The following is a 144,179-nucleotide window of genomic DNA, read 5'->3' as shown; positions in this document are numbered from 1 at the left end:
GTTATATGTAAGTGAAGAATCACTAAATTCTACTCCCAAAACCAATAATATGCAATATGCTAACTAACTAGAATTTAAATAAATATTTTTTTAAAGAAAGGAATTCATCCCATTTAAAATTTCACCAAAACCAGTAATATACCTAGGACTAAACCCAAGCAAAGAGGTAAAAGATACGTACTCTGAAACTATAAAACACCAATGAAAGAAACTGAAGATAGCAGAAAGAAATGGAAAAACATTCCCTGCTCTTGGATTGGAAGAATAAATATTGTTAAAAAGTCTATAACACCCAAACAATCTACACATTTAATGCAATCCCTATCAAAATACCAATAGTATTTTTCACAGAGCTAGAAAAAAGAATCCTAAAATTTGTGTGGAACCTCAAAGAACCTGAATACTCAAAGCAACCTTGAAAAAGACAAACAATACTGGAGGAATCACAATTCCAGACTTCAAGTTATATTAAAAAGCTGTAGTGATCAAAACAACATGGTACTGGCACAAAAATAGACAGATCATTGGAACAGAATAGAAAACCCAGAAATGAACCCACAATTATATGGTCAATTAAGGAATATCCCCCCCCCCAAAAAAAAGGTCTCTTCAACAAATGGTACTGGGAAAACTGGAGAGCAAATGCAAAAGAATGAAATCACTTTCTTACACCATACACAAAAATAAATTCAAAATGGATTGAAGACCTAAATCTGAGAGAGGAAACCATTAAAATCCTAGAGGAGAATACAAGCAGTAATCTCTTTGATACCAGCCTTAGCAATTTCTTACTAGATATGTCTCCTGAGGCAAGGGAAACAAAAGCAAAAATAAATTATTGGGACTTCATCAAGATAAAACCTTCTGTACAGTGAAGGAAATGATCAACAATACTAAAACTAAAAGGCAACCTACAGAATGGGAAAAGACATTTGTAAATCACATATCTGGTAAAGGATTAGTTTCCAAAATCTACAAAGAAATGATCAAACTCAACACCCAAAAACCAAATAAACCATTTAAAAATTGGGCAGAAGACTTGAGTAGACATCTTTCCAAGGAAGACAAACAGATGGCCAAAAGACACATGAAAAGATGCTCAAAATCGCTGATCATGAGTGTAACACAAATCAAAACTACAATGAGATACCAAATCACCTTGTGAGGATGGCTAAAATCAACAACACAAGAAATAACAGGTGTTGGTGAGGCTATGGAGAAAGGGGAACCCCCTTACCCTGTTAATGGGAATGCAAACTGGTGCAGACACTCTGGAAAACAGTGTGGAGGTTTCTCAAAAAATTAAAAATAGAACTACCCTATGACCCAGAAATTGCACTACTAGTTATCTAACCAAAGAATAGAAAAATACTAATTCAAAGGGATTCATGTATCCCAATGTTTACAGCAGCATTATCTACAATAGCCAAAATATGGAAGCAGTCCAAATGTCCATTGACTGATGAATGGATAAAGAAGATGTGGTTTATATATACAATGGAATATTACTCAGCCATAAACAGAATGAAATCTTGCCTTTTGCAATGACATGGATGGAGCTAGAGAGCACTATGCTAAGTGAAATAAGTCGGTCAGAGAAAGACAAATGCCTAATATGCTTTCACTCATATGTGGAATTTAAGAAATAAAACAGATGACATGGGGGACAAAGAAGAGTGACAAAGCAGGAAACAGACACTTAACTATACAGAACAAACTGAGGGTTACTGGAAGGAGGTGGACAGGAGGATGGGTTGAATAGCTGAGTGATATTAAGAAGTGCACTTGTAATGAGCTCTGGGTTTTGGATGTAAGTGATGAATCAGTAAAATATTAGTGAAACTAATATTACATTGTATGTTAACTACCTGCAATTTAATTAAAAAATCAAAAAAGAAAAAAAAAGACAACTAAAGACAGCAATGTGATGGTTACCAAAGGGGATGGTTACCAATGGGATAGTTACAAAGTGGGTGGGGGGATGCCTTAAATAGGTGACTGGGATTAAGTAGTGCACTTTGATGAGCATGGGTTGTTTTATGTAAGTGTTGAATCACTAATTTAACTGTGGAAGGAGTTGAAAGTATAAAAGTATAAAAAATACACTTGAAAATATAAAAAAATAAATATAAAACAGGTCTTTCATCTTCATTTAATTTGGAAAAATTTATCTGCATTATCTTTTCAAATATTTTCTCATTTCTATTTATATTTTCTCTTCCTGGGACTCTATTATCTGGGTATTGCCACTTCAATTTCTCTCCTCTACATGTGTTTATTTTGCTTTTAAAAATATATTTCTGGGTTTTCTCCCAAGAAATTTCCTCAACCTGTCTTCTAATTTATTATTTCATTATGCAGGCACATCCATTTTGCTACTCATCACATTAAATGTATTCTTTAAATATTTTTTGATGCTAATATTTCTGGTTAGTTCTTTTTGCTTTTTGTGCTTCTTGTTTCACATTGCAAACTTTGTTTTTCATCTCTATTTGATATGGTTATTGGGATAATTTAATTTATTTGTCCTCTTTTAAATTTCTACTTCTGACACAATCTATAATTGAGTATGTTCTTTTTAGGTTTTAAATAATTGTTCCCCTTAAATGATTTCATCTCTTGGTGTAAATGCTTGTACCTCTGAAGTTTTAGCTAATCTGTCAGACAATGTAGGATGGTAAGACCCCAACTTGCCTCAGCCTTGATGTAGGCTGAGGTAGGCTGATGTAGACGTCCTCAGAGTGGAGAACTATGGATACTAATCACTTTCCATAGTCAGATTTTTCGCCCTTTCCCTTGCAATAAGTAAAATTGGTTTTCCTGTAATTTTTCTACAGATTTGTCTTTCTCTACACTTCTATAGTCATACACTTATTTCTGCTTCCTGACATTGCTTATTGACAGCTCTTCCATAGCATGATCTAAATAATGCTTGTCTTGTTTTTTTTTAATTTAATTTTATTATTATTATGATATGTTAGTCACCATACAGTACATCATTAGCTTTTGATGTAGTGTTCCATGATTCATTGCTTGCATATAACACCCAGTGCTCCATGCAATACATGCCCTCCTTAATATCCTTCAATGGGCTAGCCCATCCCCCCGCCCCCTCCCCTCTAAAATCCTCAATTTTCTGGAGTCCATAGTCTCTCATGGTTCATCTCCCTCTCTGAATTCCCCCCCTTCATTTTTCCCTTCCTTCTCCTAATGTCCTCCATGCTATTCTTTATGTTCCACATTATAAGTGAAATCATATGATAATTGTCCTTCTCTGCTTGACTTATTTAACTTAGCATAATCTCCTCCAGTCCCATCCATGTTGCTGCAAATGTTGGATAATCATTCTTTCTGATGGCTGAGTAATATTCCATTGTATATATGGACCACATCTTAATCCAGTCATCTGTTGAAGGGCTTCTTGGCTCCTTCCACAGTTTAACTATTGTGGACAATGCTGCTATGAACATTGGGGTGCATATGGCCCTTCTCTTCACTATGTCTGTATCTTTGGGGTAAATACCAGTAGTACAATTGCTGGCTCATAGGGTAGCTCTATTTTTAACTTTTTAAGGGACCTCCACGCTGTTTTCCAAAGTGGCCGTACCAACTTGTATTCCCACCAACAGTGTAGGAGGGTTCCACTTTCACCACATCCTCTCCAAAATTTGTTGTGTCTTGCCTTGTCAATTTTTGCCATTCTAACTGGTGTAAGCTGGTATCTCAATGTGGTTTTGATTTGAATAACCCTGAAGGCTAATGATGTTGAACATTTTTTCTTGTGTCTGTTAGCCATTCGTATGTCTTCATTGGAAAAGTGTCTGTTCATTCTTCTGCCCATTTTTTCACTTGATTATTTGTTTTTTGGGTGTTGAGTTTGAGAAGTTCTTTATAAATCATGGATACCAGCCTTTTATCTGAAGTGTCATTTGCAAATATCTTCTCCCATTCTGTGGGTTGCCTCAGTTTTGTTGAATGTTTCCTTTGCTGTGCAGAAGATTTTTATCTTGATGAAGTCCCGCAAGTTCATTTTTTCTTTTGTTTCCCTGGCCTTTGGAGAAGTGTCATGAAAGAGGTTGCTGTGGCCGATGTCAAAAAGGTTACTGCTTATGCTCTCCTCGATGATTTTGATGGATTCCTGTCTCACATCGAGGTCTTTCATCCGTTTGGAGTTTATCTTTGTGTTTGGTGTGAGAGAATGGTCAAGTTTCATTCTTCTGTATATAGCTGTCCAATTTTCCCAACATCATGTATTAAAGAGACTGTCTTTTTTCCATTGGATGTTTTTTTTTTCCTATTTTGTCGAAGATTAGTTGACCTTAGAGTTGAGGGTCCATTTCTGGAGTCTCTATTCTGTTCCATTGATCTATGCGTCTGTTTTTGTGCCAGTACCATGCTGGTTGTTTTTTTTTATATCACAGCTTTGTAGTATAGCTTGAAATTAGGCAACGTGATGCCCTCAGCTTTGTTTTCCTTTTTTTGACATTTCCTTGGTGATACTGGGTCTTTTCTGTTTCCACATGAATTTTAGGATTGTTTGTACCAGCTCTTTGAAAAGTGGCATTGGTGTTTTGACTGAGATGGCATTGAAAGTATAGATTGTTCTGTGTAGCATAGATATTTTATCTTGATGTCTCCTTTGGGTGCTTCTTACAAATACTTTCCTGAGCTCTATCTCAAACCTATTGATCCAGAGTCTCTGAATGGAGCATGAGAAGCTGAAAGTCAACAAACTATCCAGGTAAATTTTGTAGATGCTAACAATTAAAAATCATTGCTAGTTCTTACTGTTAATTTTTGCTCTCAGAAACTTTACTGAGGAAGTGAGAATTTATAATGTATGACTAAAGTATATGACCAAAATGAGATTTTAATGTGTTAATATCATTTATCTATGCTATGCTTGGGTCTCATTGGTATAAATAAGCAGAGAGTGAGTCTAGTGCACTTCTCCCAAGGGGGTCAAGGACTTTAAGAATCTTAAACCTCATAATTTCTCATAATACTCTCTAGTAGCAAAGCTGCTGAAGATGATAAAACTAAATGTTAATAAGGAAGTCTGGAGGACCTGGAATGCTGTTTCTATGGTAGAAGAATCCTTTGTTCATGATTCAGGCAGAAGCAGGTACATTCAGTTCAAGAATTTTCCCAGGAGCTTTATTCATTATATCCAAAAATGAGAGAAAAAAGCTCTGAATGTTCATCAACAGAACTGATTAAGAGTCGGTATATTAGTATTATATAAAAATGAAAATTAACTAACAGCAGAAACATACCACAAAATGGATAAATCTTACAAATATAATTTTAAGTGAAAGAAAGTAAACATAAAGAACATAAGCTATAGAATTCCATTTATATGAAGTTTAAAAAAGAAGGAACACCAAACTGTAGTGTTTGAAAATTCAGACTTGGGTGATTAAAAAAAAAGTGCAAGGAAATTAGCTCCATAAATATCTCCTGTAGGGAAAAGAGAAAAAGTTATATCAAATTTATCACTCCATACTGACACTTCAAGGCCAGTGACCTCCCCTGTTTATGCCAAAAAGGGAGTTGGAGAAACTATGTTTGGGCTATATCAATAATTCTCAGTGAATGTCTTATTGACTGAGAAGGCTATTTGAGTCCTCCTTTTCTTTTATAAAGAACAGTGCAGGTTTAAAGTGAGCAATCAAAAGTCTACCAGGGCTTACTCAACATGCTCCATCTCTAAGTCCATGTGTTTCTGAGGGATTGATTGAAAGTGATTATAGATTGAGTCAGGCATGATGGCAGTAGAGTAGGGGACCCCATTTCATCTGGTCCCTTGAATTTAGCTAGATTAGATAACTATCAAACCATTCTGAACACCCCTGAATTCAGCTTGAGATGTAACAAAAAAAAATATCTGGGACTCTACAGGACAAGTAGAAAAGTGACTGCTTTTTGCAAGGCACAAGGTGCAGAGATGTGAATCTGAGGGGAGATGTCAGAAGATAAATGAAGAAGGGAGGGAGCCTCCATAAGCTGGCTACCGGAAAGTGATATAGCCCCAGAGGGCAAAATCAGAACCCTTAGAAATCTGCTCCAGTGAGAGACATCCCAGTCTGAAAGGGGCTCAGGGGATGAAAAGGGCAGAATTCTAGGTGGGTCAGTGTGGTCTCAGGATCTCTGGATTCACAAAACTAATAGGGGCCTGAGCTGGGAGAGTGCCCAAGAAGTGGAGCCGAGAAACTTGTTACGATGAGGGAGCTGAGGACGGACTCTCAGCTCCAGTTGCCATAAACTGTGAGCCAAGTCAATCGGATGACCACTCTTTGTGTGGACACCCTGAAAAGGAATGGAATGTGTGGACCATCTGCCATCCCCCAGGGGTGGGGGCGTGGAATATGTGCACAAGTCCACGACTGCTTTCAGTCCCAGGGCACTATAAAGGGCAGTGATTTGGGACCCTTGGACTCCCCCTGGGAGGTTTGCTGTGGGCATGCACTGCAGGAGTCTGCAGAGTTTGGCACACACAAAAGTGAAGACCATTTATCCCTGAGGGTTTACTGAAGAGGAGGGCCATGATCTTTTGGCTCTGGCACTGGACATCAGGGCATGGTCATTTTTATTTTGATCCTCTAAAGAGGTGTGGAAAGACTTCAGAAACAAAAGCCACACAGAGAAGCAGCTTATACTGAGCCCAGTGCCCTGGCAAGGGGCAGGGCAACTCTGGCAAAGCAAAAACACCTGAGAAGCAGCATAACAGGCCCCTCCCCCAGAAGACCAACTGGAAGAACATGCTCACAACTAGTTTGTGGATCCTACAAGACTGTAAAACTCTAGTGCCAGGGGAAAATAGTATATAGAATTTGAGAATTTTTTTCCTCATGATTCTTTTATCTTTCAGTCTAAAGTTTTCCATTTCTTTTTTAAAAAATTTTCCCATTTCAATTAGTTCCTTATTTTATCAACTCTGTTTTTAAGTCACTTTTTACCTTTTATTTTTTTACATATATACTTCATTTTTGGGCTTTTTTCACTCTATTCAATTATATACATATGTATGTATTTAATTATGTATATATATACACACATATATGTGTACATATGTATATGTATACATATATATGTATGTATATATGAACTTATATATATGTATGTAAATATATATATATGTTTTGCTTTCTTTGCAATTTTGGGATTTAGTGTCTTCTAACACAGAGACCAAAATTCACTCAGAAACAAGTAGAGCACACTGTGAGATTATATTCTCTCTCCACTCCCTCCCCATTTTTTTGTTTGTTTTGTTTTTGTTTGCTTTTATGTATTGGTTTCTGACCATTTCAGAATTGTCTACTGTGTATTTTGCTTGGGTTGTGGTCCATTATTTGAATCTCCTCACTCACTCATCCATTATTCTCTGGGCAAAAGGCCTAGGAGAAATTCACCACAAAAGAAAGAACCAGAGGAAATGTTCTCTGTCACAGATGTAATCAGTATGGATATAATAAGATGTCAGACCTGGAATTCAGGATAACAATTATAAAATTAATAGCTGGGCACAAAAAAAGCATACAAGACACTAGAGAATCTCTTAGTATAGAAATGAGACCTATTCAGGCTGAACTTAAAAATGAGATGCAGTCTAAATTGGATGCTCTAAAAGATAGGGTGAATGAGAGAGAAGAGAGAGTAAGTGATCTAGAATATAGGCTGATGGAAGGAAGGAAGTTCAGGAAAAGAGAGAAAAACAACTAATAGCCCATGAAGAAAGGTTTCAAGAAATTAATGATGCCATGAAATGTACCAATGTCAGAATTATTGGGGTGCCTGAAGGTGAAGAAAGAGAGAGGAACAGAAGGCATATTTGACCAAATCATAGCTGAGAACTTCCTTAATCTGGAGAAGGAAATAAGCATTCATGCCCAAGAAGTAGAGGACGCCTCCCAAAATCAATAAAAATATATCAACACCCTGACATATAATAGGGAAGCTTCCAAATTTTAGAGAAAAAGAGAAAATCCTGAAAGCAGATCTAGGCAAGTGCCTCCTTACCTACAGAGGGAGGAACATCGAAATAACATCAGACCTATCCACAGAAACATGGCAGGCCAGAAAGAGCTGGCAAAATATACTAAGGGTACTAAATGATAAGAACATGAAGCCAAGAATACTTTATGCAGCAAAGCTGTCATTCAGAATGGATGGAGAGGTAAAGAGCTTCCAGGACAGACAGAAACTGAAAGAATATGTAACCACCAAGCCAGCCCTACAAAAATATTAAAGGGGATCCTGTAAGCGAAGAGAGAGCCCAAGAGTAAAATAGACCAGAAATTAACAGAGAAAATCTATAGATACAGGCAATTTACAGGTAATAAAATGGAAATAAATTCATATCTTTCAATAGTTACTCTGACTGTAAACAGGCTAAATGCTCTAATCAAAAGCACAGGGTATTACATTGGATAAAAAAGCAAAACCCATCCATATTCTGTCTACAAGTTTCACTTTAGACCTAAAGACACCTCCAGACTGAAATTGAGGGAGTAGAGAACCATTTCCATGCTAATGGACCTCAAATGAAAGCTGGAGTAGCAAACCTCATATCAGAAAAATTAGATTTTAAACCAAAAACTGTAATAAGTGGTGAGAATGTGGAGAAAAGGGAGCCCTCTTACACTGTTGGTAGGAATGCAAGCTGGTACAACCACTCTGGAAAACAGTATGGAGGTTCCCCAAAAAGTTGAAAATAGAGCTAACCTATGACCCAGGAATTGCATTACTAGGGATTTACCCTAAAGGTACAAAAGTAGTGATCTGAAGAGGCACCTGCACCCCAATGTTCTTAGCAGCAATGTTCACAATAGCCAAAGTGTGCAAGGAGCTGAGATGTCCATCAACAGATGAATGGACAATGAAGATGTGAGATATATATAATGGAATATTACTCACCCATTAGAAAAGATGAAATCTCACCATTTACAGCAAGGTGGATGGAACTGGAGTGTATTATGCTCAGCAAAATAAGTTGAACAGAGAAAGATAATTATCATATGGTTTCACTCATATGTGGAATATAGGAAGTATCCCGAGGACCATAAGGGAAGGGAGGGAAAACTGAATGGAAAAAAATCAGAGAGGGAGACAAACCATGAGAAACTCATAACTCTGGGAAAAAACTGAGCTCTGCAGAAGGAGAGGTGGGGAGAGAAGAGGTAACTGGGTGATGGGCATTAGGGAGGGCATGCAATGTGATGAGCATTGGGTGTCATAAGCAACTGATGAATCATTGAACACTACATCTGAAACTAATGATGTATTATATGTTGGCTAATTTAAATGAAAAAAGTGATTATAAGTGGTTCCTTATTCATGCATACATCATGTCACTTCTGTGTCTTAGGATTTTTCTCACTTAGAGGTCTATTCCCCATCATTAAATCACAAATTAATAAATAGTTATGTATGACAATAAATACTTTATACCAGTCATTTAATCACATTGCTCAAATATTTTATACCATTCTTAATTTTTAACTGTTGTTTTAGTTCTTTCTCAAGATATAGAAATTGTAAAAAGCAATGTTTCTGCCTTCATCTAAACTGCAATTTAGTACTTGATGGAAAGATAAAAGACAAATAATAAAAATTATACTTATAATTTAAATTTGTTTTTGGTACTAGAAAAAAATGCACCAGAAAAATAAATTTAAGTAAAAATGTGAACAGACAATATCATTTTGATATTTACAAGCCAGGGAAGGCCTCTCAGAAGAGGCAATGTTAAAGCAAAATCTTGAAAGATGTTCCATTACAGAGAAATGAAAATGTTTCACTCTTTCCTTACATGTGCTATGACATGATTTTGTTCATTTTTTTGTTTTTTTTTATGTTCATTTAGCCAACGTATAGTACATCATTAGTTTTTGATGTAGTATTCAAAGATTCCTTAATTGCATATAACACCCAGTTCTCATCACAACACATGCCCTCCATAATACCCATCAACCAATTACCCATTCCTCCTAACGCCTTCCCTTCTGTAACCTGCAATTTGTTTCCCAGAGTCAGGAGTCTCTGATAGTTTGTCTCCCACTCTGATTTTTTCCCATTCAGTTTTCACTCCTTTCCCCTATGTTCCTCCATGCTATTCCTTATATTCCACATATGAATGAAACCATACTTATTTCACTTAACATAATCCCTTCCAGTTACATCCATGTTGATGCAAATGGTAGGTATTCATCCTTTCTATTGGCTGGGAAATATTACATTGTATATATATATACCACATCTTCTTTATCAATTCATCTGTTGAAGGACATCTTGGCTCCTTCGATAGTTTGGCTATTGTGGATATTGCTGCTATGAACATTGGGATGCATGCACCCCTTCTTTTCACTACATCTGTATCTTTAGGGTAAATAACCAGTAGTGCAATTGCTGGGTTGTATTATATCTCTATTTTTAACGTCTTGAGGAGCCTCCATACTGTTTCCAGAGTGGCTGTACCAGCTTGAATTCCCACCAACAGTATAAGAATGTTTGCACATCCTCGCCAATATTTGCTGTTTCCGGTCTTGTTAATTTTTGCTATTCTAACTGATATAAGGTGGTATCTCACTGTAGTTTTGATTTGTATCTCCCTGATGCCTAGAGATGTTGAGCATTTTTTCCATTTGTCTGTTGGCCATTTGTATGACTTCTTTGGAGAAGTCTTTGTTTATGTCTTCCACCCATTTCTTGACTGGATTATTTGTTTTTTGGGTGTTGAGTTTGAGAAGTTCATTACGGATCTTGGACACTAGCACTTTATCTGTAATGTCATTTGCAAATATCTTCTCCCATTCAGTGGGTTGCCTCTTAGTTTTGTTGCTATTTCCTTTGCTGTGCAGAAGCTTTTTATCTTGATGAAGTAAAGATGAGTAGTTCATTTTTACTTTAGTTTTCCTTGACTCTAGAGATGTGTCTTGAATGGAGTCGCTGTGGCCAATGCCAAAAAGGTTACTGCCTGTGTTCTCCTTTATGATTTTTATGGATTCCTGTCTCACATTTAGGTCTTTCATCCATTTAGAATTTATCTTTGTTTATGGTGTAAGAGAATGGTCGAGTTTCATTCTTCTGCATATGGCTGTTCACTTTTCCCAGAACCATTTATTGAATAGACTGTCCTTTTTCCATTGGATATTCTTTCCTGATTTGTCAAAGATTAGTTGACCATAGAATTGAGGGTCCATTTCTGGGCTCTCTATTCTGTTCCATTGATCTATGTGTCTGTTTCTGTGCCAGTACCACACTGTCTTGATGATCACAGCTTTGTAATAAGGCTTGAAGTCAGGCATTTTGATGCCCCCAGCTTTTTTCTTTTTCAACATCTCCCCAGCTATTCAGGGTCTTTTCTGGTTCCATACAATTTGTAGGATTGTTTGTTCCAGTACTCTGAAAAATGTCAATGGTATTTTGATAGAGATAGCAATGAATGTGTAGATTGCTCTGGGCAACATAGACATTTTAACAATGTTTATTCTTCCAACCCACAAGCATGGAATATTTTTCCATCTCTTTGTGTCTTCAATTTCTTTCATAAATGTTCTTTAGTTTCTAGAATACATACCCCTTACCTCTTTGGTTAGTTATATTCCTAGGTATCTTATGATTTTTGGTGCAATTGTAAATGAGGTTGATTCCTTAATTTCTCTTTCTTCAGTCTTATTGTTAGTGTATAGAAATGCAACTGATTTCTGTGCATTGATTTTTTATCCTGCCACTTTGCTGAATTGCTGTATGAGTTCTAGTAATTTAGGGGTAGGGTCTTTTGGGTTTTCCACATAAAGTATCATGTCATCTGTGAAGAGTGAGAGTTTGACTTCTTCTTTGCCAATTTGGATGCCTTTTATTTCTTTTTATTTCTTTTTGTTATCTGATTGCTGAGGCTAGGACTTCTAACACTATGTTGAACAACAGCGGTGAGACAGGGCATCCCTTTCGTGTTCCTGACCTTAAGGGAAAAGCTCCCAGTTTTTCCCCATTTAGAATATTTGCTGTTGGCTTCATAGATGACCTTTATGATATTGAGGTATTTCCCTCTGTCCCTACACTGTGGAGAGTTTTAATCAAGAAAGGATACTGTATTTCTTCAAATGATTTTTCTGCATCAATTGAGAGGATCGCATGGTTCTTGTCTTTTCTTTATCATCTTGATAGATTTGGGAATGTTGAACCACCCTTGCATGCCAGGAATAAATCCAACTTGGTCATGGTGGATAATCCTTTTAATGTACTGTTGGATCCTATTGGCTAGGATCTTGTTGAGTATTTTGGCATGCAAGTTCATCAGGTATATTGATCTGTAATTCTCCTTTTTGATGGGGTTTTTGCCTGGTTTTGGGACGAGGGTAATGCTGGCCTCATAGAACGAGTTTGGAAGTTTTCATTCTTTTTCTATTTTCTGAAACAGTTTCAGCAGAATAAGTATTATTTCTTCTTTAAATGTTTGGTGGAATTCCCTTGGGAAGCCATCTGGCCCTGGACTCTTGTTTTTTGTGTAGTTTGTGATTAATCCTTCAATTTCCTTACTGGTTAGTGGTCTATTCAGATTGTCTATTTCTTTCTGTTTCAGTCTTGGTAGTTTGTAAGTTTCCAGGAAGGCATCCATTTCTTCCAGATTGCCTAGTTTGTTGGTGTATAGCTGCCGGAAATAATTTCTAATAATTGTCCTATTTCCTATTCATGATCTCCCCTTTCATTCATAATTTTATTGATTTGGGTCTTTTCACTCTTCTTTTGTATAAGTCTGGCCAGAGGTCTATCGATTTTATTAATTCTTTCAAAGAACCAGCTTCTAGTTTTGTTGATCTGTTCTACTGTTCTTTTAGTTTTTATTTCACTGATTTCTGCCCTAATCTTTATTATTTCTCTTCTCCTGCTTGGTTTAGCCTTTATTTGCTGTTCTTTCTCCAGTTCCTTTAGGTGTAAGTTTAGCTTGTGCATTTGAGATTTTTCTCATTTTTTTGAGAGAGGCTTGGATGGCTATGTACTTCCCTTTAAGGACTGCCTTTGCAGTATCCCAAAGGTTTTGAATTGATGTGTTTTCATTTTCATTGGTTTGCATGAATTGTTTAGGTTCTTCAATTTTGTAGTTGACCCATTCATTGGCAGGATACTCTTTAACCTACAAGTGTTTGAGTTCCTTCCAAATTTTTTCTTTTCTTCGAGTTCTAGTTTCAAAGCACTGTGGTCTGAAAATATGCAAGGAATAATATTAGTCTTTTCGTATTGGTCAAGACCTGATTTGTGACCCAGTATGTGATCTATTCTGGAGAAAGTTCCATGTGCACTCGAGAAGAATAGCATTCTTTTATTTTAGGATGCAATGTTCTGTATATATCTATGAGGTCCATCTGGTCCAATGCATCATTCCAAGCTCTTGTTTCTTTGTTGATCTTCTGCTTAGATGATCTGTCCATTGCTGAGTGGAGTGTTGAAGTCTCCTACTATTAATGTATTATTATCAATATGTTTCTTTAATTTGGTTATTAGCTGGTTTAGGTAATTGGTTGCTCCCATGTTGGGGGCATAGATATTTAGATTTTCTTGTTGGATAGACTCTTTAAATATGATATAGTGTCCCTCTACATCTCTTACTACAGTTTTTTGTTTAAAATCTAATTTGTCTGATACAACGGTTGCTACCCCAGGTTTCTTTTGAGGTCTTTTGGTGTGGAAAATGGTTCTCATCCCCTCAATTTCAATCTGGAGGTGACTTTAGGTTCAAAATGAGTCTCAAGAGCTCCGGGGGGGGGGGCTGCTTGGTGTCTCAGTCTTCTTTGCCTGGGTGGAGTTGTCCCACCCCTTGTCAGGGTGCATCCTCTTCTGCAGCTCCCAGTTCATGGCTGGGTGCAGCCTCAGTGTCCTTTCATGGGTCACACCACCCTGAGAGCTGTTACCTTGTCATGGGAGCAAGCTATTTTATATCTCCCCTAGGATGTTAAACAGCCCACACCTTCTAGTCCTTTTCAGCGTGGTCAGGCAGAGAGTGGTCTCCCTACTGGCCCAGCTTGTGATTTATGGTGACTGGAGCTGAGAGTCTCTTCCAGGCTCACTGACCATAACCACTGTCCCCTCTCCACTGCTTGGGCACTCTATCAATTCAGGCACCCCCATTCTCTCTGAGTCTCCTAGAATCCTGAGACCACAATGATCCACATAGAATTCTGCCCTATTCATCCTCTGTGCCCTTTTCAGAAAGGTATGTCTCTCACAAGAGCAGATTTCCAAGGGTCCTGATTTTTTGCTCCAGTGTTATATCACTTTTAGTTGTCAGTTTACGGAGGCTTCCTCCCCCCCTCCATTTATCTTCCAATATTTTCCCCAAATATTCAAGGTTTCACACCCCCTACCTTGCAAAAAGTAGTCATTTTTCTGTTTGTACAGATCCAGATAAATCTTCTTACATCTTAGTTGGAATTCATCTGTGTTCAGAATTGTTTGATAAATATCCAGATAAATTCAAGAAACCAATAAAATGAAGTCCCCTACTCTGCTGCCATCTTGCCCCCCTCCTATTGATTGTATTTGTATCCTGCAATCCTAGACACCAGGAAGACTTAACGTTATGTAGACTCTGCTTTATGTTATATTGTTTTGGTAGAGTTAATGTTTTTGTTTTAGCAGGTAATTAATTTGGTTAGACTCAAATTGAACGCTATTATACCTGATGTGGGCAGCATGTGCACACTGTTTTCATTTTGCTTCGCCCATGCTTACATCAGGGAGCAAGAAGAAAGTTTGGTTGACTTCAGACATGACATTTGGGGTTCATCTTCTGTCTTTCTTCTTTATGAGGTTCCCCCTCATTCTTTGGTGACCCTGTTTGTTTTGGGCTCCTTCCATTGGTTCCTCTGGCCAAAAGTTGTCAAGCTTTCTATCAGATGCTACCTGCTCCATATTGCCATCTGCCTGACTGTGGCTACCCTCAGGGCAAAGTTGCAAAGAAATGGGAACCCTTTCCCTTCAAGTAACTTATTCCCAATTTCAGCTGTCTCCCAAATCTATATACCTTTGTTCAGTCTTAAGAGCCATCAGGCATTTTGTTGTTGTTCAGAGTTCATAGCTATTGTTTGCAGGGAGATTTGTCATATCTTATATAAACTATTTCCAACTTATGACAGAAGGCTGCTGAGCATGACCAACTTTATGGTTTGGTAGATAAGCTATAAAATAATAGTTCACCATGGACATTTCATTTCATGAAGTAATCTGACATCCTCTTATCAGGCTTTAGTTTCTTCCAGAGCCGGGTAACAAGCCTAGGGGCAAACGTAGAGAAGGATAAAAATTATTTGCTGCCCACTCAAGATTCACCATGAGTTACAGTTTCTGACTGACTTACCTTTCCTAGGTAAAAAATGTTGGGGAAGACCTTTTTAAAATGAGATCTCATTTATTGACTCTAATTTACATGCAAGGGTTTCAGCTAGGAACTGGGAGAAAGAGAAGATGGAGGCAAAGAGAAGGCATTTCCATGCAAATTGTGCTTAAAAGAAATTTAACCATAATAAGTTCCACTCAATGTATTATTTGCTTACAGCTAGTTATGGAATATGACCTCTGCTGTGGGTCAACTAGACAGCCTTCTCTTGTTTTACTCCCTAGTCAGAGATGCATGAAGGACTCTGTCTCTTTAGTAATGTTCTGTGATTTGTCCTGCAAAACCAGCCAACCTGACCTACACGAAAGCAGGCAGGCTAAAGAATGTTGCTTGTGAGACTTGTGCTATGTGAGTGAACTCAGAAGCCCAATTAGTTGACATTAGCTGGCCTCCAGATCAGAATTGACCGTCTGGTCTGAACGCCAAGAGCTGTAAAATAAAAAAAAATTTTTTAATGTTATGTCAGTCACCATACAGTACATCTTTAGTTTTTGATGTAGTGTTCCATGATTCATTGTTGTGTATAACACCCAGTGCTCCATGCAATATATGCCCTCTATAATACCCATCACCAGCCTATCCCAACCCCCCATCATCCTCCCCTCTGAAGCCCTCAGTTTGTTTCCCAGATTCCATAGTCTCTCGTGGTTCATTCCCCCTTCTGTTTGCCCCCCCTTTCATTCCTCCCTTCCTACTCCTACTAATCTCCCTGCTACTTCTTATGTTCCATAAATGAGTGAAACCATATGATAATTGTCTTTCTCTACTTGACTTATTTCACATAGCATAATCTCTTCCACTCCCGTCCATGTTGCTGCAAATATTGGGTAATCAATTTTTCTTTTCTTTTTTTTTTTGAAAAATTTTTTGTTATGTTATGTTAGTCACCATACAGTACATCCCAAGTTTTTGATGTAAAGTTCCATTATTCATTACTTGCGTATAACATCCAGTGCACCATGCAATACATGACCTCCTTAATATCCAGCACCAGCCTATCCCAATCCCCCACGCCCTCCCCTTTAAAGCCCTCAGTTTGTTTCCCAGACTCCATAGTCTCTCATGGTTCATCCCCCTTTCTTTTTACCCCCCCTTCATTCTTCCCTTTTTTCTCTTACCTATCTTCCTAGTTCTTATGTTCCATAGATGAGAGAAACCATATGATAATTGTCTTTCTCTGTTTGACTTCTTTCACTTAGCATTATCTCCTCCACTCCCATCCATGTTGCAGCAAATGTTGAGAAATTGTTCTTTTTGATAGCTGACTAGTATTCCATTGTATACATGGACCACATCTTCTTAATCCAGTCATCTATGAAGGGCATCTCGGCTCCTTCCACGATTTAGCTATTGTGGACAATGCTGCTATGAACATTGGGGTGCATATGGCCCTTCTCTTCACTGCGTCTGTATCTTTGGGGTAAACACGCAGTAGTGCAATTGCTGTATCATACAATAGCTCAATTTTTAACCTTTTAAGGGACCTCCACACTGTTTTCCAGAGTGGCTGTACCAACGTGCATTCGCACTAAAAATGTAGGAGGGATCCCCTTTCTCCACATCCTCTCTAGCAATTGTTGTTTCTTGCCTTGTCAATTTTTGTCATTCTAACTGGTGTAAAGTGGTATCTTACTGTGGTTTTGATTTGAATTTCCCTGATGGCTAATGATTTTGAATATTTTTTCACGTGTATGTTAGCCATTTGTATGTCATCATTGGAAAAGTGACTGTTCATATCTTCTGCCCATTTTATGATTCGTTTATTTGTTTCTCGCATATTGAGTTTGAGAAGTTCTTTGTAGATCTTGGATACCAGTCTTTTATCTGTAGTGTCATTTGCAAATATATTCCCCCATTCCGTGGGCTGCCTGTTAGTTTTTTTGACTGTTTCCTTGGCTGTGCAGAAGCTTTTTATCTTGATGAAGTCCCACAGGTTCATTTTATCTTTTGTTTCTCTTGCCTTTGGAGATGTGTCATGAAAGAAGTTGCTGTGGCCGATGTCAAAGAGGTTGCTGCCTATGCTCTCCTCTAGGATTTTGATGAATTCTTGTCTCACATCGAGGTCTTTCATCCATTTGCAGTTTATCTTTGTGTATGGTGTGAGAGAGTGGTCAAGTTTCATTCTTTTGCATGTAGCTGTCCAATTTTCCCAGCACCATTTATGGAAGAGACTGTCTTTTTTCCACCGGATGTTTTTTCCTGTTTCATCAAAGATAATTGCCCAAAGAGCCGAGAGTCCATTTCTGGGTTTTCTATTCTGTTCCTTTGGTCTATGTGTCTGTTTTTGTGCCAGTACCATGCTATCTTTGTGATCACAGCTTTGTAGTACAGCTTGAAATCCAGCATTGTGATGCCCCCAGATTTGTTTTTCCTTTTCAACAGTTCCTTGGCGATTCAGGGCCTTTTCTGCTTCCATACAAATTTAAGGGCTATTTGTTCCAGTTCTTTGAGAAATGTCATTGGTATTTTGATTGGGATAGCATTGAAAGTGTAGATTGCTCTGGGTAGCATGGACATTTTAACTATGTTAATTCTTCCGATCCATGAGCATGGAATATTTTTCCATCTTTTTGTGTCTTCTTCAATGTCTTTAAAGAGTGATTTATAGTTTCTAGAATATAGGTCCTTTACCTCTCTGGTTAAGATAATTCCAAGATAACGTATGGTTTTTGGTGCTATTGTAAATGGGATGGATTCCCTAATTTCTCTTTCTTCAGGCTCATTGTTCATGTATAGAAATATAACTGATTTCTGAGCATTGATTTTGTATCCGCCACATTACTGAATTGCTCTATAACTTCTAATAGTTTGGGAGTGGATTCTTTTGGGTTTTCCATATAGGGTATCATGTCATCTGCAAAGAGAGGCAGTTTGACTTCTTCTTTGCCGATTTGGGTACCTTTTATCCCTTTTTGTTGTCTGATTGCTGTTGCAATGACTTCTAGTACTATGTTGAATAACAGTGGTGAGAGGGGGCATCCTTGTGTTCCTGATCTTAAGGGAGAGGCTTCTAGCTTTCCCCATTGAGAATGATATTTGCTGTAGGCTTTTCAAGATAGTTTTTATGAGATTGAGGAATGTACCCTCTATCCCTACACTGTGAAGGGTTTTAATCAGGAGAGGATGCTGTATTTTGTCAAATGATTTTTCTCCATCTATTGAGAGAATCATAAGATTTTTGAATTTTTCTTTCTGGATAAAATCTAAGACACTGATCAATTTGTGAATGTTGAACCACGGTTGCATCCCAGGGATGAATCCCACTTGGTCATGATGGATAATCCTTTTAATGTACTGTTGGATTCTATTAGCCAGGATCTTGTTGAGGATTTTGGAATCCACATTCATTAGGGAAATCGGTCGGTAATTCTCCTTTTTGATGGGGTCTTTGCCTGGTTTGGGGATCAAGGTAATAATTTCCTCATAGAATGAGTTTGGTAGCTTTCCATCTATTTCTATTTTTTGAAATAGCTTTATGAGAATAGGTATTATTTCTTCTTTGAATGTTTGGTAGAATTCCCCAGGAAAACCGTCTGGGCCTGGGGTTTTGTTTTTTTAGAAGGTTGTTTATCACTGACTCAATCTCTTCATAATTAATTGGCCTGTTTAAAAAATCAATTTCCCTCCTGTTTCAGTCTTGGTAGTTTATAGGTTTCCAGGAAGGCCTCCATCTTTTCCAGATTGCTTAATTTATTGGCATAAAGCTGTTGATAAAAGTTTCTAATAATCCTTCCAATTTCATTGGTGTTGGTTGTGACCTCTCCTTGTTCATTCATAATTTTATTAATTTGGGTCCTTTCTCTATTCTTTTCGATAAGTCTTGCCAGTGGTCTGTCAATTTTATTGATTCTCTCAAAGAACCAGCTTCTAGTTCTGTTGATCTTCTCTACTGTACTCCTGGCTTCTAATTCATTGATTTCTGCTCTAATCCTGGTCAGCTGCTTCCTCGTGCATGGATTAGGTCTGTCCCTCTGTTGCTGTTCCAGCTTCTTGAGGTGAGAATGTAAAAGCCGCATTTTAGATTTTTCTATTCTTTTGAATGAGGCTTGGATGGCTATGTATTTCCCCCTTAGGACTGCCTTTGTAGTATCCCATAGGTTTTAGACCATTGTGTTTTCAGTCTCTTTGGTCTCCATAAATTGTTTAAATTGATTTTTGATTTCCTGGTTTATCGAATCATTCTTGAGCAGGATGGTTCTTAGTCTCCAAATGTTTGATTTTTTCCAAATTTTTCCTTGTGTTTGAGTTCCAATTTCAAAGTGTTGTGGTCTGAGAATATGCAGGGAATAATTTCAGTCTTTGGTACCAGTTGAGACCTGTTTTGTGAGCCAGAACATGGTCTATTCTTGAGAATGTTCCAAGGGCATTAGAATAGAAGGAGTATTCTTTGGTTCTGGGGTGTAGTGTTCTCTATATATCTATGAGGTCCAACTCATAGAGTATAGCATTCAAAGCCCTTGTTTCTTTGTTGATTTTTTTCATGGTTCTTCTGTCTATTTCTGATAGTGGAGTGCTGAGGTCCCCTACTATTAATGTATTTTTATCTATATGTCTCTTTATTGTTGTTAAGCGTTGGCTTGTGTATCTTGCTGCTCCCCTGTTGGGGGCACAGATATTTATAATTGTCATATCCACTTGTTGGATATATCCTTTAAGAATAATATAGTGGCCTTCTGTGTCTCTAACTATAGTCTTTAGTTTCAGATCCAATCTTTCTGATGTGAAAATTGCTACCCCAGCTTTTTTTGTAGGTCCATTGGCGTGCAAGATGGTATTCCTTCCCTTTACTTTCAGTCTGAATGTATCTTTAAGTTCAAAATGAGTCTCTTGTAGACAGCAAATGGATGGGTCATGTCATTTTATCCAATCTACAACCCTGTGTTATTTTATGGAAGCATTTAGGCTATTTACATTGAGACTGATATTGGGAGATATAATTTTAATGATGCCGTTGTGCCAGTAAAGTCTTTGTTTCTATAGATTGTGACTTTCTGTTCTGTATCACTCTTGGGGCCTTTTTACTTTATAGAACCCCCTTTAATATCTCCTGTAGGGCTGGTTTCATGGTTACAAAATTGGTCAATGACTGGCGATTCTGGAAGGTCTTTATTTCTCCATCAATTCTGAATGATAGCCTTGCTGGATAAAAGATCCTTGGCTGCATGTTTTTCTCTGAAAGGGCTTTAAAAATGCCCCCCCAACCCTTTCTCTCATTCCAGGTCTGTGTAGACAGGTCTGACGTAATTCTCATACCTTTGCCTTGGTACATGAGAAATTTCTTTGCCTTGGCCGCTTTCAGTACTGTATCCTTGGATCTAATATTTGCGAAATGCACTATGACGTGACGTGGCATAGGTTTGTCGTAGTTGAGCTTGGGAGGTGTCCTCTCCACCTCTTGGACACAAATGTTTGTTTCCCTTGCTAGATTAGGGAAGTTTTCAGCTACAATTTGTTCAAATATCTCTTCTAGACCTCTGCTTTTCTCCACCCCCTCAGGGATGCCGATGATTTTGACTTTGGAAAGTTTCATTGAATCTGTAATCTCCAGTAACCTACATTCCTGAGTGTGGATTTTTTTGAGTCCAGATTCTTTTTTAGCTTACTTTCTACTAATCCATCCTCCAATTCCCTGATACATTCTTCTGCCTCAATTACCCTGGCCGTCAGAGCATCTAGTTTTGCCTGCATTTTGCTCATAGAATTTTTAATTTCTGCCAGATTCGCTCTCATTTCCACCCTTAGAGATTCTATATTCTCATTAACATTTTCATTAATACTTTTTTCAAGTCTACACATCATCTTGACCATTGTTACTCTGAATTCCATTTCTGATAATTTTGTTACATCCATATCCATTAATTCTGTGGCAGAGGCCACAGACTCATTGTCTTTTCTTTGCTGGGGGGGATTTCTCCTTCTCGTCCTTCTGATGAGGAGAGGGTGCGGGGTTGTCCAGAGCCCAAATTATTGACTGGGACCCAGGCTGTGCGCCCTTATTTTATAGGGATCTCAGGGATGTGGGCTTCTTGATTTTTCAGCCTGCCTTCTGGGGGAGGGCCCTGCCACGCTGATACTCAGGCAACCCTGTTTGGGTAGTGTCTCCCTATCCCCTGTGAAGGGGGATGGGGATGGGCACACTGTGAGCTGGTATTTCCAGGTTTTGTTCTCTGGCAGCTTTCCCTGGCAGTTTGCTGTGCCTCTTCTGAGAGTCAGAGCAGCAGTGGCCGAATCCCAGCCTCTGTCTCAGAACAAAGGGATCGCAGACCGTTCTCCACTGATGTTCTGGCCACTTTAACTCTGTTTCTGTTGGTGCTGCTCAACCCCGCAGTGTCCCTGGATGTGTGCCCCACACCTGGCGTCCTGGCCCTCACTTCCAGGGTTGGCGTGTCTCTGTCTTTTGTGTTTCTAACACTGCCAGCCACCAGCTTCCAGTCGCCCCCATGTGCTCCGAAGCTCCTGGTCTCAGTCTGGTTCCAGTGAGCACACCGGAGCTCCGTTTCAGTCTGGTCATGCGCATTCCCTGGCTCACGATCTCAGTCTGCTGTGGGTGCCGGTCCGTGAGTCCGCCCACTCCACTGTGCATGTGGCTACTGCTTCCTGGCACCCGAACACGGTGGATCCCTCCCCCTTCCGTTTATCTTCCAATATCTATGTGCGGTTTCACGGCTCTCAGCTTTGTACCTCAATACTCAGCACTGGAGATGTTCATTTGTAGAGATCCAGATGTATCTTCCTGCATCTCATGCTGATTCCATGCATGTTCAGGCTGGTCTAGTACCTATTCAACTCAACTCAAGGGAGCGGCTGAAAAAGGGGTCACCTGCTCCTCCGCCATCTTAACCAAAACATATATATTCATTTTTTAATACTTTCTTCTGTTATTTTATTCTTTTATAATAATATTTTTATTATATTATGTTAGTCACCATATGGTACATCCCTTGTTTTTGATGTAAAGTTCAATGATTCATTAGTTGTATATAACACCCAGTGCACCATGCAATACGTGCCCTCCTTAATACCCATCACCAACCTATCCCATTCCCCCAACTCCTTCCCTCTAAAGCCCTCAGTTTGTTTCTCAGAGTCCATAGTCTCTCATGCTTCATTCCCCCTTCTGATTACCCCCCCCTTACTTTACCCCTTTCTTCTCCGACCGATCTTCCTAGTTCTTATGTTCCATAGATGAGAGAAACCATATGATAACTGTCTTTCTCTGTTTAACTTATTTCACTTAACATTATCTCCTCCAGTGCCATCCATGTTGCAGCAAATGTTGAGAAATCGTTCTTTTTGATAGCTGAGTAATATCCATTGTATATATGGACCACATCTTCTTAATCTAGTCATCTGTTGAAGGACATCTCAGCTCCTTCCATGATTTAGCTATTGTGAACAATGCTGCTCAGATCATTGGGGTGCATTTGGCCCTTCTTTTCACTATGTCTGTATCTTTGGGGTAAATACCCAGTAGTGCAATTGCTGTATCATACAATAGCTCAGTTTTTAACCTTTTAAGGGACCTCCACACTGTTTTCCAGAGTGGCTGTACCAACTTGCATTCCCACCAACAGTGTAGGAGGGATCCCCTTTCTCCACATCCTCTCCAACAATTGTTGTTTATCGCCTTGTCAATTTTTGCCATTCTAACTGGCGTAACGTGGTATCTCAGTGTGGTTTTGATTTGAATTTTTCTGATGGCTAATGATGTTGAACAAAGCTGGGGACATCACAATGCCGGATTTCAGGTTGTACTACAAAGCTGTGATCACAAAGAGCATCGTACTGGCACAAGAACAGAGACATAGACCAATGGAACAGAATAGAGAACCCAGAAATGGACTCTCGGCTCTTTGGGCAACTAATCTTTGACAAAGCAGGAAAAAACAGCCAGTGGAAAAAAGACAGTCTCTTCAATAAATGGTGCTGGGAAAATTGGACAGCTACATGCAAAAGAATGAAACTTGACCACTCTCTCACACCATACACAAAGATAAACTCCAAATGGATGAAAGACCTCGATGTGAGCCAGGAATCCATCAGAATCCTAGAGGAGAACATAGGCAGCAACCTCGACGACATCGGCCACAGCAACCTTTTTCATGACACATCTCCAAAGGCAAGAGAAACAAAAGATAAAATGAACTTGTGGGACTTCATCAAGATCAAAAGCTTCTGCACAGCCAAGGAAACAGTCAAAAAACTAAGAGGCAGCTTACTGAATGGGGGAATATATTTGCAAATGACACTACAGATAAAAGACTGGTATCCAAGATCTACAAAGAACTTCTCAAACTCAATACACAAGAAATAAACATTTCATAAAATGGGTAGAAGATATGAATAGATACTTTTCCAACGAAGGCATATAAATGGCTAACAGATACAGGCAAACCAGATTTTAAACCAAAGAGCATAAGAAGAAGTGAAGAAGGCCATTATATTATAATTAAGGCGTCAATTCCTCAAGATCTAACAACTGTAAATACTTATGTCCCTAACATGGGAGCACCCAAATATAAAAATCAATTAATAACAAGCAGAAAGAAACTCATTGTTAATATTATAATAATAGTAGGGGATAACACTCCACTTACAGCAATTGACAGTCCATCAGTACAGAAAAGTCAACAAAGAAGCAATGGCTTTGAATGACACATTGAACCAGATGTACTTAACAGATGTATTCAGAACATTTCATCCTAAAGCAGCAGAATACACATCTTTTCAAATGCACATGAGACATTCTCCAGAATAGATCACATACTGGGTCACAAATTAGCCCTCAACAAGTAGAAAAAGACTGAGATCACACCATGCATATTTTCAGATCACAATACTATGAAACTTGAAGTCAATCACAAGAAGAAATTTGGAAAGACCACAAACACTTGGAAGTTAATGAGTATCTTACTAAAGAATGACTGAATTAACCAGGAAATTTAAAAGAAATTAAAAATACATGGAAGGAAATGAAAATGAAAATACAACATTCCAAAACCTATGGGATGCAGCAAAGGTGGTCATAAGTGGGAAATATATTGCAATTATAGGCCTACTCAAAGAAGCAAGAAAGTTTCAAATACATGCCCTAAAATTATAACTAAAGAAGCTAGAAAAAGAATAGCAAATAAAGCCCAAAGCAAGAAGAAGAAGGGAAATAATAAAGATTAGAAATAAATGTGATATACAAACTAAAAACAAACAACAACAGTATAACACATCAATGAAACCAGGATCTGGTTCTCTGAAAGAATTAATAAAATTGGTAAACCCCTAACCAGACTTATCAAAAAGAAAAGAGAAAGGACACAAATATATAAATTCACAAATGAGAAAGGAGAAATAACAACACCTGAGAAATACAAACAATTATAACAGAACATTATGAAAAACTATGTGCCAACAAGTTGGACCACCTGGAAGAAATGGATATATTCATAGAAGCATACAAACTACAAAAACCAAAACAGGAAGAAAAAGAAAATCTGAACAGACCCATAATCAGCAAAGAAATTGAAACAGTAATAAAAAATCTCCTAACAAACAAAAGTCCACAGCCAGATGGCTTCCCAGGGGAGTTCTACCAGACATTTAAAGAAGAGTTAATACATATTCTACTCAAATTGTTCCAAAAAATAGAAATAAAAGGAAAACTTACAAACTCATTCTATTAGGCCAGCTTAAACTTGATTCCAAAACCAGACAAACATGCCACTAAAATGGAGAATTATAGGCAAACATCCCTGATGAACATGGATGCAAAATTTCTCAACAAAATACTAGCAAATCAAATCCAAAAGTACATTGAAAAAATGATTCACCATGATTAAATGGGATTTATTCCTGGGCTACAGGGGTGGTTCAGTATCTGCAAATCAATCAATAAAAGAAAGGATAAAAATCATATGATCCTTTGAATAGATGCAGAAAGAGCATTTGACAAAATGCAACATCCATTCTTGATAATAACTGTCAACAAAGTAGGGATAGATTAGACATACCTCAACATCATAATAGCCATATATGAAAGACTCACAGCTATTATCATCCTCAATGGGGAAAACTAAGAGCTTTTCCTCTATGGTCAGGAACAAGAGAGGAATAACCACTTCCATCGTTACTATTTAACATAGTACTGGAAGTCTTGGTCTCATCAATCAAACAACAAAAAGAAATGAAAGTCTTCCAAATCAAGGAAGAAGTCAAATGTTCAGTATTTGTAGATGACATGATATTCTGTAAAAAACCCAGAAGACTTGGCCAAAAAATTGCTAGAACTAATACACAAATTCAGCAAAGTTATAAGATATTAAGTCAACATACAAAAATCTGTTGCATTTCTATACACCAATAATGAAGCAGCAGAAAAAGAATTCAAAGAACCAATCCCATTTACAACTGTATACCAAAAACAATAATATACCTGGGAATAAACCTAACCAAGAGGTAAAAGACATGTACTCTGAAAATTATAGAACATTTATGAAAGAAATTGAAATGACACAAAAAATAGAAAAATATTCTGTGCTCATGGATTGGAAGAACAAACATTGTTAAAATGTCTATGATACCCAGGGGTAATCAGAAGGGGGAATGAAGAATGAGAGACTATGGACTATGAGAAACAAACTTAGGGCTTCAGAGGGGAGGGGGGCGGGGGAATGGGATAGACTGGTGATGGGTAGTAAGGAGGGCACGTATTGCATGGTGCACTGGGTGTTATACGCAACTAATGAATCATCGAACTTTACATCAGAAACCAGGGATGTACTGTATGGTGACTAACATAATTTAATAAAAAAATTAAAATTAAAAAAACCCAATACAATCTTAAAAAAAATATCTATGCTACCCAATGCAATACACACATTCAAAGCAATCCCTATCAAAATGCCACCAGCATCTTTCACAGAGCTAGAAAAAATAATCCTATCATTTGTATGGAACCACAAAAGACCCCGAATAGCCAAAACAGTCCTGAGAAAGAAGCAAAGCTGAAGGCATCACACTTCTGGACTTCAAGCTACATTACAAAGCTGTAGTCATCAAGACAGTGTGGTACTGGCAGCAAAACAGACACATGGAAAGGTGAAACAGAATAGAAAGCCCAGAAATGGATATGGCTAACTAATCTTTGACAAAACAGGAAAGGATATCAAATGGAAAAAAGGCAGTATCTTTTACAAGTGGTGTTGGGAACACTGGACAGCCACATGCAGAAGAACGAAACTGGACCACTTTCTTACACCACACAAAAAGATAAACTCAAAATGGATGAAAAACCTAAATGTGAGACATGAAATCATCAAAATCCTACAGGTGAACACAAGCAGCAACCTCTTTGACCTTGGCCATAGCAACTTTTTATTAGGCACATCTCTGGAAATAAGGGAAGCAAAAGCAAAAATGATCTATTGGGACATCATAAAGATAAAAAGCTTCTGCACAGTGAAGGAAAAGGAAAACTAAAAGTTAGCCTACAGAATGGGCAAAGGTTCCTCAAAAAGTTAAAAATAGAACTAATCTATGACCCAACAATTGCACCAGTAGGTATTTACTCAAAGGATCAAAAATATAGATTCGAAGGGGCACATGGACCCTGATGTTTAGGGCAGCACTACCAACAGTAGCCAAAATATGGAAAGAACCCAAATGTCGATTGACTGATGAATGGATAAAGAAGATGTGTCATATATACACATTGGATTATTACTCAGCCATCAAAGAGAATGAAATCTTGCCATTCACAATGACGTAGTTGAAGCTAGAGTGTATTATGCAAAGTTAAATAAGTCAGTCAGAGAAAGACAAATACCATATGATTTCACTCATATGTGGAATTTAAGAAATAAAAGAGATGAATGTATGAAAAGGGGGAGAGGAGAGAGAGAGGGGGAAGCAAACCAGAAGAGACTTTTAATGATATAGAACAAACTGAGGGTGAATGGAGGGAGGTGGGTGGGAGATGGGCTAAATGGACGATAGGTATTCAAGAGGACATTTGTCATGATGAGCACTCAGTGTTATATGTAAGTGATGAATCACTAAATTCTACCCCTGAAACCAATACTACATTATACGTTAATTGACTAGAATTTAAATTAAAATTTGGATAAAAAAGAAAAAAAAAAGAATTGTTCTAAAATGAAAAAAAAAAAAAAGAAATTTGGGGCTCGCATCTGAAATGGCTGGGTCTAACAGAAGTAAGAATCTCAATTAAAGAATGGGACAGTAGTCCATAGCAAATAGTGATTAAATAATTATTTAAATGATCTTTTGTAGTCAACCTGACTAAAGTGAATATCAAAAGAAAGACTTTGATTAACCAAGTGGTTGTTGTTGGTCTATATCATTAAGAATGCTCCTGAAGGCCTTTTACGAAGTCCAACATAGGAGAAGTCTTATAAAGAAGAGCTAGAGTAACAATCTGAATGTTTTGGCCTAGATAGATCTTTAACAGGGGCTAATTTGTTAGAAGGTACCAAAGACTAAAATAGGTGTGCAGTCTACTATGTCTCTTTTGATCAGTGCAGCTCTAGTTCTGATTAACCAAAATTTGACACACACCATCTCAATTAAGACTAACAGTCACCCACCAGGTCCCAAGCCTGAGTCACTTGGTGACTGTGTATCAGAGGATATAGAATAACGTTGAGTGGAGATGAGTCTGGGTATATTTGAGGGTAACCCCACAAATTCATACTGTCTATTTTCCTTCTAGCTTTTCTGAAAGGATCATATTACTATTTAACAGTGTCACCATTAACTGAGGGAAAGAATAAATCCAGAGATTGTTGGGCACTGCTTCTGAGATAATGTACTTCTCAGAGAACTGAAAGACAACCTGATCCTCCAGTCAGAGTGGAGGCTTGTGAGCATCAACTACATCATTTTTTTAAAGATTTTATTTATTTATTTGACTGAGAGAGACAGCCAGCAAGAGAGGGAACACAAGCTGCATCATTTCTTAGTGGATCCAGTAGGTCCCCAAGTCATCTGATGGTTAATTCTCTAGATCTTGAAAGTGAATTGTAGTAGGTATGCTTGTAGTAGGCATGTAGCAGGATCTTCACATTGGTTTCCTGACCTATGTAGTGAGGGCCTAACATAGCATAAAGCTTTGAACCTACCCTGTTTTCAAAAAAAGAAAACAAGGACACCTGGGTGGCTTCGTTGGTCAAGTGTCTGACTCTTGATTTCAGCTCAGGTCATGATCTCAGGGTCATAAGTCTGAGCCCTGTATTGGGCTCCATGCTAGGTGTGGAGTCTGTTTAAGAGTCTCTCTCCCTCAGGAGGGAGGCAAGATGGCAGTGGAACAGGGGCCCCATTTAAACTGGTCCCCTGAATTTAACTGGATATCTACCAAACCATTTTGAACACCCAGGAAATCAGCCTGAGATGTAAGAATATATATCTGGATCTCTACAAACAAAAAAGTGACTGTTTTTTGTGAGGTAGGACGTGTGCAACAGTGAATCTGTGGGGAGATATCAGAAGAATAAACAGAAAGGGGAGGGAGCTTCCATAAGCTGACTCCTAGAAACTGATATAACACCGGAGCACGAAATCTGAATCCTTATAAATCTTCTCTAGGGTGGACATCCCTCTCTGAAAGGGGTTCTGGAAATGAAAAGGCAGAATTCTAGGTAGGGCACTGTCGGCCTCAGGATACAAGGAATCACAGAACGAAAGGGAGTCCCTGAATCAATAGAGTACATGAGAAGTGATGCCAGGAAGCAGGTTATGGTCAGTGAGCCCAGGAAGGCTCTCAGCTCAGATCAGCATAAACTGTGAGCTGGGCCAGTGGATAATCACTTTCTTTTGAGTAGCCTGAAAAACTCTGGAACCTGCCTGTGACTGGGTGAACACTCAGAGAGGTAGAAGCCCAGAAAGGGCTTTAGAGCAGTGCTCAGACCTGATCCAATAGTTTTGGGTGCATGCATCTGAATCAAAAGGGGCAGTGGCACTCCTGGGGCCTGGCACTACCTCTGAGAGAGTTGTTGTGGGCACACACCATGGGAAGCTGCAGTTTTCAGTGGTGCATGCAGAAATGGAGACCGTTTGTCCTAGAGGATTTATTAAAGGGTAGACTGAAATTTCTGCTCTGGGTCAGAGGTTTGGCTGTGGCCATTTTTGCTCTGATTCTCTGAAGAGGAGCAGAAATCCACCAAGGAACAAGAGCCACACAGAAGACAGGTTTCTGCTGAGCCCATTCCCCTGACAGGGGGCAGGACAACTCCGCACAGGCAGGGTTACCTGAGAAAAAGCACGGCAGTCCCCTCCCTCAGAAGACAGACTGGAAGAACAGGTGGATGACAATACTAGGGCTCCCATAAGACTGTAAAATCCCAATGCCAGGGAAAAATTATATATTGAGTTCCAGGTGTGGGCTTACAACTTGTTTATTTTTTAAATAAAATTCTCCTTTTCTTTTATTTTTTGTTTCTTTTTCTTATGCTTTTTCTCTGTTTATTTTTTCTTCTTATCTTCTCATGTCAAATCGATGTTTATTATATCAACTTATATTTCATAGTAGCTTTTTAACTTGTATTTTTTCACACCTTTTTTTTATAGATATATGCTTTATTGTAGCTATTTTTCACTATTGAATTTTACCCTTATATATATACAAGTTCTACTTTCCTTATAATTTTGGGACATAGTGTCCTCTAACACACAGACCAAAATACAACCAGGAACAAGTGAAAACACTGTTTTGTCCACACAGAGATTATAGTGTCCCTACCCCACCATCCAACCTTTTTAGACGATTTTTTAATTTTTAAACTTTTATTCTTGTGTTTCATTTTGGCTTTGTTTTTCAGTGGTCATCACCTTAGGTCAGGAACACGAAAGGGATGCCCTGTCTCACCGCTGTTGTTCAACATAGAGTTAGAAGTCCTAGCCTCAGCAATCAGACAACAAAAAGATATAAACGGCATTCAAATTGGCAAAGAAGAATTCAAACTCTCACTCTTCACAGATGACATGATACTTTATGTGGGAAACCCTAAAGACTCCACCCCTAAATTGCTAGAACTCATACAGCAATTCAGCAAAGTGGCAGAATACAAAATCAATGCACAGAAATCAGTTACCTTTCTGTCCACTAACAATGAGACTGAAGAAAGAGAAATTAAGGAATGGATCCCATTTACAATTGCACCAAAAACCATAAGATGCCTAGGAATAAAGCTAACCAAAGAGGTAGAGGATATGTATTCTAGAAACTACAGAACACTTATGAAAGAGATTGAAGAGGACACAAAGAGATGGGAAAGCATTCCATGCTCATGGATTGGAAGAATAAACATTGTTAAAAAATCTGTGCTGCCCTGGGGTGCCTGGGTGGCTCAGTCAGTTAGGTGTCTGCCTTTGGTGCAGGTCGTGGTCCTGGGGTCCTGGGATTGAGCCTGGCATCATGCTTTCTGCTCAGCAGGGAGCCTGCTTCTCCCTTTCCCTCTGCCCCTCTACCCCCCTCAGGCTCTCTCGCTCACTCTCTCTGTCTCAAATAAAATCTTAAAAAAAAATCTATGCTGTCTAGAGTAATCTACACATTCAGTGCAATCCCTATCCAAATACCATCGACATTTTTCACAGAACTCGAATACCCAGGGGAATGTTGAAAAAGAAAACCAAAGCTGGGGGCATTACAATGCCTGAATTCAAGCCAAATTACAAAGCTTTGATCATCAAGACAGCATGGAATTGGCACAAAAACAGACACATAGATCAATGGAACAGAATAGAAATCCCAGAAATGGACCCTCAACTCTACAGTCAACTAATCTTTAACAAGTCAGGAAAGAATATCCAATGGAAAAAGGACAGTCTCTTCAATAAATGGTGCTGGGAAAAGGGGACAGCCGCATGCAGAAGAATGAAATTGGCCCGTTCTCTTACACCAACACAAAGATAAACTCTAAATGGATGAAGGACCTAAATGTGAGACAGGAATCCATCAAAATCCTAGAGGAGAACATAGGCAGTAACCTCTTCGACATTGGCCATAGTGACTTCTTTCAAGACACATCTCCAAAGGCAAGGGACACAGAAGAAAAATGAACTTTTGGGATTTCGTCAAGATAAAAAGCTTCTGCACAGCATAGGAAACAGTCAACAAAACTAAAAGGCAACCCATGGATTTGGATAAGATATTTACAAATGACATTACAGGTAAAGTGCTAGTGTCCAAGATCTATAAAGAACTTCTCAAACTCAACACCCAAAAAACAAATAATCCAGTCAAGAATTGGCAGAAGACATAAACAAAGACTTCTCCAAAGAATTCATACAAATGGCTTGCAGACACATGAAAAAAAGCTCAACATTACTAGGCATCAGGGAAATACAAATCAAAACCACAATGAGATACCACCTTACACCAGTTAGAATGGCAAAAATTAACAAGACAGGAAACAACAAATGTTGGTGAGGATGTTGAGAAAAGCAAACCCTCTTACACTGTTGGTGGGACTGCAAGTTGGTACAGCCATTCTGGAAAACAGTATAGAGGTTCCTCAAGACATTAAAGTAGAGGTACACTACAACCCAGTAATTACACTACTGGGTGTTTACCCCAAAGATACAAATGTAGTGAAATGAAGTCCCCTTCACCCCAATGTTCCTAGCAACAATGTCCACAATAGCCAAACTGTAGAAGGAGCTGAGATTACCTTCAACAGATGAACGGATAAAGATGGATAAAATTGTGTGTGTTTCCTTAGTGTTGGTCATGATCTCTCCTTTTTCATTCATGATTTTATTTATTTGGGTCCTTTCTCTTTTCTTTCTGATAAGTCTGCATAAGGGTTTATAGATCTTATTAATTCTTTCAAAGAACAAGCTTCTAGTTTCATTGATCTGTTCTGCTGCTCTTCTGGTTTCTATTTCATTGATTTTATCTCTAATCTTTATTATTTCTCTTCCCCTGCTTAATTTAGCCTTTATTTTCTGTTCTTTCTCCAGCTCCTTTAGGTTGGCTCATGTGTTTGAGATTTTTTAAGCTTTTTGAGAGAGGCTTGAGTTGCAATGTACTTCCCTCTTAGAACCAACTTTGCAGTGTCCCAGAGGTTTTGAACGGTTGTGTTTTCATTCTCATCTGTTTTTGTGAAATTTTTTAAAAATTCTTCTTTAATTTCCTGGTTGACCCATTCATTCTTTAGGAGGATGATCTTTAACATCCAAGTGTTTTCATTCCTTCCAAATTGCCTCTTGTGATGGAGTTCAAGTTTCAAAGCTCTGTGGTCTGAAAATGTGCAAGGAATAATCCCAATCTTTTGGTATCAGTTGAGACCAGATTTGTGGCCCAGTATGTGATCAATTCTGGAAAATGTTCCATGTGCACTCAAAAAGAATGTGTATTCTTTTGCTTTAGGAAGGAATGCTCTGAATATATCTGTGAAGTCCATCTGGCCCAATGTATCATTCAAAGCCCTCCTTTTTGATCTGCTTACATGATCTGTCCATTGCTGTGAGTGGGGTGTTGAAGTCCCCTACTATTAGTGTAATATTATCTGTTTCTTTAATTTGGTTAATTGGCTGATATAATCAGCTGCTCCCTAATTAGGGGCATAGATATTTACATTTGTTAGATTTTCTTATTGGATAGACTCTTTTAGTATGATATAGTGTCCCTCTACATCTCTTACTACAATTTTTGGTTTAAAATTTAATTTGTCTGATAGGAGGATTGGACCCCAGCTTTTGTTTGAGGTCCATTAGCATGATAAATCATTCTCCACCCCCTCACTTTCAGTCTGGTGGTTTCTTTAGGTCTAACATGAGTCTCTTGTAGGCAGCATATGGATTGTTTTGCTTTTTTATCCATTCTGATACCCTGTGTCTTTTGATTGGAGAGTTTAGCACATTTACATTGAGTAACTATTGAAAGATATGAATTTAATGTCATTGTATTACCTGTAAAGTCCCTGTTTCTGTGGATTGTCTTTGTTCCTTTCTGGTCCTTGTTACACTTGGACTCTCTCTTTGCTTACAAGATCCCCTTTAATATTTCTTGTAGGACTGGTTTAGTTATCTCAAATTCTTTAATTTCTGTGTTTCTTGGAAGCTCTTTATCTCTCCTTCCATTCCAAATGATAGCCTTCCTGAACAAAGTATTCTTGGCTGCATGTTTGTCTCATTTAGTACCCTGAATATATCATCCCAACTCTTTCTGGCTTGCCAGGTCTCTGTGGATAGGTCTGATGTAAGTCATCTGAAAGATGACCTTTATCAAACCAAAATATAATCGTAAAAACATTAAAAGTAACAGTAGAAACAGTAAAAGTACTGGTTATAGGCTTTGAATGTATAACTTCTAGCTCTAACCCTTAAACAAATTGCTATAAAGAATAGTATATAAAAATTATATGTTATTGCAAAGTAGAACTTAACCATTTTTAAAAATATTTATTCATTTTTAGAGAGAAAGAGAGTGTGTGCCAGGATGGGCAGAGGGAGAAGGAGAGAATATCCAGCCGACTCACTGCTGAGCCCAATGTGAGGCTCAATCTCATGACCCTGAGATCATGACCTGAGCTGAAACCAAATGTCAGGCACTCAACCAAATGAGCTACCCAGGTGCCCTTATGCCATTTTTAAAATACGAACAGAATGGAGAGATAACAGGGAGAGTAGAATATGTTCCTTATTATTGTATAAGCAAATGACAGAATTCAGTTTATTGCAGATTTGTTAAATAGAATAGTCAAAATCTAAATGAAGTAGACTGAAGAGATTATATAAAGCACTAGTGTAAATTTTTTCTCTACTAATTTACACTTCTTAAATACCAAAAGCAACAAACTGATTACATACAAAGGAGAAAGGAACAATACTAATAATTACATATATATATGTTACATATACATATAAAATATGTATGATGTGTGTGGGGGTTATTTTGATTAAAAATAAAATTTTAGTTAAAAAGTGTCAGGAAAGTGATGCTTGGGTGGCTAAGTAGGTTCAGCGGCTGCCTTAAGCTCATGTCATGATCCCAGGGTACTGGGATCGAGTCCCGCAACAAGCTCCTTGTTCAGCTGGGAGTCTGCTTCTCCCTCTGCCTGTTGTTCCCCCTGCTTGTGCTCTCTCTTTCTCTGACAAATAAATAAATAAAATATTTTTTAAAAATGTTGGGAAAAATAATCTAAAAAGCTGAAAATGGTTTCTTATAGGGATTGAGTTGGAATGAGGTTGAAAGGATGGGATTTATTTACTTATTTATTTATTTATTTTTAAAGATTTTATTTATTTATTTATTTATTTATTTATTGAGAGAGGGAGAGCATGAGTGGTGGGAGAGGGACAGAAGGAGAGGGAGCAGCAGACTACCCACTGAGCAGGGAGCCTAATGCAGGGTTTGATTACAGGACCCCAAAATTACAGCATGAGCTGAAGGCAGATGCTTAACCGACTGAGTCACATATTCAGCCCTGAAAGGATGGGAATTTTAGTGAAACATCCCCAAATATATCTTTTTTATGTAGTTTTTATATTTGAAACATCAAAATGTTTTATAAACTCAAAACTGAAATTAATGAAAATGAAAAGATCAAAATTTCTACAGACAGAAACAAATAAACCTAACTATGTATCAAACTGATAAGAACTAATTTAAGAAACTTCTGGATAAAATACTCTGATCATCTTTTGGGGTTTTAGTTTAAGAACTAAAAATCTGCAAAAAAATCTTGAATTTTACTATTAGATTTGCTGTTGAAAGTGGTGTTGGTAATTTGTGTAATGTAAGAGAGCATATGGAAAGTATATTGAGTTCTCACTGTGGGAGATTGGAGAAATAAATGTGGAGTGACAGAAGATGCAGAAGAACCCAGGAGTATTGGATGTAAAATATAATTTTGAACACAAAATTTTAAAATGTTATATATATATTCCATATATATGGCCATTGATGCAATCACTAGTGTCCATGTTTACTAAAACAAAACAAAGAAACAAAACCCCACAAGGTTTTTGAGAAATGTTTGAGTTCAGATCTGGAGTAGAATAATCCTGAGCACCTTATTGTGCTAAAAACAAAAGAAATACTCAGATTGACAGGGACAACCCAAAAGAACACAAAATCGGCTTGAGGGGCCCCAACTTGCCAAATTTGGGACAATTTGAGCACTAAAAAGAATAATGATGTAATGTATATTGTCATATTGAATAAAAAGAAAATCCATGATTCCGTATTAATTCTAAAGAAAAATGGTGGGTAGGAGGAAAAGCTCTTCTTTACTAAAAAATATAGCTAATAGATGTAAAAGGAATGGAGGGAGAATTGTTGTACAACCACCAGTGTAATGTTCATTCAGACAATAATCACACATAGATACAAAAACGAGTAGGTAAAATGTGAAATATTTATTCAATTCTCAAAGCACCACTACTCAAATTACTTATTAAGGACAACAAACATTTAGAATGGGGAAATCTAGCATTAACCAAGTAGTAAAACTTAGCATTACCAATAATACAACAAACTACTAAATGTGCCCGCTTTGGTGATGCAAAGAGTATGTAACATCACCTATATATCAGTTCCAAAAATATATAATGTGAATCTCATCATGAGGAAACAATCAGATGAATGAGAGTGAGGATTCCTATAAAACTAGTGCTCTGATATCTTTAAAGAATCAAGGTCATAAAAGAAAAAAAATGTTATGCATGGTTTCTAGATAAATAAGGACTAAAGAAACATGAAAACTAAAGGTGTGTTATTTAATTGGGTCTTATCAGAGAAAGACAAATGCCAAACAGTTTCATTCATATGTGGAATTTAAGAAACAAAATAAATGAACAAAGGAAAAAACAGACAAACAAATGAAAAAGACAACTATAGAGAACAAACTGATGATTACAAGATGGGTGGTGGGTATGGGGACAGGTGAAATAGATGAAGGGGATTAAGAGTACACTTATCATGATGAGCACTGAGTTAATTGCGGAATCAGTATGTTGTACACCTAAAACTAATATAACACTGTATATTAACTATACTTGAAAAAAAACATAAAAATCTATAAGCAATATTATTGGAAAAATTGGGGAAACCTGAATATGGATTGCATATTAGATAATATTATTTGGTCAATGTTAAATATTATATGGTGTTCTGGTAATATATAAGAATGCCTGGGGCACCTGGGTGGTTCAGACAGTTAAGTGCCTGCCTTCGGCTCGGGTCATTGTCCCAGGGTCCTGGGATCAAGTCCAACATCAAGCTCCCTACTCAGTGGGGAGCCTGCTTCTCCCTTTCCCTCTGGCTTGTGCTCCCCCTGCTTGTGTTCTCTCGCTCTCTGTCAAATAAATAAATAAAATTAAAAAAAAAAAGAATGCTGGTGTTCTTAGGAAAAATATGCTGAGATATGTAAGAGTAGTGTCATGACGTCTGTAATTTGTGTCAAATGGTTCCACAGAGATAATAAATAATTGAGCAAATATAGCAAAATATAAGCTATTGTGAAATCTAGGTAACAGAAATGTGTGTGTTGACTGCACTATTCTTTAAGCTTTTCTTTAGTGTTAAATAATGACTAGAAAATGGGGAAGTAAGAGCAAGTATGGTATGTTTCATATGAGAAACATTTGACGTGAAAGAGAAATAGAAAAGTTACTGGGAGCTAGTGAGTAGGTGTCCCAAGTTTGAGAGGTCTGAAGAAGTTCAGACTGTACGTAGCAGAAAAAAACTTCTGGATGAGAGGAGATTACAAACATTTAGGTAATAGAGTATAATATTGTTGGTACTCAGTGCTAACTGTGAGAAGTGCCACAAAAACATGGCAATGAAGGAATATAAGATTGCCTTTTGAGTGTTACACTTTTGGATTAACCACATACTGGGCCAGAGGGCATAGGCTGGCATAAGTCACTTTTTAAAAAAGGAAATTGGTTTCCAGGCCTGCAAAACATAACTGAAATGTGACATTTCTAAAGAAGGGGGCCAGTCATCGGTGGAAAAATCGAATAGAGTCAGACTAGGAAATGCTGGTTATAACTTTCTTCAGGGACATTGGCCAATGAGCTCAAATATTCTCATTCTTCTGTCAAGATGATTCTTTGGGGGGGGGGCACAAAGCAGTAGAGGGAGAGGGAGAGAGAAAATCTTAAGCAGGCTCTCCATGCCTAGCACAGAGCCTGACATGGGGCTTGATCTCACAACTCTGGAATCATGACCTAAGCTAAAATCAAGAGTTGGATGCTTAACCGACTGAGCCACCCAGGTCAAGATGATTCTTAATGGAAGTCAAGCTTCATAAGCAAGTTGCTGTTATTGAGGACTCTGTATGTCTTCTTATAGGGAAAGAATATTCATATGCACTGCCAGTATTCCAGTCCCTGTAATAGTTATTTCTCAATTTAAATCAATAAACTGGCATTCTAATTTTAAAATTCCATCTCTTCAGCTTAGTTAATGTTAATTTAGTTGGTGGACTGCTCACATAGGCTTCTAAACCTGCAACCATGAGGGCCATCTGAATGTGGTAAATGCATCAAATTTGGCTCATTTGTCCCTTTATTTGTGCATTTATTCGTGTAACAGATGCTGTTGGAGACCTGGGTCTTATCAATGTAGTACATGCCAGTTCTAGTTCCAATTGACAGCATTTGCCCCCCCCTTTTTTTTTTTTTTTGCTTTGGGCACTCTCCGACCAGCTGGAACTGCCATGCCCCTACCACAGCAAGCCAGCAGTGTGAGTACTCACTGGGATAGTCAGTGCACAGTAACAGCTCCCTCTCCTTACTGACAGGATAATTGAAGTAAATATTCTACACTTTCTCCCAGAGGTCCTTAGCAGAATTAAGTACTAGTTGCCCACAGTGGATACTTGATTGATAACGCACACTTTATTGTTTGTCCTCCTCCTCTAACTTACTTCCTTTCTCCCCTACCAAAGTTTTTGGGATCACCTCCCAAAGAAACTACTTGTACTCAAATTATTGTCTCAAATCTGCTTCTGAGGAATTCCAAATTAAGACCATTTCATCTACTCACCCATTCATTCATTAACATTTACTGAGCATTTATCATGTGCCAGGCACTGAGTCAAGTCCTTAGCAATGCATGGTCTCTTTCATCGTTATTCATATCAACCTCTTTACAAAAGAAGAAATTGATGCTTAAAGAAGTTAAGCAGCTGGTCCAACATCACAAAATAGGACTGAGTGATGGAAGGGAATGGTGGCAGGTCAGGTTGGCTGAGGCTCAGAATCCGAGTTTTTAGTTGAACAGTATGGAAAAGGAGGTTTCTGTTGGGGTAACAAGTTGAGAATATTTTCTGGTATTTTTCTGCTTTTGGAAGCTCATATTACACCACTTTGCTTTTATGAAAGACGCACATTAGCACATACCTAATTTTACTGACTGAAAGAAATCTGAAGATTTTTGCTTTTACAAAGAATGGTGAAGAGTGAAAATAGTGTTCAGTATTTGTTTTGCAGCTAGCCATGATAGAAGCAGCACACACCCAGAGCAGTGACAGTGTCACCACCCAGCTTCTTCTTCAGGAACTACACTCAGCATCTCAGCATCAAGCTGCCATAACTTTGAACTGTGCCTATGTGTTTTAACTCCATTCATTGTGTGCATCCATCGGCAAGATGTGTCCTAAGGTATCAGAAAAGAGAGGTTCTTTTTTGGGGTCTGGGAATGCTAAAAAAATTTTCCATGTAAATTCATGGTATTTCCTTTTTTGCTTTCTGTCATTTCAGCTAATGAAAGATTTCATGGAAACATTCTACTTTTGAAAAGCAGGGAAAACCTGTAATACTGTTAGGGATGACTGACTTAAAAAGCACTTCAGTGAAACATTTGAAATTCAAAAAAAATTATATTTTCTAGGAAAGCAGCAACAAGACAGACAGTCGCGCGCGCGCGCGCGCACACACACACACACACACACACACACACACACACATCTGGATTTAAATCCTACATCTACTAGGTTTCAGCTGTAAGACATAGACAAGTTACTTATTCTAAGCTTAATTTCCTAATCTGTAAAATGTGTAATACTCGAAATTGTTGTAAGAATTAATGGGATTTATTCAGGCAACTAGCACCTAATGGGTGCACAAATGTAATCTGTGGAAATAATCTGTCATTTCAGAAAGTCTATGTTAAGTACTAAAATATAGATGCAGTTGGTACCATGTTCAACCAAACCAAAAAATAAATAAATAAAACATGAATAATATCTACATTGTTATCTTTAAAAACCTTTATCTTTCTATATCATGATGATGGTTTACTGTCACGAAGCAAAACTAAAAACAAACAAAAAACAGGCAAGCGTTAGGTATAAAATTGTTTGAAGCAATTTCAAAGAGCCCAACAGTAAATTTTATCATTTTGATAATTCTGTATTATTTGTTACTGCCAAGCAAGAATAAAAAAATGAAATATTATCAGTTGAAAACTATACTCATGATTCTGCCCTAGCCAGATGTTTTCTTTTGTCGAGATATTCTGAAGAAAAAAAGTGTAGTCTGCACCATTTTAAATGAATTAATCACTTTTTTATTATTTTTTAAAGATTTTTATTTATGTAAGAGAGACAGAGCACAAGCAGGGGCAGTGGCAGGCAGAGCAGGCAGAGGGAGAAGCAGTCTCCCTGCTGAGCAAGGAGTCTGATGTGGGACTTGATCCAAGGACTTGGAGATCATGACCTGAGCTGAAGGCAGACGCTTAACCGACTGAGCCACCCAGGCTTCCCTGCACGATTTTTAATAATTGATTTTATTTAACCAATGCACTTTCTTAGATTTAAAGAAGTATTTTGTTAGAATTCCTGTTAGAATGAGTATAAGTATTAAAAATAGTATTGGACATATGAATGCAATGTGAATGATTTCAAAGAACTAAAAGACGCACCTGTCAGAAGGCAAGATTTCTAAGGATGGCTTCATTGGTTTCAGTCGAACTGTTTTATTCAGAACAGTTCAGACTAGCAGCAATAGCAGCAGCTGGTAGTCAATGAAACCTTTTCCACCTACTCTCCTGCTGGGTTTAAGGTAGGCACAAAGAGACTGAAATGACCAAGGTCAAAGTATGATACACTTCCAGGTTTTTTGCTTGAATGACTTTTTTTTTTTTTAAATTCCAGTATAGTTAACATACAGTGTTATATATTAGTTTCAGTTGTACAGTATAGTGATTCAACAATTCCATACATCACCCTGTACTCATCACAAGTACCCTCCTTAATACCCATCATCTATTTCACCCATCTGCCCACCAACCTACCCTCTGGTAACCATCAGTTTGTTCTCTATAGTTGAGTCTGTTTCTTGGTTTGTCCCTTTTCCCCCACTTGTTTTGTTTCTTAAAGTCCATATATGTGTGAAATCATATGGTATTTGTCTTTCTTTGACTTATTTTGCTTAGCATTATACCCTTTAGCTCCATCCATGTCATTGCAAATGGCATGATTTCATTCTTTTTTATGGATGAATAATATTCTATAGATATATAATCACCTCTTATCTCTTCGTTTATCCATGGACTCTTGTGCTTCCATAATTTGGCTATTGTAAATAATGCTGCAATAAACATAGGGGTGCATGTATCCCTTTGAATTAGCGTTCTTCTATTTTTTTGGTAAATAGTAATGCAATTACTGGATCGTAGGGTAATTCTAACTTTCTGAGGAAACTCCATACTGCTTCCCACAGTAGCTGCACAGTTTGCATTCCCACCAGCAGCACAGGAGGGTTTCTTTCTCTCCACATTCTTGCCAACACTTGTTTCTTATGTTGTTAATTTTAGCCATTCTGACAGGTGTAAGGTCGTATCTTCTTGTGGTTTTCAGTTGCAGTTCCCTGATGAGTGAAGTTGAACATCTTTTCAGTGTCTATTGTCCATCTGTAGGTCTTCTTTGGAGAAATGTCTGTTCATGTCTTCTGCCCATTTGTTTATTAGACTGTTTTTTTGGTATTGAGTTGTAGAAGTTCTTTGGATACTAACCCTTTATCAGATATGTCATTTGTAAATATCTTCTTCCATACATTAGGTTGTCTTTAGTTTTGGTGTTGAAGGGGATTAAGAGTACACCTATCTTGATGAGCACTGAGTAATTATATTGTAATTGTACTATATTGTATACCTGAAACCAATATAACAGTTAACTACACTGTAATTGGAAAATTAAGAAAAAAAAATGAAATTGCATGCAAAGAGCTCCAAATGACTTGTTAGTGTTTAAAGTACTTCTCCAGCAATGGATTCATGTGGGGAGTGGAAGGAGTTGGGGCTGGAAGGGATGTAGGGCCTACATCCAATGGGGGTTGGTCTTGGAGTCTATACATTATCCAGAAAGCTATAAAGAACCAGTGATAGAGTTAAGCAAGGATGCAATGAAACCATATTTGTTTCTTTTAAAAACATTCTGCAATGAGATTCAGTAGCAAAGTACTGTAATATGGACCAGCACTGTGTTGGGTGTAGGGGATATAGTAATGAATACAGTAGTATGACCCTGCCTTTCCGGAGCTTACATTTGAGTTCAAGTAAGAAGAACAAAGGATCTAAATTAAGGTAGTATCAGTGGGATCACATAGAAGGAAATGGATGTTACAATAATAATGAACATAATAGCTAATTAATAATAGTATTTCTTACCACTTATTGAACATTTCCCATATGTCAGGCACTAAACACTTCACATGTGCTGTCCATTCTCCACACAACAGCCAGAATGATTCCCATGGGTTGAATTTGTCACATCTCTCTCAAACACTTCTAGGGACTTTCCACCTCATTCTGTGCAAATACTCATGTCCTCAGGATGAGGTACAAAGCCCTTGCTGTGGCCCACCCTGACTTCCCTGAGCTCATCTCAACTCCTTCTCTTATTGCGTTCCAGCCACCATGGGTGGTCCAAATTTCCTAGGGGATCCTAGACTGCTGTAGGAACCTTTCCGCTTCAGGGTCCTCTCTGTCTTGAATGCTCTTTCCCTTATATTCCACATATTATCCTGTCTCTTCTGTCAAGCCCCTGCTTAAATATCATCTTTTCAATGACACCTCTCTGGCCAACCTGCATGATATAACACTTGTGGCATTCTCTATCCTCTTCACCTCATTTTATATTTCTACTTAACATTTATCACTTTCTAACACACCAGATTTGTTTTGTTTTGGTTTTTTTCTCTACTAGTACTTAAACCCCATGAGGGCAGGCTTTGTTCACTGCTGTATTCTTGACACCTAAAACAGTGCTGGTACATATCTACCTAATAAATATGTATTGAATGGATGAATGAAGGCTTACGGTGGCCCTATGAGGTCAATGCGACCATTTTTTCCCACTTCATTGATGAGGAAACAGAGACATCAATTGAAGGTTTATTTAATTGAAGGTTCTGTATCTGGTGTCAGAACTGGGATTTGCATGGAATTAAAAAAAAAAAAAGCTCACTTTAATTATTACTTGCCCAGCACTATTATAAGAGCTTTACATATATTAACACTTAATCCTCACAATAACCCCATTTACAGATGAGAAAAATAAATCCAAGAGGGATTTATGATTTTGCCTGGCATTTTTGCACTTGCTAATAAATTGGGAGCCTATACTCTTAACCATTTTGCTATGTTACCTAATTTTAAAACCGGTGCTTTAAGGAATATGTGACTTTGCCTCCTAATTGCCAGGAGAGTGAGACAGAGGAAGAAATCTGGGATTACTAACATTATTATGATTGAGGACCGCCACAGATGGAAGAGTCATCAAGTCAGGGAATGTAGGATGAGCTGGTTTCATTCTCCCTTAACTCCAGACACCCACATCCAAATGCCTCCTTGATTTCCTCACTTGGATATTAGGATACAAGGTCAGCTTCAGTAAAAAGTGTCTAGAATAACCATACAGGTTATAGTAGTTAGCCATCTCACACCAAAGCTCAACCTGGTACACAAGCTCTGACTCATGAAGTCTTCAGGGACCCACCTTGTTGTAACTCCAAAATAGCTCACAACCCCTCTCACATTCTGATCATCAGAAAGGGAGAAAGGGAAAGAGTCATCCTATTATTTTAGAGTATCATCTGGAAATTGCTTACATAATTTTTTCTCACATCCCACTGGCCAGAACCTTACCGACATGGCCATATTTAGAGAATTAATTATAGGCAACCATGTATCTGGCTACAGAACTCCATTATCATGGATGAAGAGGAGAATGCATAGTAGAGGTCAACTAGCAGTCAATCTCTATTACAGATATCCACTACAGAGATATAGGTGTCTGTAATTTAACATTTGCAAAACCCAATTCCTGCTTGTTCTTCCAAAACTTGCTCTTCTCCAAAATTATTCCCACTCAGTTAATGGTGGAAAATGGAACAAAGGAGTTCAATTTTAGACATGCTGAGTTTTAAGGTGCTGTAGAACATCTAGTACAAATTTTTAATAAGGGGTTGAAGATATGTCTGGTTTTGAGTGAGATCAGTGTTCAAGATTCAGCCTTGATCCCTGACTGAAATAAATGATAGAGGAAGAGTGTGTGTATATGGTACTGTCAGAGACTATATAATACAGTAGGCAAAAAGAACCAAGGATGGAGAAGAACATGCTGCAAAGTAGACTTGAAGAAGAGGGCCCAATACACAGGAACCAAGGGAGCAGTTTCCAGGAGGCAATAGTTAGCAGTGCAGAAACTTGAAAAAGGTCAGATACCATGAAAATTGAGAAGTGACTTTTAGATGTGGCCAATGTGCTATTACAGACGTTAATACAAGCAGTGTATATACTAAAATGGGGGCAAATGCTAAAATTTCAGTAAAGAGGGACTTAGAAATGACAATCCAAGCACAGACAACTCTTCTAAATAGAAGGGACAGAGTTAGTAGAGGAAGAATTTATGAACAAGAGAGGGAACAACCAAGGGACTGAGTCTTGAGGGTCCTACCACTCACCTGCCAGCCCCCAACCCCCCCCCCCCCAAAAAAAAAAGCCTAGAAAGAATGGCTCATTCTTTAAGACAGGAGATCAGGATGAATGCAAATTTAGGTAGATCTGTAGGTATTAAGGGTGGAGGTGTGAAGGAGTTCATGAAATGTGTAATGCTAAACAGTGGTATTGATAATACTAATACTACTATTACTAAACCCTAACATTTACTAGGCACTTATGCCATCAATGTGCTAGTAATTTTTATCAGCAAACATCACAAAATTTGAAAATGGGTTAAGACGAAGAGCACAGTGGAGTCTTGAACCAGGTCTGACACTAATGTCACACAGAATACCTATTAATGAACTAAAAAGGCCTATGTGTAATTTCTCCATATTCAAAGGAGGAGCTGGGATCCTTCTTGATTTTAGTAAAGACCTGGATAGTCATTCTGACATTTAACTGAGAGCAGATTTATTTCTCTTCAGTCTTTAATTTTTTTGGTAAATACTCAGGAATTTGTTCCACTTTGATGCACCAGGTTATATAAAATTAATTTCATTTATTCAGGCAATTTCTACTTGAGAATAGTTAAAAGTATCTTCACAGGCTAGATACTGCAGTAAAATTTTGCTTTGATTATAAAAAAATCTTTAAAGATTTTCATTCTCATTTGCCTATTTTGATAATATGCAAAAAAAAAAAATCCTTAGAAGATTACGATTTTAACTAGCCTCTTCTATAATATATAACTACAAATTGTTTCCAAATGAGGATCTGTAATGGGGGAAAATGAGAAAAAGAATGAGGAACTAAGTTAAATTGTACATGATTTAATACTGTCATTTATCATAAATTGTCCTGGGATGATTTAAATTCCACTAGCTTATTTTTTACAGTTTAAGTTTTTTACAGTTGGTTATAACTGGGAAGCAGTATACATAAATATATCCTTGCCTTACAATGTTCTAAGAATGGCAGCTAAATACACTGCTATGTAAGATTGTTGATTTGAAAAAAATTCTTTGAATACTAGATGAACGGGATCTCATATAGTAGTATTTTAGGGCTTAGCAGAGTTGCAAGCCGTTAAGACTATAACTTGTCAGTGATTCCACTGTATTTTCTAGTTAAGTATCGCAGAGCCCAAAAAAAAAACCTTTTAAATAAAATGATGACCTTGATACTAAATATGAAGACGCATGGCTTTAATTGGGTTCAGTTGTCATATGGATCAAAATTAACATTCATCCAACTGGTGTTAACCAAGAGGTCACAATCTCTTTAACAACTAACAACCCACCGAACGTCAGAACTGGGAGACGGGCTTTCATCTTCTAGTGAACTAACGACATGGTATTGGAAAGAGGCCTAAGCAAATGACCTTGGTCCCCTGAAAGATGTCTCATACTCTCGGGGTACCTCTGCAGTATTTACAAAGGCAGCACTGGACCCAAACGGGTTGGGGTCGGAGCCTGGTATCCGGAGGCTGCAGCCTTGCGGTAGCGCTGGGAGCTATCAAAGCCACCCCCCTCCCTCGGCGCATTTTCAGAGCCGATTCGTCTCCCTAAATTCGGGGGCGTTTAAGTCCTAGAAAGTTCCTCGACTTGGGTATACCAGGGGGTCTCCAACACTCCTGGGGGCTCCAGGGGGCTTCCGGCGTGTACCCTCTTCTTTCGGTGGGGCCACAGACAGTCGTGGCTCAACAGAAACACTGAGCCTCTGCCAGATCCCAAAATGGCGACCAACCCTGCTAGGACTCCAGGGAGCCGCGAGCAACTTCCCCTTCCCAACAGCCCCTGCGCTGGCGACGACGGCAAGCAGGAAGGGGGAGGAGCCGGCAAGAGAGGGCGGGGCACAACGCTGCGCCCTCCCGCGCGCACCCCGGCCCCTCCCCACGTCTCTGCGTCCCGGCCCGGAGCTCTCGCCCGACCGGGCGGCGCGCGCTGCCTGCTGGGATACTCGGCCCGCCCAGCCAGTCCTCCCGGCTTGCGCTGCGGCCGCGAGATCCGCGTTTTTCCCAAGATGGTGGCGCTGGGTTCGGGGTGACTGCAGGAGACGACAGAGCCTGAATCCCCTTCGCCAGAACCTCGACACACCGCCTTCCTCCCGCTCGCGCACCCCGCTGCCACTTAGCCATCCGCTGGCCTGGGCGCTCGCCTTCCGCTGCCGCCTTCGACTTGAGCTTCATCTCTGCGGACCCAACGATTACGGCCGCGGGCAGCGGCGCCTCCCTCGGCTCCTCCTTGGGGTCGCGCTCGGAGCAGCTCGCAGCCTAGCCCCGGCTCGGCGGGCCCCGCAGCTCCCCAGTGGGGACAGGCAGCGGCGGAGCAGCGGCTGGCGACGAGCGCGGGGTTTTCTGCGGCCCCGGCGCCCCCTTTCCCGGCCTTAGTCTCCGGAGAAGGAAGCGCGGGTCCCGCATGAGCCCCGGCGGTGGAGGCAGCGAAAGGGAACGAGGCGGTGGCGGGCGGAGGCGGCGAGCGAGGGCGACTGCGACCAGTGAGGCAGCCGCTGCTGCGAGGGCCACAGCCCAGGCGCGGGGGCGACAGCAGGTCAGTTTGGCCGAGAACCGGGCCTGGGCCGGGGAGGCTGGGCGGCATTTCCCTTCTGTCTGTCGCCCAAACCACCCTTCGGGGCTGGCTCTGGACAAGGTAGGGACGCTCCCAACCCGCGCCACGGAGAGTGTTTGGGGGCGCATGGTTTGGAGGGGTCGGTGCCAGAAGTAGGCCTCTGGTAGCAGCGGGTGCTGCTACCGTAACTGTCAGTCCTGGCTGAGGGCCGGAGGGAGGGTTTTGTCGCCTAAGGGGACGCGAGCGGGCCCGGGGCGGGGCGTGCAGGGCGTCGAGAGTTGGCCCTCCTTGGAGCGGAGCTCGCGGAGCAGGCCTGGGCCCAGGCAGGGTAGGGCTGGCCTTTTCCTTCCAAGGGGAGCTCTTTTTTCGAGGTTTTGGCCCTGTTGGTGAAAAATGCTTAGACGTGTGCTTTGGTGGATTGGGGTTTTGGGGGTAGACTGGTGGGGAGGGAGGACGGATGAAGTGGGAAATCAAGCCCAAGGGTTGTGTTCACAGATTATCGGCCTTTTCAAATTAAACGTGAGCTACCGGGTTTGCCAGAGATTCTTTTAAATGCAAACCTGCAAACAGTTGGCATTTTATTATTTTCCCTTTTCAGTTGAGAAAATGAAAAGGACTCTTTCTTCGTTATGGCGTGGAGGTTTTGTTGGTAAAGTCAGAATTGAATGTTGGCTAATGCTTTAGTCCATAAAATTGTTAGAAATAATTTTAACATAGACACTGAGCTTAGAATCTTTCAAAGATAATTTAGTCTCTGAATTTTTAAAAACGTCCTATGGTAATACTAAAATAGAAGCATTACTAAATCTGTCTGGGATATTTATTAAGTGGCTAGGGTGCTTTTGAAAATGTAAACGAATAGCAAAATGAGATTTACAATCCAGAGTTACCCTCCGTAAATGATGAGGGAATATAGATATGACCCATAATTTTGGAGAATTCCACTGCCTGCAGTATTGAAAGAAGCAGGAAATTATTCCAGAATATTCTGGGGGGTGGTGGTGGAAGGGGGCTTGAAATGGAAATGACCTAAAGTTTGGAAGTGTAACTGTTAAAAAGTTACCTGTCAGAGTCACAGTAGATACCCAGTAAATCTTGAGTGAATTAGACAAGAGGGATGAGAAGTATTTACTTCATAACCTCTTCATAACCTCTGAGTAGTGAGTACTCTTAGTTAGTAGATTACTGTGTAAACCAGGTAAAAAAGTTTAGAATTTAGGAAGATAAAAAATTAAATTTTTGCCATGGTATGTGTAGTGGAAATAGTTTTAGAATTAGATCTTGCTTATAAATCTGAGTTACTTACCACATTTGTAATAAAATGAATACAGTATTAATGATGGTGCTGATAAGCCCAAAGAATGACCCAGAAGCCCTCTAAAGAAAGTAGTAATCACAACAAAAGCAAGAAACAGATTCAAGAAATAATGACCCTCTCTTTACAAAATTAGAATTGGAAACTAAGAAAGTCTTTTTGTATCAATATTTATTAACTAGCATTAGTATGCTAAGTGTTATGTACACTGTTGTCTGGACATTGCCTAGTTCCTGAGGAGTTTAACTTTACACAGAGATACAACTTACAGTGCTTTGATTTCTTTGTAGAGATTTTGTAAGCCGTTTTTATTTTACCTCTCTTAAATTGTACATTTTTTTTTCATGGCTTAAAAAATATCTTCTTAAGTATACTTACTAGAAGTGTGAGGAAGACACATTCTCATCCCACTTGTTCAGTTCATCTAATAAGAGTTATTGGGTACTTAGAGTATCTTGGATATTTAACCTTTAATCAGTTGTATTTCTTAAACTTTAAGTCATTTTAAAAATGATCTTTCTTAACTGAGGGCTTTAGAGGGGAGGGGTGTGGGGGATTGGGATAGGCCGGTGATGGGTATTAAGGAGGGCACATATTGCATGGTGCACTGGGTGTTACATGCAAGTAATGAATCATGGAACTTTACATAAAAAACTAGGGATGTACTGTATGGTGACTAACATAATATAATAAAAAATTATTATTAAAAAAATGATCTTCTCTCCCCTCCAACCCCCTCCCCCCCCGTGTGAAGAAATTTGCTGTTTCAAATAAGCAGTCAGTAGGATAATCCAAAACTGTGGATCATATCTAAATTTTTCAACCCAAGCACTTGAAATATTTACAAATGTTTATTTTCTTAAATGATTGCTGGTTATGGTCTTCTCGTGTTGCACATTTTTGTTTAGACCTAAACTTGTATTGGTCAAAACATGAAGACATTACGTTAAATACACATGGAGCTGTTAAAAAGTTTTTTGATTTTTATGAGTGAAGACAAATTTTCTCTTTTCAGGATAATTCAGGATAACAGAATTTTGGCTGATTTTGACTCCCCCCACTGCAAATGTAAAGATAAATTCAAAAACATTGCAGTATGTGCAGTGAAAATAGCTTTGGAATTAGATCCCATTTTTAATTCTGGGCTCACCTTAGTTGTCTGATCTTGGCAAGTTGCTTAGTCTTGGTGAGCTGCAGTTTTGTCATCTGTAAAATGGGATAGTGAAACTAACTCAGAGTTGTTTTGAGGATTAGAGTTTGTAAATGTCTAACACATAGGCCCTTAATAAGTATTATCATTTGAAGTCTTCCTACCCTGTTATTTATTTTGTTCTCAAAGCACCTTACATTCAGTGAACTCTAGCATGTTATCCTTTACATTGTTTTCATTCTCACTAGCTGTGAACGAACTCTTCAAGGGCATGGACGGACTCCTAGTGTTTATCAGAAAGTGTGTTGCCAGCATATGGATGAATTAGTTATCAGTAAATAGTCAACATTTATTGGGTACCTACTGTGACTGCTATGAGCTGGGTTAGGTGTAGGAGCTACAAAGACAAGAATCATGTCTGTTGTTTGGAAGCTTATAATCTAGTGACTTTCTCAACACCATTTTTTGTGAAATCCTGTCACGTAATGGAACCTCATTTTTCTGTGCTCTTCCAGTCTTAGGGAAGTTCTGTGGACTCAACACTCCCCACCTGCGGCTGCTATTCTAAAAAATGTTGTTTTTACCTCTTTATACAACTATTTGGCATATGTGAAATACTTTATATTTTTACCTTGGTCCTACTCTAATCCAAAATCTGGCACATAGTGTGTGTGTGTGTGTGTGTGTGTGTGTGTGTGTGTGAATGGGTATGAAAAAAAAAATTACTTGGCAGTTTCCTATAAATACTTTGATGTTTTTCTGGGGTGATTATCATTCTGTCATCTGGTTCTAGATTTATAGAAGTTTCAAACCTGAGTAGGACTGTTCCTGAGGCCAGTCGCTCCATTCATTTTACACATGAAGAAATTGAAGTACAAAGCTTTAAAATGATTTTCTTAAAGTCATCCAGGTGGCAGAGCCAGAACCACAGTCTGAGTCTCTGGACTAGAGTTCAGGACTCTTTGTATACAATGGCGCGTGTTTTGTCCTACCTGTTGAGAGTAGTAGTTTGCTTCATTTGAATGTTTTCTACGCTAGGAGGCAGACTTTACAAGATGCCATCATTGCGCCTTTTCTGAGCATAACAGTTAGTGCAGGAAATGGGGCTTTTTCTTCTAATAAAGGAAGTCAAGTAAAATTACAGTAAATAGAAATGGTGTTAATTTACATATTCTATGTCCAGAACAGATGTATAAAATACTTAAAGATGCTATATAATTTCTTAAGTGAAATAACTTACTAATAGAGATAATAAATTTCTTTGCCAACTTTAATTTTCATTTACTCTCAGAAATGTTACCTGTAGTGTGCTTTGATCTAAGTTATCATAAATAAGTAAACATCATTATGGATAATAAGTCAAAATGAAGTTTTTTTTAAAGTTTGAGGACAATCTGAGAATGAAATAAAGCTAATACCTTTTTTTTTAATATTCCTTTTTCTAAGTGAGATTTAGCTGGCATTTGTTTCTAAGCTTCATGACTGTGAACTCCCTAAAATTATATATAAATTTTAAGTTTCAGACTCTCAACAGGTTCAGTGAACAAAAGCCACCAAGAACTACTGATGAGGAAGCACTAACTTTGGTGTCAGAAGATCATGGGTTCATCCTTCCAATCTAGCTTCCTAGCTGGTCATGAGCAGGTCATTTATCTTTCAAAGCCTGTGTTCTGTTAACTTCTGTTAAATGAAGGTGATACTTACTTGGTCTGTTTCAAAGGGTTGTTTTTCAGATGTGCTTATTCTCAAAAAAGTAGAATAATACTGTATAAAATGACCTTATATGTGACTTAGTGACTTGTTCAAGAAAAGTTAGTTAGTGGTAAACAAGTGATTGGAACCTTGGTATATTTTCATGCTTTTCTCTATAAACATTTTTAACCTTTTCATACTTTCAGAAGTATTGTTTTGGGAAATATTTAATGTGTGAGTTTATTTTAAATTTGTTAACTACATTTGAAATAAACAATAGATCTTGATAATTAGTGATGCTCTATTCAGTATTATTAATCCTTAGACCCCTTCTGTAATTTGCTTTACTTTTTTTTTTTTAAGATTTTATTTATTTATTTGAGAGAGAGAGTGCAAAAGAAAGCACGAGGCGGGGGGAGGGTCAGAGGGAGAAGCAGACTCCCCGCTGAGCAGAGAGCCCCGCACAGGACTCAATTCCAGGACTCCAGGATCATGACCTGAGCTGAAGGCACACGCTTAACCGACTAAACCACCCTGGCACCCTAATTTGCTTTACTTTTGACCTCTCCTGTTAATTTGATAAATGGCAGGTTAATCATAAGGTTGACCTGAAAGGAAAAGGGGTTTTGGAGACGTAGATTCTTATTGGATAAGATTATTCCAGAAGTTCCATCCTAGGAAGTCTGCTAGAATCTATAAGATATCACGTGTGGATCATAGAAAAGAATCCTGTATAAGACTTTACTGAAGTCAGCATCTATGCCACAAATAAAAAGCATAGAAGTTGCATTTGAGCCCTGAACACTTACTATACAAGTAGGATGAAATGTTCCTTAAATGAAACTCTTGGCTGGCCAATATGGAGCTTAATATGGTGACTCTTAACAGTTAAGTGTGTTATAGACGTTGACCATCTGTACCCTTCGGGGCTAATTGAGGTTAGTCAAGCACATATCCTTTTATATTACAGAAATAAAACATGAAAAAATTTTTTGACCTGTGTCTTTGTGGTATGCAGGCTTGTAACTCTTTGTTCTTAATGTGATGACTTTCTCCTTGTATCAAAAGCAATACCTTATCCGTTTCCAGCTTCTAATATAATAGACTTCTATTCTTGGATGTGAGAAGGTAGTCTTAGAATTGCTTTTGTGGCCTGTAACTACTATCCTAACCTATTTACTTTATATTCTTTGTGATGCAGAATAAATTCTGAATTTTCCCTCTAAAATATGCAGACAGTCCAGAGAATAATGTAATAATCATGTATCTACCATTCAGTATGGACAAATGTCACATTTTGTCATCTCCTTGCACTCTTTAGCTCCATCTTTAAAACTGGTGCTCTTTATTTTCTTCTGAGATGATAATTCTAGCCCTGCAGCTACCACTATGGGAATTTCTTCATATGGCCAACAAACACTTCCTTTCTCTTACCAGATGTAAAGCATAATCCTGTTCTTTGGAAGGGAAAAGATGAAATGCCCACCAGAGTTTTCTATATAAAGCTAATGGGTCATAGGGTGAAATATGGGTATTTCCAGCTTATTAATTATTTTAGTATTTTTTCTTATGAATTCTATTTATTGTGTCTCTGTGTGTTTATGTGCTAATATTGATACCTTATAGTGTGCCATAAATAAGAATGTTTACCTTTGTTTTTTTTTTTTTTTATTAATAATGATTTTTTATTATATTATGTTAGTCACCATACAGTACTGTATTTACCTTTGTTAAATAAAGTTTTTGTTTGGGGGGAAATACATGTCTTTTGAGCACCTATTGTATGTGATGTGTATACTGATCAATAAATCCCATTTCACACAAAAAATAATTGGGTAACATTTTTCTTTTCTAGTTTTCTGAAGTGGGCTTGGGCTGACCAGTGCATCATGTTCCATGTTGGTGATAGAAACTATGCTGTTTAAGATATTCTAAATTTAGAGCTTCTAAGAAATGGAAAATTTCCCTGATTACTTAAGCTGCTTCATTCATATTCAATTTCTTACACATTTTGCTATGTCGGTGACATACTGCTATAGAGTGAATGATTATGGCCTCTCAAAATTCATGTTTGGAATTGTAACACCCATTGTAATGGTATTAGGAAGTGGGGCCTTCCTGAGGTGATTAAATCATGAGAGTAGAGTCCTCATGAATGGGATTAGTGCCTTATTAAAGATTTCAGAGTTCCCTTGACTCTTCTGCCATATGAGGACCCAGCCAGAAGACAGCTGTCTGTGAACCAGGAGGCTGGTTCTTGCCAGACACCGAATCTGCCAGCACCTTGATACTCGGCTTCTTAGGCTCCAGATATTTGAAAAATAAGTTTCTGTTTATAAGCCACCCAGTCTGTGGTATTTTGTTTTAGCAGCCTGAAATGGACTAGGACACATTAAACATGTTTAAAGAACAGAGAGGGAAAATAGAAAATTAAACGGATAAAGTTTGGTAGCTAAAGTAGGAATACACTGTGCCTGACAGAATGGAAGTGCTTAAAAGTTGACCATAGTGTTTAAATGAGAACACTTAAGGAAGATGTATTAGAAAAAACAAGCTAACTTTAGTCTTTTAAACACACAAAACTAAATTTCTGCATTCCATATATTATTGTATATTTCTTTAATTACTGCCCAGTGTACTGTATTTCAAATGAAAAAGTGAAGTGTTATGGTCTCATCTAACTCAGTAGGGAGTCAGTTCACCCCACCTAAAACTCCTCTTCCATCTTTTGGACTAAATGAAAGGCAAGGAGGGGTGAACTTAAAAATAGTTGGATCTCAACTGGAAGATAGGTAAGTCACTTACCTCAACTGAAATTAAATCCTTCTTCCTAGATTGAAGATTCAGTGAGAATAATTTCTGTGTGTCTCTTTTTTTTTCTTCTCACGTGCAGTTTTATGTATTTGTAAGTGCCTGATGAATGAACTGCTTTCCAGTTCGGGACTACTTTTAGGTGTCTGCTGTGGGCTGATAAATAAGAATCATCAGGAACAAAATCCTCTAGGCTTCAGAACTTTTAACTAATTTTAAGTAGATAAAGGACTAGGAGTCAGCCTGGATAGTGGGCCAAAGACATACCTGTATTACAGCCCCACTTTGCTGCCTCTGCCTGTGCTGAATTTGACAAGGCTTTCCTAGGAGGGGTGTGTTTGTTGTGTTCTCCATATTTCTAGCTGACATCAGATTTTGAGAAATTGAGGCTGATCACTGTGGCCTACAAGTCTCTTAAGTGATCAAGATTTAATTCCCCTAAGTGCTATTTTGCTATTTTAGACATTGTAGCATATGTTTAAAAGTGCCGTGAGTACAATAGTATTCATTCTATATTCTTATTCTGATGTGTTTTCTTTAATAAAGTAAGTACGTTGGGTTAGATGATCTCCAAGGTAATATTCAGTTTATATAATATATATTCATTTTTTTCTTTTTGAATATATGTATATATCTTAATTATAAAATATTTAAAACTTACAGTAAATAATATAGGAAAAACACACCATCCAGAGCTATAAATTCTGCTACTTTTGATTCTTTGGTAAGTAAATGCAGTCTTAGGTATTCACTTACAGCAATGTCCTCCCAATCTTTCCCAGTCCTGTCACCCTCTTTAAGGTAATAACTATCCTGAGGCTCTTGAGTATACATCGTATTCTTGTTTATACTTTTACTGTGTCCCTGTACAAGTATCCATAAGTGATAAGTGTTTGTGTTTTAAATTTTTACAAAATGGTACTATATTGTACATAATTTTTCATCAGATTCCTTTTTTTAAAAAACTTAGCATTTTTTTAAGATAATACGATATATGTATTGTTCATTCAATTTGTTGTATGGTACTCCATTGTATGGATATATAAAATGTATGTATTTCACTATTGATTGATATTTTGAGTTATCTCCTTTTTTGTTACCATAAATAATGCTGCAGTGGTTGCTTTTACACATATTTTGGTGTAGGTGTTTAGGAAGATTCATGAAAGTGAATTGTCTGGGAATAGGTTGTGAATAACTTTGACTTTACTATATATTTCTAAATTCTTTAAAATCATTATGCTAGTGTATACTTTATATGCGCACTTTGTTTTCCAGCATCCTAGCCCTCGCTTGGGATTGTCCTATTTGAAAATTTTTGCAAACTTGATGCATGTGAAATGATAACTTTTTTTTAATATGCCTCATTTTAATTTACATTAAATGGTGTAAATGGTGGGTAAATGGATTTTATTATTTTGGGCATCTTTTAAGTGTTTATAAATTAAAGAATTGTTTTAAAAAGAATGAGACATTAACATACAGTATTTATGTTGTAAAGGACCTTGACTCATCTCATCCAACCTTCTTTTATAATGCAGCCATGAAAGTTATCAGAATACGGATAAAATACTGCTGTTTGCCTATTATGGTATTTCTCTTTTGGGATATAGAATCTCAACGTTCAGTGTTGAAATCATGAGCCTTTTCCTTTATGATGTGAATTTTTTGTTCAAAAATTCTTCATATTGTCCGCTAATAGTTGAGAGGTTTATGTTTTTTGTTTTTGTTTTTGCATTTATGGAGGGAGTTGGGAATCGTATTTTTTTTTCATATGATAAGTGACTTGTCCCAACATTAAGTATTGAATTCTTCCCCCATTATTGTATTATTTTGTAATTGTCATCTGTATTATCTGCCATGTGCTTGGGTTTGATTTTAGTTTCTTTGGTGTTTTTGGTTTTTTTTTTTTTTTTTGTCTTTCTCTTTTTTAAAAAACACCAGTACTACGTTGTTTTATTTTAAATAAGCTTTTTATATTAAGCTTTGAAATCTGAGCGTACAGGCCTCCCCTTTATTCATTTTCAGAACTGTCTTGGCTCTTAGACTTTTATTCTTTCATAATAATTTAAAACCAGTTTATCAAATTCCTTTGGGGATATTATTTGGAATTGCATTGAATATATAAATTGAGAACTGATATGGCTTATCTTGCTATTTATTTGATTCTTCAGTATTTTGCCGTTTTCTTCATAAATGCCTTTTATACATACTTTATTAAATTTATTCTTAGATATTTGATTAATTTTTTTGCATTGGAAATAGCATCCCTTTTTAATGACATTTGATCATTGCTGGTATTGATTTTGTATCCATCAGTTTGGGTGAACTCCATCATTTCTAATAGTTTGTAATTATTTTGGATTGTGAACAAATACTTGTCTTTTCAAGTGATCTTTTAAAAATAGAATTCTAACCTTGTAACTTTCTATTTAAAATTCTTCTTTGGTTTTCCATTGCTTTTAGAGTAAAATTCAGAATCCTTTATTAGTTTATAAAGTCCCACATGATCTAGATTTTGTACTATTTCAGCCTTACCTTTCTCCACACTCCTCATTGAGCAGAACCATCTAACAGTATTGGCCTTTTCAGTTTTTTGAGCTTTCTAACCTCTTTCTGTGCCAAACCCTTTGCCAGTGTGTTTCAGGTTGCTTGGAATACAGCTAAACAACAAATTTCACCCATCCTTTAGGTCTCAGGATGTTGCTAAATATTCCCAAATATTACTTAGGGAAGCCTTCCCTGAGAATCTCCTTGCACTCATTGGTTTTAGTGCTTCCTTGTATTATGCTGTTAATGAATTTTGCTTTTCCTGAGTAAGTATATAATTTCAACTGCAATTAAATAATTTCTTTACTCCTGAGTTGAAGATTCTATGAGAAAGGTAAATGCTTGCCTCTATTTTATTTATTTAAAGATTTTTTTAAAGTAGTCTCTGTACCCAGCATTGGGGCTCACCCCAAGATCAAGAGTCTCATGTTCCACCTTACTGAGCCAGCCAGGCACCCTCTCTCTCCTTTTTAATGTGCAGTTTCAGGCATTTGTGAGTGCTGGGTGAATGAATGAATGTTCGTCTACTGATTGGTCTAGAAATACTATTCCAGTTGGTAACTGCTCAAAAGAATATAATCAGGCTACTTTGAGGTATTTTACTAGACATTCATAGAAAATTAAATGCCCTCAATTTTTATTATTTAAGGCCTTCAAGTATGGCTGGTCTTTAGAACAACAATTTTCTGTCTTTTAATAGAGGCAGTCTAGTTGACTTAAAATTATATGTAGTAAGTTTTCTTAAGAGCATTTTGAAGTTAAATTAGAAGCCAGTCTCTTGTTATCCTTAAATCAGATTTTACGAGTTTAGATACTACATTTGATACACAGATGAAATATAATAAACCTGAAAATAAGTGTTCATGATTATTTCAAGGAAAACCCACCTACCTTTAGTTATTTTAGTATCTTCTACTATACATCTTTATTTGTGTGTATAACACAGGCTGAAAGCTAGCATAATTCTAGGTTTAATTTTAGGTTAGGCACTATATAAGATTGAACTCAGGTGAACTGTAAGTGCAAAAAGAACCCAGGGGAAAATTTCACAATAGTAAGCCCTTGGAACTATGTATAGCACATTTGTTTCTGTTTTCAGATCATAGAATTGTTGACCAGAATGAGTGGTTTATCATTAAAGCCAGGAAATTGAAATAATTCTGGTAATTTAGAATTTCTAAAGGATCTCCATAGATGACATTTGATCTACAAGTAGATAAGATACTCCTAGTGCTAGTGCTAGTGCTAGTGCTAGTAAGCCATGTAGTAAAACACTTAAATAAAGATAGCTTATGGGGGGAAGAGAGCATTTTAATATTGGCCAATCATGAGTGTACTTTCTGTAGTTATTCAGGTAGGTAAATAAGCATAACTTATTTAATTTCTGAACTGTTCACAGAACCCAGAGGGAGGGCCGGGCCAGTTGTCATTTGGAGCGTTCAGTTCTTTTCCAGTGCACAGTGGTTGTGATCCCAGAGTTCTTTTCCTATATATAACTGATTGTACAACCTAGATTTGCAGCACAGCCTCAATTTTAAATATTAGGTTATTCTCATAAATCATAAAACCAAGAATTTTAGCATTTTCATATTTCCAGAGAGCCTCTTATATTTCCTGTTGTATTTCCTGGTTGGTCCCTCTCCCTGCCTTAAATATTGGTATGTAGAATTATTTTTGAGTGAGGAAATACAGGTAGATAGCTTTATATTTTTAAGCACAAAAATAAATGATAGTTTCCTTTTCCTTTCTTAGCTAATTCTAAAACAACAGTTGTTAAATACAAGTGTAGAAAAGCATGAAATTGCCTGGCAAATACCAAATAAGTGTTATCTGTGTAACTACAGATACATGTAGCTTTTTTCCTTTTTTGAGAGGTTTAAAAAAAAAATCGCAGCATAGTTTTTACAGTTTCCAACTTTATTGAGATATAATTCACATACCGTAAAATTCACCCTTTTAAAGCATACAATTAATTTTTAGTGTATTTGTATTTAGTATATTTGGGTTTTCGTATATTTACCACCACTAATTTTAGAACATTTCATCATCTCATAAAGAAACTCTATACCTATTAGTAGTCATTCCCTATTTTTCTGTCCTCCAGCCTCTGACAACCACTAATCTGCTTGCTTTCTATATGGATTTGCCTATTCTATGTACATTTCATATACATGGAATTATAAAATATGTGCCCTTTTGTGTATGGCGGCTTTTACATAGTATTGTATTTTCAGGGTTTGCTTGTAGCATATAACAGCATTTTATTTTTTTTGTGGCTGAATATTACACTATGAATATATGCACTGTTCATTCAGTCATCAGTTGATAACTATTTGGATTGTTTCCATTTTTTGGTTATGAATCACGTTGCTATGAACATTCATATACAAGCTTTTGTGTGAACATATATATTCAGCTCTTGGATATATCTAGGAGTGAAACTGCTGGGTCATAGGGTATTTTTGTTTAACATTTTGAGGAGCTGCCAGAATCCTCCCAGTGGCTGTACCATTTTACAGTTGCATCAGCAATGTATGAAAGTTGTTTCTGACAGCTCTACTTCTATGCCAAAGTTGATCGTCTCTTTATTTTAGTAATTTTTACAGGTGTGAAGGTATCTCTTTGTGGTTTTGGTTTGCATTTGCTTAATGATTAATGATGATAACAACATTTCATGTGCTGATTGGTGCTCTTTGGAGAAGATCTACCCAAATCCTTTGCTGTACTTTAATTTTTTTTTTTTTTTCTTATTGAGTTTTAAGCATTCTTTATATGTTCTGGTTACAAGTCCCTTATCAGATAGATGATTACCACACATTTCTCCCCATTCTGTAGGGTTATCTTTTCACTTTCATGATTGTGTTTCCTTGAAGCACCCAAGTTTTAATTTTTGGTGAAGTCCAACTTATGTATTTTTCTTTCGTTGCCTTTGGTGGTGTTATTTAAGAAACCATTGCCTAATCTAAGGTCATAAAGGTTTATGCCTATTTTCTTCTAAGAATTTTGTAGTTTTAGTTCTAAATTTAGGTCTCTCATCTGTTTTAATTTTTGCATAGGTATGATTTAGGTTTAGATCTGGATTGCATTCGGCATGTTTTTGGATATGGCATACAAATAGCTACCTTTTATTTTTTTCCACTTGGGTAGCTAATTCTCTAGACCACTTGAGGGATCCTTTCCTCACTGACTTAAAATGGCACCTTTTTCTTTTATTCAAAGATTATTTATTTTAGGGAGAGAGAGGGAGTACCTGTGTGTGTGAGCAGGGGAGGGGCAGAGAGAGAGGGAGAGAGAATCTCAAGCGGACTCTGTGCTAAGCACCCAGCCCGACTTAGGGCTCAGTCCCACAACCCTGAGATCATGACCTAAACTGAAACAAAGTGTTGGGTGTTTAACCACCTGAGCCACCCAGGTGCCCCAAAATGCCACCTTTTTATATATTAAGTTTTCATAAACTAAAAAAATGAAGTTTTTTGAGGTATAATTTATATCCTATAAAGTGTACCCGTTTTTAAGTGTACAGTTTGATGTATTTTGATGCATATATGTATACCGTAGCAACTACCACAATTAAGAGTAGTAATGGTCTTTTCTCCCTTTTGGCTCTGGGCAACCACTGATGTTTTGCGTCTTCTAGAATTGCATATAAATAATATCATAAGTTATATGCTCTTCTTTTGGCTTTGTTCCTTTAGCATGTATTTGAGATTTTTCCATTTTGTGTTTATTACTTTTTTTAAAAATACAGTATGGCTATGCCACATTTTTCTTCTCATTTTTTTGGTGAACGTTAGATTTTTTTTCCAGAATTAGGCTGTTGTGAATAAAGGTACTCTTTGCATGTGTCTCTGTGTGAACATATTTTCATTTCTCCAGGGTAAACACCTTAAGTTGTAATTACTGGATCACATGACAAGTTTATGTTCAAATTTATAAGGTATTATTTTCCAGATACAGAGTTTTGCATTCCCACGAGTAATGTATGAAAGTTCCAACTCTTCCAAATCCTTGTCAGCATTTGATACTCTCAAATTGCAGACATTCTGATTGGTGTGTGGTGGTATCCCATTAGTTTCTTTTTCTTTAACTGTAGTAAAATACACATAACATAAAATCCATAATTTTTTTTTTTAAAGATTTTATTTATTCATTTGACAGAGAGAGAGAGAGACAGCCAGCGAGAGAGGGAACACAAGCAGGGGGAGTGGGAGAGGAAGAAGTAGGCTCCCAGCGGAGGAGCCTGACGTGGGGCTTGATCCCAGAACGCCAGGATCACGCCCTGAGCCAAAGGCAGACGCCTAACGACTGAGCCACCCAGGCGCCCCAAAATCCATAATTTTAACTCTTTTAAGTGTACATTTCAGTGGCATAAAGAACATTCATGTTTTTGTGCAGCCATCACTTACTCATCTCTGGAACTTTTTCATCATCCCAAACTCAAATTCTATACTCATTAAACAGTAACATTCCCTTACCCCTGTTATCTTCCCCCTCCTTCCAGCCTCTAGTGACCACTGTTCTACTTTCTGTCTCTAAGAATTTGATTATTCCAGCTACTTAATATAAGTAGCTGATGCTCAAGTGACTGAGCCATCAAGGTGCCCCTCCTTTTAAAGGCTGCATAGTATTTCATTGTGTGCAAAAATACCACATTTTGTTTAACCATTCATTCACTGGATGCTTCTTCCTTTTGGGTATGGTGAATAGGCTGCTGTGAACATGGGTGTACAAATAACCGAAGTCTTTAAGTCCTTGCTTTCAGCTCTTGGCATGTTTGTTCTTGGGTATATATACCTAGGAATGGTATTGCTGGGTCGTATGGTAATTCTGTTTAATTTTTTGGGGGGGGGGATCAACATCCCATTTTCCACAGTAACGGTACCCATTTTACATTCCTGCCAGCAATCACAAGGTTCCAGTTTCTCCACATCCTTGCTAACACTTGTTATTTTGTTATTTTAAAAAAATAATTTTCCCACTAAAGGGTGTGAAGTGTCATGGTTTTTACGTTTCCCTGATGAAGAATGATGTTGAGAAGTTTTCATGTGTTTATTGGCCATGTGTATGTCTTTTTTGAGTGTCCATATGCTTTGCTTATTCTTTTCAGGATACAAACTCTTTATTAGATATATGTATTTCTTCTGTTATATTATAGGTTTTTTGGTTTATTATTTTATTAATTACCAAGAGAGAAGTATTGAAACCTTCACTGTAATTATGAGCTTGCTGTCTTTTCTTTGAGGTCTGTCCATTTTTGCATTGTATTTTGAAGCTGTAGCTATTAGGTGCATTCACATTTAGGACTGTTAGATCTCTTTGATGAATTGATTCTTTATTGTTACGAAATATCTCTGTGATTCTCTGGTAATGTTCTTTGTCCTAAAGTCTACTTTGTCTGGTGTTAGTATTACCGCTCCTCCTTTGTTATGATTCATGTTTGAATATTGTATCTTTCCCAACTTCCCTGTATACTGTCTTTCTTTTAGTTTGACAGTGCATAGTTGCATCTTGCTTTTTGATTGATTTTTACAGTTTCCTGTTTTCTGAGTGTTCAGTGCATGCATTTATTATAATTGACTGTATGGTTGGGTTTAAGACTACCAAGTTTCTGTTTGTACCATCTGTCTTCTTTCTCCCCTTTCCTGTTTTCTTTTGGATTGAGCATTTTTACAGAAGTTTGTTTGATCTTTGCTATTACCTTATACCTTATTCTTCCTCTGACACGAGTGGTTGTGCTAGTACTTACAGTATCCCTTACTTTATATCCGTCTACTTTCAGAAATATACCTCTTAGAGTATATTGTGAGAATTCTTATACAGTATAAATTTGTTTACCGTCTGTCATCCTTTTTGGTATTGTAGTCTTATATTTTACTTCTGTATAAGTTATAAACTCCACAGTCTTATTTGTAATTATTTCTTTTAAACGGCCAATTTTTTGTAAAGAAATTTAAAAACCAAGAAATACCAAACCAAGTTATTAAACCAAATTTATCAACATTTTTTGATATTTATGCTCATACTTACCATTTTCACTTTACTTTGTGTAGATTTGTATAGATTTCTTTATGTAGACCCAGGTTTGAAGAATTTAGAAATTTTTGAAGTGCAAATCTGTTGGCCAAAAAACTTTCAGGTTTTATTTGCATGAAAATGCCTCTATTTCACTTTTATTATTTTATTAGGAAAAAATACTCAGATTCACACAGGTGTGAAATAACTGTAGAATGTAATTCCACAATTAGCATTTGCTTTGTGTCATATCTATCCATCTATTAATTTGTTTTATTTTTTTGATGCTTTTCAAAGTAAGTCGTAGTTATTAGTATTCCACATCCTTCAGCATGTGTCTTGTCAACTAAAACTTAGTAATTTATTATTAATTAACTTTAGTATATTGAATTTAACTGATTTTAGTATATTGTTCCAGTTATTTATTTCCATGTGACAAATCACCCTTAAATGTCAGCATTTAGTTTGCTTATGAATCTGTGCTTTGTGCAGAGACTGGAAAGCATAGCTTGTTTTGGCTTCAAACGTGTCAGAGTGGCTTGATAACTGTTGTAACTTGATAATTGGAGGCTGGATCCATCTGAAGGATGGCTCACAAATCTGGAGATTGATGCTGACTGTCAGGACTTCATCTAGAGTTCAGGTCTAGAACACTTACATGTTGCCTTTATACGTATGTGGTTGCTTGGCTTCCTTGCCAAGTGGCTGACTTGCTCAATATGTGGTGGCTAAATTCTAAGAGTATCTCAAAAGAGCAAGGCGGAAGTACGTGGAGTTTTTATGACCTAGCGTTAAGTAAGTCACAGAGCACCATACTGTCTTGACTGAAAGAATCACAGAGGCCACTCAAAGGAGAAGAGACATAGACCCCACCACCTGATGGAGAATGCCGTGTTGACCTTGTAAAAAGAGCATGTGTGATGGATTATATTGTGGTGGCAATCTTTGGAAAATAAAATCTGCCACATACATCATTCCATGAGTTTTGAGAAATGTATACATTTTTGCAGCACTTAAGTCCTATCAAGTTATAGAACCTATACCCATTCCTAGACAGTTCCTGTTCCCACATGACTTCTTTAAATCAATCCTTGTTTTGATCACTTTCATCCTATGTTAGTTTACCTTGCAGAATTTGTATGAGATTTGTTTTACTCAACAAAATATTTTTGAGATTCATTCATGTTACTGCCTGTATCAGTTGTTTGTAACTTCATTGTTGTACTGTTTGCAGTTCCTAGCTGTTACGAATAAAGCTAAAATGAACAATTATTTGAAAGTCTGTGTGGATATATATGATTTCTTTTGGATAAATGCCTAGGAGTGTGATTTTTGGGTTATAGGGTAGTTATAATACCAGATCTTTTCTCCAGATTGGTTTGTCTTGTTTTACACTCCTGCCAGCAGTATATGAGATTTCAAGTTGCCCAATGTCCTTGTCAACATTCAGAGCTGTTAGTTATTTGCATCTAGCTATTCTGGTAGATTTATAGTAGTTTCTCTTCATATTTTGAAGGGTATTTTCACTTGATATATAATTCTAGATTGACCTGTTTTTCTTTCAGTCTTTGTTGTTTTTTTTTAAGATTCTATTTATTTATATATATATATTTTCAAAGATTTTATTTTAGTGTGCACACGTGTGTGAATAGGGGCAGGAACAGAGGAGGAGGAAGAGGGATGGGGAATGAATCTCAACACACTGTGCTGGGCATGGAACCCAATGCAGGGCTTGATCCCATGACCCCAAGATCATGACCTGAGCCAAAACCAAGAGTCTGATGCTTACCCAGCTGAGCCACCCAGGTGCCCCATTTTAGCTTTTGTTTCTGATGAGAAGTCTATGGTTATACTTATCTTCCTTCCCCTGTACCTAAAGTCTTTTCTCTCTGGCCCCCTTTTAAGATTTTCTCATGATCACTGGTTTCCTTTGTGATTATCCTGCTTAGGATTTATTCAGTTTTTCTGTTTTTGTTTTTGTTTTTTTGATCTGTGCATTTATGGTTTCATCAAATTTGAAATAAGTGTCAGCCATTATTCTATGTATTTTTTAAATCACTTCCCTTCCTCTTACGTGGTCTGTTTTTCCTGGGACACTAGTTACATGTGTGTTAGACCATTTGATCTTGTCTTCAGGTCATTAACATATTATTTTTAGTCTTTTGGTCTCTCTGTGCTTCAGTTTGCTTTGTTTTCTGTGTCATTGTTCCTTTTTATCTTCCTATAGTGTCAAATACTTTCAGATATCTTAGTTTGTATTTCTGAAACTTCGATTTGATTTGTTTTTGTGTTTTCCATTTCTTAACTCAAATAGCCTTTGAATTTTTCAGCATATATATAAGAGTATTTGAAAGCCCTTATCTACTGGTCGCATCAGTTCCTTCATTTCAGGGTCCATTGATTGGTTTTTCTTTTGATCCTGGGTCATATTTCCCTGTTTGCATATTTAGTAATTTCTTATTGGTTGCTGCACATCATAATAGTCTGTTGTTGAGTGACTAGATTTTGTTTTCTTTTTAGAGTATTAAACTTTGTTTTGGCAGCCAGCTAAGTAACTTGCTGGTCACTTTGATCCCTCAAGGCTGTATTAGGGTGTGTCTACTAAAGTCTTTATTTAAGGCTAATATCTTCTACAAAGGCATGGTCCTTCTTAGTTTTCTACAAAATATCCCCAGTGTCAGTATATTCTCTTCACTCTGGTTGGGGAGAGTTTAGGGATTTCCCAGTCCTGTATGAGCACGGGGAATATTTTAACACACTACTCCTCTTTCTCTAGCTTCAAGGAGTCTCTTACCTTACGGTTTAGGAGCAGAATCAAAGGACTGCCAAGTGGCGGATTTCTGGAGCCTTTTCTCTGCATAGCTGCCTTCCTCTTATTCTGTTTTACAAATTCTGCCATTCAGCCTCTGGAACTCTTGAGTTCTTGGTTTTCCCTTTAGTGATACTGTTGTCCTCTGATTAGATTTCCCCTTCTTTGGCTACAGACTGGAAAGTGCCTCCAGACAGAAATCTGAGCATTGGGGGGGCTCACTTCATTTCTGTTGGTTCTCTCATGGATCACAGTCCTGCACTGCCTGTTATCCAGATCTGAAAACAGCTGTTTCATATATTTTTTTTTTCTTTTTTTTTGACAAGAAGCAACGGTTAACATACTTTGGATCTCTGGGCTTACCTTTTGTTTCGCTTACCTATCTATCTAATGCTTATACCTTGCCTTAAAATAAACTTGATTGAAATATAATATACATACAGAAGAGTGCACATAAGATGTACATAGCTTGTCAACCTTTCACACACTGAGCACATGTTTAGCCAGCCGTCAGATCAAGAAACAGCAGCAGCAGCAACTCTGATGCCCCTTATACTCTTTGTTACTACTTCTCTTCTCCCAAGAGTAGCCACTATCCTGACTTCTAACAGCATAGATTAGATTTTTCTTGTTTTTATGCTTTATATAAGTAGAATCCATCATATTTAGTTGTGTCTGGCTTCTCTCACTTAACATATTTATGACATTCATCCATGTTGTTGGTTGTAGTCATCGATAGTTTATGATAGTTTTTGTATAGTATTCCACTTTAGGAATATACCACAATTTACTCATTGTGCTGTTGATGGACAGATAATTTAGTTATTTTTGGATTGGGACTACTTAGAATATTGCTGTTCTAAACATGCCACTAAATAGGTACTCATTTCTGTTTGATGTATACTTAGGAGTGGAAGTTTTAAGTCCTAGGGTATGCATGCATTTAGTTTTAAGTAAATACTGTCAGATTTTTGAGAGTTGTACTGATTTTAATTATACTGTTTAATATTCTGTGGTTTAATCTCTGGTAGAACAAGTTTCTTGGGAGAGAGAGACATTATTCTTCCATTAAAAAGTGAAATTTTCTTGGTTATTTTGGTATGCTTGGTCTTCAAACTTTTTATTAAGTTGGCATTGGATTAAATTTGTGTTAATTGGGCAAAAATGATACCCTTGTTTGTTTATACATGAATTCCATTTGGAACTAGCCCAAAATGCTTTGTCAGGGTGCTGATTTTTTTTTCTTCCTTTTTTTTTTTTGGTAGAGGGGAGATGTGTGGTATCAAGAGAACATAGTCTCCATTACTATGGGAATAAAAATATGGATATGATGAGCCATACCATGAACCAGTTTACAGCTAGAAGCACTGATAAATGTATACAGATAGCTATAAGGTAGAAAATAATAAATACGGGGTAGAAATTAATAAGTGTATTGTGTTAGTAACATATCATAAGACCCAAAAGACAGTGGTTATTTACAGAAGATCTTAGAGAACCCTGTGAGATACAGCCTTTAGAATGAACAGAGTTTTTAATAGGGTATGGTAGATTGTTGGGAGATGGAGTTTAGTTAGCAAAGGATAGGGAAGTATTTCTGAGTGAAGTGACCTGAGAAACAAAACACTGAAGTCAGAAATACTGATGGCCAGCATGTAGTAACCAAAAATCCAGTGATGGGACTAGATCATCAAGTACCTGGTAGTAATATTATGTAGTGGGCAGTAAGGCTTGTATAAATGGGTAGGGAGGGATCAGTGACAAGGACCTCATATGATTGTGGAGTTTGAAATTTATCCTGTAGGCATTGGGGAAGCATAGAATATCTTGAGCTTGAGAGTGATATGACCAAAGTCGGGAAGATAATTCTAGCACAGGAAGTAAAGAATAAAGGCAAATGGGAAACCAGGTGAAGTAACGAGGGTCTGTACTATTTTGGTCTGGATGGAGGAAAAAAAAGAAGCAAGAGGTGTTTCAAAGGTAAAATTTATAGAATTTGATTATGAATTAGAAGTGTGGTACAATGAAATGAGCATGGCCTTTAGAATCAGACAACTTGTGTTTGAATCATAACCTTTATTTACTAGTTAAATGACCTAAATTAAATGACCTAAGAGAAAACTCTCCTCTCTATGAGCATCTTCAAGCATTAGAAGTATAAAAATGAATGATCCAGAGTCTGGACTGGCAGGTTTGGGCCAAATTGTGTATGAGCTGAAATGTTTGGGAGATTTGGTTTTATTCTGAAAGCAACTAAAAGTCAACAAAGGAAGAATTGGGGGTAGTGTTGGAATATGGGGGATTTCTGAGATAGAATTGGTAGCACTGGGTGAGCAATTAGCTGTATGGGAAAGAGGGGGCCTTCTAGAATATGACTCAACAATTTCCAATTTGGGCAAATGGACTGATAGAGCCATTTTTACCTCACAGAGTTTTTCTTATGTGTGATAAATCTTGCTCATGCCTCAGAGCTTAGTTTATATGTCACTTCATGAAGAATGCCTTTCCTGTTTTCCCAGATTAAGTCAGAACTCTCTATACACTTACCATATCCTGTGTTTCTCTCTCATAACACTGAATTATGCATTGCAATTGCATAATTTATTGTGGTTTTTATTATTTGTGCCCATTTTGCTTATTACACGAGGACAAGAGATTATGTCTAATTTCTTTAACTGTGTTTTTATCCACTTCATAGGCACTCAAAATCTATTACACTTTTTTTGAGATATAATTGATGTATAACATTGTATTAGTTTCAACTAGTAGACATTTTTTTGAATGAATGAATAAGAATTTGAAGGTTAGGAAGTATCAACCCGCATAGTGGTTAGGCTAAATAAAAAGGAGGGAGAGGGAGAAAATAAAGAATGGCAACAATTTTTTCAGTCTTTAACTAGAAGAACAGCAAGGTGAGACACATTTAAGGTGGAGTGAGTTTTTTGGGAGTTTGATTTTAGATGCTAAAGATACATCAAGTGTATGTGTACCATTGGTAATTGAGAGTAGCAGGCTTAAAGATGTAGAGTTAGGTAGGGATCCTAAGTGTAGAGGTGCTATAGAAATGGGTGGAATTGCACAGATAATTTAGGTTAAGAAAAGGGACTAGTGCAAGAAACTTGAGTGACCAGGAATGAGAGCTAGGAAGATGAACTAGCAGAAGACTTAGTTGCTGTCAGGGGTAGAAGAATGTAGGTAGGTACCACATTATGGAAGTGAGAGGAGGTGAGGAACGATTAGTGGTGTGAAATGCTACAGAAATAGAGTAGGATTAGGGGCCACAGGACTTAGAATACACAGGGATGATGACTTCTGTAAGAACAATGTCAGTAGGTGGAAGGTTTTGTATGTCAGCTGCTGAGCTAATGGTTTTCAGGTCTTTCAGCAGTTAAAGGAGGGAAAATAAGGAGCTGGTACTCAGGGGTTAATGGAGTTGAGGGGATTATGTGGGGAATACTATTTGAAAGCAATATTTAAACATTTTAGTCTGACTACAGAATGGATGAGAACTGTCTTTGGTCAGTTGTGAAATTTATAAATGTACAGAATTTAAGAGTTTCAACAGGTAGCTTTACCCGTAAATTTAAGACATAACCATGGTGCAAAGGAGAAGAGAAGTGCTAAGGGAACACAACAAAAAATTGATAGAAAAAGTAGTCTGTGAAATTAAGTTTTGACCTAGGTTTAGAATGTGAAGGAAATAGGCTATTGGAGAGGAGATGAAGCACATACCAGATGTAGTAATAATAACATAGAGACACATGTATATACGTGTTATGTATACATTGAGTGAGTGAGAGTTGGAAGATGGACCATTTTAAGAATAATGAAAAGGTTAGAGGGGCAGATAAATGTAGACCAATAAAGGCATTTATTAGATTGCATTTCTCGTTCTTAGATTATTATTAGACTGAGCCCTCTGTTGGAGAGGGACACAGAAATAAAGGCCCCAGGTCCACTCTCGGTGCTAATGGTAAATTTGCAGAGATTACCTAACATTTCTGGTTCTTACAGTTCATCTTACTTATCCTGTATCATTCTTGATTTGGTATATTTCCCTGTGATTGTGTGTTCCTAATCTTCTAAGGCAAAGTTTCTCAAATTGGGATCTATGCATTGCCTGAAATGTATGTTAAAAATACACATTCATGTTCCCCCACTTTGTGCACTAAAAGTAGAGATCAAGTATCCATTTTTTATAGATTTTCCCAGCTGATTCTGTTATTGAATAGTTTGAGACTTGGTCCTCCAAGGTCTTAAAACTTGGTTATTTAAAAAAAAAAAATATATATATATATATATAAATATATATATATTTATATATATATTATATATATATATATATATAAATATATATATATATATATTGAGCATTCATTTTCTACCATCAACCTGTAGGGCACTGGGTTGGTTTCTTAATCTTTGGGAATTGGTTTCTTCGTATATGATGAGAGGAAATGGATTAAAAGATTGCAGTTCTTATTCCAGTGAGAAATGCTCTGATCATATACAAATGAGTTAAGAATTTACAGTGATTATTTGGGTGCATGCTTCAAGCTCAGAATTTGGTTTTTGGTGAGTTAAATTTTAATAGAAATGTTAAATATTTGATTTAAGAAATAGTCATTGCTGCCATGTATTGAGCTCGTGTTATGTACCAGGAAGCATTGTCCTATATACTTTGAAAACATTTTCTCTAAAACTCGCAATGACCTGATGCCTGAGACTCAGAGATGAAAGGACCTGCCCAAGGCTGCTAATCTAGGGGGTGGTGGACAAGTGGCTGTAAAATGTACCTCACTAACATAGCAGATGCTCAGCATAGAGAATTTAATTAAAAGCTAAACTGTTACAGGTATCTGAAGGAATTAGAGGCATATAGTCAAATAGTTTTCAAACACTTTCTGCCCTTTTGGAGGGAGGGAAGGGTAAAGAAATGGCAGGCTCTAAGCTCTGTGGATGAGTATGGGAAATATGGCTGTGCCCTCTGAAAGCACTTGAGGCAACAGTGGTGGTGGTGTCTAACCACCCTTGCATGCATCCTGGCAGCAGCATTAGGGACACTTGTCTGTATGTTTTTGGATATTCATAAATATTAACAAAATGAATTTCCTTTTAATGGATTTGGGGAAAATTTCTTTTGAGTTTATCCAGTTGTTTATGTGAAAAGAATTGAGTGAGGTGTTTTATATTTTAGGTTAAAAATCTGTAAGAACCTGATTTTAGAATTCACCAGCTCCTCAGAAGTTTGGCGAAATATGGTATGTTTCTGTTTTTATTTTTTGGAATTCAAAATTGCATGTATATCTTAATGTCATAGTTAGAATAATGACAAACATTTTCAGCAAATTCAGGTGCTTGCCATTTTTAAAGCATTGTGCTAGGTGCTAAATCACTGTGCTACCAGGTAGACTATGAGGTACATAAGTGGGATTCTGAAAGAAATCAGAAGACGTTAGTGTGTCTTGAGAAGTGAAATCTTATGCATGGACGGGGCAGGTTTGGCTGTTAGACTATATGAGTTAATAATAGCTTCCATTTGTTGAGCTCTTACTATGTGCCAGGCACTGTTCTGAGCAATTTATATGTTGGTTTGTTCATCCTCAGGACAGCCCTCTGAAAAAGACACTACTATCGTCTTAGTTCTCCCTGTGAATGAAACGAGGCTTGGAATGGTTAAGGGACTTGCCCAAGAGTTGCCATCTAGTAAGTGACCAAACATGGACTTGAATCCTGATTGGCTCTGGAGCTTGTTTGTGCTCTGTTGAGCACTGGACCTTATAAAAAAGGAGACTAGTAGAGAGAACTTGACTCAGTAGTTTTCAGAATACATGTAGCTCTTTAATGACTTAATTTACTTCAGTTGATTAGTTAAGAGGTATTTTAACTTTATTATTTTTATGTTGATAGATTAGAAAGTTAGACTTCTTTGGATTTTCTAAATTTACATACACATTTAGTCTTATGAAAGAGAACCCAAGAGGGAACATTGTTCATTTCAGGGACGTCATTGCCTCTTCCTCATGTGGCCTCTGGAATGTCCTAGACTCTTACTAAGAGACATGTAGCTGTGATAGGGAAATTGTATTATTTCTTCCAGGGATTATAAGTCACATTTATTGAAGTCACCTAAAGTTATTTATATATACTAAGGCCAACCTTCACCCTTATTTGAACTTGAAGCCCAAGTTTATAGGCTGCTGCAGAGGTATGGGCCTAAGCACTGGTATTTAAACTCTTCTCTTGGTATTCTCAGATACCTTACTATTTTATATTGAGTTCTGGGTCCATGCTGGTAACTACCATCTATAGTTGTCTCTTGTCACTCTGGAGGTGCTAACTATCAAGGGTATTTTTTTTTTCTCCCTCTTAATTTTCTCATTTTTCTTTAGTTCACTTTCCAGATTTGGCCTGGATATACAGTTTGGTAGGGAAATAATTAAGGGGAAAAACTAGCTACACAAAATGAGTTCTCAATACTGGGATAGTTCAGATGTGTATCTTTGACAGAACTATATAGGATTAGGATGCGTGATAAATTTAACCGTGACAATCAAGAACGTTCAGCTAAGGCCAAGTAAGGGAATCAAAAGATACTAGATTGAGGGAGGAGGACATACTTTTTTATATTTTGCCAATCTCTCTCATAAAATTGAGTATTAGTAGATTTATGGCTGAGAAAGAATAGAACACATTTTCATGAAGTACCCAAGAGGTTTGGGCCAGTGTTAGATTACCCTACTTAAATATAGAATAAATAGGACTAGATTTGAGTGTATGTATGTGTGTGTGTATGTATGTGTATGTATATAATTATCTCTTAAGCATTTGGCTACTTGGAAAACCCTATGACTGTTAGTCTCATTTAAACAGTTGCCATAATAGTGGGATCTCAATCCATATTCTAAATCTTTGCTCAATTGCATATACTTAACTTATGAATCTCTCGTACAGTAAAACTAAGACCAAAAAATTCTAACCCTGGATAGGAAATCAGTAGATCTGAGTTTTAATCTTACCTTTAACACTAATCTAAAATCTTGGGCAAGTCAGTTAATCACTCTAAGTCTGCTTAATTTGTTTTTTGTTTGTTTTCTTAAATTCTTACTGTAGTATCTGCCCTGATTAGGTAGAGCCAAAGTTGTCATGAGATTCAAGCAAGATACTATTGACCAAAGTGCTTTGTAAACTGTAACACTCCATAAAAGTACAAGAGAATATCACCACATTTTCTCAAGAGGAGAGATCATTTAAGGGGAAAAAATAATGCTGGAAAATAGTCCTTAAAAGCATTTATATAATAATTACTTTTCTGATGAATGTTGCATTGACACCTAATTTGAAGCTTTGAAGATTATTTTTTGAACAATGGATTGGATTTATATATTAAAGTGTTCTAACTAAAGATTTGTTTAATTTATTAGAGTTATTAAACCTACGCTCAGATCAAGTTAGCAGCTAGACTGGTGTGACAGCCTGTTTTTAATCAGTGACTCAAAGCTGTGATCACCCTGATGTCACCGAATGGCCACAGCTTGTAAAAGGTAATTTTGAATGTTATTTTACAGCCTTTAAAAGGCTGTTACTGTAAAGTAAAATACGTGCTGTAAAAAATGAAGAAAATGTATAGTTGGCAGGAATAATGTGAATAGTTTACCTAAGTGTTAATGTGCTTCTCTATTTAATATCCTTCCTAAAATATTTTATGCTTTCCCTCTGCCCCAGATCTATGTATATAATAAGTAAGCAGGAAAGTTATTTCTCAAAAATTTCAAGTTTTTAAATAAATAAGTTATTATGAACATTATAAAAACCATGAAAATTCTCAGTGTGCATTTTATGTGGTGAGAGTTTTAATTAAAATGCTTCTCTAGAAATTTTTACAACTTTAATAAAACTGGTATAATTTTCTTTCCTAAAGAGTTTCAGTGAAGGTAAAAGGAGTGGCTTGCAGGCTGGACAAGCTGCACCCGTTATTTTTGGAAGTGAGCCTCCATTTGAATGTTCTGGCTCATGCTGCAGTATTTAGATTAGGAGGCATTTTGTGATCACTTTTCTGTGTTCCAAGTCAAGACCTAAAATAGAGACTTCCAAGATTTATTTTCTTTTTTCTAATGTTACTTATTGTTTGTTTTAAAATTTCTTTTCTGGTTTGTTGTCACAAATTTAGGTTAAGCTAAGTCAGTACTTTCTGTTTTGTTTTTTTTTCCCCCCTTTGATTATGTCCTGAATTTGGTAAAGTTACAAGCACGTACTAGATCCTTACGTCCCAAAACTGGGCAGTAATGAATAAAGAGACTCTTTAGTGGCCAAAGTAAATCTTGGAAACAATTGCTAGATGTTTGATAATTTCATAGTTTTGGAAAGGAATGCTAACTTAGGGTATTTTTTGGTAAGTTATTTACAATATTACAGAAATATAAGCAGAATGACTAGAAATTTATTCAGACATGTACTATTATTACTGCAAGAAAAGTGTTTGTTCTTTGTATATTCACTTTTCTTTTAATTAGAAACAGTTTCCAGTTTGAGTAGAAAACAACTTGGGCTAATAACCATGTTTAAGAGATCCAGGATAGACCTGTTTTAGGGTAATACTCTTTAAATTCTTTCTTATTCTTTTGTGCTTCTGTTAGACTGAATTGGTTTAAATTACTTGGTTTGACAAATAAATGGTTTTTTGTAGCTCACTTGAATATATGTTAATATTAAATGATAATTACTATATTTATAATAATTTGGTGACAGTTTGATGCTAATGTTTACATATTCTCTTGTTTAGGGAACAGAAATTAGAAAACAGTGTAGTTACCATTTGATGATGTATTTAACTTCTATCCCATTTCTCAAAACTTTGTAGCAGTTATATATTGTGCTTCTAAGACTGGGATTTGTTTTCCTTCTGCTTGTGTCTTACCTTTTTGCAGTAGTATTTTAATTTTCCTGTCATTGTGTCCTCATTTTTTTCCCTCTCTCTTTCTCTTTCCCTGTTAATTTTGAAAGTTTTGCCGCCTGCGTGTTTGAAAGCTTCTAATCTGCCTCTCTTCCCTTAGTGCCAGCAGGTTTATTTTTTGTTTTGCAAGCCTGCTCTGCCTCCTTACAGTATGACATCTGATGCTGGAGGGTCGCACTTTCAAAAATGAGTCAGCTGGTACATGGGGTTATCATCAGTTTTTAGCTCTTCTGTCTGAGACATACAAACAAGTTTGGAAGCAATCTTGGGGTACTTACCCACAAGGCTGGTGGAGACCAGGTGTGTCACAAAGGTGATTTGCTTGCTCCCTGGGGGAGAGGGTGGAGTGAAATTTTTGCATTTGTGTCAGTGCCAAGTCACTGCCACCTCCAGCATGCCCCAATTTTTAGTTCTAATATAACTTCATGCAAAATTTAAAGTGTAAATATACTGCAAAGAGGATCTATAATATTTGAGCTGCTGGAGTCTCTCTCTCTCTTTTTTTTTTTTTTTTTTTGGCATTCTTGCCCTTGGACTCTGAATGAACTGCAATGAGGGGTAATTTTGAAAGTCTAATAAAGAAGTAAGATTTTTAAAAGCTAAGAAATGTGGAAAACAGTTTGTTTTTGTTTTTGTTTTTTTATTTTTTTGCTGGTGGCTCTGATTTTAAGATTCTTTTATTAAAGTTGTTCAGAATTAGAAGTCCCAGGTCAGTGATGAATTTACAGGTCAGGTCGTTGTAATGTCATTTAGAAAATTTAGTTTTTGATATCTAAAAAAATTTTGAGAATTGGAGTGTTAGCAATCAATATTGTTGATTTAACTTAGTATACATTGACTGATGCTATTTATAAAACTGAATAGGGTAACAGGGATTTATTTTTTTAACACCATGGTAGGAACAGGCAAAATTCATTCATACCCCAAAATGAAAATAAGAGTTTTTAATGTCTTAGAATTTTGAATATTTCTATGCAAGAGAGTAAAAGTATATTTAAAAATAATAGACAACAACTGGCAAAAATTTATAACTGAAATCAGTTCACAGTTATCCATAGTAAAATTTTAATACCCCAGCTTGGTACACTTTTGATAGGTAGTGCATCTTGCCAGTACATTTTCAGGGAAGGTTAATTTATTGTTGAACCAAGACAATCATGATTAGAATGGTAAATCTGACTTTTATTAAAGTGTCTTAAAATTCACTAAGGCTCTTAGATTAAAATTGGAATTATCTAGAGCAGAAGTTAGCAAACTTTTTCTCAGTGGGCCAGACAATAACTACTTTAGGCTTTGTGGGGCATATGTCTCTGTCGGAGTTTTTCAGCTCTGCTCTTGTAGTGTCAAAGCAGCCATAGATGATACACGTAAATGAATGAGTTGTGGCTGTATTCTAATAATACTACAAAAATAGATGCCTGACCCAGGCCTTAGTTTGTTGTCCCAGGAAATAGTTTGCTGACCCCTGATCTAAATGTAGTTTGGGACTGTGAATACCAGTGGATACTTTTGATATTTTGGATAACCAATAGTTGGCTGTAGAAAGTTTCATAGTTGTATGTTTTTATTATAAATATTTGAATTTGTGAATAATTATGATTTATTATACATTTTACTGTTTTGTATGTTGGTATCTAAATACAGTGTTTACAGTTTCCTTTCCTTAAAAAAATGCACTGACGTTTTTATTAGTCCAGCTTTTATAATAAACGTGTTGAATGGCAATCTGATTTGATCACTTTTTTCTTCTGTTGAAATCTTTAGTTACTTTAAAAACTGTTAACGATTAAATCTTGTTTTCAAATTTGTCTACTAATATAACATGTCTGCCCCTTTTCGGAGTATGGAATATTTTGCTTAACTTTCCTCAATTGCATTTTACAGATCGCCAGGAGAACCTCAGTCTGACGACATCGAAGCTAGCCGAATGTAAGTGTAACTTGGTTGCGGCTGTGGTGTCTTTTAAGTTACTCTAGATTGCTTTAAAGGTATTAAATTATTTGAAAATAATTTCTAGTTATGAGAGTAATACTTTAAAAAATAACTTGGGAGAGAGGAGTGTGCGTACTGTTTTTCCTACCAAGTGAATACCTCTGAACTTTGGTACCATGTCACTGGATTTCTGCTTTTAGGTAGATAGTTGTATACTCCTGGATTCTAATGTGTTTTTGGTACCTAGCAGTTGTGGGGAAATAGGGGAAAGAGTTCAGGTTAACAATCATTTATTAAATATTCACTATTCAGCTGGTAATGTGTTATGGATACAAAGATGCGTAATAATTAGTTCCTAACCCACAGAATTTTATAGTCTACTCAGTGTGAAAGACAGAGAAGCAAATTAGTCATTGTGGTAGAAGGATACCCAGGATGCAACAGGAACATAAAGGAGTACTGGGCTACCTAGGTATACTGTAGGAGCCTAATCCATGTGGCAGGGAAGTAGGGGTGGCAAGGTAGGCCAGATTAAATCTTGAAGTGTAACTGGGAGTTAGGTAGCAGAAAGCATCGGCAGGGTTGTTCTAGGTGGAAGTATGGGTGAAGTTATAAAGTGGCATAGTGAGCATAGGGAACAGTAGGCAGTTGAGGATTTTTAGATCATGAGCTGAATGAAAGGCAGGAAAATGAAGACGCTAAGACTTGACAGAAAGGGCTAGAGCCTTGAATGCTATGTGAAAGACCTAGGCCTGTCTCATAGGTATTTGGGAGTCAATAAAGAATTTACTAAGGAACGGGCAGTAACCTTGTTAGACATAAAATTTTAATAGTTTTGGCAGCAGAGAAACTGAATCGAAGAGAAGTGTGTGGTGGTAGGGTGACCAGGGCTTCAGCAGTTCAGTCAGTGAAAGGCTTAAGGGCAGTGACATAATGGGAATTCAAGACAGCATTCTCTGGATGTAAGAAAAATATTTGGAAAGTGAAATACGTAAGACTTTAGTGATTGCTTGTAAGAATTTAAGAAGTTTAAGATAATGGGAAGGTGGTAATTATTGAGGCAAAGTTTTTGAGGTAGTTAGGGTTGGAAAGAAGAGATAGGTATAGGGATTGCTCTTGAATAAGAGCAAAGACCCCATCTTGTGAAACTAGGAGGTAAAGATGGATATGTGATGTTAACTGTGTTTGTAGGTGAGAATGGGGAAGTCAAGGTCATTTTTATCTGAAGTATTTTTCTCAGTAAATTCGTTTAGGTCTGCTACACACACTGTTTCTGTCTCCTTTGAGATGATACTAGACTCTTCTTGTAAAGGAGGTTCAGTTGTTGAGTAAGTTTGGCAACTGCAGAGTTAAGCAGGTTTCTTTACTGGAAATAATGGAAATGTACTTTGAAGTGCTGATACACATTGTGAGTCTCCAAGAAGGGACTATGAGATTTATTTCTCAAATTTATGTATCTATGTAACTTTCCTTTTTTTTTTTTTTCCAAAAATTTTATTGTGGTAAAATACACGTAACAAAGTTTACCATTTTTATTATTTTTAACTGTGTAATTCAGTTATGTTAATATTGTTGTGCAACCGTTGCCACCATCATCTCTACAGCTCTTCATCTTGCAATACTGAAACTATATCCTTTAAACAATAACTCCCGATTCCCCCTTCTCCCCATCCTCTGGCAACCATCATTCTACTTTCTAGGTCTATGATTTTGACTACTCTGTCTCATATAAATGGAATCATTTATATTTGTCTTTTTGTGATGGCTTATTTCACTTAGCATAATGTTCTCAGGGTTCATCGACATGGTCACATATGTGAGAATTTTCTTTCTTTTTATGGCTGAATAATATTCTGTGTGTGTGTGTGTGTGGCATTTTGTTTATCCTTTCACCCATCGATGGACACTTGGGTTACTTTCATGTTTTTGCTATCATGAATAATGCTTCCATGAACATGGGTGTACAAGTATCTCCTTGAGACCCTGCTTTCATTTCTTTGGGTATATACCCACACGTGGGATTCCTGGATCATATGGTAATTCTTTGTTTAATTTTTTGAGGAACCTCCATACTATTTTCCATAGTGACTGTACCATTTTACATTCCATCCAAGGGTTATAATTTTTCCACATTCTCGTCAGTACTTGTAATTATCTGGTTTTGATAGTTGCCATTCTAATGAAGTGATTTTTTTTAATTGTATCTTTGCGACTGTGTAACTTTTTTAAGAAATATGTTTTAATAGTATTTTGTGGAACACAGAGTTTGATTAGGGAACTTGAGGGACTATGTAAACTTGGAAAGTGTCTGGGGAGAATGGGTAAAGAAGTAGACCAAATATTATTGAGTCTCATGTTATTGAGTGGCCGGTTGAAGTTAGGAAACTTACCATAGTTGGAGTTTAAAGACTTTTCTTTAATAGCCTGAAAAGAGGCATGGTATTTCAAGGTTGGGTGTTAGCAGAGCAGATAGGACAGAACTACTAATGGCATGTGCATAGGTTGTTAACACTGAAGTAGTTGAATTTATATGTGATTGGTGATGGCCATGATCAGATGGGTTGTCGGGCCAGGTAGAAGTGTTGGGTTGGTTATAAAAAGCCTGATAGATCAAAGTGATAGTTCATTGTAAATGAAATTTTTAGAAGGATAGATGATGATGATCAAGGGTTGGGTGTTTAGGGGCGCCTGGGTAGCGCAGTCGTTAAGTGTCTGCCTTCGGCTCAGGGCGTGTTCCCGGCGTTCTGTGATCAAGTCCCACATCAGGCTTCTTGGCTGGGAACCTGCTTCCTCTCCCCTGCTGTGTTCCCTCTCTCGCTGGCTGTCTCTCTGTCACATAAATAAATAAAATCTTTAAAAAAAAAAAGGGTTGGGTGTTTAATATGCCTACGGTAGTGATTGGCTGACATAGAGAGGAGGTGAAGATTTTTGAAGAAAGTTAAGTATTTTGGGTGAGAGGGGGCTAAAGTGTTGGGATAGAGCATGAACACAGACATCGAAGGTGGCATGCCGGTGATGTAACTGGGGGCAAAATGGAGCCTTTAGTATAATGGGTATAATTTACCTGAAGAGAAGAGAAAGGTATTCAGGTGGGTAACATGACTTTCAAAGTGTAAGTTGTGTAGGTGTTATGTTTTATTTTGTTTAGGTGGGCATTGTTTTAAATACAAGGAATTAGAAGAATAATAGTGGATTTAATGGGTTTTAGTTGTCTGTGAAATAGTTCACAGAAAAGGGATACAAGATTTTCTTTTGGGTTAAGCCAGGCTTTAGTGAAAGCTAAGAGGTTGGGGAACCACTATATAAAGCAGTTGAAGATTAGGGACAGCCTGTATTATAAATGGTTTTCTAGAGATCTTAGAGTTAGATTAGTGGGACAGATCAATAGTAAAGAATAGAAAAGGGTAGGTAAAGCTTGGTACTTTGTAGTAAAAATCAAGGATGGCAAGAATGTGAGGCATGATAGGATATTTTTCACAAGATTCCAGATGAAGCTCTGGTATTAAGTTCTGGTTGAATTCAGCAAGCTTACACTGTTTAACTTGACCATGTTAAGGTAAAATAGCAGGATATTAGACCTACCACGATGTCTCGATAATGGTGTGTAAGGTTGCAGACATAATCGAGGTAATATAGGTCTAATTCTTCCTTTCTGCACCCATTTCTCAAATTCCTATACCTGTGGAAACCATACTAGGCAGTAGTTTAGTAAGGTGAATAGGTCAACATTTGTTCTGCCATAATTTTGTGAGTCTTGATTTACAGAATAGATAATGAAGGATTCTTGGTTTTACCTAAGAATTAGCTAGGGTCTTTGATTAATGGCAGCATCTTACATTTATTGAAGTATGATTTTTGGGGCACTTGCAGACACATTTGCATTTGGCATCTTTTAACTAGGAAATGTCTTGGGTGCATTTTAAATGATAATTATATAAAATTAAAATTAGAGCATATACCTGTTTGTTTTTAAGAATTCTTAATGTTGTCTATTCTCTAGGGTGCAGAAGAACATAGTAAAAATTTTTAACATTTGGGGTACCTGGGTGGCTTAGTTGTTTAAGCAACTGCCTTCAGCTCAGGTCATGATCCTGGAGTCTCAGGATCCAGTCTCAGGCTGGATCATCTCATCAGGCTGCCTGCTCAGCGGGGAGTCTGCTTCTCCCTCTGACCCTCCCCCCTCTCATACTCTCTCTCTCTCTCATTCCTCTCTCAAATAAATAATATCTTTAAAAAAAAAAATTTAACATTTGCATGCCATTCTGTAGTTTAGCCTAGAAATACAACTAACACAATAACCCAGATCTTTTTATCCATTTGTATGTATATATTCTCTCTGTATTTTGTTTAAACTTACATCTTGTGGTTTCTTTTCGCACATAATAACTTAGACTCTTTAATTTTTTAAATTATTTTATTTTGTTTTTTTTTTTAAGATTTTATTTATTCATTTGAGAGAGAGAGAGAAACAGAGCACAAGCCAGGGGAGAGGCAGAGGGAGAAGTAGACTCCCTGCTGAGCTGCGATTCCCGACATGGGGCTCAATCTCAGGACCTGGAGATGATGACCTGAGCCGAAGGCAGATGCTTAACCATCTGTGCCACCCAGGTGCCCCTTAAATGATTTTAAAGCAATTTCTAGTAACTTCAGATTTCTCATCTTTTGGTATTTACTCTCCACCTCTATCCTTAATGCTTAGATTGTTTTCAGGTGTATAACAAGACAGTAAATGGAACAAGTGATTTATGGTTCAGTATATATTTAAGGCTGTTTAAATAAATACTTAGTTTTCTCTAAATGTTTGTATGACCTAAGACCCAAGTCTCAGGCCTATCATTATCTGTTCTCTCTAGGTAAGAGCTTTATCAGCTCTCATATTTCTGTCTCCAACTCTGACTTACCCTCTGAATTGTAGACTCATAGATCCAATAATTGAATGTCTGATTCTCAAACTTAATGAGTCCAAAATAGCTCTTGATTTTCATCCTCTCAAATATGCTTGTCTTTTTGCCATCTCAGTTGGTAGCAGCTCTTTTTTTTTTCTTCCAGTTTATCCAAAACTTTAGAAGCATCTTTGTCTCTATTTGTCTCACTCAGATTATCAGCAAATCATGTTGGCTCCACCTTTAAAATATCATAATTCATCACTTGTCTTTTTACACTATTTCCACTATTATCACTCTGATTAAAGCCATAATCTTTTGCCGAAAGAATGAAATTGTTTCCCAGTAGTCTTGCTGCTTCCATCATTGTCCCTTTCAGTGTATTTCTACGTAGCAGCCAGAGTGATTTTTTTAAAAGATTTATTTATTTTAGAGAAAGAATGAGAGCAGATGGGGGAGAGGCAGAGGAGAGAGAATCTGAAGTAGACTCCATGCTGAGTATGGGAGCCAGACTCAGGGCTCGATCCCACAACCCTGAGATCATGACCTGAGCCAAAACCAAGAGTTGAATACTTAACCGACTGCACTACCTGGTCAGTCCTCCCCAGAGTGATCTTTTTAAATCAGAGTTAAACCATGTTGTTTATGCTCAAAATCTTTCAAGGCCTTCCTATCTTAGAGTAAAATCTGAGGATCTGCAAGGCCCTGTATGAGCTCCCTTGCATTTGTGTGGCCATTTTGTTTCTCTTGTTCATATTTGCACTGGCTCTATGGTCTTGCCCTGACGTTTTGATGTTCTTAAGACTCGTGCCTATTGTTTGTGACACTTCTCTGATATCTACATGGCTTCCTTTTAGTTGCCTCAGAGCTCTCTGCTCAAATGATGCCTTATTAGAGAAGCCTTCATTGACCAACTTCATCAAAGAATGGTCATGTCTTGTGTTGTCTATTACCCTTACCCTGTTAGATTTATCATCATGGGATTTAATGTCACTTGACTTGTTGCATATTGATTTCTTTGTTGCGTATTGATTTCTTTCTTGTCTGGTTCATTTAATTCTAGAGTGGAAGCCTAATGAGAGTGCCTGGTCTACAATAGGTAGTAAATACTTAATATATGAAAAAGTGAAATTACTAAATTAATGCAAAATGTTTATTTCTGCCTTTTTAATTCCCTTACAGAAATGTAGGAAGAATTTTCTGGCACCAGTTTATGTGTAAATAAGTGATAAATATGTACACAGCCCATAGAACTTGTGTAGTAGGACCTAACATCTTGAACACTTAACATTATGACAAGCCATTATGCTCAGTATTCTACGTGCATTCTGTCATTTGATAGGAAAGGTGAGCCTTCTTTAAAAACAAACAATAACTAAAATATTTTATTAATTTCTTTAGGTATATAAAGTTTAATTTAAGTTTGCATTTTATTTATTGACATGTAGTTGACAGTCATTAAATTCAGGGTTACATTAAATTCAGGTATAGAGCATAGTTATTCAACAACTTTCTACATTATACCATGCTCACCACAAGTGTAGCTACTACCATTTGTCACCATACGGTGCTATTACAATACCATTGACTATATTGCCTGTGCTGTATCTTTCATCCCTGTGACTTCTTCACTCCATAACTGAAATCCTGTACCTCCCACTCCCCTTTACCCATTTTGCTCATCCTACTACCCTGCCCATCTCTTCTCCCCCAGCAGCCACCAGTTTGTTCTCTGTATTTATGGGTTTTTTTCTGCTTTTTTGTTGGTTTTTGTGTGGTTTTTCATTTTGTTTGGTTTGGGGTTTTTTTTTTAAGATTATATATGCAAGTGAAATCATATGGCCTTTGTCTTTCTCTGATTACTTCACTTAGAATAGTGCCCTCTAGGTCCCTCAATGTTGTCTTAAGTGGCAAGATAATGTTGCTTTTAAAGCTAAGCCTATGGAGATACAGCTTGTATCCTCTGAGACCGCAGGGAACTGGTACAATTTCTTCCTTAAATTTTTGGTAAAATTCACCAGTGAACCAATCTGGTTCTGGCACTTTCTGTTTTGGAAAGGTACTTACTTATTCAGTTTTCATATCAGATATAGGCCTATCAGTTTGTTTCTTTTTGTGAGTTTTGGCAGATTGTGTCTTTCAAGGACTTGGTTCATTACATCTGGGTTATCAAATTTGTGGGCATAGAGTTATTCATAGTATATCTTTTTTATCCTTTTAATGTTTGTGGGATCTGTTGTGATGACCCTGTTTCATTTGTGATACTAGTAATTTGTGTCCTCTTTTTTTTTTTTTTTCTTAGTTGGCCTGGCTAGAGGACTATTGATTTTATTAATCTTTTCAAAGAATCAGCTTTTGATGTTGATTTTTCTCTGTTGGTTTCCATTTTTCAATTTCATGGACTTGTGTTATAATGTTATTTCTTTTCTTTTGCTTACTTTGGATTTAATTTGTTCTTTTTCTGGTTTATTAAGGTGGGTGTGTAGATTAATTTTTTTCTTTGTTTCTAATATATGCATTCAAAGTACAAATTTCCCTCTAAGCACTGTTTTCACTGCATCCCACAAATTTTGGTAAATTGTGTTTTCATTTTTATTTAGTTCAGAAGAGTTTTTAGTGTATCTTGGGATTTCTTTGTTGACTTAATTTCCAAGTATTTTGAGATTTTTCAGTTATGTTTCTGTTACTGATTCTGGTTTAATTTTATTGTAGTCTGAGAGTAGACTTTGCATGATTTCTATTCTTTAACATTTGTTAAGGTATATTTTGTGGCCCAGAATGTGATATATCTTGATGCATGTTCCATGTGAGCTTGAAAAGAACGTGTAATCTGCTACTGTTGGATGAAGTAGTCCAGAGATGTCCATTATACCTAGTTGATTGATGGTGCTGTTGAGTTCAACTATGTCTTTACTATTTTCTGCCTGCTAGATCTGTCCATCTCTGATAGAGGGCTGGTAAAGTCTGCAACTACGATAGTGGGTTGATCTGTTTTTTCTTGTAGTTCCATCAGTTTTTATGTAGTTTGATGCTCTTTTGTTAGGTACGTACACATTAAGGATTGTTTTGTCTTCTTGGAGAATTGATCTATTTATCATTATGTTGTGCCACTCTTTAACGGTGATGATTTACATTGCTTTGAAGTCAGTTCTGTCTGAAATTAGTATAGCTACTCTAGCATGATAATTTTAGCATGATAATTTTTCTCTCTCTTTTTAAACTGTATCTTTATGTTTCAAGTGTAAATAGTATATAGTTGGGGTCTTATTTTTTGATCCATTCTGGCAATCTGTGTCTTTCAATTGATGCATTTAGACCACTAATGTTTAAAGTGATTATTGGGGTGCCTAGGTGGCTCAGTTAGTTAAGGGTCCAACTCTTGATTTCAGCTTGGATCATATTCTTAGGGTCCTAGGTTTGAGCTAGGGTCCTAGGTCTGCCCTCAGCATGAAGTCTGCTTGTCCTTCTTTCTCTGCTTCTCCCCCACTTTCTTTGTGTCTCTCCCAAATAAATAAACCAAAAAATAAATAAAATCTTTTAAAAAATTTTAAAAAATAAAGTGATTATTGATATAGTTGGATTAATACCTAACATTTTTGTTACTGTTTTCTATTTATTGCCCTTGTTCTTTTTCCTGTTTTTGTCTTCTACTCTCGTCCTTTTGTGGTTTTACTTAAGCATATTATATTGTTCCATTTTGTCTCCTTTGTAAGTAGAGTTACCCTTCATTTTTACTTTAATTTTTGGGGTTGTCCTAGTGTTTCTGTATCTTTTTTGTTGTTGTTGTTGTTAAGACTTATTTATATATTTTAGAGAGAGAGAGAGACTATGAACAAACACACAAGCAGGGAGGGGCCGAGGGAGAGAACTCAGGCAGGCTCCCTGATGAGCTTGAGATCATGACCTGAGCGAAAATCAAGAGTTGGCCGCTTAACCGACTGAGCTACCGAGAGTTTTTTCTATCTTAACCTTGTCTACTTTTAAATAACACTATATTATAAAGGGAGTGTGAGTAACTTATAATTATATACACATATAATTATATATATAATATGTATATATGTTATATATAATATATGTAATTATATAAAGCTTATATAATTGTATGAGTTTATATAATTATATGTTATATATAACCTATAAGTTTTGTAAATAATAACAAAATAATCTTAATTTTTTCTTTGATTATTTCTAGTTTGAAAATGATAAGCCTGAGATTAGGTTTTTGGTTTGGGTGTATTTTTTTTTGTGGGTTTTGGTGTGGGTTTTTTTGTTTTTGTTTTTTTGTTTTGGGGAGTTTTGTTTCGTTTTGTTTTTGTTTGTTTTTTTTACATTTATCCTTCTTGGTGTTTTCTGCGTTTCCTGGCTCTGTGGTTTGGTGTCTGAGATTAATTAAAAAGGAGGCATTCTCAGTCTTTATTGTTTCAGATATTTCTTCCCATTCTGTCTTACTTTCTTCTGATATTCCCATTATGTGTAGGTTCTGCTTTTGTAGTTTTCCCACAGTCCTCGCATACTCTGTTTTTGTCAGTCTTTTTTTCTCTTTGCTTTTCAGTTGTCGAAGTTTCTTTTGACATCTGCAAGTTCAGAGTTTCTTTCTTCAGTTTCTTGTTCATTATTAAGCTCATCAAAGATTTCTGTTACAGTGTTTTTGAACTCTGGCTTTTTTTGTTTGGGTCTCTGGTTTTTCTCTGCTTATAATGCTCAGCTGTTCTTTCATGCCATCTGCTTTATCCATTAGAGCCCCTACATGTTAATCGTAGTCGTTTTAAATTTTTTGTGTGATAATTCCAGTATCCCTGCTGTATTTAGTTCTTATGCTTGCTGTCTTTTCAGACTGTTTTTTTTGCCTTTAGTATGCCTCATAATTTTTCTTGATAGCTGGGTATGATTTCCCAGGTAAAAGGACTTGCCATAAATAGGCCTTTAGTAATATTTCTTGTTTTTTTTTCCTCCCCTCTTAATTGGAACGGGATGACTAGAGTGGGCTGGAGTTGGATGTTTCTCTTACACAGGTCCATTAGGCTCTGAGAATACCTGGCAGATTAGGCTTGGGTTAAGTAGTTTCTTCTGAGGCCAACCCTTATTAAGAATAAAGTGCTCTGGTGTATCTTACAATGGTTCCTTTTTCGCTCCCCTGCTAGAAGCGTGAGGGGATTTTTCTCCAACGTTTGCTTTGAGAACGTGATCACGCTTCTTGACGTAAATATCACAAGATTGTGGGGGCTCTGCTAGGACTAGGTCCCCCTGGAGTTTTTAACGATTAGACTTTTCTGTGCTGAACCTCCAGGAATTTGTGCATGGAGTTTAGGTTTTCCTATCCCATCACAGGTTCTTCTGGCAATTTCCTGCTCTCTGGTTCAGTAAGCCATGGCTTCCTATATTTGCCTTTCTGTCCAGTCTTTGGGGCAGCAGTTTGTTCTGTAGTCCTCTCTCTTTCAGTAGAGGAAGAGTTGTTAATTTTTTAGTGTGTTCAGCGTTTTACTTGTTATTAGTTTGGAGTAGCAGCTTCCTAGCTCTTCTATATGGAGCTGAGAAATGAGAAATTGAGATACAGCTTGGTTGCTTTTATTTTCTATATGGAATGGGAGAAGATGTTTCTGTATGACTTTCAGTTGAGGTATACTTAATGTGTATAATGGCATTTATGGATTAAATAACATCTTAAAGTACATTCTGAAGTAAGATACAAACTCTTTAATCAAATAGAGATCCTTTTTCAAGATCCTCTCCTGTAGGTTCTGATATCATGTTCTTTCCTTTGCGTATTCTTTTTATACTTCTCAAATACCTATGAAACTGGGAGTTTTTTTTTTAATACATACTTTTATTTATTTTTGTTCCATTTTGTTTTAAATTCCAGTATAATTAACATACAGTGTTAGGTCAGTTTCAGATGCGGTATAGTGATTCAACAGTTCTCTGCATTACTCAGTGCTCATCACAGTAAGTATATACTCATAATCCCCTTTACCTATTTCATCTCTCCCCTACCCTTGGTTACCATCCCTCTGGTAGCTATCAGTTTGGTCTCTGTAGTTAAGAGTCTGTTTTTTGGGTTGTCTCTTTGTTTTGTTTTGTTTTTTTAATTCTGTGTATGAGTGAAATCATATAGTATTTGTTTCTCTCTGACTGATTTATTGCACTTAGCATTTTACCCTTTCGTTCCTTCCATGTTGTTGCAAATGGCAAGATTTCATTCTTTTTTTATGGCTGAGTGATACTCCATTGTGTGTGTGTGTGCGTGTGTGCGCGCATGTGTGTTTAGATACTAGATGTATATTACACACACCACATCTTTATCCATTCATCTGTTGATGGATGCTTGAATTGCTTCCATATCTTGGCTATTGTAAATAATGCTTTAGTGAACATAGGGTGAAAATATCTTTTTGAATTAATGTTTTCATAGGGTAAATACCCAGTAGTGGAATTACTGGATCATATGTTAATTCTATTTTAAATTTTCTGAGGAAACTCCATACTGTTTTCCACAAGTGGTTGCACAGTTTGCATTCCAACCAACAGTGCACGAGGGTTTCTTTTTCTGAAACCTGGGGTGTTATGGTTAAATACTAGAAAAAGGTAGGGTTAATTGACACTGTTATCTAGATTATATCAGAAGAGAAATTGAAGGATCTTTATTAAAGTTTCATACTTTGCTAGGTTCTGAGAATATAACTGTAAAGAAGTTATTTGGTTATGTGTCTCAGGGAGCTTACCGTTTAAATAATAGGCAGTTATAATGAGGTGTACTGAGAGTAGGTACAGATTGCTGTGGGAGCAGAGAAAGGCTATGTAATCATCTTGGAAATTATATCTAAGCTGAGTCTTTGAGGATGATTTGGTATAAATAAGGATCATAGTATTCTCGACAAGAAGAAAACTTTTCTGAGACCTAGAGCCAGTGAAGACAGCAAGAATAACTCCTTTGAACTGTAGGAAGTTCGGTATTGCTGGAATGTAGATTTAGGAGATGAGGGGAGATTTGCTAAAAAATGTAGCTGGAAGTAGAAAGTCTAGATCAGATAGTGAAAGGCCTTGACACTACTGAAAAGTCCTGGGTTTTCTCCTGATAGACATAAGAGGTAATGAAAAGTGTTAGCCATAGAAGTGGCCTGAATCATAGTCTGTTTACCAACATCATATAAGCTTATATATACATTCTCTTTTATCTTTTTGTTTTTGTTTTTTTTTTTGAGGGGGGCAAGAGTCAGAAGGAGAGAGAATCTTAAGCAGGCTCCATGCACAGTGTGGAGCCTGCAGGCTGGATCTCACAACCCTGAGATCATGACCTGAGCTGAGATCAAGAGTCAGATACTTAACCGACTGAGCCACCCAGGCACCCCTATACATTCTCTTTTAAATAGAAGGTATCATGCTTCTTGTTCATGGTAGAGATGGATAAGTAGATGAACTGCCTCTGGCTGAGTCTTCTCAGGAAGTAGAATGAGCAAAACCTGGTTATTTTTGTTGAGGTATTCTAATAAAAGGGTTGTTAGAATCAATGTGAATTATGCATTTTATTCATTATATCTTATGTGTCCCTAAAAAGGTTTTAAGAAACATTAATAGGAATGGTGTACTTTTATTACATAGAACTTGTTACCTGTAAATGGGATTCAGAGCTAAAAGAGGTCAATGAAAAGAAAAAAATGCTATTCCCCCTAAATTACTTAAAAGCAGGACTTTCTGATTTACTAGGTCCTTTATTGCCTTCTCCATTCTCCTTCCTGGGATAATTGTAAGTATTAAAAGACACAACATAACAAAAACCATTCACTGTAGGTTAATGAATGTTCATTGTTTTTGTTATTTGTTTGTAGCACTACCTTCTATCCAGTTGCCCATGACAGAAACCTAGGCATTTAGGCCCTACAAACTACATCTTTTGAATATTTCTTGCATTAGTTTCCTTCTATTCATTCCCGATACTAACTGCTTTCTTTCCCTGGTCTTTTACAGTAGTCATCACCTAACTGGATTGCCTGCCTCCACTTTTGCCAGCTTTGATCCCAGTTTACAAAATGTAGTTAATCATAAAGGCAGATTTGACTTAGTCACTGACTTTCTTAAACCCTTTAGTGACTTGTATTGCAGGTGTTCTTAATTTAGTGGTTTATGAAGGGTATATGAATCTTGTGAAAGTTTTTGCAAGCTGGAGTACATGTTCATTTTTATGGGGAGAAAGTCGCCTTTATTAGAATACTCCTCTGCTGGCTGAAATCAGAATTCCTTATTTCTTAGAAAGTCTCATAATCTGACTCCTCCCTGCCACTTCATATTTTTGAGTCCTTTTTTTGAACTTTATACTGTTGATCTTAAGTTGTCATAAGAGGTTCTCAGCCTTTGTGCCTTTACTTCCTCATTTCCTTCCTACGAGAAACATTCTTTATTTTTTTGTGTTATCAGCTGCTAGTCATCCTTTGTGACTTATCTTGGCTAAGTTCCCTTTCTTTAAATTGCCATACCTCTGTATTTCCTATGATATTAAAATCATCTGGCTTTCACCTCCTTAAAATAGTAAGTTTCTTGAAGAAAGAGCCCATATGAAGATAGTCAGAGGCCCTTTAATAGTACTAGATTCTCAAGCAGAGATTGAACTGTGCTGAAGGAGGCATTGGAAGTCACCAGGTTTTACCTTGAAAGAAGATGAAACTACCCAAAGGGAGTTTAAAAGAGAAAGTGTCTAATGACTGGTCCCTGGGGATCCAGATTAGGAAGGGAAGGCTCTGAAGAACAACCAGAGAGAAAGGAGGAAATCAGGAAATGGTGTCCTGAAAGCCCACAGTAAATTTCCAGAAGGTCTGCATTTCTCAGCAAAGTTAAACAAAATGAGTGAAAAGTGATGACTCGGCAAGAATAGTTTCTACATCACTAGGTGCAGTGAGCCTTGACCTGTTTGTTTCCCACACGCTGGCATTCTTGTTCTCCACTGATGCTTCTGGACTATTGTTCTCTCAGCGAGAAAATTCCTGCTCCTTTGAAGCTATTCCTTCTGGGTATGTCATCCTCTGTCTTTATTCTTCAGTGATCTCCCAGTCACTTCTCAGGCTTTGAGGAACTCATACTTTTCCACTCTACACCAGATCCATGAAGTCTTTGTTTATGTGCTTAACTTCCAACTCCCTAGCATTGAAATTCCCCAACCATTTTATCTTTAATAATCTTCACCTCTGCTTTGCTGCGCCTTCTCATTCCCTTGGGCATTCTAATGTTTATTGTTTAATGTTAATTAAAACACCCACCTCAGGTTGTAGTGTTTGTATGCTTTCTTTGCTTTCTCTCATTTCATCTGTTTTTCCTTGTCTTTGAGAGGTATCCTGTGGCCCCTCTACTGTCTTCCAGTCTAAACCCTCTGGTTCTTCTACTTCCTGACATGGAGTTTCAGACCCAGGAGATGGAATAGATCATATTCCATATTTTCCCTTTTCACTCAGTTGATTGTTCTCTTTGCTATACAGAAGTTAAGTTCACTATAGTCCTGTTTGTCTATTTTTGCTTTTCTTGTGTGTGCCTTTGGTGTTATATTGAAGAATGACTGCCAAATCCAATGTTGTGAAGCTGTTTCCCTGTGTTTATTTTGGGAATTTTATGTCAGGTTTTATGTTTCGCTCTTTAATCCATTTTGAGTTAACCTTTTTTTAATGTAGTGTAAGATGTAAGGGTCCAACTTCATTCTTTTGCATATGGATATACAGTTTTTGCAGTACCATTTGTGGGAGAGACTCTCCTTTCCCCATTGTGTAGCCTTGGCACCTGTGACAAAGCTCATTTGACAATAGATGTAAGGGTTTATTTCTTGGTTCTCTGATGTGTTCCATTGGTCTGTGTGTCTTTATGCCAGTACCATACTGTTCTGATTCCTGTAGCTTTGTAAGATGTTTTGAAATCAGGAAGTATGAGGGGTGCGTGGGTGGCTCAGTCGTTAAGCGTCTGCCTTTGGCTCAGGGCGTGATCCCGGTGTTCTGGGATCGAGGCCCACATCAGGCTCCTCGACTGGAAGCCTGCTTCTTCCTCTCCTACTCCCCCTGCTTGTGTTCCCTCTCTCGCTGGCTGTCTCTATCTCTGTCAAATGAATAAATAAAATCTAAAAAAAAAAAACACCGAAATCAGGAAATATGAGACTGGCTTTGTTTTTCTTTCTCCAGATTGTTTTTGATGTTTGGGTTTCCACTGAGATTCCATATCCAGGAATTTTAGATTTTTTTTTTTTTTTTAATTAAAAAATGCCATTGAGATTTCAGTAGGACTTGAATGTGTAGATTGCTTTGGGTAGTATGGACATTTTAACAGTATCAAGTCTTACAGTCCAGGAACACAGGATCTTTGCATTTATGTCTTTAGTTTCTTTCAGCAGTATTTTGTAGTTTCATTATTAGTTATTACCGTTAGTCTCTTAACCATGGCTAATTTATAAATTAAATTTTATCATAAGTATGTATTTATAGGAAAAAAACAATATATATAGGGTTTGGCACTGTTGTGTTTCAGGCATTCATTAGAGGCCTTTGAATGTATCTCCCATTGAAAAAAGGGGGGACTTTTATACAAGTCTTCCACCTCCTGGGTTAAGTTTATTAGTAAAGTGTTTTATTCTCTTTGATGCTGTTGTAAATCAGAATATTTTAAAAATTTCCTTTTGTTCATTGTTCATAGAAAACTGGTTTTTGCATTGGCTGACTTTTGTATCCTACAACTTTACTAAATTTGTTTTATTAGTTCTGATAGTGTTTTTGTGGGGTTTTGGAGTTTTCTAGATATAAGATCATGTCATCTGCAAACAGAGATAATTTTGTTTCTTCCTTTCCAATTTAGATGCTTTTATTTCTTTTTCTTGCCTGATTTCTCTGGTTAGGATTTCCAGTACTGTTTTAAAAAGAAATGGTAAGAGCGGGAATCCTTGCATAGTTCCTGATTTTAGAAGGAAAGCTTTCAGTTTTACACATTAGGTATAATCTTAGCTTTTCATATATGGCCTTTGTTATGTTGAGTTAATTTTATTTGTCTAGTTTGTCGAGTGTTTTTATTATGAAAGGATGTTGATTTTTGTCAGATGCTTTTTCTGTGTCAGTTGAGGTGATGATGTTATTTTTGTCCTTCATTGTGGTAATTGAGTGTGTTAGATTGATAGATTTTTGTATGATGAAGCATTCTTACATTCCAGGAATAAATCCCACTTGGTAATGATATAACTCTTTTAATGTATTGTTGATTTCTACTTGACTAGTATTTTATTGAGGATTTTTGCATTAGTAGTCAGGGTATTGGCCTGTATTTTTCTTTTCTTTGTCTCATTTCGGTATCAGGGTAATGCTGGCCTCATGGAATGAGTTTGGAGGTGTTTTCTTCAGTTTTTTGCAGGAATTGAAGAGGGATTCTTATTAATTCTTTGGTAGAATTCTCCATAGAAACTATCTGGTTCTGTGTTTTTCTTTGTTGGGAGGCTTTGGGTTACTGATTCAATCTTTTTAATAGTTAGAGGTTGCCTCAGGTTTTTTATTTCCTCGTGATTCTGTTCTGTTAGATTATATGTTTCTAGAAATATATTCGTTTTTTCTAGGTTATCCAGTTTGTTGGCATATATCGTCGGCAGTAGTCTCTTAGGTCCTTTTTATTCTTGTGGCATCAGTGTAGATATTCCCCATTATTGAAAGTTGGGTATGGAAATGTCCTATTACTGTGTTACTATTTATTTCTCTCTTTAGTTTTTTGTCATTGTTTAACATATCTGGGTGCTCTTCTGTTAGGTGCACATATATTTATAATTGTAATATATTTCTGATGACTTAACCCTTTTATTATTATATAATGTGTTACTTGTTTCTTACAGTTTTTGACTTGAAAGTCTCTTTTTCTAGTGTGTGTGTGTGTGTGTGTGTGTGTGTCTCATATATGTATTTGGTATATATGTGTGAGACCATTCCTTCTCTTCTTTGGTGATTATTTGCATAGGATCTCTTTCTCAATCCTTTCATTTTTCCGTCTGTATATCCTTTATCTAATGTGAGTCTCTTACAGGTAGCATATAGCTGTTTCTTTTCTTTTTGTAAATCCATTCAGCTACTCTGTGTCTTTTGACTGGGGAGTTCAATCCACTTACATTTAAAGTAATTACTGATGGGGAAGATTAATTATTGCTATTTTTTTTGTTTTTTATATATCTTGTATTTGTTTTTTTCTTCCTGCCTGTGAGGTCTTCCTTTGTGTTTCATTGATATTTTTTGTGGTGACATGCTTTGATTTGTGTATTTTATATAAGCATTTTCTTTCTATTTACCATGAAGATTACACAAGACATCTTACAGTTGTAATCTGTTTAAAACTGAGAGCAATTTTAGTTGCATACAAAAACTCTACTCCTTTACATCTCTCCCCCCTTTTGTTATTGATGACACAAATTACATCTTTTTATGTTTTGTGTCATTCACCATATATTTATAGTTCTAAAAAATGTTTTCATCTTTCAGATCTACCTGAATTTATTTACTCACCACCATTACAGTATTACAGGATTCTGTATTTGTCTATATATTTACATTTACCAAACATCTTTACACTTTTGCATGATTTTGTATTGTTTACAGTCCTTTTTTTTTTTTAAGTTGAAGAACTTCCTTTTGCATTTTTTGTAAGGTGGGTCTAGTAGTGATAAACTGTCAGCTTTTTGTTTATACTTGGAGGTCCTTATTTCTTCTTCATTTTTGAAGGTCAGTTTTGCCAGATATAGTACTTTTGGTTGGTAGTTATTTTTTTCAGCACTCTGCATATATTGTCCCACTTCTTTCTGATCTCTGTGCAAGGTTTCTGCTGAGAAATCTGCTGATAGTCTAATGCTAGCTGCCTTATACCTGACTAGCCATTTTTCTTTTGCTGCTTTCAAGATTCCCTCTGTCTTTGACTTTTGATAGTAATTATAGTGTGTTTTAGTATCCATCTGTTTGGGTTCATTATACTTGGAGCCCTTCAAACCTTTTAAAATTAGGTGTCCCATTTCCTTCCTCACATTTTGTGTTTGACCATTACTTTTTCAAGTGAGCTGTCTGCCACATTCTCTCCTCTAGGATTCTCCTAATGCATATATTGGTCAGCTTGGTGGTATCCTATAGGTGTCTTAGGCTTTCTTCGCTTTTCTCATTTTTTAAAATTTCCTCTGACTCAGTAATTTCAAGTGGCCTGCCTTTGAGTTTATTTTCTTCTGTTTGATTAAGTCTGCTGTTGATCGTCTCTTGAATTTTCAGTTCACTTATTTTATCCTTTGCCTCTAGAATTTTGTTTGGTTCTTGTTTTCTGTTCTCTTTTTGTTGGTAGTCTTACTTTGTTCATGCATGGTGATTTCATCTAGTTGTCTCCTGTGTTCTCTTGTAGCAAATTGAATTTCCTTAAGGCAATTATGTTGCATTCTTGTCAGGTAATTCATAGATATCTTCATTTTTTTGTTTGGGTTTTTTGTCTTTTGTTTTGTTTTTGGTTTTGTTTTTTTTTTTTTTTTTTTTTTGAGAGGGAGAGAGAAAGCGCACAAGCAGGTGAGGGACAGAGGGAGAAGCAGACTCCCCACTGAGCAGGGAGCCCAATAGGGGCTGATCCCAGCACCCTGACCTGAGACAAAGGTATATGCTTAACCAGTTGAGCTGCCCAGGTGCCCCAGATCTCTGCTTCTTTAAGGTCATTTCTAGAGCTTTATTTTGTTCCTTTGATTGGGATTGGACTGTGATTTCCCTCTGTGTGTGTGTATGTTAATGTGCCTTTGAATTTTTTTGTGTGGATTTTGCTTTTAAAAAAACAGCCACCTCTAACAGTCTCAATGAACTGGCTTCATAGAGGGGCAGACCTTCATTGGAGATTTTTGGTATCTCTAAAACCTTTTATTAGAGTGTATCTTCTTTGGACTTATGCTTGTAGTTTCCCAATTGAAGTGGTTTGTTGATTTCTTTTTCAAGAGCTTATAGTGCTCCAAGTCAGGCCAGACAGAAACTAGTCCCCTTCCGCAGCTCCCTTCACCCCCCAAAAAACAGGAATGTTGGACATAATTGCAGTGGGTAAAGCTGCTGGTTGGGCTTTTCATCATGATAATTAACTGTGCCAGCTTGGGGAGGGATTGAAGCAGTTGAAATGAAACAGCTGTTCTTACACATTTCTGGCTGTTTTTGGCTTTGAGCTTGTGTTGGGTACTGCAACTTTCTAACTGGTAGTTCTAGAGGTCTCATAACGGGTTTTTAGACCATGTATAAGTTAGCGTTTCTGTGAGGGAATAAGTTCTGGGGCCTCTTTTTCCTCCGTTGCTGACATCGCTCCTTGGTTGGCTTTTTATCTTTGTTCAGATATTTCTCCAGTTTAGTTGGAGAAAATGCCAGAAGATTCATTTATCATCTATACAGAGCTAACTTTGATGTACAGTAACTAATCCTTAGTACAGGTTCAAAGATCTGTTTTAAGGATTTTCTCATTATAACACTGAAAGAACTCTACCTGTTTCCCAAATAGTATCTATAAAAGCTGTTATGTTTTCTGATCACTCCAAGGTTTACTCAGCTCCCTAAACCCCTAAAAAAGATTTTTTTAAGAGTGATCCAAATCTTTATAATGCAAAATAATCAGTTTTTGAACTTTTATCACAGAATTCATAACATATTGCTGGTCAGTGGTAGATACTCAAGTATATAATTAACCAAGGAATAAATTTTCTGTTTTGATTCTATTTGAATCAGAAAAAAAAATCAAACACTGTATTTCATGATTATCACAGAGAGTTGATAGATGTACTACACTAATGCCAACAAATATTTTGTGTTTCTCTCCTTTTAGGATCTTATTGGAGGGAAGTAGATGGATGTAGTTTGTTTTTGTTCATTATAACTTCATTGTAAAATGTGACACTTTTTAAAAAACAAAAACAGGGTAAAGTTGAATAATTTTATATAAATATTTAGTTGTACAGTTTTACTTCATGTTTAACGTGTAACTGGCACTCTGGGCATTGAGATGATAAACCTCAATGAAGTAATGCTTAGGGATTATTATTATGTTAAACGTGTTTATTATAGTAAAAATACTGAATTATAATTACAATTTTTCCCTGAAAATTGTATCTTACTCTATAGTTAATGGCTTTTTGGTTGGATATGGTAGTAATGACTTCACAATAATAGATTCGGTCTTGAAATAGTCTAATATTTCATGTAATTCCATTGTAACAGACCCAACTTTAAACCTACCATAACTGTCACAGATGTTTTATGTCATCCATTTCTAAGAGGTGTAATATATCTAGGATGCCATTGTTCACTTTCCAAAATTTTTATGTTAAATGCAACTTTGAGGGAGGGGGTGGAGTGCTTACAAAGGCAACATCCCGGAAGGAATAAAGAGATGTACTTACTTTGGGAAACCACTGAGTAAGTGGTTACTAGCTTTATAGACATTATACAAGCCTTTTTCTCTGGCTTCTTAACTTGTCACATCTTTATTTAACTTCATATTCAATTAAAGTCACTCTGCTTACATTGACATTTTTTTGATCTTTGCCTTTTTATCTCCTTTAATTATCCTGTACTTTATCTACCATTAGTTTTTAATGTTGCATGTTACAATTACGATTTCTTCTATTTTCTATCATTGTTTTTAATTCTGATTTCAATCTTCTTTGCTCATTATTCACTAACACATCTTCACTTTTTAGACAGTAGCAATTTTTGTGGCTTCATCTTCTTCGTTCCTGTATTCATTATTTATTTTCCAACTACCTGTTAAGTTTTAAGATCTTTTTTCAACTTTCATCTTCTATATTGTTGGCAGCCATTTCAGTGGTTCTAACACCAGTGGCTTGCCATTGATACAGGAATATTAAACATACTTTCCTAGTATTTGTCTCCTTGATGAGTAGTTAAGTTGCTATGCATAGTTACAGTCATAACTTTTATTTTTATCATTATTGTAGGTGGGGTTTTTTATTTGTTAAATACTGGATTGATCAAAAACTAGAGTTAAAGTCAGAAAACACAGTAATAGTGCCATTGATGACATGTTGGTTTTCCTTTTTCAGCTACTGATGGCTAAAACCATTTCTTCTGCCCGTTAACCACTCTAAAAAGTTATAGTATGGTGACAGTATTTTCCCCCAGTGGTTTTTTTTTTTTTTTTTAAGATTTTATTTATTTATTTGACAGAGAGAGACAACCAGCGAGAGAGGGAACACAAGCAGGGGGAGTGGGAGAGGAAGAAGCAGGCTTCTCAGTGGAGCAGGGAGCCTGATGTGGGGCTAGATCCCAGGACCCTGGGATCATGCCCTGAGCCGAAGGCAGATGCTCAATGACTGAGCCACCCAGGCGCCCCTCCCCCAGTGTTTTATTTTGAAAACTTAACAAACATGCAGCAAAGTTGATTTTTGCAATTGACACAATATGCTTATCATCTAGATTTTACTAATAATATTTACCTTGTTTTATCACACATCCTTTTGTCCATCATTCCATCTTTTTTTTTTCCTCGTGCATTGCAAATTGCTGACCTCAGTGCCCTTCCCCCTCAGGTGAAACTATTTTTTAAAGATTTCTGTCAATTTTTCTAGAGTAATTTTGGCCCATCACATGTAATTCATTTGTAGAACTGTCTCACTAATTGAGCCTTAGAAATAAAATAAATAGAAAGTGTTGTCTGTTTTAAATGCAGTTGTCTACTTTGAGAGCTTTCTCACTAGAAGATCTCACTTGCCCTCTATCATTATTGACTCAATAAGAAAAGTCCATGAAATGTAAGGAAATTATAGGAAGTAAGCTATATTTTTAACTTTTTGTAGAACTTCAATATTGTTTTCCATAGTGGCTGCACCAGTTTGCATTCCCACCAACAGTGCAAGAGGGGTTCCCCCTTCTCCACATCCTCACCAGTAGCTGTTGTTCTTTGTGGTGTTGATTTTAGCCATTCTGACACATGAGGTGTGATACCTTATTGTAGTTTTGATTTGTACTGCCCTGATGATGAGTGATATTGAGCATCTTTTCATGTGTCTTTTGGCCATTTGTATGTCTTCTTTGGGAAAATACCTATTCATGTCTTCTGCCCATTTTCAAATTGGATTTTTTGGGGGTGTTTTATAAGTTTTTTAGATATTTTGCATACTAACCCTTTATCAGATATGTCATTTGCAAATATCTTCTCCCATTCCATGGATTGCCTTTTAGTTCTGTTGATTGTTTCCTTTGTTGTGCAGATGTTTTTTATCTTGATGAAGTCCCAGTAGTTCATTTTTGCTTTTGTTTCCCTTGCCTCAGGAGGCATAACTAGAAAGAAGTTGCTATGACCAGTGTCAAAGAGGTTACTGTGTGCGTTCTTCTCTAGGATTTTTGTAGTTTCAGTTGTACTGCTAGGTATTTACTCAAAGAATACAAAAATACTAATTCAGAGGGATACATGCACCTCAATGTTTAAAGCAGCATTATCTACAAAAGCCAGATTATGAAAACAGCCTTAGTGTCCATCGACTGATGAATGGTTAAGGAAGGTGTGGTATATATACACAATGGAATATTGTTCAGCCATAAAAACAGAATAAAATCTTGCCGTTTGCAGCACCATGAATGGAGCTAGAGAGTATTACGCTAAGTGAAATAAGTTAGAGAAAGACAAATACCATATAATTTCACTCATATGTGGAATTTAAGAAACAAAACCAAGGAACATGAGGGGATAAAGAGCAAAAAAAACAAGAAACAGACTGTTAACTATAGAGAACAAACTGATGGTTACCAGAGAGGAGATGGCTGGGGAGATGGGTTAAATAGGTGATAGAGATTAAGGAATGTACTTGTGATGAGCACTGAATGTTGTGTGGAGGTGTTGAATCATATTGTACACCTGAAACTAATATACACTGTATGTTAACTAACTGGAATTTAAATAAAAACTTTTTTAAAAAGGAAGTAAGCCATAGCTCCTCTTCTTGTAGTTTTGATTATGAGTGGCAGATAAGGTGTCCCTAAAGGGATCTGGTTAAGGAAGGAATCTCTCTTCATTTCTTTCCTTTTTTCTATGTCATTTTATTCGTTTTCTTTTTTTTTTTTTTTTTTTCTCTTGTCCTCCTTTTTCTTTCTTTCCCCTTTAATCATAGTTAGGGAAAAGTACACATTTTGCTGCATTGATTTGCTGAGGAGAAAGAGTGAGCAGGCCATGTGCTTAGATGGAAATGTCACTGGAGAGCAAAGAACAAGACTCTAAATTAAGAGTTGGGAAATTTTTTCTGTAAAGGGCCAGGTGGTATTTATTTTAGGATTTGCAAGCCGTACAGTCTCTTAAAACTACTCAACTCTGCTGTTGTAGTGTGAAAACAGGCATAAATAATAATTAAATTAATAATCTTATGTTTTAATAAGACTTTTAGTCACTGAAATTTGATTCCCATATAATTTCTGCACTTCACAAAATATTTTTTTTCTGACTTGTCAGACATTTAAAATTGTGAAAACCATTTTTATCTTGGGGGCTACAAAAACCAAGTGGCAGGCTAGATTTGGCCCACAAGCTAAGATTTGGTGACTTCTACTATATAGGGATTAACCCTGCACACCTTATTTATTTAAATGTCATTATTCATGTACACATTCCCAACATAGAGGCCTTTTATATGCTATAAAATAGGTGGGGATACAGAATTGTACAGATAATTCAGGTTATCATTGGTGTGAGTAAAGAAGAAAAATGTTTAATATGGTTGATTCCCCTGATAACATGGAGGTTCTGGCATGGCCTCCTTTCAGTCCTGTCTCATCTGTGTAGCTGCTGTTTCTAGGTCTTGGGCAGAGAAGCAGACTAAATAGAGGGGCCTACTTTCCTCTGTCTGGTATTAAATCTCCCCTTAGTGGTATTAAAAACCCAAGTTTTGAGTTAAGCCTGGGCTCAAATCTCTTATTAGTTGTGTGACTTATTATGTAACTGCTCTGAGCATCAGCAGAATGATGGTTTATATACTCATAGACTTATGAGGATCTTAGTAATAATCATAAAGGTAATAGCAGCTAACACATGGTGCTTACTAGGTGCCAGGCAATGTTCTAACTACTTTATATATATTAACTCATTTAATTCTCTCACAGCCATGATAATTGTTATGTATACCATCACTTTAATAATGAGGAATCTGAGACACAGAAATGTTAAGTAACTCATTCAAGGTCACATAGTTAAAAGTGGCAGAGCCAACATGTGAACCTTGGGAGTCTGGCTTCAGAGTGCAAGCTCTTAGCTAGTAGCGTTTATAACCTTTTAAAGTGGGAACATAACATACAGGTTCTCAAGAACTTAGAGATACATTAACTTTACAGAATATGGTGGTATCTCTTCCTCAAAAAACTTGGTGTACTTGTGAGATAGTAGATTCACATAAATACGAGATACAAATTTTGATTTTTCAGGGTTTTTGCTTTTTTTCAGTTACATATTTTTTATGGGATTTTTTTCTATAGGAGTTTTTAGTACTATTGTTAAGAATTATTTTGAAATGAATCACTTTCTGTGCGACAATATAGTGGAAATAACTTAGACTCCAGAGCCAGAAGACCCCTAACTCTAGTTCTTGTCCTGATTCTGCATTTTCCTTCATGTGATCTTGAGTACGTGATTTTACTCTTTCACTTCTCTTTTAGCTGTGTGAACTGAAGATAATCCTCATCATGGGATTCAAATGAGATAACCTATGCCAGAGTGCCTAGTATGTTACCACTCATCAAACACTAGTGCAGTGTTTGCCTATTGCATAGACTACCCTAAACTTTAGAACTGAAAGATGGGAAAACTGAGGCTCAGAGAATTACTTGTTTAGGATCGTACAGGTTATTAGAGGCAGAAGGAGATGTCACTTAATGCAGATCTGCTAATTTCTCAGTCTTGTCCTATTTTTACTGTTCATACTCCTTTATGCATTACATACAGAAGCAGTATTTAATATGACTGGGTTTTGACAAAACATGACATTAAGAAAATAACTAGTGTTTAGTATTTTGAATTTTGATAATTATTAAAAAGTCATATGGACAATTTAATAAGCCTTGAGGCTATTCAGATCAAAATGTTAATACATTTTCTCCATATTTATTTATTTTTAATACACAAGTAGCATGTTTATTATAGAAAAAATAAATTAGAAGCAAAAACATGGAAGAATTTTTAAAAAATCCATTCAGTCACATCCGTTAGAGAAAATGTTAACACTTTGAAATAAAAGTGACCTCATCTTACAACTTTGTAACTGATTTTTTATCAATTAGTGATGAATGAGGAAGACTGTTCCTTGCCAGATTCATAGGTTGGTAATGTTCATTTATTCCAGTCTCTGAATGGTCATCAGTTCATTTAAGTAATCCCTATTGTTGGGCATGTCATTTTTTCCAGATTTCAATGTATTGTAGAAACAATGTATTTTTACAAAATTGTCCAATTATTTTCACTTGATCTCTGATTTGTATGATTCATTCTCCATCAATTTTTAAGACTTTGATATATGTTCATAATTTTCCTACAGAGTAGAAATACATTCCATTTACATTTTCTTTAGGGAAAGCTACTGTATTTCAGGAGAGGGTGGTATTATTAATCTCCCATTCTTTAGTAAAGGATAGTAACATATGGTATAAATCTTCTGGATTCTATATTTCTTTTTCTTTACATGTTGTCACTTTAATACTTTGCACAGTGATATATCTGGAATAATAATCTTTAATTTTCAAAAGTTGGATTATTTGTAGCTGCATGTAATAAAATAACTATTAAGTGATGCCTGTGCAGTTTTTAAGTGTGTTTTGTAGGGTTTTTTTTTTTTTCTTTGCATGCATGGATTTGCATGGAACATTTGAAAAATAGAAGCATCAAGGTAAATTGAATGTTTTTGAATTACAATTGACCCTTGAACAACATAGGTTTGAACTGTGTGGGTCCACTTACGTGTGGGTTTTTTTAAATAGAAAAAATAAACTTAAGTACTGGTAAATCCAGTATAGTACTGTAAATATATTTTGTCTTCCTTAAGATTTTATAAATACTTCTCTTTTCTCTAACTTTAAGAATATAGTATATAATACATATAACATGAAATACGTGTTAATTGCCTTTTTATGTTATTGGTAAGGCTTCTGGTCAATGGTAGACTATTTGTAGTTATAGGGGAATCTAAGGTTATACATGCAGATTTTCAACTGTGCAAGGGGGTGGCACCCCTAATGCCAACATTATTCAGGGGTTAATTGTGCTAGTTTTTGTCACTTACCTTGATAGTTTAGAGACAAAGTTCTATTTTTGAGCCAAAATTGGACTTAATATGTGCCTTATTTACTTATTTGCCTTCTTGTTCAGTTTCTCATGATTAACAAAATATATCTCACAATTAACAAGATGTGAACTTCATTGCCATTTAGTCTTACGTGTTAGTAAAATAATTGTAGGAACATTTTGAGAGGTAAATTTTTTTAATAGTTTTGATTCTTTGTAGTTTTTATTCCCATGCATGTGACTTTGAGACCAAAAGGAAAAACTATGAATTACGTTTCTTTGGATCCAGTAGACTACTTTCTTTAAATTCTGGCAATCTCACATCATCAGACAGTAGAAGCATAGATTTGAATAAACCGTAGATATAGCCCATCTTCTTGCTTGATGAAATAATCTCTTCAGTATCTTTGGAAGCTCTGCTGGACCAGCCAGTTAAGAACATGAATCTACATATTTTAGGTTCACAATGAACATAGTGAAATGTAAGATTTTGCCCTAAGGGAACTTGAATATTCCATGTTCTTAATGACATGGGGTTAATGAGCAAGTTCAGTGACATGTTTTGGGTTCAAGATTGTATGCTCAGAATCATTTTCTTGCAGTGTAACACAGCTTTGGATATTTCATTTATAACTTTATTTTTATTTATTTATTTATTTTTTAAGATTTTATTTATTTATTCGACAGAGATAGAGATAGCCAGCGAGAGAGGGAACACAAGCAGGGGGAGTGGGAGAGGAAGAAGCAGGCTCATAGCGGAGGAGCCTGATGTGGGGCTCGATCCCATAACACCGGGATCACGCCCTGAGCCGAACGCAGACGCTTAACCGCTGTGCCACCCAGGCGCCCCTATAACTTTATTTTTAAATCTCTCATATGGTAGATAATTGGAGAAAAACTTTCTTTCCAGATAGAAGTTCCGTGTTAACTATAAATCAGGTATTAAAAACTATTAAAACAAAATAGTAATTACATAAAGGGAAGTTGGATTGATACTTTTAACTAGACTCTCATTTTCTTAATGTTAGTTTTTTAAAATGATAAAGTACTAAAACTCTTAGCCATAAACCTTGTGATTTTCATCTGTTGTGCTAAATAATTTAAGCATATATACCATCAAACAAGTTTTTTTTCTCCCTTTTTTTAAACCAAAAAAAACCATATTTTCATTGCTGTTCTTTTCATAGTATCTTAGGCAGTATTTTATCAAACATTCTACTAGTTAAAAGTTTTGTATAAACAGTGGGTCTCCATTTTCTGCACCTCATCTTAATATGCATTTATTACTTTATTGCTTGACTAACTTGCCTTAAGATATATTAAGCTTTTTACATGAGAGCTATACTAATCTTAATCACTGTGCTTATTGTTTGAATGTTTGCTACAGGAAGCGAGCAGCTGCAAAGCATCTAATAGAACGCTACTACCACCAGTTAACTGAGGGCTGTGGAAATGAGGCCTGCACGAATGAGTTTTGTGCTTCCTGTCCAACTTTTCTTCGTATGGATAACAATGCAGCAGCTATTAAAGCCCTCGAGCTTTATAAGATTAATGCAAAACTCTGTGATCCTCATCCCTCCAAGAAAGGAGCAAGCTCAGCTTACCTTGAAAACTCGAAAGGTGCCCCTAACAACTCCTGCTCTGACATAAAAATGAACAAGAAGGAAGGACAAGGAGCAAGAGATGATTTTAGAGGTAAGATGTTCAATTTTTAATTGAGAATTTTTGACTGAAAACCAGATTGGAGATTTATTAAAATGTGTGAGGTTTTTGTTTGTTTTGTCTAATTGTGTGACATTAGGACATGATAGTATAGTGTAGTGGTATTTATATATCGATTGATTGATTGATTGTGGTAAAGGACAAAACTAATAATTGAACTAATGATTTAACAACATTTTAGTTTTCTCATGGTCCCTAATTAGAAGCAGATTATATTCCAAAAGTTCCTTTTTTAATGGATTGATTGGAAGTTTTGAACATTTTCCACTAGGAAAAATGTATTAAGTAGTAATCTCCTAAACGAGACCACAAAATCTAATTAAATTATCAAGTAGCTGGACTTAATATGTGGAATGAGTTGTAGAACCTTAGTACTATGAGGTGAAGGAAGCAGAAAGAAGTGTTGTCAGTCTTTTCCATTTCTGAGGGCAAAGCAAAAATAAAAATTTTGTAGCTGTTACTTGAGAAATAATTCGATTTTTCTTTCTAATATGCTTCCCATATCCTGCTCAGATTCTTCTGGGCATTTGGCGCACTCATGCTGCCAAGAATCATCATCACCTACCAATGGCAGTCTTCACCTAAGCCCTTGTTTTCTAAATGATCCTGTATTCCAAAATTGTTTAATATATATATTTTTTAAAATCTTCAAATCCAAGCTTTCTTTTCCTCAGTGAAGATAATCAGTGTTAGTAACAAGGTAATTGAATTTCTGAATCACTGACAGGGCTCAGCCCTACCAAAGGTAATTCTATTTTAAAAGAGGAAGCTTTTTATAGTAGCATGATTTAAATGCAGATTTAATTTAATTGGTGACATAGAATTGTGTTTTATCTTTTACTCTAACCTCATAGTAAAGGTGTTTTCATAACTTGATAACAACTTTACACAGCTTCAAAATGTGTGGTTCCATTACATGATTTAGCTCACACGCTGTGGATAAAGTAGGTGAGTGTTGTCAGTATGTGTAATGGGGAAGTTCCATCGATTCCATTATGCACATTTCTCCAGCAGGTGTGCACCACAGAGTAACAGTTATTAAATGTAAAATGTGCTGGTGCAGTTGAATGCAGCCAGCTGTAGGGGATTATAGTACAGGGTGGATGGACACATCTTTTTGTCTATGTGCTTCATCATAGGTGCTTATTGAGTGGTTTTTCCCAGTGTTTCTTTCCTATTTTTGCTCAAGTCTGTGTAATTTAGCAGTTCCTTATACTTTCTTACAATATGCTACTCTCTCCTTCTGCTCCCTTTTTCTGTAACTTTCTATTTACTGTAGTATTTTTCTACTAGGAATTACAAATGCATTAACTACACTAGTACTTTGGATTGTTAATTATATTTGTTGGTTCTTGTTACAAAATTCTGTATGTATTGGATAGTCTGCCCCAAACTGTTTTTGCATAAAAATTTTCTTAAGTGTAGAATTTTGTAGATGAAGTGTATTTTCAAGAATATACATACATTACAAAATACACAAGATATACCATACAGGAATGTCTCTTCATTTAACATTTTCTTAGTAGAACATCTCTTTTTCTTGATAAAACATTGTGAATGTTTTTATCTCTAATTATAATGTTCTTTAAACTAATTTATGTCTGAAAAACTCAGTTCAGCATTTTAAACAAAATACTATCTAGAGAAAGTATTGGTACGTTTATATGGAATTAGTACAATGTCAGAATCACTTGAAGGCATTCTGAACAGCATGTCAACAAAGGATATTGGGGTCTAGAGTGTTGCTGTCCCTTAAGGTAGGTCATGTTATGCATGAAAAACAACTTTTTGTTACTAAGTTTACGATTTGATGATTTAGGAAGCAGAGTGTTTTGTGTTTCAAGCTAGTTACTTATAATAGTTATTTACTCTTTTGGCTACATTTTAGGAAATAAGGGGTTTTTCGTTGTTTTGTAAGAAGGTGTTATAATTTTTTCCGATTAAAATAATGAGAAATAAGCTCCCAGGTAGTAGTTTTAACACTTTTCAGGAAGAGATTACTGATGTTTAGCAGAAGATGTCTGTACAGTTTCCCCCACTATCTGAAAGTAGAGCATTCCTGTGAAACTTTCGTGAGACAAAATGGCATACTCAGTGAAGAAGCAATTACCATTAATTTATACGGAAAACATTTTGAGGTTCCCTTATTCACAAAATAGCCTCTCTTAGCCTTTTCTGATACCTTAGGACACATCTTGCTAATGGATGTACAAAATGAATTGAGATAAACACGCCCACAGACACAGTTTAAAGCTATGGTGACTTGAGGCTGAGATGCTGAGTGTAATTCCTGGGGAAGGAGATTCTTAGTGCCACTCTTGGTCCTCAGAGTAGATGTTGCCTCTATAATGGCTTGCAGTAAAACAAACACTAAATGCTTTTTTGCTTTTTAACTTTCTTACTATAAGTGAAGTAGCCTAGTGGGAACTTTGGAAAAGCAGAGGATATCTACATGTCATAATAGAACAAATCTAAAGATTAACTCTTAGAGAGTTAAAGCCCATAAAAGAAACTATGGGTGTTGACAGTCTGGTAGCAGGGGCCAAAGATCAGATTCATGGTTTGGTAAAATTTGGTATTTTTGTGGTTGAACTTTTACAGCTGTTCATTTAATGATCATTTGCATATCTTGTCTTTTACTATGGAACAAATATTAAAAGAGGTAGAAATCATATTAAGAAATTTTATATGTTGTCCATTTGTCACAGTGAAGATTGAATTACCTATGTGCCTCTAAAATTATCCTCTGCTTAATTTAAATACTTGTTGACAGCCCTGCCACTTCCTTGATAGATTAAGACTTTTGTCAGTATTACAGTGTATTATATTTGACCAATATAATCTCCATAAAATTAATAGACAAAATATATCAATTGTTCTCTTTCCTGTAAAATAATTTCTCTGAATAGTTTTTTCAAAATGCAGATACTATTTGGGGTGCTCCATTTTTATTTCTTCCACAATTTGGTGGTGCTTTTATTGACCTGTATAGTACTGCCTAATGGAAAATGGTCTTGAAATATTAATAAACATTGTTTTTTATTTTTTAATTTGAAGGACAATATTTTATAATTTGTAGAGACATGTATAGCTTTTGCTTAGATAATTTGAAGATGATATTAGCTTATTTTATATACTAATAAAAATTAGGAGATTCTTTTGTTGTACTCACAATGAGTTAATCATGTTTGACCCCATTTCTCAGGAAAATAAACCCTCAGAAGTTCATCAGTGGACTTCCACTTAGGTAATTGGCAGACCTGGGCCACATGTCATCCTCCAGGTGCAAATGAGGATTGGAATACTAGTGTTTAGTTTTTACAGTTATCTGTTATGATGGCATGTCAGAGAAGAGGGGTGAATAGATTTGTTGGAGTTAGCCAGTCTACAATGTCTGCCCAGATATATTAGAGAGTTGGAGGAAGACCAGAGTTTCATAAGATCACCTTTTAGATACTGATGGTTAATAATAATTCTAATTTGGAATTAGAAATAATCTCAGTAGAAAATTTAAGTTGGCATATTCATGTGAACTAAACTAGTATAACTCAGGATACAGAACTCTTGGGGTACTATCCAGCATTGAATGTTGACATCTTTATGTCAGTTGAAAATGATGTCCTTTGGTCGGTCATTAATGGTTTCATATGCTTTTAGTAATTGGTTAGTCTTAACCTGTCTACCAACATTTGAATACTTTAGCAATGTCAGAAATGTGCGATAGTCCTTAGGGATCACAAAAAACACACATGTACAAATAAGTAACATAGAACTTTCAAGTTTTTTGAATTATCTTTGCCCAGAGCATTCATTCTTCCTTTAGCTGTCAGAACAGGTGATATAGTTGATTTGTAAAGTGAAATTCGATTATCTAATGTTTAAAGGGTATTTTCACTTCTTTATTAATAGGTCAGAATATTTTTGTTTCTGTATTTTCATTTGAAATACAGTCATTTATGTTCTTGTTTGAATATTAAAACAGTTTATTTTATCCCCAGTTACCTGATATTCATGCATGTCATAAGAAAAAAATAGTGTTGTCGAGGTATATTTCTCAGCTTTGGTAAGGTGAAATTTTGTGATTATTTAGCTTATCTCAGATTATAAGTGAGAAAATGAAGGGTGGGGTTTTGTTTTTCTTTTGAGAATAGATCGTGAGAGTGAGTACATGAGAGCTAAGCTAATTTTAATTTTAAAATGCTCTTTTTTTCCCCTTCTTTTTTAAAATTGAAAATCATGGTAAGTACCAGGGAGTTTATTATTTGAGGTGTTGAATCTATGATTTGTCCAAGCATTGAGATTTACTACTCCTTGAGTTGGAATGTTTTACATGGTTTTTCTCTTTGATCACTGTATTCAGTGCTTTCTATGAAAAAGTCAAATGTTATGAAAGCTCAGATTAAACTATGTGAAATAAATTAACATTTGAGTAGAAGATGACAACTTGGAGTTTTAGACAACAGCATGTTAAAATTCTTTTTTTTGTGTGAGTAAGCAAACCATAAGAGAGAGAACACACATGGACTTTTCCTTTTTTGTTCTAATGTGTTTAATCCAGTAGCATTCCCATTTGGGAGTGGAATGCTTATGCATTCCATAACCTCCAAACTTACTCTTCATTCCTCTCAAGGGGATATATGTGTATAGATTTAAATTTTGATGGTGAAGAGAATTAGAGCCATTTGTTTATCTGGTTTTCATCTGAAAGGTAATAATGGCAAATATAAAAGTATTTCAAAAGGTGATAATGGAGGTCTAAGCTACTGTTTAGAGACAGATGTGAGAAAGAAGTAAAATGAATGCCAGTAGACTGCCATAGACTCTTTTACCACTGCGGTAGTCCCTGGTTCCAGAGATTTTTATCTCAAAAATCCTTGAAATGTTCTTTTCTTTGTTTCTTCTGTGATTTCATTAGAATTTCAGCTTGTTAACATTACTATAAATCTGAAAATGTGTAATAAATTGATATTTGGTCTGGCCTTTCATTGCCTCCTGTCATTTTTGCCTCTTACGGTGGTTCTTTCTTTATGGGGGAGAATGGATGTGATAGAAAAACAAAATAAAACTCCCTTGGATTTAAGTAATACAGACTGCAAAAATAATGGTAATAAGCTGCAAAAACAATCAGCTTATGTCACTTATAAAATTTTTATTACTGGAAAAGGATCAAGAAGGATTAAGCATAATTTAGACAGTCCACTGGTATTTTAAAGACTTTGAAGGCAAGGTGGGGAAAGGTGAAAAGCTTCTTTCTATATTAGTAAGGATCAATTAGACTGCAATATTAAGTACATACCAGAAAGAGCACTAGTTTATTGAACAAAGTGGAAATTTATTTCTGGCTCATCTAATAGCCATGGTATTCTAGGTTGGCAGAGTTCTGCTTCACATAATCATTCAGAAATGCTGCTGTAGTGACATTGTTATCTTCAACACATGGCTTCCAGAGCATCCTGGGAACATCATCCCATTAGCCAGAAGGAAAAGCTTTGTCCTGAAGTAGCACTTAACCTCAAAAACCTGGGAAGGCTGGAAGATGTGGTCCAAATCTGCCCAGAAAGGAGAGGAAAAAGATTTTGGTTTCACTTATCTGCTTATAAGTTGCCTTCTATCACTCTTATTATTACTTCATAACTATTTCCTTTTTATTTCAACCTGATTCCTGACTACAGATGGCAGTGTTTGTCAACTTCAGATCTTATGAGAAATGGTATAGTAATTCTTTTCAATCATCCACAGAATTGACCACCCTGGAAAAAACTAAAAGGGAAGACTCAAAAGGAACCAGTTTTATTTTAAGATATATAAAAGTAAGACAAGGGCTGTTTCCCAAAGCAGATGCTGAAGGAACCTTTCTTGCCTTCCTCAGTCTTTCAAGAAGAGTAGTGAAATAAGAAGGAAACCTCTCGGAACAGTAGTGTTTCTTCACTAAAGTGAGGTTGTAAGAGGTGTATTGTGATGAATCAAGTCAGCACATGATTTTCTTGGTTCAGATTTATAAATTAAAGCTACATGTTAATTTCCACTATGATTATGAAAAGAGTTTGAGCTCATTAAAAGCTACATATTATTGAAAGAAAGTAAAAGAATGGGTGAGGTTGTTGCTATTAATAATAGTTCATTGACAAAAATAAGGAAATATATTTTGTTTGTTGAATCTAAGTATTAGATATGTTTTAAAAGAGTTGTAAGTCATAAATGGTATTGAGTACAAAATGGCTGTTTTACTTTACACTAGAACTAAAAGTAAACATACTTACAAAAAATAAACATTCTCCTTTTTTTTCTCTAATTTTTTAGATGTGACTTACCTAACAGAAGAGACGGTATATGAAATTCTTGAATTATGTAGAGAGAGAGAGGATTATTCCCCTTTAATCCGTGTTATTGGAAGAGTTTTTTCTAGTGCTGAAGCATTGGTACAGAGCTTTCGGAAAGTCAAACAACACACCAAGGAAGAACTGAAATCTCTTCAAGGAAAGGATGAAGACAAAGATGAAGATGAAAAGGAAAAAGCTGCATGTTCTGCTGCTGCTATGGAAGAAGATTCAGAAGCATCTTCTTCAAGGATAAGTGATACTTCACAAGGAGATAACAACTTACAAAAATTAGGCCCTGATGATGTGTCTGTGGATATTGAGGCCATTAGAAGGGTCTACATCAGATTACTCTCTAATGAAAAAATAGAAACTGCTTTTCTCAATGCACTTGTATATTTGTCACCTAATGTGGAATGTGACTTGACGTATCACAATGTGTACTCTCGAGATCCTAATTATCTGAATTTATTCATTATTGTAATGGAGAATAGAAATCTCCACAGTCCTGAATATCTGGAAATGGCTTTGCCATTATTTTGCAAAGCAATGAGTAAGCTACCCCTTGCAGCCCAAGGAAAATTGGTTAGACTGTGGTCTAAATACAGTGCAGACCAGATTCGTAGAATGATGGAAACATTTCAGCAACTTATTACTTACAAAGTCATAAGCAATGAATTTAACAGTCGGAATCTAGTGAATGACGATGATGCAATTGTTGCTGCTTCAAAGTGCTTGAAAATGGTTTACTATGCAAATGTAGTGGGTGGGGAAGTGGACACAAATCATAATGAAGAAGATGATGAAGAGCCCATCCCAGAGTCCAGTGAATTGACACTTCAGGAGCTTTTGGGAGAGGAAAGAAGAAACAAGAAGGGTCCTCGAGTGGACCCACTGGAAACTGAACTTGGTGTTAAAACTCTGGATTGTCGAAAACCACTTATCCCTTTTGAAGAGTTTATTAATGAACCACTGAATGATGTTCTAGAAATGGATAAAGATTATACTTTTTTCAAAGTAGAAACAGAGAACAAATTCTCTTTCATGACATGTCCCTTTATATTGAATGCTGTCACAAAGAATTTGGGATTATATTATGACAATAGAATTCGCATGTACAGTGAACGAAGAATCACTGTTCTCTACAGCTTAGTTCAAGGACAGCAGTTGAATCCGTATTTGAGACTCAAAGTCAGACGTGACCATATCATAGATGATGCACTTGTCCGGGTAAGTTGGGCTTATGCTTAAAAATTAGTACTAGAATAAATACGTAATATTGGGGCAATTGTAATACAGTTCAGTGGATTCATTTTACATGACCGTTTGAAAAAAAATATGGCATCATATGGTATAGGAGTATATGGATGTTTTTGTATTGTAAGTGTAAATATTATACTTTTGTTATTCCTGTCCAAATTTATAAATGTGTTCCACAAAGTATCGATTGTCTTGAATAAGGATGACTCTCTCTTTGAAAAAGAATAGATTTTCTAAATATCAACAACTAACCCCAAAAGTTTCTTCTCTATTCAGAAGACAAGTAGATGTTGGGAAAAGACCAGAGCACAGGAACAAGGGGAATGTAGAGATACCCAATAATAAGTGTGAATGTAAAATCTTAACTGGGAAAAGTGGTACAATAAAATCATACATAAAATAGTAAGTGGTATCCAAAAATTCTATGGCATAAAATTTAGAGTTAAGTTATTGTGAAGGTGAAGCGATCTGGGCAGTTTAATGGGTGCTGCTAGTAAGAGTTCCTGCTGGATCCCTCTGAATGCCCCTGTGTAGCACTGCCTCATTGTGGTATTTTCTTACTACTTAAATATCTTGGAGTTGGTCGGAACCACTGGGAAAACAGCAGCCATTCCAGGAATCTTGAAATTTATGGTGCTTTGTATCGTCAACCCAATCCAGGGAGATAGAGCTGGGAGAATATTGGGAACACAGGTATCTACCTTCTAACTTCCTGTTTCTCCAGATTGGCTGCCTTTTGTTAATTCCTTGCCTCCACAGAATATAATATTTGTGTCCCCATTTAAGAATGGAGGCCTGGGCAAAAGACAGAAACCAGTTGCCAATCACATACCAAATTTGCATTTGCCCTAGTGTGCTTTATCACAGGTTGTGGGGTTTTTTTTTGTGTGTTTTTTTTTTTAAGGTTTTATTTTTAAGTAATCTCTACGCCCATGTTAGGGCTCGAACTCACAACCCCAAGATGAAGAGTCCCCATGCTGTATCAGCCAGGTACCGCCCCCTTTATCACAGGGTTTTATTGTGTATTCATCTTATACATAACCCATCATTACTAGTTCCTTTTTTTTTTTTTTAAACAACTTAAAATTTGATGTCAGGTAAAATTAAGATACGGTCAACCTTCCATACTAATAGAAGATAAGAACCCGTGACACAACTAGGAAATAGTGATACTTATTGTAAAGTATATTTTAGTTTTAGGATGGATTTGTCTAAATCTGAGTATTATAAAACTGTAAACCAGTGGAAAAAGTTGTTTGACATTTCAGAAATTTAAAAGTTGCAGGGATTGTGTGTCTCTTTTGTTACTGGTTTTTAAAAATACCAAATATGTTTCTAGTGTTAAGGAAAGATTATACATTATTTAAGCAACTCAAGCAGTTTTTCAACAGAGGCAGAAAGAGGCATTAGTTGTTTGGAGTAATTATCATTGCTTGCTTTCTGGTGCTCTTTTTATTCTACTCTTGTAGTTTGGGGCTACATAAATAATTAATGTACTTAATAACTGATAATCAGGCAGCCAGCAACTTACTTTACATAGTTTAGCAGAATGGTAGGGTATCGTAATAAGGATGTGAGTGATGTTTTATGAAAAGTACATTGAGGTCTGTATGAATTTCGGTTGTTATAGCAGAACTGCAAATCCGAAGACCATACAATTTTATGTTTGGCTTCTTGGGTTGGGATCCTTTCACCTATTTCCTGTAAAAGCTATGCCTGGCCTTTAAAAAAGCAGTGAAGTTACTCTCTGTAAGATTAATCCAGAGTTAGAAATTAAAAAAAAAAAAAAGTTGTCCACCTTCCTTATCTGCTGTAAGCTAAGAAATCTACCCAACCTTATTTTCCTTCCTCTGCCTTGTTTCCCACCACCACCCTCTCTTAGTAAAGTAAGGCTAAGAACCAACAAAACTTTAAGTACTTGTTGTATACTTACTTTATCATCTAGAATTTTGAGGAAACAGTCATTTTGGTTTATAAGGCCTTTTTTAAAAGCGGGTTTTAGAGTAAAACTGTGGACTTCTTAATTATACTAACAGTGGTTTTTTTTAGTGAGTTCTGCTTAATTCTGTCAAACCTGAATATTATAATTTGACGGATTCACTAGATAATATCTGTACCTGAATATTACCTGTCCACAAAAGCAGTTTGCTTTAGAAATCTTGTGTGTGCACTTTGCTAAGCAGTAGAGATGTAAAGATGAATTATGACCACTGAGAAGCTTCTTAGGGGTGCTGAATGCTCATACTAAACAAATTTTACTCGTCTTTCCTTTTTTCTTCTTTTTTAATAACAATGTGAAAAGGATAGAAAAATAAGAACATCAAAATAGGCCTTGTGAGTGAGTCAAATTGATACTCTTTTAAAAATAATACTCATAGCTGGTGTGATTATGATAAAGTCATAGTTTTAGGAACAAAATGTAGAAGGTTTAGGGGCGCCTGGGTGGCTCAGTCGTTAAGCATCTGCCCTCGGCTCAGGGCGTGATCCCAGGGTCCTTGGGTCGAGCCCCGCATCGGGCTTCCTGCTCTGCTGGGAGCCTGCTTCTTCCTCTCCCACTCCCCCTGCTTGTGTTCCCTCTCTCACTGGCTGTCTCTCGCTCTCAAATAAATAAGTAAATAAAATCTTTAAAAGAAAAAAAAAAGTAGAAGGTTTACAACAAAACATAGTTTAAGGTCATCCTTTCAGCTGAACTCTCAAAAGTACTGATGGATTTTTAACATCAGGGATCTACTTGCTTTTTTAAAGCCTTTTCTGTAACAGTTTGACAAACAAAATAAACCTATTGACTATTTTTTATGACCTTCTAATTTGAAGTACAGAGTAGTGTTGGGGAGAGAAGAGGAAATGAGAATTGTGGTGAGCTCAGGATTAATAAATAATTAAGGTTATAGAGTCGTAGACTTCTAAGAGCTGAAAGGAGCCTTAGAGTTCATCTACTTAGTTTACAAATGAGGCCCAGAAAATAATGACTGCATATATGACACTCTTGAGTATGTTTTCTGTTAGGTTTTACTTTTTAGTTATTAATTGTAAGGCTAACGGGCATGGTGGAAAAGGGAGGAGTAGTACCTTCCATTAATGATTATAGTTTTTTTTTTTTTAAGATTTTATTTATTTATTTGACAGAGATAGAGACAGCCAGCGAGAGAGGGAACACAAGCAGGGGGAGTGGAAGAGGAAGAAGCAGGCTCATAGCGGAGGAGCCTGATGTGGGGCTCGATCCCGGAACACCGGGATTACGCCCTGAGCCGAAGGCAGACGCTTAACCGCTGTGCCACCCAGGCGCCCCTATAGTTTTGTTTTTTTTTTTTTAGAGAAACTGTGTTCCTTACTTTACCATGTAATTCAAACCAGATTAGCAAATTATTTCCTAACTGGAGTTTTTAGAGGAACTGGGTTTTGTTTGTATTAAAGATTTTATTTATAAGAGACAGAGAAAGAGAGCATGAGTGGGAGGGGCAGAGGGGAAGGGGAAGAGAATCTCAAGTTGGCTCTATACAACAATGCGGGGCTTGAGATCACGACTTGAGCCCAGACTAAGAGTTGGACCCTTAACCAGCTGCACCACCCAGGCGCCCCTAGAGGAACTGTCTTCGATGACAGCTGAAGAATTAGTCTTTACAGTATTTTATTGAAACTTAGATACTGTTGATTGTAGGATACACTATTACTCTTACTACTTTTAGTAGTAGGAAAAAATGCTGCCAATTAGTTGTGAGATCCTACCGGTTTTATGGTATATCCTGATTTCAGAGATGTTAAAATGTGAAAACAGAAATTTTAGAATCAATGAAATATGGTAAAATATAAGTTGCCTTTTCACAAGTAGGTGTCTCAGAATCATTTAAGAACTACCCCACATTTGTGAATTATTGCAGTATTTCTTCCTAGGACTTATTTTCACTATTTGTTGTTGTTGTTTCTTAGAAAATAGTACAATGACACTCATGAGCTCACTTGAATTAAAACAATCCAAACGGCTTTTACAGTATTTTACTAATAACATTTATCTGTTTGTGTATTCCTTTAAAAGTAGATAATTTGTCATTTTTCTTAGACAAAGCATTTCCAAAGGAAAAGGGTATGAAAAAATTTTTTCATTACTTTTTATTTTAGGAGATTATGTTAGGAGAGGACAATATCATGGAAGACAATATTGCCATCTGTGACATAACCAAAACTGCCTTCACATCTGAACAGGAAATATGTTTTTTTAAAAAAAAATAGTCCAAGGTTCTACCTTCTAGAGATTCAGATTAGGAGTTCTGGTGTAGGAATTAAATTTCTCATAGTGCCCCCCAGATACTCCCTGATAAAGCCAGACTGCAAACCAGTATTTGGAAACATGGCTATTGGTACAGTTTATATATACATATTTATTGAGGCCATTTTTATATATAAGCACATGTTTAGGAAACTGGCAGTCTTTGAGAGGATGATGAAAATAGCAGATTTAGAGTAAGGATTTACAGTGGTGTGGGACTTGGTTCAGATTAGTCAGGGAATCCTAGAATTCTGACTAGGGATCTAAGGACTGAAAAGAATGGCTGAAATGGAGAACCATATAGGAAAATCCAAAAATATGAACCAGAACAGATCAAGGTGATAGACACAAATGAATAGCCCTACTACCAATTGGTTCTGCTCAATCCCCTCTAAAAAAACGATTAATGTTTTTTCTGGCTCTAACAGTGCTGTCTATCCCAGTCCCCACCATTTTCCTTGGCAAACACCCTTAGTTATTATTGAAATAAAACTTGATTCTTTTATTTAACAATTGACCTACAGTGCTTTAAGAATAAGATTATCCTGGGGCGCCTGGGTGGCACAGCGGTTAAGCGTCTGCCTTCGGCTCAGGGCGTGATCCCGGCGTTCTGGGATTGAGCCCCACATCAGGCTCCTCCGCTATGAGCCTGCTTCTTCCTCTTCCACTCCCCCTGCTTGTGTTCCCTCTCTCTCTGGCTGTCTCTCCCTGTCTAATAAATAAATAAATCTTTAAAAAAAAAAAAAAAAGATTATCCTGTGCTGCTCTGAATATGATATAGTGTATCTTGTACATTCAATATGTTGTGCTTAATGCGATGACCATTATTGTTTCTTATAATTTATTCTAAATGAAATGAAGAACTTTATGCCTAATTTATAGGAGAGATTAAGAGAATGAAGTAGATCTATTTAGATTCTCAGCATCACATAATAATCTGAAACAACGAAACTTGTCAAACTCCTTAGCTTTATATGTGAGAAAAAAGAAATTCAGAGAGATTCTGGCCTACAGAAATTAATGGCAGAATTGGAAGTAGAACTCAGGGTTCCTGGCTCAAAAGCAGATGTGATTATGTGATATGGTTGTTACCCAAACATCTCAACTTTATATGTGAGTTTTTGAGATGTTTATATGTGAGATATATGAGATGAACTTTCCTTCATCTGTTTTTAGAGAAATAAAAAAAATTAAATATATCTGAATAATCTAAAGGTCTTATTCTAGCCGGTAGCTTAAAGTTATAAACAAAGTGTTTAACCATAGAGTCTAGTAAGTTGACCGAAGTTACTTAAGCCAGCCATTCTTAGAGATCCTAGATATTCTTAAGTCTTAGGTCTATTTTATGTGACTACTACTTCTGCTTAAATGTCTGTACCATTAAGGAATTTTTTTTTCAATTATGGATAAAGATGACTTTATCATGAATAATAGTAGCCCAGAATCCTGTAAGATTTTAAAGGATGGGGTTTTCCTTTTGACTCTTGTAAATCTGGCAAGTGGGATTTTTTATATTAAGATGTTATCCTACCTACGTATTCTGGGAATGCTTTGATACCAGATCAATTTTTTAAAAAATGATCTCTCTAGGATTTCATCATCATGGCCAATTAAAAGTTCAGAAATTGAAAATCGTTTTGTCCAACAATTGATGAAATCAAGAGTCTTAGTAAGAAGAGGAAGTCATATAAGGAAGAGGTAGATGTCATTACATCCAGTCTTTTTTTGTTGATTTTTCCCCAGCAGTCTGTCTTTTGCCAGTCTCCATATTAAATTAATATACCCCTCTTTAAGAAAATCTAATATAAAAATACAGGTCTGTATACTAAATGATTTCAGTTCAAGGATGCATACAAATTCTCCTTTTCAGAATGAATGTTCACTGACACAGTCTTTTAAGTTTCCAAATATCCTACTGCATTCAGGACAGCTTTTGGTTTTCAAAATTCTGTTTTAAATGGTATGTATGTATTATAGAAAGTGATAACACCTGTACCGTTCAGGTCTTAAATCATTCTCTAATTGAATAATGGGTCAGAAGTTGTTGTTTTAAGAAAAATAAAAGTAAGTGCAATCCGTTACTTAATAATGGCCTTTGTCAAAATGATATCTGGTAGATTTTGTTACAATTGAAAATAAAAATTGTTCTTTAAAGGTAGGCTACCCATGTATACAGAAATGATAAAAGTATTACAGAACCACTTAATATGTACCTGAGAATTATAATCTAACATAGATAATGGAAATTTTTATCTGCAGTGTTCAGTTGCTACCTATTTTTCAAATCATTCTTTTACATATTTGCATTTGATTCTAAAATATATGTTTATTGTAAAAAATAATTAAAAATATACAAAAGCATAAGGAAGAAAATAAAAGTTACTTGTAATCTCAAAAAAGATTATTGCTAGTCTTTGAGGAGAGCAGGAAGGCATAGTAGTTAAGAGCTTGCTGCCTGGATTAGAACTCTGTTCTACCATTTACTGATACTGAAACCAAGTTATTGAATGTCTCATTACTTTGGGGTCTTCATCTGTAAAATCGGGTTGATAATATTACTGGCCACATAAGGTTGTTGTGAAAATGAAGCAAATCGATATATGTAAAGTGCTTAGAATAGTCCCCTGATACATAAGTGCTATATATTGTTGTGTTATTGTTACTGAATATTCTTTTTCTGTAATGTCTGGGTTGTTTGGTTTTCAGGCAAGCCTGAAAAAATTTTTAAAGTAACAGTAACAACAAAAGCTAGTACTTATAAGGCATTATTGTACAGGGAATTCATCTAAGTGTTTCACATGTTTATTTCTTCTTAATATATCATTCTCATTTTATAGATGACAGTAACAGAAAGATAAAGCTATATGTTTACAATTATAATTATAGAACATTGCATTGAATTATTTTTGGCAGTCAGGGTGGGGAGCAGAGTGGAGATTGGTGGGGATGGACAGAAATGTAATATTTAATATTAAGAATAAAGATAAATTTGTCTCAGTGTCATGTAAAATGTCTCTGGTGGAGCTAAGACTGCAACACATGGTCTCTGAATCCTGTAGAAACAACACCAAATCCTTTAAAAGATACAGTCACATTGATAATGGAGTCAACTCTCATTTATGAATGTTAATGAGGAAGAACTATAGGAAGCATAATTTAAATATCAGATAATCATTTTTTTCACCTTGGAATGCATTATACTTTTGATGTAATAAGCAGGTTTGTCTTTGTGTTATAAGGGCATATATAAACATTGACTTATATTCCTTTAACACCTAGGCAGGTGGGAACTGGAAGAAGGAAACTAGGAATGCGTTCCATGGCAATATGGGATGTTGGCGTGATGGGTAAACCACATTGGAGCTGATAATTCTAATTTAGTTCTCAGCATTCTTTATTTTCTGTGGCTTGAAACAGGTTTCCAACTGGAACTATTTTCCCCCAAGGTTATTTTCAAAACTTGGGACAAGGCTATAAAACCAAATTGTGAATCTTTTCTTCAAAGATCAAAGTTGTTTTAAAAGGTTGCAACATGATGTGTTATCTTAAGATTGCCCACTCTAGAACTCTTTGTTGTATATTTTTATTAAGCCTTCACATCTTTCCAGTATGAAGAGTACTGTTCCTTTTTTTTCTTTGCAGATGAGGAAACTGAGGCTTACCTGAGTCGCTTGCTAAAATTTAAAGTTTAAAACTTAAGTGGTAGTTGGAACTAGTACAGAGTATTCTGTCTCGGTCTCCACAGCACTCTGTCACAAAAATAAGTTATCCTAGTACAACTTGGCATAAAAATGATTTTGTAAATATGAGAGACCACTGTTGTACAGGACATTTTTAAAGCTAAAGATTCTAAATTCATAGAATTATAGAATTCTGAAGTTGAAGATAGATCTAAGAGATCATTTCATCCCTTGTTCTTAAAACCTTTTTGACTGTAATCCCAAGTAAGATATTTTGCATAGCATAGGTACATGCGTGCATATCTGTCTGTACATACAATTGAAATAGAAGTTTCATAAAACAGTAGATGCCATTACTGTGTGGAATACATTCTGACTTTCTCCTCCCATTGTTGGTTTTAAACGACTAAATGAATTGGGCTACCCACTAATGAGTTTCAGTTAGCAGTTTGAAAAACATTGATCTAGGGCAACTGGCTTGATTTATGAATTCACGAGATTTTATTTTTAATAGATCTGCTGGAATGTCCAAACCAGTGCTGTTACCTAAAGTCATTACTTTAGGACTTTAGTACAGTTACTTTGATGATGTTTGCATTGCTCAAAACCATTTTTTAAATTCTAGGTGGAATAGTTACAATAACTTGACACACCCTTAAATATTCTGTTTTGGCAAATATAAAAATTTTTTAACAGCCAAATGGCATTTAAAGTCAATGTAGCAAATAAGGTGGGTGATCAGTCAGGCATTCTGTTACTAAACTTCAGATACATTTAAAAAAAAAAAGCAGTGTAATTATTTCACATTAGAATCTAGTGTGGGTTTTCTGATTAATCTCTTAATGACTGAGATCAGTTACTATGTATATTATTCTATAGATACAAAACAGTATCTGGTAAAGATTTATAGTTAAAAAATGCTAGATACTAGATTTGATAACTTTAGTAAGGAATCAAGGGTAAGGATATGAGCAAGCGTATGTCTCATCTGCTTTCAAAAAAAAGTGTACATGAGATGTGTTGTGATCCATTAAGAAGTGGCAATTTATACTAAGCACTATAAGAGACCATAAATTGTTTCCCTATTTATTCAATGTGTTTTTTCTCTTAATTGAAATTATTTTATTTATGGCTGAATGGATTAACAAGACCTAATTCCTTAGTTTCTGTTCTATTAAACATAAAGAAATACTAACAAACATTTCAAGTCAAAAACTTCTACACTCCATTGTTTTTGTTGAAATGATTTAGTTTGAGTAGTCACTTACGTATTTGGCTGTCTTGACTTCTTTCCATGTCCTAACCTTACAGCCCAGGTTTGTTATACAGAAGTAACAAAAAAATCTAATTTTAATTTTCTACTATATGGTAATTTCATAACAAATCAGTAGTTAGAAAGTAACCTTTTATAAATCTATGCTGGTTTCTTTACTGTTCTATATTTCCATTATCTGTGAGACTGAATCTTTGCCTTTACTGGCTTTTTACCAGTTTGCTTCCTGTTTCCATTTAAAACAGACCAAAAGTCAGTATTTTTTATTTGCTCCATAGCCCTACTCCTTGTTTTTATTTTTTGCTTCTCCTTATTTTTATTTTGCTTTCATCCTTAAACTGGCAGTCATCTTCTTTTCACTTTTATCTTTTCACTCATTAGCTAGAGATGATCGCTATGGAAAATCCTGCAGACTTGAAGAAACAGTTGTATGTGGAATTTGAAGGAGAACAAGGAGTTGATGAGGGAGGTGTTTCCAAAGAATTTTTTCAGCTGGTTGTGGAGGAAATCTTCAATCCAGATATTGGTAAATATTTTAGTGATGTGATCATGATGTCATATCTTTTTGAATTAAGGATTTGTTAACCAGGGTTTATAAAATTAAATATTCTCAGTTACAAAGAACAGTAATAGGTTTTGGTATGGATTTCCTAGAATCACAGATAATGATTGAATTTGTGGCTTTGGGGGACTGATTTCCATCACTCATTTATTCAAGTTCTTACTAGATTACTTAGACAAATATTTTACTACAGGAAGTTATCTCTTAGGTAAATAAATTGAAAACACTTTTGAATGGTATGATTTCCTTGCTCTTTTTACTCTTTTAAACATTCGTCAAAATCACAGCATTTCTGAAATAAGAGTTCATACAACAGTGGTCTGAAGAATATTGAGAATGTCTCACAAGTGTACATGCTCAAAGTTTGGAAACCCTGACTGGTATCAAATTAATTAGGCTTTTATTTGCTACAGGATTTCATGGGGCTTAATATTACAGTGTTTTCCCAAACTTCTTGAACTCCAGAACCATTTTTCCACCCCACATCTAATAAAATTTTTCTCCAAGTAATGTTTCTTATTGAACAGTTTGGGAAAAACTGATCTACATATGTCAGTCTGAAAGTGAAGGATTTGAGCTTTACTGATAGACAAAGTAGATAAAGTAGAACTGGTAAAAGACTGCAGCTTCTTGGGTTGTAGTCTTAACTGGGTAGCTGAACTGATTGAGTTTCTATAATACAGCCACTAACTTGGTTACTAGGTTTGCTTATTTTTAAAAACTAAATGCCTAACAATTACAGCAAAAGGATTCCCCTAAAGGTACTGTCAGAATTGTGAAGAATGTGACATAGAATAATGCAAATATGATTTTCATTAAGCTTTGAGAATTGAGCTTGTTGATTCTCCGTGTGTACATTGAATTGACTTTTCTGTTATTCTTAGTTGGTCGTATATATACATACATGTAAATGGAAGTAGATGTTTGAGTTCATGACATATAGTTAAGACTATTTTAGCTAATGTTTATTAATCAGAAGCCTATGTAATTTGCATGTAATTTGTTCAAAGTAAATCAGAACACCTAAAACCATGCCTTTTTTGTGATAGAAAATTAATTTGTGAGCTTCTTAGGTTTGGTAGACCTAAACTCTGGGTTCCTTCGTGTCTCGACACATTAAACATTGGTCGTAAATCATACTTAACGTTATACACAGAAATACTTTTAAGAGAAAAACATATATCTAATAGTTCCACTTGATAGTAAGGTAATTGAAATGGTAGCAGATAAAACTATCAAAAATGAATATTTTAGAAGAGCCACTCTTTATGGTGCATTTCTTCCAGGGACTGGCAAAAATGTGCCCAAAATGGAATCACTTTGAATCTTAAAATTATCTTTCATATGCAGAGATGAGAGTAATGACCTCTGTAATTTATATTCTGATTAATTTTTAGTTTATTGCTCTTGAGACCAAGGACATACATTTGTGAGATTTCACTAGATTTATTAATTAATTGTACTTATTTTGGACGGTTCTTGACTCTGTTAATAACATATTTACAATCTAAATGAAGTTTTAAGCACTTCAATGAATCTTGTAACTTGGGTGTGTAAAAAAAGTTTAGATCTAAAACAAATTCAGGTAAGAATTGGGTAATTTTCAAACTTTTATTTCATGAACATTAACTTTCATTTAAAAAATGTCCTATCTTACTTTATACTCTTATGATCCAGGGAACAAATCACAGTTCCTTTTGTATTTAAGTTAAACTAAATGTGAAAATAAAGAAACATTTTAAAGCTTTCAAAAATCATATAAATTGATGTATTTATGTGTCATATTGATTTCTACAGTTTGTTCTATTGGAAATTGCCCTTTTCTCAGACCTAATTCTTAAAATATTTTCATTCAGTTGCACAGTAGCAATTGAAAAACATTTTAGCAAAGTGAGAAAAGTCATAAATTCAAAAAATATCATGTATCCTTTTCCTTAGATATTCTATTTGTCTAAAGGGGGGAAGATAATTCTGCCTTAGTAATGGTATTCAGATAAGTAAAACCAAACATTCCTAGTTTTCAAAATGAATGATACAAAAAAGATCTCTAAGCTTGGGTTTTGAATAGTGAAGACCATGTGAAATTGAAAGAAAACTACAAATGCAAACTATTTTTATTTATTAGCTCACAGTTATGTGTAAGTATTAAATAGCTTTGGATTTTGGATATAATCTAACTTCATTAGATTTTTTAAGCTTGTGTACTTGGCTTCACCTGACTTTGTTTGAAAGGTGCTAGAAAAACTTCATGGGATCATTGTGCAGTTTTGAAAAAACAGAAACTTCTTTAATGAAATTCAGAATTGTTTTTTGAAACCACATGTAGATTAAATATGTTTTAATAAGTTTTTATGAAGCTTTTTTCCCTTTGGTTTTGTATTTATTTTCAACCATTCAGTGGATAAAATATCAATACAAATTAATTTATTGTTTGTATTAGTAGAAGATTAGAGAACTTTAATGAACATTTTCCCTAACTTCTTGGAAAATGCAACCAAAATTGCTCATTGCTTTGTTTCCGTGGCTTCTTAAAATGACGTACTACCATTTACCACAATTTGTAACGATCATATATAATTGAACTTTGATATCTCAAGTGTTAATGTAATAGAGAAAAAAATTTTGTACACCTACTACATATGAATTGTGTCATTATTTTATATTTATATTTGTATTGCTCATCAGTAATAAAATATAAAAGTAATTTATTTTTTAAAATCATTTTTTATAGGTATGTTCACATATGATGAATCTACAAAATTGTTTTGGTTTAACCCATCCTCTTTTGAAACTGAGGGTCAGTTCACTCTAATTGGCATAGTGCTGGGTCTGGCTATTTACAATAACTGTATACTGGATGTACATTTTCCCATGGTTGTCTACAGGAAGCTAATGGGGAAAAAAGGAACTTTTCGTGACCTGGGAGATTCTCACCCTGTAAGTCTGTAATTTTTTATTTGATGTTTAGATTTTATTTAAAAGCAAAACTAAAATTTAATTTATGTAAAAAATTTAAAGTTTTCATTTGGAATCATTTTCATTTTTTAATTATTTATACGTAGTAAGATAAGGTTGTTTTAATCTGTTGAAGTACCATGAACACTTAAAAACTCAAAGGGGAAATTTAGTATAACAGTCAGCAAGCAGGTTTTGTAGGATTGATTCTGTAGAAAAGGGTTTTTAAACATGTCGTTTTGGTTTTGGGGGTTTTTTGTTTGTTTTTTTTAATAAATGAAACCACATGAGATTGCCAGGTGAAATCAGAGCTGCTCTGGATAAGGGGTTTGCTGGCTACAGTTAGTAAGTCTGTTTCTGTCTCCAACTCCTCCCTAACTGAGACACCTTTGAGGTTCTCTCATAGAGCACAGTGGTAAAAATCCATTGCTAAATTGATTTAGTGGTAAAAATCCATTGCTAAACAACGCTGTTGTTTTCTCAACAGAGAATTGGACACATCAGTAACTGTCATTTTTTCTGTATTGTAAACTGTTTGGGGGACAGAGAGGATACTTTCCATGCTTTAGTTCTTATTGTCAATTTTTTTTTGCTTCCAAAGAAGAGGGATACAAACTGTTGTATTTTATAGTTCTGTGGTAACCTAATTTTTCATTTCTGGTTGTTAGGTCCTATATCAGAGTTTAAAAGATTTATTGGAATATGAAGGGAATGTGGAAGATGACATGATGATCACTTTCCAGATATCTCAGACAGACCTCTTTGGTAATCCCATGATGTATGATCTAAAGGAAAATGGTGATAAAATTCCAATTACGAATGAAAACAGGAAGGTAATAAGTGTTTTAATATCATCATTGTCTTGGTCTCTTTATTAACAGTTTTAAAGCATATATGCTTGTAATTTTTAAAGAAGTATCTAAGGTCATACAAAACTCAAGAAATCAAGTAATCAAATTCTTATAAAAGAAATAGCCACAGTTTTCTGAGTCTTGGCTATAAGCTGATATGAGAGCCTGTAGTTGGGCACTTAACCCCTTTTTAAGAAAGAGGACAGGACTAGGAAATAGTGAATGACACAGTGTGGTTGTAATAAAAAGCAAGAAGCAGTGTATTTCTGATACTAGACTGTACAGGGGAGGGAAACAGGGAGCTCATGATTAAGGTCCTTCTCACCCAACAAATGATCGTTGCCTTTAATGTATACACATACATATGTGACTTAAAAACACTAGTGAAAAGTGTTCTTTAAGTCAGATATATGTTTTCTGTATGCGTCTGGAAACGGGAATAACCCAGAACATGACAGGAAAATTAAGATAAATATATACTAAGCTTTTAAAAACAGTTTATAATAATATAATTTTTGATAAAATATGCTCTAAGTTAGGATACAAAGTGCATTTACCTTTTATGGTTTGGTACAATAGCTTATGTATCAAGTAAAACACCAACATTTTTGCTGAACTGGATATAGTAGGCAGCTTCTCAAATATTCTAGCATAGACAACATGAGGCTTCCTGGTTTGTTCAAATCTGGTACCTTGGAATCGTTAGCTTTTATGAATAGATGTATACATGGTTTAAATGTCTCTTGTGTTTGCATATCTGGTTGAGAGACTCAAAATTGTATTGAGGCCCAGCTTTTATATTGTCTTGTTTATATAATATCAAAATTGAAACATATGTAATTTAATGTACATGACCTTTTTATAGTTCAATATTGGCTATTGCAGAGAGCTGTGAAATTGTTAAAGATACAGGCATACCTTGTTTTATTGCACTTTATTGCACTTTGCAGGTGTTGCTTTTTTTTTTTTTAAATGAAGATTTATGGCAACCCTGAGTTGAGCAAGTCTGTCAGCACCATTTTCCAACAGCATTTGCTCACTCTGTCTCTGTCTCTGTGTCACACTTGGGTAATTCAGACTTTTCAAACTTTTTCATCATTATTGTATTTCATCTGTGCTCAGTGATTATGATTCACTGAAAGCTCAGATGATGGTTAGCATTTTTAGCAATAAAGTATTTTTAAAATTAAGGTATATACATTGGGTTTTTTTGACATACCATATTACAAACTTAATAAACTACAGTATAGTGTAAACATAACTTTTATATGCACTTTGGGAAACCAAAAAATTCATTTGACTAGCTTTATTGCAATAACTTGCTTTATTGCAGTGGACTGAAACTGGACGCACAGTATCTCTGAGGTATGCCTGTATTTTCCTTTGTATGTGTAAAGTTTGAATCTTTAAAAATACTCTTGAATGTTCCTCTTTCTTTGGGAAAATAAAAACAAAACAAAAGGATATGTAGCCCAGTATCTCGTTGTGTTTATTATAAGAAGTTCTTGTGGTTAATGTTTTCTGCAGGAATTTGTCAATCTCTATTCTGACTACATTCTCAATAAATCAGTAGAAAAACAGTTCAAAGCCTTTCGGAGAGGTTTTCATATGGTGACCAATGAATCTCCCTTAAAGTATTTATTCAGACCAGAGGAAATTGAATTGCTTATATGTGGAAGCCGGGTAAGAAAGCAAAGTGTCTGCAAAAATATCCTATTGATTTATTGTTTGTAATGGTGTGGTAAATATGTTAAGACATATTTTCTTGAATTTGCAGAATCTAGATTTCCAAGCACTAGAAGAAACTACGGAATATGACGGTGGCTATACCAGGGACTCTGTTCTGATTAGGTGAGGTGCTTAATTCTTAAAAGGAAGATTTAATTCATCAAAGGGGTGTGTAGTTCATGCTTTAGACTTAGCAAATAAGCAAACTCACAGGTTCTCAATCTATAATATTAGAAGTGTATTTGTAATATAATCACCATTTTTATTGTTATTCTTATTATTTTTTTTCTTGAATGAAGTGTTTTATGTAAGTCACATGTTTTCTTCTGCATTTGGGATTTAAATTATCTAATATTCCTAGTGATTCTGACTAGTATGTGCTTACTGATGTTTAGAAAATGATGGAAATAGAGCTACCGTCTGAATATTTCTCCTTTCTTTTGAATGCTGTGTTTGTGAACTGTTACTCTCTACCCCATATGAAGCACCTTTTGTGTGAAATGTTACTTTATTTAATCTTCATGATCACATGCCAAGATACATATTAGTATTTCTTTTACCCCTGAAGAGACTGAGCCCCAGATTGTAATAGAAAAATGCAAAGATTCCCAGTCTTTTCTGTTTCCAAACAAACGCTGTTCCTACCATACTATCTGCTTTTCTCTACTACACTATTCAATCTTAAAAGACAAAGGCTTGTGGAGATTGGTAAAAGGGAACAAAGATGCTTTTTTGATGCCCACTGGTGGGATAAGGTGGGAGGAATGCAAGCATAACTTCCTGGAGGTTGTCTCTGAAGGTTATTGCTCTAAAACTCCAGTAAGTGTGAACACCAGAATGAGTATCAACTGTAACTAGAGATGAGTAATATTTTATGTTGTTTTATATTATGTTACATTATTTTCTAATGTTACTTATTTTGTTCTTCATCCTGGTGTGTAGGAGGTTACTAAGGTTAGTACACCCTAAGTCATTCCTAGTAGCAATTGAGCTTATTTACTCTAAGCAACCATTATTACACTACTTCCCTGAAGTTTCAAAATTGACACATGAAAGGGTTGAGAACATGATAAAGAAAATCTCACTTGTGAGTCACAAGAAATTCGCAGTAGTATCTCTGTTAGTGATGTTGATCACAGATTGGATTTTGTAGCCTCTTAATGTTTCTCTGAGAATAGTTGGAAATATTTTGTGTGTTCTTTATGGAAAAATTATTTTTTAAATTAAAGTTTTAATTTTATTTCTAGCTTTTAATAACATAATTCTTGATATATATCTTAAGATCATGTTAATGTGTGATTTGAAAGGCAAGTGAAAAAGAGTTACAGTAACTTCCAAATCGTTCTCACCATTAATGGTATTCTAAAATCTTTTTAAACAAAATTCAAACTTCTTTTTTTGTCGACCTATATATGAAAATATTAATTTATTAAATAGAATCTACAACTAGTAGGAAGTTGAAGACTTGGAATAGTTATTACAATACCAGGGAAAAATTGGCAATATTGGTATCTTGGTTGGTATTTCATTTAAAATATTCAGAATTCATTGAAGTGAAATGCTGTTTAATACATTTCAGCTAAAAATTAGCATAACATTTGGTGTAATATAAAAAACCTATAGAAATATTTTAGTTTTTAATATTAAAAATATAATTCTACCACAACTTTTACCACTAATAAAGTTAATGAAAATAAATTATTCAGAAAATAACTACATGTAAAACATGAACATTTAAAAGTCTCGCATTAATAAAAATAAAATGTGAAAATGTTGACTCTCAATCAAGTTTTTGTGTATATGTTTTCCAGTTACTGATAAAACTCTCCCTGATTTCATTTGACTACTAAAAGACTTAGAAGTATCTTTTTAAATGGTCCTCATTAGTCTTTTTGGGTGAGAGGCAGGGACTGCAGTTTCTTTTTAGTTGATAGTGAGTTTCTGTTTAAAAAGGATTGGTCAAATTCAGGTTTCATTAACCTCTCCTCACAGTTAATGTGATTCATTTCATTTAATTTTTCAATACTATATCAGCTTTTTATTTCTAGATAAGCCTAACTTAGCTGTGGCCTGTTAGTTTATAAATATGTTGCTCTGTTTATTTTATTAACATTTTGTTAAGGGTTTTTTGGTCTCTATTCATGAGGAATATTGACCTGTAATTTCCTTTTTTTTAAATACTCATCAGGTTTTTGCTACCCTTATAAGTGAGTTGAAAAGAGTGCTGTTCCTTGTGTAAGATTGGTATTTTTTTTCTCTTAAATATTTGCTCAAATTCACCAGTGAGACTGTCTGGGCCTGGACATTTCTTTGTTGGAAGGTATTTTGGTTTTGGGTTCTTTTTTAAATTTTATCTTAAATACCTATAGATTTATTGGAATTTTCTTTTACAATACAGGTTGGAGGGGCGCCTGGGTGGCTCAGTCGGTCAAGCGTCTGCCTTCGGCTCGGGTCACGATCCCAGGGTCCTGGGATTGAGCCCCACGTTGGGCTCTCAGCTGAGCGGGGAGCCTGCTTCTCCCTCTCCCTCTTCGCCTGCCTGTCTCTGTCTCTCTCTCTCTCTCTCTCTCTGTCAAATAAATAAAATCTTTAAAAAAATAAATAAAGTACAGGTTGGTCCCGTGTACCCTCCATCCACTTTCCCACAGTGGTAACATTTTACATTACTGTAGCACAGTATCAAATTCAGGAAATTGATATTGGTTCAATCTATGGACCATATTCAGATTTCATCAGTTTTTCACGCACTTATTTCTATGTATGTGTAGTTCTGCGTACTTTCATTACATTATATAGATTCGCATAACCAGTATTAATCATTGTGTACAACTTTTTCATCACCAGAAGGGTCCCTGTTGCTATCCCTTTGTAGGCATACTTATACTTCTCCAGCATGATTCTCCTGAGATCCATCAAAGTTTTTACATGTATCAACAGCTCATTCCTTTTTATTGCGGCATAGTATTTCATGACAACATTGTACCGTATTTGGTTTAACCATTGAGCTGTTAAAGGACACTTGGGATGTTGTCAGTATTTGGCTATTAGGAATAAAGCTACTAAACATTTAAGCAAAGATTTTTACGAGAGCATGTTTTCATTTCTCTGGTATAAATAAACGTCCCGGAGTGCAGTCTTGGGTCATATGATAAGTACGTGTTTAGTTTTTTAAGAAACTGCCGAACTATTTTCCAGAGTTGCTATACCATTTTAAATTTCCCTGGGAATTGTATGAGTGATCCACTTTCTCCATATCATTGCCAGCATTTGGTGGTGTCAAAATCATTAGCTTTATCCATTCTGGTAGGTATGTCATAATATCTCATTGTACTGTAATTTGAATTACCCTTAATGGCAGTGAGTGGAAAATCTTTTCATGTACCTATTTGCCATCTGTATATTGTTTTTGGTGAAATGTCTGGTTTTTTATTATTGTTGAATTTTGAGTTCTTCATATATTCTAGTCCTTCTTGAGGTGGGTGATTTGCAAATACATTCTCCTACTCTTGTGGCTGATCTTTTCATCTTAACAGAATCTTTTGCATGGCAGAAGTTTTTAATTTTGAGCTTTGATTTTTCCTTTTATGGATCATGTTTTTGGTGAAGTCATATATAAAACTCTTGGCCAGCCTTAGGTGCTGAAGATTCATTCTCTCTCTCTCTCTCCCTCCCCGTCTTTCTCTTTTCCTAAAATTTTTATAGTTTTACATTTTATATTGAAGTCTTGGTCCATTTGTAGTTGATTTTTATATAATATGTGAGATTTAAGTCAAGATTCACTTTTTTGCCTATGGATGTCCATTTGTTCCCATATAATTTATTGAAAAGGCTATCCTTCCTTTACTGAATTGTTTTTGCATCTTTGTCAAAAATCAGTTTATAATGTTTGTGTGAATCTTTTTCTGAATTCCCTATGGTCTTCCCTTGATCTGTGTGCATATCCATCCCTCTGCCAGTACTGTACTGTCTTTATTAGTACAGGTAAATAGTAGGAGCTCCAGTGGCGCAATCGGTTAGCGCACGGTACTTATACGACAGTACAGGTAAATGGTAAGCATTAACATCAGATAGAATGCTTACTTCCATTTTAAATGAAAGATTTCTTGTCTTTTCCACATTTTAGCTACTCTTTGCTTTAACATATAAATTTTATATTCACTTTGTTTATGCCTACAAAAAACCTTGATGAAATTTTGATAGGAATTACACTAAGATCAAATTGGGGAGAACTGGCATTTTTACTACGTTGACTCTTCCAACCTGTGAATACAGTATAGTTCCCCATTTATTTAGGTATTTTTTTTATTCATTTCATCATCATTGTAATTTTCAGCATATAGATTCTGCACATGTTTTGTTTGATTGTGATTTCCTTTGTAGTGATTGTAAATGGTATCATATTTTTATTTTATTTTTTAATGGCATTGTATTTTTAATTTTGGTTTCCATATGTTGTTAGTATATAGAAGTGTGATTGATTTTTTTTTTTATATGTTGACTGTATATCATTTGACCTGGCTGAACCTCACTTATTTTAGAAGGTTTTTTGTTTTGTTTTGTTTTTTTATTTTTGTTTTGTTTCTTGAGACATCTTGGGGTTTTCTGTATAGACATTCATGTATTCTGTAAATAGGGATAGTTATGCTTCTTTTTAAATTTGTATGCCTTTTATTTCTTTTTTCCTGCCTTATTATGCTGGCTAGAACTTTTAGCACTGTGCTGAATAAGAGTAGTAAAAGCAAAAGCCTTGTTTTTGACTTGTTCCCAAATTTAGGAGAAAGCACTTATCTTTATTAAGCTTGATATTAGTGTAGTTAGTGCTATCTCTACAAATTCAAGGAGGTTCCCCTCTATACCTTGTTTGTTGAGTTTTGTCGTGAATAGGCTTTTCGTTTTTGTCAGATGCTTTTTCTGCATCTATTGAAACAAGTATGATTTTTCTTTATCCTCTATTTGATATGGCACATTGCATTAATGGATTGTCAAATTCGACTTGGTAATTGGTTGATGATTTTTGTGTCTAAGTTCACAAAAAATACTGGTCTGTAGTTTTTGTCTTTCTTTTTTTTACGTTGTCTTGGTCTCTTTTTAACATCATGGTTAATTCTGACCTCATAAAGAGTTGGGAAGTGGTGTGTTTTCTAGGAGAGATTGTGTTAAAGTGGTACTAATTATTTCTTAAATGTTTGGTGGAATTCTCCAATGAAACCATCTGGGCCTAGAAATTTCCTTTTTGGGGGTGCATTTTAATTTCAAATTCCATTTCTTCACTGTTTATAAGACTATTAAAATTTTCTTTCATATTCGGTGGGTTATGGTAATTTCCGTTATTCGAGGAGTTGATCCATTTTATTAGAGTAGTCAAATTTATGTGTACAGAGTTCATAATATTCCATTTTTATCCGTTTGATGTCTGCAGATCTGAACTGATCATACCGTTTTTTTTATTCTTCATAGTGGTAATTTGTGTTTTTTTTTCTTTTTTAAACTTGTTAGTCTTGCTTGAGAGATTTGTTCAAATTATTGATTATATTGAAAAGTCAGCTTTTTATTTCACTGTTCCTGTTTTTAATTTCATTGATTTCTGCTCTTTATTAGTTCCTTCCTTGTTTTGGTTTATTTTGCTCTTCTCGTTCTAGGTTACTGAGGATAGAAACATTGATTTGAGACCTTTCCTCTTTCCTAATGTAAGCATTTAGTGCTTTAAATTTTATTCTCATCCTTCCTTTAGCTATATCCCATATTTTTTTATATGTTGTATTTTCCCTTTTTTTCCTATGTATGTGTTTCTAAAATTTATTTTGAGACTTCCTCTTTGTTATTTAAACAAAATTTTGTTTAATTTCCAGGGTTTTCGGATATTTTCCTCTTCTCTGTTACTGATTTCTAGTTTGATTCTTTTCTAGTCAGAGAACTTAGTCTTCATGACTCCTAATACTTTGAATTTGTGTATTCTGTGTTGGTGGGTGGAATATTCTATAAATGTTGATTTAGATTCTGTTCGTTGATGATTTTACAGGTTTTCTGATCTGTAGTTCTACCAGTTGCTCAGAGAGAGGGGTGTTGAATGCTCTGTAATGGTGGATGTGTCCCTTCCTCCTTTCAGCTCTATCAGTTTTTACTTTATGTATTTTGAAGATCTCTTGATTGGTACATACACTTTGAGCCTTAGTATGTCTTTTTGGTGGATTGATCCTTTATTGGTATGTGATGTGGCTCTCTGTCTCCACTGATTTTCTTTCCTCCAAAATCTGCTTATCTGATCTGTTAATCTTCTTTAACACTTTTTAAAATTTTTTTTATTGTGAAATAATTACAGAGTGGCATACAGTTGTAAGAAATCACACAGAGACCCTGTGTACACTTTACCATTTTTCCCTCAGTGGCAAATTTTTATAAAACATTATTTCAATATCACAAGTAGGATGCAGTCAAGATAAAGAAAAATTCTGTCGCTACAAGAATTCCTCCTGTTGCTCTTTTATAGTCAGTCACACTTACATACCCATACCTTTACCCTATCCCTATTCCTACTCTCGTCTCTAACCCCTGACAACCAACCACCCATCTGTTCTCTATTTCTTTAATTTTGTCATTTCAAGAATGTTGTATTAAATGAACCACATATAATACGTCACCCTTTGGGATTGGCTTTTTTTGACTCAGCCTTGAATTACCCACATTTTTTCCACATATCAACAGTTTCTTTTCATTGCTGAGTAGTATTTATTCCTTGATATGGATTCACCAGTCTTTTTAACCATTTCACTGTTGAAAGACTTCATGGTTGTTCCTAATTTGGGGCTGTTATGAATAAAATTGCTATAAATAATCAAGTGCAGTTTTTTAGGTAAACACAAATTTTCACTTCTCTGATAAATGCCAAGAGTGCACTTGATTGTTTTTTACTGTTGAGTTTGAGAGTTCTTTGCATAGTCTAGACATACTACTTTATCTTTCCTCCAATGAATTACTTTCTCACATGTCAAAAATCAGCTGAGCATATTTCTGTAGGTTACTTCTGATATTTATCTCTTCTTTTATCTCTGTCAGGTTTTGCTTCATGTATTTTGAGGCTGTGTTTTGGTACATACCTTTTTTCTTTTTTTGGACATACCCATTTTGAGTTATTTTGTCTTTTTATCATTACATAAGGTCCCTCTTTATGATTTGTAATTTTCTTTGCTGTCAATCTAATATGAATATTTTTTAATGTTTGTATGGTATCTTCTTCTGTTGTTTTACTCTCAACCTATCCATTGCTGAATTTGAAATGAATTTCTTAGAAACATCGTATGGTTGAGTCTGTTTTTTCCTTCATCCACTCTGTCAGCCTGCCTTGTAATTGGTATATTTAGACAGTTCATACTTAAGGTAATTATTGATACGTTAGGGCTTATGTCTACCATTTTATGTTTTCTGTTTCTGTCTTCTTATGATTGCTTGTTTCCGTCTTTTTGCCTTCCATGAGTTACTTAGTTACTCAAACTTTTTTTTTTATTTGATTTATTTGTAGTGTTTTTTGGGTTGTATTGTTCAGTATAGCGTTCTTCCTGGTTGCTGTGTGCTTATGTGAAAGTGGATCAACATCTCTTCCAGTGAAGTGTGGAAACCTTGCTTACATGTTATGTTGAATATTAATACTATTATAATTTTTGTGCTATAATAATTTAATGCTATAATTTTTGTATCTGTCATCACATAGGATTTACAAAATTGATGAGAATGGTAGTCTGTTGTATATACCTATATTTCTGCTATTTCTCTTTTTCTTTCCATTTGCTTTAAGAGTCCATCTTCTGTCACTCCTTTTAGTCATTCTTCAAAGACCGGTCTGCTAATGACAAATTCTTGTAGTTTTCCTTTGTCTGGTGATATCTTTATTTCCCCTTTATTGCTGAAGAGTGGTTTTGTTTATGCCATTTGGGGTTTGTTCAGCTTCTTCAATTTGTGGGTTGGTTTTTTGCCCAACATGGGAGGTTTTCGGCCATTATTTCTTCAAATACTTTTTCAGCCCCACTCTCCTTTCTTTCTGGGCCTCTAGTATTACCAGTGTTCAGTCATTTGTCATTGTTCCACAAGTACCTGTTTGGTTTTGTTTTTGTTTTTTTGTTTTCCAGTTTCCTCTCATTCGGTTTTTTATCCTCTGTCATCTTTACTGTTGAGTCCATCCAGTATTTTTCTCTTACTGTGTTTTTCAGTCCTATAATTTGCATTTGCCTCTTTTTAATTATAACTTCTGTTTCTTTTGTGAGATGTTTTGTTGTTTCATTTGTGAAACAATAGAACTTTTATTTGTAAAATCATTTTTAAGATGACTGCATTAAAATCCTTGTCGGGTAATTCCAACATCTTATTTTTTCTTAAGATTTTATTTATTTATTTGAGAGAGCGAGCACAGAGGGAGAGGGAGGAGCAGACTCCCCGCTAAGCAGAGAGCCTGATGCGCGGCTTGATCCCAGGACCCTGAGATCATGACCTGAGCCGAAGGCAAACGCTTAACTGACTGAGCCACCCAGGTGCCCCAATTCCAACATCTTAGTCATCCAAGTGTTGACACTGCTTGATTTTCTTCCTTCGTGTTGTAGTTTTGGATTATGTCCGTTAGGAGATTCTGGGTCCTATTTGCACTTTTTTACTTTAGCAGGCAGTCATCCTATTCCAAGTGTAGCATGCAGGTCCTGGCATACTTTTTGTGGGTTGTAGTTCCAGTGACAAATTTAGTTTTCAGAGCCTTTGTGGCACTACTCTGCTCTGCTTTATTTGTCTCATTCCATGGGGGCTCCCTGTGGTCCATGATGGTGGTGTTGCTTGAGGGATGCGAATGAATAGCTTCTCCAGGCTGCGTTGCATGGTGTCTCAAGCCCATGGGGCTGGAGAGCTCTTCCTGGGCTCTGTGCCTATTGTGGCAGGATCCCCTTTGCTCATGCTGATGGCCATTCAGTGTCTCTGGGTTAGGAGGCACTCTGGGGCTCACAAGAAGGGGAGCACTTCCCAGGCCAGCACCAATTGTGGCAGATATCCCCTGCCAACTGTGTCTCTGGGTTGAGAAGGAGACTGTCAGGCATGGCTTCTTTTCTTTTTGATTCAAGTAATTTTTATCTTCTGTTTCTGTGATATTATCATTGTGCTTATTTATCCTATGGTTCCTCTAGATTAGTTTTAGTTTCCTCCATTTGACATTTATTTTCTTTTTATTTACAGTTACTCCCTAGTTCTGTCATATTTTCCAAAATCTTTTCTTTAACTACCCTTGTTCTGAAATTTTGTTTCTTAGTTGCCCTTTCATAGCCTCTATTATTATTTAAAAATTTTTAGCTTCATTGAGGTTTGTTTCCAGTTTTCATATGTTTTGTTGGCAGATCTCTCGGTGTAATTTTATTCTCTATAAAGACATCATTCTCATGCACACACGCACATATTATTCCTTTTTAGTAACTCTCTTAGTGTTTGTGATCTTTTTCTGTTGTGCCTTTTTTTTTCTTAAGTGAGATGAATTTTCTCATGCTTGGAGGAGGTAGAGATAGGCCAGGGCAGCATTTTCATGCTTCAGGAAAGCTCTGTGCATTTTGTTTTTGCAAAATGCTTTAAAAAAGAAAAAAAAGTACATAATGTATAGCCTCGTGTCTTCTGAAACTGCCTATTCTGCTCTCCTTCCCCACATTTATTTGAATTTTTCTTGGCCTTTTTATTCTTGATTTGGTGAATTTGGACCTTATTTCCAGCAGTTTCTCCTCAGTTTTAGAAGGGAATTTTGGTGTTTGAGAGCTTTAAGGGCCCAGACCTTTTACTGTATCATGATCCCCTTGCATTTGCCTACAAATTGAATAACTCTCTTTTAGCTGTCTTCTCAAATTGGCCTGTGCTTTCCAGTGGGTTGGTGGTTTTGAGGTTCCCTTGTTCCCAGGGCTGTAAGAAACCAGTTGCCTTCCTTTTGCTTCGCCACCCAGTGACACGGATACCAGCTAGGTATTCTAGCTGTCAGTGGTGTGTTCCTTTTCATTTACATGGAAGAATTTGTGGGAGGATATCTTGTCACCTAGTTTTGAAGGTGTTATGTGTAGGTCTTCCATTTTCCATCCAGTTAGCTCTGATTTTATGGGAGAGATTAGGAAGATTGAAAAAAACCGAAAACAAAATAACTGTGCCACCATCATCTTCCCTAAACCCCTTAGTCTATGTTTCTTCTGATTTTTCGTATCTGTTAGTATCCTTACCTGAATCCATCGTTTCCCTGGGGGTTGCAAAATGGTAATTGGGAAAAAAAATTTCTTCTGTTCATTCTGTATATATACCTGCTATTCTTTTTCCTCATTAGGTTTGCTATTTGATTACTGTGTAAAAGTTTTACTGAAAAAGCACAATAAAATGTAATTAAATATTTTAGAGTAAGAAGTTAATGTAATAATTTCAATAGTGACGGTTGAGTTTGGAGTTCATTTAATTGTTTTTTGGTTTTTTTTGGGGGGTTTTCATTTTTGGTTTTGTTTTTTTTCCTCTTTCCGAATATCGTTTTGAACTGATGGATTTTTATATATTGATTGTGTTTCACAGTCATTATTCTTAGTAATATTCAAACTGCTTAGTCTTGGTATGCTTTTAACATCACTTCATTTTACATTTTGAAATTTTTAGCTCACCTTGAGCAGTTTTAACTCTTAAGCCTGAAATAAATCATTTTTATAAGAAATTATTGGGGAATGGCATCTTTAAAAGTCAGTTTGGGGTACAAGGTATGACCTTTGTTATTAAATATTAGTGCATGTAGACTTCTTCCAGGGGACAGAGCAAGGAAATTTTTTTCATTATATCCTGGAAATGACTCCATAGCGATGTGGAGATATCTTCCATGTTCTTTTGTAAGGCTGAATACTGTCACTGTGTGAAAGCAGTATAGATTATTAATATTCATGAATGTAGTGTTTATTTCCAGTCTTTTGCTATGAGAAGTAATGTCACAGTAAATCATCTCATACATGGATTATTCCATATATATGTTCCAAATATATATATTTTTTCTTGTTCTTTTGTTTCCAATCTCTGTGTCCCTAGTAGAAATTTTGGTCAGACTGCTTTTCCTTTGGTCACCTTATAAGTGAACCTTCTGTTTCCAAATTTATTTTGCATATTTCTTGAGTGTATTTAAGTATTCTCATTTCTCTTTCAGTTTTGTTCATGTCTAAGTTTTGTATTTCTAATTAATGGCGTTCTTTTCTATCTGCTGTTGCATTTTCTCTTCATGTTGGAATATGGGAATTAAGGTTTTCCATTCTTCACTGAATTTTTCAAGTATACTTTTTTTCTGCTAGATAATTTAGCTTCTTATTTATTTGCTGGACTTGTTTCATAATACCTTTATTTGGATTTTGGAATTCTGTTTCTTTGATTTCTGTTTCTATTGGTTGAGTTTTTCTGGACCTGCTATTAGTAGATCTCATGGTAGAGTGGGGAGAAGTTTGGGTGGCGTTAGTGGTCTCTTGATTAAATGGTCCCCTCTTTTGTTATTAGGGTAACAGCAGTTTCTTTAATATATGGTTATGTGGCCTAGCACCTTCTGATTCTTCAATTCTAACTTGTTTAATTAGGGCCTCTTTCATTAGCTGCTTCCATTCCTTTATAGCGAAGCTACTTTCAAGGGGCACCTCTGTCTCCCAGGGTGCTCCCCATCACTTCCAGGCATCATGCCTATATGTCATTTCTACCCTGGTACTTTTCCAAGGCCTGCCCTTTTAGCCACCCCGTTGCCAGTGCTCTTAACATTTCCTTAGTAGTTCGCTCTTGGGGTAGGGCTCTGCCCTTCATAACTTACATGTCAGTTGGGAGTTTGCTGCTCTGTTTTCCTAGTTTTAATCTAAGCTTAGGTTATGGGTGTTTTTATTGGATTTTCTCTCCTTTTTGATCTGAATAGGTTTTAGGTGATGTAAATGGGATATGACCCATAAAGCTGCCACTTAGTGTAGAAATACAGAAGCTTTTTTTCATTTTCAGTTTTCTAAATAGTTGTTCCTAATTCAGAATTTTAATATAGAACATAGCACTTACAGGAAGAGAAGAATTTTGCCCAGTAAATGTTTTCATTATATAAACTGATAGTAACCCCAGTATTTTAAATTCTAATTTTAAATTATAGAAGGAACCAAATAAATAAATAAATAATGTAGGCAAACTGGTCAGGGTACCCTTCTATCTGCCTTTTCAGGTGTGGCTAGTTCAGTTAGGCTTCAGAGCACTCTTACAGTGTGAGAAGACTTGATTACCACCCATTTGCAAGGGAGCCATTCTGCCCTGGTAGAGAGCTCTGGGACACAGGAGACTTACCTTTTCTTGTCAGCCACCCAGTAGGAATGATCTAGACGGTGGAATGATTTTAGTTCTTCCTGAAAAATGCATCTGCAAGTTCCATGTCTAATTTTCTGTTGTTATGATGTAGTTCTTTATTGTTTTCTCTAGGTGAATGGGAGGTTTGTAGGAACTGAGGAGGATGTTAGAATGTCACGGAAAAGAAGTGGGAAGACATTGAAGGAGAGCCAGGAAGTCTAATAAAGCTGTTAACCCTGTTAGAAGCATTGGCATTGCACCAACAAAAATGCCCGCATTTTAATAATAGAAATTGTGTACTGGAATACTAGGATATCAGAAACTAGAATTATAATTACACATGTAGGAAGTGTGATGTTCTCTGCCAAGATTCTGGAAAGAGCTTTTCAAATAAATATTAAAATGTATTCCTTGACCAATTAACATTTTTTTCTAAAATCTTGAAATTTTTCTAGCTGAGGATTAGTGCATATGTTAAATTTATGGATACCTCATTATTCAGACAAGCATGCCAAGATTGCTCTTAATGAATTGCATTTTGTTTTTAGAATGAGTATAACAAGCATCGCTATAACAACATGACTTTTATCACATAGGTATTAGGAATGCCAGGGACTAAATCATTGCATATAGCAGAAATATCAAAATTATCCCCATCCCCACTTCCACAGTGACAAAACAAGTGTTCTGGTTTATATAAAAAACGTATGCCTACTATTACGAATGTTTATGTATGTTTTTTTTTAATTTTGACCTTAATCTTTATCACCTTTTCCCCCCAAAATCTCATATTTTCAATTCACACGATTGGGTTTTGGGTTTGTCTTTTGTTTGTTACTGATTATACAGTATGAGTATACCATAGTTTTCATAATTATTTCCTGTTATTGGACACTTCGGTTTACCAGTTTTTACTGTTCTAGGTAATGTCACCATGAACTATGCTTTTAAGTATTTCCATGAGATAAATTTGCATAAGTAATTTGTAGCTCCTTGACCAACAGGAATGAATGTTTAGGATTTCTGATATAACTTCCAAGTTATCTCTCTAATACGGTTTTAATAAATCATAAACTCATATTAGTACTAGTTATAAATGAATGCCAAACTAAAATTAGTACTCTTATCTTTTCTCATTAGGGAGTTCTGGGAAATCGTTCATTCATTTACAGATGAGCAGAAAAGACTTTTCTTGCAGTTTACAACAGGCACAGACAGAGCACCTGTGGGCGGACTAGGAAAATTAAAGATGATTATAGCCAAAAATGGCCCAGACACAGAAAGGTAATTATTAAGTTGTGACTATATACCAAAAACCGTACATTCCATATCAAACACATGGGAACTGCCCAGGAGCTTCTGAGCACTGTAGAGTTTTACATGGAGCTCTCCAAATCATATGAACTAGTAGTTCAGAGAATATTTTGCTACTGTTGTTTGAGGAAATATTTAAAACACTGGCCTAGTTCTAAACTGTTACAGGGCTCACTTGATTTGGAATTTTGCAAATTGATATGATTCATCCAGTTTTTAGTTCAGAGTTTTTTTAATTGAAAGCCATATTATGTAATCTATTTAAGAATGGTTAAATTGAGGCTCAGAAAATTGTTCAGCACTAGATTTCATAATCTTAACATTTGAATCCAACTTCATAATCTTGACCTTGAATTTTGTTCTTTCTTCATTGTAAAAGTTAACGTTTTTGTTGAGTGTCATACATGAACAGTAGCATATTTAAGGGTTTGAATGAATAGAGACATTTCTATTACAGTTTTCCACATTATTTTGATGTATAATAGCTTTAATGTAAATTTATTTATATTTGTTATTAAGTCATTTATATAAACATATTCCCAAGAATATTTCCAACTGGCATTAAAGAACACAGACTTTGACATCTCGAAAACCAGGTTTGAGTATTATCTCCATCTTAGAGTAAATTAACTTCTCAGTGATGTCAACTCTGTAGTGGGAATAATGATAGGTTTATTGTGAGAAGATTTAGTTAAATGAGATCTAACAGTTGAATACCTAAAACAATATCTGGTATGTCATAATAACTCAGTGGATATAATATGTTATCAGTCATCATCATCATCATTAGTATTAAATAATAGATAACAAACTGATATTTGGTAGTTGCACAGGAAAAACAAAAAGTTTATGGGTTTCATTAATGTGTACTCTGCATTGCAAACCATCTCAACTATACATACCATCTAAAAGGATTTTTTAATACTGCGCATATTCTCCATGATTTATTTTCCTATTTTTCCCCCTTCTCTCTGTTTAGGTTACCTACATCTCATACTTGCTTTAATGTCCTTTTACTGCCGGAATATTCAAGCAAAGAAAAACTTAAAGAAAGATTGTTGAAGGCCATCACTTACGCCAAAGGATTTGGCATGCTGTAAAAAAAAGAAAAAAAAAGAAAAAAAGAAAAGAAAAAGATAAAAAAGAAAAATGAAAAAAAAAGGAAAAGAAAAAGAAATTTAAAATTTTAATAAATATAACAAGAGGGATAAAATTGGTGGTGATAGTGTCCCAGTACAAAAAGGCTGTAAGATAGTGAACCACAGTAGTCACCTATGTCTGTGCCTCCCTTCTTTATTGGGGATATGTGGGCTGGAACAGCAGATTTCAGCTACTTATATGAACAAATCCTTTATTATTATTAATTTTTTTTTTTTTTTGCGTGAAAGTTTTACTTATTCTTTCACTTGTATGTACAGAGAGGTTTTTCTGAATATTTATTTTAAGGGTTAAATCACTTTTGCTTGTGTTTATTACTGCTTGAAGTTGAGCCTTTTTGAGTATTTAAAAAATATATACCAACAAAACTACTCTCCCAAGGAAAATATTGCCACCATTTGTAGACTGTGTAACCTTCAAGTATGTGCTATTTTCGTCCCTGTATCTAACGCAAATCAGGAACTGTGTTGTTTTTCTTTTTTTTTTTTTAAACAATTTGCTTTGAAACTTGAAGTCTTGAAAACAGTGTGATGCAATTGCTGCTGTTCTAGTCCCCAAAGAGTTTTCTGTGCAAAATCTTGAAATCAATAAAGATGGAAGGGAGAACTTGGAATGTTTTAACTGCAGCCCTCAGAACTTTACTTTAGTAACAGCACAACAAATTAAAAACAACTCATGCCACAGTATGTCGTCTTCATGTGTCTTGCAATGAACTGTTTCAGTAGCCAATCCTCTTTCTTAGTATATGAAAGGACAGGGATTATTTTGTTGTCGTTGTTGTTATTGTTGTTGTTGTTGTTGTTGTTTTAAGTTTACTGGGGAAAAGTGCATTTGGCCAAAAGAAATGGTAGTCAAGCCTGTTGCAAGAAGGCTAGGAAGTTTGTTGTTTATTATAAACGCAAAGCATGTGAAAGTGCACTTAAAATAAATTTTTTATTAATTACTTATTACCTGCATTTTAAATAGACAATCCAAAGTCTTCCCTTCATGTTGCCATCATCTTGTCTAATCAGCCATTTTATCAAGGCACATGATCAGTGTTGCAACATAATGGAAAGGATGGCTATTGTGCCTTGTTTTACTTAATCATACATTAAGCAGACCTGGAAATGAATGGAACTATTACTCTTAAGTCCTATTTACATTGTATATCCCCAAAGATTAAGTTTTACTTCAAAAAGTAAGTGTTAAATATTACTTTTATGTACTGTGGAAAAGTACAAATAGTTTTAAATTACTGGACGTTCAGAAGTAAGTAGTTTCCCCTTTCTAGTCTTCTGTGTCTGTGATGTTAATTTCTTTTATTGCAATATAAAATAAAAGGATTATGTATTTTTAACTGAGGAGAGACATACGGTTATATCCTTTTACTGCAAGCTACATACAGCTAATGTGCTGAGCTTGTGCTTTGATGATTGTTTTAACAGACTACGATAGATCAACCTGATAATTTGTTTGAAATTGGCAGGAAAAATACAGCTTTTCAAATCACTGGAGGGGAAAAAGGATATCTTTCAGGATTATTTTAATTATTTTAGTAATTGAGACAGATCTGTTATGTACCATAATGCTAAATAAAACAGTGACATTTTTCATCATAATTTAGAGGAAAAAGAAAACAGTGCTTTCCTGTGATAAGGTAACTTTTTTGTTGTTGTTGTTTTCTGGGCCAGCCTTTAGAACACTGTTAAGGTATGTACACTACCTTGATGCAAGGGACTCTCATGATACTACAGTCATCTTAAAGAGCGTCTCATCCATGTGCTTGTGTATAATGAAAGAAGGAGAGAAATCAAATACTCTGGGGGCATTTTATATAATAAATTCGTGAAGAAATGTGTGCTCTTCAGTTCTCAAGTTCTATTATCACAGTATTGAAGTTCTATAATTGTATTAACATATCTGTATGAAGTTTGTGAATGGTAATTGAGTATAGGTTATCAGATATAGAATTCACATCAAATAGACTTTTAACAAACAGTTCAAAATAAACCTACCCTTAAAAATATTTTAAGAGAAAAAGTCATTGGTTGTCCATACTAGCTGCTCTCACTTGCTTAGTAATTAATTATCCTGGGCATGTTACCACTTCTCTTACCATTGCCTCCTGTTCACTACTGTTTACTAGAATGCCATTGAACAATATCTCAAGTAAGAGGAAAACAGAAATCTTGACTATAATGACTACTTCTTCTACCCTAAATGTCTTATTATTAAAGTACTTTTTTGTCTGGACACTCTTACATATTTTGGTTATCTGTGAATCAGCCCACAGTCTGCAGGAAGCTCTGGGGAAAAAAATGAACCATAAACTAAAATAATTAGCTTTCCAAATGAAATAGAAGCTTTCTTTTACGTTTTACTATTGTAGAAAATTTCAAACATACAACATAAAAATACAACCTGCTGTCAAACTTTTCGGGAGCCTGGCAGCTTCAGCAAATGAGTTGCATTTCCTTGCCCTCTATACTACTTTCCTAGGTTGTGGTTAATTGTGTGGTAACATACAACTCTAACTTCCCTAGCTTTATTTTGGAATGCATAC

The 144,179-nt window shown here is 35.9% G+C and overlaps 1 protein-coding gene across 11 annotated transcripts; it reads left to right on the top strand.

Annotated features, from left to right (window-relative positions):
• The first annotated feature begins 46,711 nt into the window (after positions 1–46,711).
• UBE3A (ubiquitin protein ligase E3A) lies at positions 46,712–143,642 on the top strand. 11 transcript variants are annotated; one of them, XM_045795331.2, is made up of 14 exons: positions 46,716–46,852; positions 70,407–70,470; positions 72,634–72,753; positions 74,313–74,475; positions 76,047–76,091; positions 103,620–103,927; positions 110,255–111,501; positions 121,130–121,274; positions 124,042–124,247; positions 124,934–125,098; positions 126,644–126,799; positions 126,894–126,967; positions 140,303–140,446; positions 141,456–143,642. In XM_045795331.2, the coding sequence occupies exons 4-14, from the start codon at positions 74,324–74,326 to the stop codon at positions 141,574–141,576; spliced, it is 2,763 nt and encodes a 920-aa protein (XP_045651287.1). In that variant the 5' UTR covers positions 46,716–46,852; positions 70,407–70,470; positions 72,634–72,753; positions 74,313–74,323; the 3' UTR covers positions 141,577–143,642. The 11 variants fall into 11 exon arrangements, with proteins under 11 accessions (XP_045651295.1, XP_045651292.1, XP_045651287.1 ...); XM_045795330.2 differs by having other exon boundaries at positions 74,293–74,475; XM_045795329.2 differs by having other exon boundaries at positions 74,263–74,475.
• The last annotated feature ends 537 nt before the right edge of the window (positions 143,643–144,179 follow it).

The sequence above is a fragment of the Ursus americanus genome, chromosome 28 (assembly GCF_024610735.1).
Source record: "Ursus americanus isolate L20-20 chromosome 28, mUrsAme1.1.p, whole genome shotgun sequence".
NCBI lineage: Eukaryota > Metazoa > Chordata > Mammalia > Carnivora > Ursidae > Ursus > Ursus americanus.
This window is presented reverse-complemented; position numbering and strand designations above follow the sequence as displayed.

What these genes read in the sequence shown, in the direction of transcription:
- UBE3A (XM_045795331.2), top strand. Translation starts at nt 74,324, where the DNA reads ATGCTGGAGGGTCGCACTTTCAAAAATGAGTCAGCTGGTACATGGGGT. An exon ending in ACCTGGGAGATTCTCACCCT is followed by an intron (nt 124,248 to 124,933) that starts GTAAGTCTGTAA and finishes TCTGGTTGTTAG; the next exon opens with GTCCTATATCAGAGTTTAAA. An exon ending in AATGGCCCAGACACAGAAAG is followed by an intron (nt 140,447 to 141,455) that starts GTAATTATTAAG and finishes CTCTCTGTTTAG; the next exon opens with GTTACCTACATCTCATACTT.